The 144,179-nt window shown below is 42.7% G+C and overlaps 1 protein-coding gene and 1 long non-coding RNA gene across 12 annotated transcripts; one reads left to right on the top strand and one right to left on the bottom strand.

The window, feature by feature from the left end:
- Positions 1-71,150: 71,150 nt before the first annotated feature.
- Positions 71,151-133,380, bottom strand: LOC140187676 (general transcription factor II-I repeat domain-containing protein 2-like). 11 transcript variants are annotated; one of them, XM_072243204.1, is made up of 16 exons: positions 133,151-133,380; positions 132,274-132,390; positions 127,599-127,690; positions 125,397-126,287; positions 123,834-123,937; positions 119,835-119,973; positions 119,545-119,596; positions 113,173-113,222; positions 109,752-109,823; positions 100,824-100,889; positions 85,951-86,016; positions 81,209-81,271; positions 77,409-77,507; positions 76,075-76,140; positions 75,009-75,192; positions 71,151-73,246 (listed from the first exon to the last, which is right to left on the bottom strand). In XM_072243204.1, exons 4-16 carry the CDS (start codon positions 125,965-125,967, stop codon positions 71,305-71,307), a joined length of 3,474 nt encoding a protein of 1,157 aa, XP_072099305.1. In that variant the 5' UTR covers positions 125,968-126,287; positions 127,599-127,690; positions 132,274-132,390; positions 133,151-133,380; the 3' UTR covers positions 71,151-71,304. The 11 variants fall into 11 exon arrangements, with proteins under 11 accessions (XP_072099305.1, XP_072099304.1, XP_072099313.1 ...); XM_072243203.1 differs by lacking the exon at positions 132,274-132,390; XM_072243212.1 differs by lacking the exon at positions 132,274-132,390 and having other exon boundaries at positions 125,823-126,287.
- Positions 132,424-143,933, top strand: LOC140187678 (uncharacterized). Its single transcript, XR_011883134.1, has 3 exons — positions 132,424-133,006; positions 140,543-140,669; positions 140,782-143,933. It is a non-coding gene; the product is annotated as an uncharacterized lncRNA (long non-coding RNA).
- Positions 143,934-144,179: the final 246 nt, after the last annotated feature.

Raw genomic sequence — 144,179 nt, 5'->3', positions numbered from 1 at the left:
AGCGCATCTTTCCCTCCCACCCACTCTCTGCTTCTGTCAGGGATCGCTCCCTACGTGATTCCCTTGTCCACTTATGACACTTGGCAAACCTGATGCCACTCCATAAGTCCAGAGGCGCTGTCCTGAAAGAAACAGAGCACCACCCAAAAGACTGAACCTTTAGAACTGTGAAGCAAGTTATGGACTGTTATTTTGAAAGCATACTTATTTGGAATATGGGTTTATGAAAGGGAAATTGAATGTTTTGTACATACATACTTTATGTTGCATTAATCTAAAGGGGGAGGAAGTGTAATGTATGGATCTACAGTATTTCTTTTGGAGCAATAACCCCCCTTCCCCCAGAACTATGTATTGATCTGTTGTCTACACATACGCATTGTTCTCAATCTCTCTCTCTCTCTCTCTCTCTCTCTCTCTCTCTCATTGCAATATGAATACACTAGTTAAAGCCATCTCCTGGTGCGTGCCTTCATTTAATTGATATGTCGTAGTGCTCAGACACAACAACGATAAGCAAGTTTTTCACTGCACTTCAGTGCATGTGAAAATGATAAACCAATTAGCAAAGAGCCAAGCAGCACACATAAAAGTTGCTGGTGAATGCAGCAGGCCAGGCAGCATCTCTAGGAAGAGGCCTATCCCTCCTGTCCCATGATCCTCTCGTATTCCTTTTGCCTATCATCTGTCCAGCTCTTGTCTCTATCCCTCCCCCTCCTGTCTTCTCCTATCATTTTAGATCTCCCCCTCTCCCTCCCACTTTCAAATCTCTTACTCACTCTTCCTTCAGTTAGTCCTGACGAAGGGTCTGGGCCTGAAATGTCGACTGTATCTCTTCCTAGAGATGCTGCCTGGCCTGCTGCGTTCACCAGCAACTTTGATGTGTGTTGCTTGAATTTCCAGCATCTGCAGAATTCCTGTTGTTAGCAAAGAGTCAAGATTCTGTTGAATAGAAACATAGAAACATAGAAAATAGGTGCAGGAGTAGGCCATTCGGCCCTTAGAGCCTGCTCCGCCATTTATTATGATCATGGCTGATCATCCAACTCAGAACACCGCCCCAGCCTTCCCTCCATACCCCCTGACCCCCGTAGCCACAAGGGCCATATCTAACTCCCTCTTAAAAATAGCCAATGAACTGGCCTCAACTGTTTCCTGTGGCAGAGAATTCCACAGATTCACCACTCTCTGTGTGAAGAAGTTTTTCCTAATCTCGGTCCTAAAAGGCTTCCCCTCTATCCTCAAACTGTGACCCCTCGTTCTGGACTTCCCAAACATCGGGAACAATCTTCCTGCATCTAGCCTGTCCAATCCCTTTAGGATCTTATACGTTTCAATCAGATCCCCCCTCAATCTTCTAAATTCCAACGAGTACAAGCCCAGTTCATCCATTCTTTCTTCATTTGAAAGTCCTGCCATCCCAGGAATCAATCTAGTGAACCTTCTCTGTACTCCCTCTATGGCAAGGATGTCTTTCCTCAGATTAGGGGAATGACAGAAGATGTTCAAAGGGCTGAATCTTCTCCTCCTGCTACGTTCTATGTTTTTCCCAAAATGCTGGCTTCAAACTTCTCTGTGATATCTTGAGGCTGCGCAAGGCATGCTAAGATGTTCTTGCTGAGGTTAGCAAACCAGTCTTGCTGGAGACTGTCACAAGATTGTGCAGGAGAACCCCAGACAGAGTGCTCTGTTTGAACAATGGGTCTCTTTGTACTTTGTAGTGCACTGCAGGAGTTCAGAACAATAATGCAAGCAACCAACTGCTTCCTAGAGGTGCTGCCTGGCCTACTGCGTCCACCAGCAACTTTGATGTGTGTTGTTCAATGATGCAAGCCCCAGGACCTCACTCTAGAAGCAGTGCTCAAAGCAGAATTGGCACCTTGCAGCTACTAGCAAGAGCATCTTTTTACTAGTGAGTGAAATGAAAATTGCTATGAACAATGAAATCCTAGCCAGGAAAATGTCTTTTATTAGGTTCCTTTAATGTAAACCCTATGAGGCTGAATATGAAATCCAAAATGAACAGTAGTATTATTAGTGAGATATGGTTAGTATTTTATATAGAGGTTATTTACTAGGCAAGAGCCAGTCATCTACCTCAGAGATGGTACGTGTGTGTATAAGTCAGATGGGTCTGCCTTCTCTTAATGTGCTGGAGCTGTATGACAATTCTCATGGGACCTTAGCTCTCCTGGGAAGCAGTTACAGTTGTAGATGTTAGTGGTTGTGGGAGCAATTGGAACACATCTATAGTGACGTTAATCCTTTTTAAAAATTCTTTATTCTTACTTTCCCTTCCCTCTTTCCTGAATGAAGGTGGGGTACGGCCTCTAGGGCAGCTGCCATGACCCGTTTCTCTGCAGGGGTGGCAGGCTGATCACAAGTGAGCAGCAGCAGGTTGTTTCGCTGGTCTTTATCACATCTCTGGTTTACATCACTCCATCACTGGCGGCTGTGTTATCATTAGTCTACACTCTAAAGGCTTGCAATCCCTGCCTATACCTTCCTCTCTCCCACTCCTTGAACTGATTCAAGTCCACGATGCACATCCAGCAGGAGGCACTGGTTAACCTCCAGGAGTGAACCTATTCACCCAGCATGTAGATGCAATCATAAAGAAAACACTTACTCTGTTAAGGCTGATTTATACTTTGCGTACGGGCTACGCCGTAGGCCTGATTTATACTTCTGCGTAGCCCTACGCCGTAGCGAACATGCATAGTTGTGTCTGCATCGCTCTGCAATTCACCGCCAAAACACTGGTTGGCGGTGGGGTTTCTATGCCACTGTGTTGAGTTTCTTCATGAGAGACGTGGACAAGGAAATGCATTTCAAATATTTTCGGATGTCGGCAGGTAGATTGGACGATTTGGTTCATCGTCTCTAACCATTTATTTCGCATCAGTGTACAGACTAGGTGGAGAAAAGCAACCGGAAATACGTAGGAGGAAATACGATGCTACCAAGCGGACCAATCACAGTTGTTGCAGTCTGTGTCGCTGCGATGCACGAGCTACATTTTTGGGGAGGTGCACGTCACCCTACGGCGCGTGGTATGGCGTACATTTGACGCAGAAGTATAAATCAGCCTTAAGGCTGAACACTCTAACAAATGTCTTCAGATGTACTATTGAAAGTATCCTGACTGGTTGCATCAAGGTCTGGTGAGGAAATTTGAACAGACAGGAATGCAGGAAGCTGTGGAGAGAAGGTGACTCCATCCTATGATTCATGGTCACCTTCCTCCCCACTGCTGGTAGATATCCACAGCAGGCACTGCCTGAAGAAGGCAACATTCGTCAACAAAGATCCCCAGCTTCCAAGCCGTGCCATCTTTTTGCAATTAGCATCAGGTAGGAAGTAGAGAAGGCTGCAGTCCCACGACACCAGATACAAGAGCCGCTGTTTCCGTAAGACCATAAAACATAGGAGCAGAATTAAGATTCCAGACCATTAAGTCTGCTCCCCGTTTTATCATAGCTGATATATTATCCCTCTCAACTTTATTCTCCTGCTTCTCCCCATAACCTTTGACGCCCTTACTAGTCACAAACCTATCAGCCTCCGCTTTAAAAATACTCAATGACACGGCCTCCACAGCAACCTGTGCCAATGAATTCCACAGATTCACCACTCTCTGGCTAAATAAATTCCTCTTCATCTTTGTTCTAAAGGGATGCCCTTCTGTCCCGAGGCTGTGCCCTCTGGTCCTAGACTCACCCACAATAGGAAACAACCTCTCCACGTCCGCATGATTTAGGCCTTTCAATATTCAAGCAGCAGACATAAAATGCTGGTGGAACTCAGAAGGCCAGGCAGCATCTATGGAAAAAAGTACAGTCGACATTTCTGGCAGTTGTGTGGTTAAACCAAACAAATAACCTTATTGGAAATCTATTTCATTGTCAAATGTTGCAAGCCTTCTGCTATGGCTGATATGTCTAAGGCAGAAACTTCAAGCTCCTTCCCAGAGAACTGAGAATTCTGATCTCCACAAGCACTGGTGTGGTGTAATAAGGGAGCGCAGCTCAACTCAAATGGCCAACTTGTGGGTGTAGTGGTAGTTAATAGTGGTATTCCTCTGCCACTCAGTTAGCCACTCCCACATGGGAGGAGTTCCCATACTGTACAGGCAGGGTTGTCAATAAAGTTCAGTCAAGTATCCTGCATGCTGGTGTGCTGGTGTGCTCTGCACCATCCCTCAATAACGAACACAACAGTGGCTAGATAGTAAACCAAGGCATCATCAGCTTTCTCAGGTGAAATTAGAAAGTTTCATTTCAAGCAGGAGAGTCCTGAGAAATATTTAACCATCAAGCAGAAAAGCACAGATCACCCAGACCACATCCCATTCAGGGAGGAGCTAAAGATGGCGCCAGAGGGCGACTTCTTCGAGTTTATCCACGGAACAGCTTAAATTCTTATCTCTAATGTCTCTTCATTCCTTTTCAAGGTGGCTGGAATCCTGTTGGTGTCCGTGAGCTGCAGCTACACTCAAACTGCGGTGGGTTCCTGCTCTCAGAGCTCGCTGAGTGGCCTAGCATTTTCAATATCTTCAGAAGTGGCCTGCGATCTTTTGAGGCCCTGTGGATTACCTGATTCCTTGCCGGTATCGCCGGCTGAAGCATTGCAGGAGATGGGAACATCAAGACAGCAGGTGTGGCTGTCAGAGGCCTTTGTACTCAATCCATCACTCACTCTCTCTTTCTCTCTCTCTCTCTCTCGATGGTGGAGAGAGTTTTCCGTCAATCCTTGAGACAAGGAACTCGAAATAAAGCGACGCTGTAGACTGTAACATCGAAAAAGAGAGCCGTTGCCCTCCCCTCTCGCCGTTGAAGGAGCGATACCTCTCTCTCTCTCATTAGAGAGCCTGTGGGATGTCGAAGTGCAAGGATGAACAGGATGAACAATGGTTTCTGGTGGTCCCTGGGGCTTGCTATTGCTTGGTGGTGGTGGGAGTGGTGATGTTTCTGCTGGAATGTGGGTGGAGGGGGGAGGGGTGATGTTTTGCCACTGCTTGTGCATGGGGGTGGGGGCTTGACGTTCTATCACTTTTCTGTCACTCATTCTTCGGGATTTTCTGTTTAGCGGACGTCTGTGAAGAGCAAGAATTTCAGATTGTGTACAGTATGCACTCCATGATAGTATTGGAACCATTGAACCATTGTTATTACTGTGTTCCTGGTTTTTCTATATGACAACTGTAATTACAATGCATTGGCTGTACACTCTGCAATGGGATGGGAATGGTGTTCCATAAAAAAGAGGCATTCTTTTTTTTTCCAAATCTTACTGGCAGATCATATTCCGGTTTCAGATGGCACTGATGAAACCCAGCGACTAGTTACTGGCAAGAAACAAAACAAAGAACACAACTAACTACTTTTAATAACATTTTTTATGGTAAACAATCACCGTAACCAATGGAGAAGCGAGCAAAGGCAAGGCAGGTTCAAGGGTTGAAGCGTGTGGGAGCAAGGCAAAGTCAAGGCATGTTCGAGGCAAAGTCGGGGTGAGTGGGGTGGATGGGAGGTAGATTTGAGGCCCACTCACTTAAACCAAGAATGAGGTCTGATTGATCTAAGCACCAAGCTGATTTGGAAAGGTCGGGTTCCGGCCAAGATGTGGCGGCGGGTTCCAGGCTCAGGGCATATCGACGAGACAGGGCCTGAGGCCTAGTGCGAGGAATGGCCTGATGTTGGGACAATTTAAAAGCTAAGCCAGATGGATTGAAAAGACAGGGTGTCAGGACAAGAAGCAGGGGTCGGGCCAGTTCTGCTTGCTGCTCTGCAATTCTTACTTGGCTTTTGCTGAACTGAGGCTGAGGCTGCGGCCTGCTCTGAGCTTTGTGTCTGAAGGCTCCACGATGTTTACTCGGGTCTACACTCAACTGAGGCTCAGGCTGTGGCCTGCTCCAGCTGCTCCAGGCTTTGTGTCCTTGGACTTACTTCTGTTCTGAATGCTACTTGCTTACTTTTATTGTTTGCACAATTTGATTTATTTCTCTCTGCACTTTGAGTGTTTGATAGTCTTCCTTTTTTATGGGTTCTTTTGCGTTTCTTTGTTTTGTGGCTACCTACAAAGAAACAAATCTCAAGCTTGTATATTTTATACATACCTTGATAATAAATGTACTTTGAACTTTGAACTGTGAACTATCCTCTACAAGTGATTGAGCCCGGTGGATTTACATTACTAAAAATGTAATGCATGTCAGATATTGAGAACAATGTGGTTCTCTTAGAAATGCAATATCCATTGCCAACACTGAGTCAGCCTGGAGCCAGGGTGGTATGCATGACTGGACTCACAGTTAACACTCCAAGAGACAGCGAACAAAGAGAGTTTGCACTGAAAGCATGGTTTATTGTGCAGATTAATTTCACCAGAAAACAAAACGGGCCAGGTCTGGTATTATTTTAAATGGCTTTTGGATCTGTGCATTAACTTTAAGTCCAACATTGGACTCAGATTATTATTGTCACATGTAAGTGCAAACCTTGTCTTTCCTACTGTTCAGACAAATCAAATCATTACACGGAGCACTGGGGTAGAACAAGGAAAACAAGGTCAAACAATAACTGTGGCATAAAGTGTAACAGCTACAGAGAAAGTGCAGTGCAGGTAAACAATAAGGTGCAAGATAATAATGAGGTAGATTGTGAGGCCAGGAGTCCAGTTTATCCTACAAGGAGATTGTTTCATAGTCTTCAACAACTCTTCCCTGTTCTTCATTGCCCTTCAGAAGATTGTGGTGAAATATCTCCTGGACCAATGGCAGTTCATCAGATGATGCAGTTGCTCCCCCCTCACCATGCTCTTGGGAAGTGAGTTCCAGGATTTAGACCCAGCAGGTGATACACTTTCAAAGATGGCATGGTGTGAGACTGGGGGTGGGGGAGCATTGAGGTGGTGAGATACCAGTGTGCCTGCTCCCTTGTCCTCCCTGTGGCAAAGGTCATGGATCTGGGAGGTACTGTTCGGTCACCGCCATGCCTTTTATGATGGGATAGACTACAGCCACTGAGGAGGGAGTGAATGTCTAGGGCAATGGATGGAGTACAAATCAATTGGCCCAACTTGAACTGGATGTTGTCGAGCTTTTAAGAGTTGTTAGAGCTGGACATTACCAGGCAGATGAAGAATGCTGCCTTGTAGAGGGTGAAAAGCTTTGAGGAGTCAGAGGGTGAGTCACTCCCAGCAGGGTACAACTTGCAAAATATATAATGCAATGAAATTTTATATTACTATTACTGCTATGCATTACAGGATTTACATTACCATTGGAGGGATGAACCGTGCTGGTACGTTGCAGAATGGACGCAGTGGAGGTGCTATTCAGAGAGAAGTTGAGACAGCGGAGTTCCAATGTCCGTGCTACCAGCCCGGGTGTGAAGTTGGATTGCTCTGGGCACCGAGTCGATTTGGAGAAATCAAGAGCGGCTTTGAGCTGGGCAGTGAAATCTGGGCCTGAAGCAAGTCACTGGGCGGCGTGTTCTAGGCCCGGAGCCTTTGTCTACGGCAGTGCCCGGGTCCTAACGCGAGGTACTGTTTGCCGTTTGGACAATTTAAATGATATACTGGAAAGGCAGGGCATCAGGATCGGAGGCGGAAGCCAGTTTCTCCCACTCTCCCATGACGGAGTTTCCTCTCTCCACGGCGCTGAGGCTATGAAGGCTGCCCCCCGGCTGCTGTGCTCCATGCCTGCTAATATGATGAACTGATACTGAGGCTTGGGCCTACTCCAGACTGCTCCGGGGTTCGGATCCAAGGACTCATTTTGGTTCGGTTGCTTGCTTCTACTGTTTTCATGATTTGCGCTTTCTTTTTTCCCTTTCTCTGCGCATCGGGTGTTGGTCTTCAATTTACTTTTTTGTAATTGGGTTCTTCCGGGTTTCGAGCTTTGTGGCTGCCTGGAAGCAAACAAATCTCAAGGTTGTTTCATTCTTTGATAATAAATGTACTTCGAAATTTTTTGAGATAACATAATTTTCCCTTCTTTCACATGCATTCCATAAATGTACTTTATTCATAAAATGTCCAAAATATAAAAAACAGCACATTTGTATGTTGATATCGGAGAACAAAAAGGGTATTTAGAGGGCCGTGAGAATGACAGTGGGTATATTTAACAGGAAACATGGATAATAAAGAAACTGGAGTCTTCAACCTATCCCACACTGGTATCAGGAGTCCCCTGTCTCCTGACTACAAAGAATAGCCAGCAGTTGAGATCACCAGGTTCAGCTGTGTCAACAAAAGCCAGTATCACTGTGGCAGACAGCTGTACTGTACCATGTTTACACAGACAGCAGCTCACCAGATCTGGAGAACACAAAATACTCTGCAGATGCTGGGGTCAAAGCAACATGCATAACACGCTGGAGGAACTCAACAGGTCGGGCAGCATCCGTGGAAACGATCAGTCAACGTTTCACGTCAACGAAGAACCCTTCGTCAGGACAGAAGGGGGAAGGGGCCGAGGCCCTATAAAGAGGGTAGGGGGGGAGGGTGGGGAGGAGAAGGCTGGTAGGTGCTCCCAGTGCGGCCTCCTCTACATCGGTGAGACCCGACGCAGATTGGGGGACCGCTTCGTCGAGCACCTCCACTCCATCCGCCACAATAGACAGGATCTCCCGGTAGCCACCCACTTCAACTCTGCTTCCCATTCCCATTCGGATACGTCCATACATGGCCTCCTCTACCACCATGATGAGGCTAAACTCACATTGGAGGAGTAACACCTCATATACCGTCTAGGTAGTCTCCAGCCCCTTGGTATGAACATAGAATTCTCCAACTTCCGGTAATTCCCTCCCCCTCCCTTCCCCTATCCCTGTTTCACTCTGCCCCCTCCCCCAGATGCCTATCACCTCCCTCATGGTTCCGCCTCCTTCTACTACCCATTGTGTTTTCCCCTATTCTTTCTTCAGCTTTCCTGCCTATCACCTCCCTGCTTCCCCTCCCCCACCCCTTTATCTTTCCCCTTACTGGTTTTTTCACCTGGAACCTACCAGCCTTCTCCTTCCCACCCTCCCCCACTTTCTTTATAGGGCCTCTGCCCCTTTCCTCTTCTGTCCTGACGAAGGGTTCCAGCCCGAAACGTTGACTGATCATTTCCACGGATGCCACCCGACCTGCTGAGTTCCTCCAGCGTGTTGTGCAGATCTGGAGAACTCCCATCCACTGCTGCCAAACTCAAAGTTCCCTTACCCCGCACTGCTCACTTCTACCTCCTACCCAAGATCCACAAACCTGTGTGTCCGGGTAGGCCCATTGTCTCTGCCCCACTAAACTCATGTCCGCATACCTCGCCTCCATTCAATCCCCCTTGGTTCAGTTCCTTCCCACCAATACCTGCAACGTTTCTCATGCTCAGATCTCCTCAGCAACTTTCAATTCCCTGGCCCTGACTGCCTCATTTTCACCATGGATGTTCAGTCCCTGTACACTTCTAACCCCCATCAAGGAGGCCTCAAAGTTCTCCACTTCTTTTTTAGCAAAAGAACCAACCAATTTCCCTCTGCCACCACCCTCCTCTGTCTAGCAGAACTGGTCCTCCCCCTTAACAGATTTTCCTTATGCTCCACCCACTTTTTCCAGAGCTGAGGGGTAGCGCTGGGTACCTTCATGCCTGCCTCTTTGTTGGCTGCGTAGACCAGTTCGTGTTCGAAGCCTTCCCTGGTAATACTCCCCAAATGCATTGGTGCTGCTTCATGCACCCATGCTGAGTTTGTCAATTTCATCAACTTGGCCTCCAACTTCCACCCTGCCCTTAAGTTCACTTGGTCCATTTCTGATACCTACCTCCCCATTCTCGTTCTCTCTGTCTCCATCTCTGAAGACAAACTGTCAACCAATATCTTTTTATAAATCTACCGATTCCCCCGGGTATCTTGACTACACCTCTTCCCACCCTACCTCCGGTAAAAACGCTGTTCCCTTCTCTCAGTTCCTTCACCTCCGATGCATCTGTTCCCAGGATGTGGCTTTCCTTTCCAGGATATCAGAGATGTCCTCTTTCTCCACAGAATGGGGTTTTCCTTCTTCCACTATTGATGCTGCCCTCACCTACAGCTCCTCCATTTCCTGAACATCTGCGCTCATCCCAACTTCCTTCCGCCTTAACAGTGATAGAGTTCTTCTTGTTCATATCTACCACCTCATGAGCCTTCACATCCGACACCTCATTCTCCTCAACGTCTGCCATCTACAAAGAGATCCTACAATTAAACATATCTTTACCTCCTCTGCTTTCTGCAGGGATCATTCCCTCTGTTATTCCCTTGTCAATTCATCCCTTCCCACTAATCTTCCTCTCGGCACTTACCCCTGCGAGTGGCCAAAGTGCTACATCTGCTCATCTGCCCCCTCTCTCACTGCCAGTCATACCGTCCTTCACCTGCGAATCTGCTGGGGTTGTCTATTGCATCTGGTACACCTTTTGTGGCCTCCTCTACACTGGTGAGATCCCTCATAATTTGGGGGGCCGCTTTGTCGAGAGTCTCCTCTACATCCGCCATACGCGGAACTTCCTGCTGGCCAGACATTATAATTCCCAATCTGACGTGTTGGTCCATGGCCTCCTCCTGTGCCATGATGAGGCCACCCTCAGAATGGAGGAGCAACACTCTTTATTCTGTCTGGGTAGTCTCCAAACTGATGGCATTAATATCAATTTCTCCTTCCAGTAAAAACATTTTCCCTTCCCCCTGCCCTCTTCTTCTATTCCCCACTCTGGCCCCTTAATTCTTCTCACCTGCTCATCACCTCTGTCTGGGTCCCCTCCTCCTTCCCTTTCTCCTGTGGTTCACTCTCCTCGCCTATCAATTTCCTCCTTTTCCAACCCTTTACCTTTCCCACCCACCTGGCTTCCAGCTATCATCTTCGACCTAGCTGCATCCCCTACCCTCACCTTTTTATTCTGGCATTTTCCCCCTTCCTTTGCAGACCGGAAGAAGGGTCTCAGCCCAAAACATCGACTGTTTATTAATTTCCACGGATGCCGCCTGACTGCTGAGTTCCTCGAGCATTTTGTGTGTGTAGCTTTGGATTTCCAGTGTCCGCGGACTTTCTCGTGTTTATGATTGTTAATACTTGTTTTGAGAGACTGATGACAGAATTTTCACAGACCCCTGTTAGACACAGTAGGAATACAGCAGAGGAGTATCTGCTCAGAAATAGATGTAATGGTTCCATGAATCATTGTGGAATGCTAACACGATGGGACTTTGACTTGAATGTACAGGGAACAGATCAGGGATGAACTGTACAATTAAAATACACCGGATATAGGTGTGCATTTTAACAGTTTAAAAGAGCCATCAAGATTCAACCCAGGACAATCAATGTCTATTTCTGTGGAAGTTATGTGCCAGATCAGCATTGACAGCGGAGGGGAGTGAATGGTCAAGTGTTAGTGGACAACATGTGAAACAATGATTTCATCTGAGCTAGGATGTTTTAGATTCTACACGGGACATCTCAGGCAGTGCCCTACACACCGGTCCCATCCAGTCCTAATCATCTTAGTTGGGGTGCTGATCAGTTGTCAGTCATTACCAGTGCATCAGACCTGCATAAAATATCCTGTATGCTGATTACTAAATCTGATCACGAGTCTCCAACCTAAAATGTTAACTGCTTCCTTTTCCACAGACACTGACCGACCTGCGGAGAGCTCCAGCACCTTCTGGTTTTATTTCAGATTTCCAGCATCTGCAGTTTGTGATTTTCATTCTCGTGAGATATTCTTTACCATTGTCTCATATTAGTATCAATGAGGGAGGGGAGGGAACGTCAAGGGAATGTTGACTTCAGACCATGAGAGGCCTGAGTCGGGCATTTTCATGCCTTACAAGGCACAGGTTGGAAGTCTGTGTGGGGCGCCACTCCTCGCACAGACACGCTGCCACAGCTGAGGCTCGAACTAGCGACTTTGAGATCACTAGACGAACGTCTTAACCACTTGGCCATGTGCCCAACATGTATCAGTATTAATAATCTATAATAATAGATTATCTATGATAATCTATAACTAGTATCAATAATATGACATTATTGTACAGCTCCAGTCTCTGGGTGGCTTCATTCCCAAACATAAACAGAACACAGCTGGTCTTGTTGAGTTCTTTTGATGGTTACTCCCAGATGTTGATGGAAGGCAGGGTAGTTGGTGATATAAATGCCAATGAGTGTTGAGGGTCTGTTGGTGGCTTCTTACTTGTAGTGTATGTTATTGCCTGGCACAGTTGTTCAAAGTTCGAAATAAATTTATTTTCAAAGTACGTATATGTATATTACCATATCCAACCCTGAGATTCATTTTCTTGTGGGCAATCACAGTAAATACAAGAAACACAATAGAATCAATGAAAGACCGTACTCAACATGATGGACAAACAACCAATGTGCAAAAGACAACTGTGCAAATACAGAAGAAAAATATTAATAATAATAATAAATAAATAAACAATAAATATGGAGAACATGAGATGAAGAGTCCTTGAAAGTAAGTCCATAGGTTGTGGGAACAGTTCAGTGAAGGGACAAGTGAAGTTGAGAGGAGTTATCCCTTCTGGTTCAAGTGCCTGGTAGTTGTGGGGTAGTAACTGTTCTTGAACCTGGTGGTGTGGGTCCTGCGTCTCTTGTACCTTCTTACGGATAGCAGCAGTGAGAAGAGAGCATGGCATGTGTGGTGGGTCTCCTAGATGACGGATGCTGCTTTCCTGCGACAGCGCTCCGCGTAGATGTGCTCAGTGGTGGATAAGGCTTTACCTGTGATGGGTTGGGCCATATCTGTTACATTTTGTAAGATAAAAATTGCTGGTGAACACAGCAGGCCAGGCAGCATCTATAGGAAGAGGTACAGTCGACGTTTCGGGCTGAGACCCTTCGTCAGGACTAACTGCAGGACCAGTTAGTCCTGACGAAGGGTCTCAGCCCGAAACATCGACTGTACCCCTTCCAATAGATGCTGCCTGGCCTGCTGTGTTCACCAGCAATTTTTATGTGTGTTGCTTGAAATTCCAGCATCTGCAGATTTCTTCGTGTTTACATTTTGTAAGATTTTCTTTTCAAGGGTACTGGTGTTCCCATACCAGGCTGTGATACAGCCAGTCAATATACTCTCCACCATACATATATAGAAGTTTGTCGAAGTTTTAGATGTCATGCAAAATCTTTGCAAACTTCTAAGAAAGTATAGTCACTGCCGTGCTTTTTTCGTAATTGTACTTACTTGCTGTGCCCAGCACTGATCCTCCGAAATGGTAATGGGAAGGAATTTAGAGTTGCTGACTCTCTCCACCTCTGATCCCCTGATGAGGACTAGCTCATGAACCTCTTGTCAGTCCACGTTTAATGTTGTCTAGATTTTATTGTGTGTATGCTTACACTGCAATTGCTGATGAGCTGTGAATGGAAGTGAATATTGGTGAACATCCATCTACTGATCTCTTGATGGAAGGAAGACCATTGATGAAGCAACTGAAGAGGACTCTGTCCTGAGGAGCTCCAATGTTTATCTCCAACAGTCACAGTGATTTTCCCCTGCGCCAAACTCCTTCATCATTCAAATGCTTTCCCCTTGGTTCCAATTGGTTTCGGTTATACTAAGGTACCTTGATATCACACTTGGCCAAATGTTGTCCTAAAGTTAGGGCAGCCACTCTTACCTCTATTCTGGGATTCAGCTCTTTGGTCAATGTTTACACTAAGACTGCGATGAGGTCGGAAGAAAAGAAGCTCTGGCGAAACCCAGAATGAGCACTATGTTATTAACGTTTAAGTGCCGTCTGCTTACAATTGCTTATTCCATCCCATCTGCTTTAACTTTGGTCTGCTACCATTCATTCTCTTTCTGCAGGCCCTCTGTGCAAAGCAAACTGGTATAAGAGGATCATGAACTCAGACCCTGGAAATGCAGAGCAGCACACATGAAATGCTACAAAGTTTATTTATTTACTCTTCCAGTCCTTCGATCTCCACTGCCAGCAACCCACCAACTTAACCCTACACTAATCTCAGATGATTTGCCAATTAACCTATGAACCAGTACACCTTTGGACCGTGAGATGAAACTGGAGCACCCGGAGGAAACCCATGTGTTCACGGGGAGGACATATAAACTCCTTAGAGATGATCTTGGTATTAAACTCAGAACTCTGACACCCTGAGCTGTCGTAGCTTTGTGCTGACTGTTACGTTACCATGGTGGTAAGCAGCAGTAGGCAGCAGCTATGGAGGGAAATAACTAGAAAATGATTCAGGCCATGAACTTCCATCAGGTCTGGAAAGGAAGTGGGCAGAAGCTGGACATCCACCCTCCTGCCATCTTCCCGCCACTATAACAGGGATGGAGGTTCTTTTGTTCTTACCTAGCACCCCGCTACCCTCTGCATCCAGCATTATCATTCTCCGTGACTTCAGCCGTCAACAATGGGATCCTACCACTGAGCACCCCTTTCCCTCCCTTCCACTCTTGCTTTCCGTAGTGATAACTCCCAACATGACTCCCATGCCCTCTCAGCCTTATCCATTGGTCTCCCTCCCAGCAAGCAAAACAATCCTCACACCTCCTCCCTCACCACCATACAGAGCTCCACCTAGTCCTTCCAGGTGAGGCGGTGTTTCACTTGCAAGTCTTTTGGGGTCACTTATTGTATCCGGTGCTCCTGGTGCAGCCTCTTCTACATCGGTGAGGCCCAACATAAATCAGGGGAACGTTTTGTCGAACATCTTCCCTCCATGCACTGCAAAAGGAGGAATTTCCTGGTGGCCACCCATTTTAATTCTAATTCCCATTCTCATTCCAACATGTCGGTCCATGGCCTCCTCAATGAGGCCACTCTCAGGTTGGAGGAGCAAGATACCATCTGAGTAATCTCCAACCTGGTGGCATGAACATATAGTTTCCTAATTCTTCTCATTTTCCCTTCTCTTTATTTCCATTATCCATTCTGGTTACCCTCTTACCCCTTTCTTTTCCTCACCTGCCCCATGACCTCCCTCCGGTGCCCCTCCATCCTTCTCCCATTGTCCACTCTTCTCTCATATCGGATTCCTTCTTCTTCTGTCCTTTACCTTTTCCACCTATCACCCTCCCAGCTTCTTACTTCAACCCCTCTCCCTCGTCTGTTTTCACCTATCACTTGCCAGCTTGTACTTCTTCCCTGTTCCTCCAACCTCTTTGTCTGGTTCCTTCCCCCTTCCTTTCCAGTCCTGATGAAAGGTCTCGGCCAAAAATGTTGACTGCTTATTTCCTTCCATAAATGCTGCCTGACCTGCTGGGTTCCACCAGCATTTTATGTGTGTTGCTCTGGTATAAAAAGTGAGTGCTTGACCAGAAACATTGACAGTACCTTTCCCCACAGATGCTGCTCAACCCACTGAGTTCCTCCAGCAGATAGCTTGTTGCATACAAGCGAGTCAAACTCACCGACCCCACTTACCAGGAAGACTTGGTTTGCTTATTATGTGCATTTCTCTGCAACCCTGCTTCCTCCAAGTTGACCACAATCTTGTTGAGGTTTGGAGGCTTGCATGCCTCACTGACCTAGGGAGCAATGCTGGCTGGAGTCAGGGCATTATGCTTTGGCTCTTGGTTGGGTCACCCATTTCAAACAGGTCAAAGGGTAGAGACCATACTAAGAATGGTTCACGGGTCCTCCAGGTTCCGATGGGCTCAGCTCAGGGCTAACAACCTTGAATGGTAAAACAACACAGTTATGGAAACAGCAAGGAAGAATTCTTCTACATCTGAGTGCGATGGTATTCCTGAGTCTCCACCCGGGTCTTGCATGATTGACAGTAAACCAAGGGGAAGCTACTGACACGATGAACGCCACCAGAAATGGAGGACCTTCATTGGTGCCCTAAACATCAGTGGCGTTACAGGCAAAAGAGGGGGGGAGCACCCTGTTTGCAGTAAATCTGCACATACATCGCAGGAGACACTTCAGGAAATTTTGGCTCAAGCATCTGTAAAGCTGATGCCAAGGCAGTGGCCTTCAGAGTAAATGATACAAAAACACAAAGAGTCGGAACTCATTGAGCTGAAGTCAGGAGTGAGTTCTCAGCCTCGCACAGCGTAGTGTGCAGGCCTGCTCTGACGTCGCTCAATACAAGGCAAACTCGAGGGGCGGAGCATTCTATCCTGTCAAAGCTGCCATGGATTTTAAGTTTGACTTTTGGAGAAAATTGAAACACTTAACAGTAACCAAAAACATTTAAATGTGTAACCTTCCTCTTTGCTTTGTCATTCTGTAGGCTGAGAGTCCCCATTTTAATCACCGGTGTGTCCAATCTCACAACAGGCCTCTCCTTGGCAAGTGGACTCTTTCCTCTAATAGTGCTGACAACTGCAGCACAGGGCCAGTAAGTATCTTGGAGCTGGCTTGCGTTAGGCTAGAATTATTCCAATGCCATTGATTCCTTTTGGAAACAGGGCTACAGCCACAAACAATTGCCTTGAAACCATTCATCAGAATAAAACCAATAGGTACACATTCCAGTAGAATCAATGCATCACGGATATCCCTTCCCAATATAATTTTGCACCAATCATGTAGTACAGACTTCACGGGTAATTGCTCTTCATCTTGTCTGCCTTGTGTTTCAATTTTAGTCCTGATTAATAGACTTCATTGATGATTAAAACATGTTAACATGCCACCTCCAACAGGATCCCACCACTAAGCACATCTTTCCCTTCTCCCCCTCTCTGCTTTCCGCAAGGATCGCTCCCTACGCGACTCCCTTGTCCATTCGTCCCCCCCATCCCTCCCCACTGATCTCCCTCCTGGCACTTATCCTTGTGAGCAGAACAAGTGCTACACATGCCCTTACACTTCCTCCCTTACCACCATTCAGGGCCCCGGACAGTCCTTCCAGGTGAGGCGACACTTCACCTGTGAGTCGACTGGGGTGATATACTGCGTCCGGTGCTCCCGATGTGGCCTTCTATATATTGGCGAGACCCGACGCAGACTGGGAGATTGTTTTGCTGAAAACCCAGCTCTGTCCGCCAGAGAAAACAGGATCTCCCAGTGGCCACACATTTTAATTCCACATCCCATTTCCATTCTGACATGTCTATCCACGGCCTCCTCTACTGTCAAGATGAAACCACACTCAGGTTGGAGGAACAACATCTTATATTCCGTCTGGGTAGCCTCCAACCTGATGGCATGAACATTGACTTCTCTAACGTCCACTAATGCCCTGCCTCCCCCCGTACCCCATCCCTTATTTATTTATATACACACATTCTTTCTCTCTCTCTCTCCTTTTCCTTCCTCTGTCCCTCTGACTATACCCCTTGCTCATCCTCAGGGTTTCCCCCCCTCCCCCTTTTCTTTCTCCCTGGGCCTCCTGTCCCATGATCCTCTCATATCTCTTTTGCCAATCACCTGTCCAGCTCTTGGCTCTATCCCTCCCCCTCCTGTCTTCTCCTATCATTTTGGATCTCCCCCTCCCCCTCCCACTTTCAAATCTCTTACTAGCTCTTCCTTCAGTTAGTCCTGACGAAAGGATTCGGCCCAAAACGTCGACTGTACCTCTTCCTAGAGATGCTGCCTGGCCTGCTGCATTCACCTGCAACTTTGATGTGTGTTGCTTGAATTTCCAGCATCTGCAGAATTCCTTGTGTTAACTATTTCTAATACAGTTACTAAGCACAGTGCTTAAGGGGTTTTGTGGTAGTAACTATAATAGAAATATTTAACAAAATTCTGAGCTTGATGACAAAGGAGAAGCTGGAACCCAGCAAAAAGTAAAACACTAGAAGAATTCAGTGGGTAAAACAGCATCCTGACACAGGGTCTCACCTGAAATGAAGACTGATACCTTTTGTCTCCACATGTGACGCTTGACCCCCTGAGTTCTTCTAATGTTCTGTTTTTTTTGTTTGGCTTCAAAATTTGGAGATTGACAGACTGTGTGCAGTTCTGAACCTCCCAACTAGACCAACCGCTCACCCAGCCCCGGACGTAAAGCAAGTAGCGCGACACATCTGAGAAAGTGGAGGTGCAGCAAGAAAGGAAGAGTTACATGTGCCAGTGTCCGCATGGAACAGGGTGCCATGGTTTAGCTGCTCTTGCAGAGAAGCAGTGAGTAGTTGAGTTGTACGAAGGGCCCCCTGCAACACACACAAAATGCTGGAGGAACTCAGCAGGCCAGGCAGCATCTATGGAAATGAGTACAGTCGACGTTTCAGGCCAAGACCCTTCGGCAGGACTGGAGAGAAAAGCTGAGGAGTAGATTTAGAAGGTGGGGAGAAGAGGGAGAGAAAAACAAAGTGATAGGTGAAACTTGGAGGAGGAAGGATGAAGTAAAGAACTGGGAAGTTGATTGGCGAAAGCGACAGAAGGCCATGGAAGAAAGAAAAGGGGGAGGAAGCTTGAGAAATCAATATTCGTGCAATCAGGTTGGAGGCTACCCAAAAGGAATATAAGGTCTTGTTCCGGTAATGCCCCACACCCCCTTTCCTCACCATTTTCCATCCCCTTTTCCCTCTCTCACCTTATCTCCTTGCCTGCCCATCACCTCCCTCTGGTGCTCCTACCCCCTTTTCTTTCTTCCATCATTCCAGGCCTCCAGCATCTGCCATTGTTTTGTCTTTGCTTCTCAGCACCAGATGCAGTTCCTTCATGACCCTTTCACTCACTAGGGAGATCCCTGGTCTCCTTAAATGATTAGTGACCTGATGCACTCTTCCAGAATTTTTGTCTGTTGACTCAGCTTCTGAAATATGCAGCTTTTCTTTGCTTTCTCCTTTTCATCTCGTTACTGAATTTTATGAAGAGTGATAAAAGTTTGCCTTTTCAGGAAATCAGTATTTAATTTCAGACTGATGTTATTGCTGCTTCTTCTTTGTCAACTATACCCCATCGTCCTTTGAACACCCACCAGGGCACAAAGCTATCCTTTCATCCGAAGCAATTTTCCTCACTTTGTGCAGGATAATGGCAGCACTGATAGCAGGAAATGTAATAACCTTACAGAGACAAGTTTTATGTGAGTAAACAAAAGATCAAGTGTGTGCCACAGTCTGATGTCTGAGAACAGTTGAGGAGAGTGCAGTATAATGATCTTCCACACAACATCCTGAAGTAAATAGGGTGATATTTGGGAGAATTCTCTGAGTCTTCTTGTCCAATGTTTATTCTTTACCTGTTGTGAGTGTGTGAAAAAAAAATCACTGGGAGACAGTGATATAGTAGTCTTTATTCAGCACACGAGCAGGCATCATACTGGACGAGGCTCCCTGATCCAATACTGCATGACATTTTTAAATGCTAAAGATCAAAGTTAAGAGCAGGACAAATCTATAGTTACAATGTATCTACAATGCTTCCTTTGAATTACATATAATTTTTAAAAACCTCCATCTTCACACCAACAGTACCAACATCCAAAATTAATGTTAATCCCCACTGACTCTGGGCTGCATTTGTGCATATGTAGGCAACTGAGGTCAAATGGAGTGTTTCTTTGTTTGCAATCAACCCCAGTCTGCAGCTCCAGGAAGACCATTGTACAGAAATGCATTTTAAACTCAACCTACAGTCCATATTCAGATCTGGACTCATTGCTGTTGAAATTAATAGTTGCCATATTACCCTCATCTAGAATACACCCAAACATACTCAAACCATAAAATAATGTAGACTTAATGGTGATTTATTTCACTGCTTTGTGTTTGCTGTGTGGACCAAATTACTGCTTTACAATAGTGATTACATTTAACATTTATATAATCGGTTGTAAACAGCTTCATGATGTTCTGAAAAGCATGTTAATCCAAGTAACTTTACTTGATGCAGACAGGATTACGAAAGCAAAGCAGTTTCACTCTCTCTGCCATTGGCCTTGAGCACCCTCGTAGTCAGGCAGCTGAGTGGGGTTGGCAATCACAGTTGTGATTATGCACAATCCAGCCAACTAGCGTTCCATTGTGGTTGTACTTAACTCCCTTCCTTTCGTTTCAATCTTGTCAAGTCTTCGCCAAAGCAGAGCGATTGCTATGCTCCCGGCTTGCCTTAAACCTGATTTATACTTCTGTGTTAACTGGACGCCGTAACCTACGCAAGTGGCCTACGCGTGTTGTGAGCATTTATATTTGTGCATTGGCGTGTCTGCGTCACTCTGCAAATTTGCGCACGTCACGCATGCGCACACACTTGCCTGTGCAAGGCCTCATGGTCATGGTAGTCTTTCTCGGGGTAAACAAGAAGCGAGCGTCTTTTATCATAAAAGCGAAATGTGTCCTCCATAATTTCGGAGGTCTGTAAAGCTTTATGGAAAGCATTGCAGCCAGAGTTCCTTCCCTGCCCTTCAGTCGCCCATTGGGAAGCTATTGCAGTGTAGGATGAAATGCGATGCTACTAAGTGGACCGATCACAGCTGTTGCAGTCTGCGTTGCCGCGACGCACGGTTACATTTTGGGAGAGGTGCGCGTCGCAGCAACGCAGGCTCTGGTGTAGGGATCCGCGTCAGCTTTGTGTAGGGTTTGCGGCAACACAGTAGTCGCCTTGACGCAGAAGTATAAATCAGGCTTTAGTCCTTATTATGGAAAGAAGACTGCAGCTTAGATTAACACTGTAAAGGAGCGGAATTAACTTAGTGTTAAGTTATTGCTTCCATGCCATAGTGTTGACATTAGCTTTAGATGGAGAGTTTTAGTTAATGGCCCTGTTGGCCTAGAGTTTATTATTTTTCCTATTGTTCTGCACAGTTCTAATTAAAATTCAGTAAACTGTTCAACCTGCTTCTACACCTCTCCCTCTGCACTTGGGCCACCACTGCACATCCTGGTCAGCAAGACTCGACCACCACAATGGACCCAGTGGAAAGAGAACATCAAACCATGAACCTGGCATTCATTGGTCAGGTGGGAGAGAAGTTAAAGTCAGTGGAGGCTACATTGGCTGAGGTGGCTCATGCAGTACGACAGCTACTCACAGAAGGACCAGCCCATCCCAAACCGAAATTTGTGTGGGAGAAGTTAAAGTCAGCAGAGACTGGGTTGGCACATCTAACTCATGTAGAGCAACAACTATGGTTGTTTTGTGGTCCCATATCCCAGAAGTGATGTGTTACCATTGGAGACAGTCCAGAGGAGGTTCACAAGGATGATTCTGGGAACGAAGAGGTTAGCATATGAGCAGCGTTTGGCAGCTTTAGGTCTGTACTCACTGGAATTTAGAAGAAACTCTCATTGAAACCTACTGAATGTTGAAAGGACTAGATAAGGTGGATGTGGAGAGGATGTTTCCTATGGTGGGGGTGTCCAGAACTAGAGGGGACAGCTTCAAAATTGAGGGGCAACCTTTTAGAACAGAGGTTTGTTTTCAGTCGTTCAGTCAAGTCTGACTCTTCGTGACCTTATGGACCATAGAGTTTTCATGGCAAGATACGAAAGTAGATTTTCAGGCCTTTCTTCCGCGCAGATAATGCTGCTGCCCAGGTTGGGACCCAGACGAGTTTGAACTCAGGACCATTTGCCTTGACGCCACTACACCACTAGCCGGCCCAGAGGTAAGGAGGAGTGTAGTGAATCTGTGAAATGCTCTGTCACAGACTGCAGTAGAGGCTGAGTCCGTGGGTATACTTAAGGTGGGAGTTGATCATTTCCTGATAGGCCGGGACGTCAAAGGATATGGATAGAAGGCAGGTGTGTGGAGTTGAGTGGGATCCAGGATTAGTCCTGATGGAATGGTGGAGCAGACTCGATGGGCTGAATGGCCTAATTCTGCTCCTATGTCTTATGGTCTTATGGTCAAACAAATTTCAGAGCAGCAAAGCCAGTCAAACCAGGAAGAACAGGTGTCAACACTGGCAGTGACAGTCCAGTAACTCACCACAGACAACCAGGATCAAGTGGCAGCAACTACCACTCTCGCTCATACAATTCAGCAGCCTTCAGCCATGATAGCCCACTCTTGGCATCGGCCCCTCCCTCACCCTCCTCTATACTGTCTCATCCACCTCAGCTCCTAATGTCCTGACTCCCTAACATTGTCCAGACCAGAACTGACTACTCTTCCACCAGGCAGATACTCCGCTGGCCCTGATGGCTACAGGAGCTTTATTACCCGGTGTGAGCTGTTTTTCCAAACCCAGCCAGGTCAGTCTGGTTAAGGTGCACGTGAACTGTCTGACATGGTGAATCTCTGAGATGGGCCCCCACTCAGCCTGTTCAACGCTCTACAAAAACAAGGTTCCCCTGCAGCCCAGCCTTTCCAGCAACTTGTAGTCGAGTTCAAGAGAGTGTTTGATCATCTAATATGGGGTCGTGAGGCTGCCCACCAATTCCTGGACCAGCGCCAAGGGAAAGGGACAGTGAGGGGCTATGCAGTAAAGTTCTGCACGCTTGCGGTTGAGCCGGGGTGGAATGAGAGATCCCTCATCATTGCTTTCCTGCGTGGGTTGAGCGCAAGGGTCCAACATGAGGTCATAGTGCATAATGAGCAGGATAGCTGCGATGACCTGATAAATCTGGCCATTCAAATCAGCAGCTGGGCAATTGAGTGATGCAGAGAGAGATTGCCCGAGCTTCCCAGATTACGTCTGTCGTCACCGTCTCCCTCATCACCTAGTACACATAGCACACAGGCCCACCGGTGTGTGGACACACCCTGGTGCTTGTTAACGAGATCCCCAGCTATGGGTAAATACCCCACTGCCTTGTGGGCAGCCTCAGGAGAGACAAAAGCTAGGGGGGTAAATATGGAGTGGAGCCCCTCGGGCGGCTGGACGTCATTGAATATCCTTCTGACAGCTCCTATAGCCAAGCTGGTGCCAAATGTATTGCTTCATAAACTTTCCTTTGGACTACACTGGAGAGGTCGAGAGGGAGATCTTGGACGACTGTGTATCTCAGGATCTGCCCAGGCTTGTGATAATGACCATCATCACCCTTCAAGACAGACGGATGCCAACAAATTTATTTATTTTCCCTATATTATCATGTATTGCATTGAACTGCTGCTGCTAAGTTAACAAATTCCATGACACATGCCGGTGATAATAAACCTGATTCTGATTCAGATCCTCAGTAATTAGTTTGAAGTTAAAATGACAGCTTTGCAACCAGTCTTTAAGAAATAAAATGTGCACGCAATTTAATGGAACATTTTGAATTTGTTTCATTGAGCCTACACAGGGAATGAGAATAGATGGATGTTCCGACACATTGTTAAACGTGTATCCCTGCTGCTTAATGCATAGTTCAGGGCAGATCTGCTTTGTCATTTAACCTTCTGGGTAGTTGTATATTCATGAGAACACTTCTCAGCACTGTAACAAAAGGATATATTTTGGGTGTCTGGGTTTTGGAACAGACACCAGTAATGAATAGTCAGTGAGGTTCTGCTGGTTGGGTTGTGCTACCATTGTAAGTATATACATTTATAAATTTAACTGACTATATTAAAATCATTACTGTAGGTGATTATAGCAATTGAAACAGTAGTTAATAGTTTATTATCTTTGTGCTGAAGATCGTTTCAGCAGAGTGAGATTCTCTCGGATGATTCTGAAGAATGACTTGACTTGATTTTTTATTTATTACCTACATCTTTCACAAACGTGAGGAGTAAAAATCTTTACATTATGTCTCTGTCTAAGTGTGCCATGTGCAATTTATAGTAATTTGTAATAAAGAGTATGTAGTCAATTGTCAACAGTCAATTGTATCAGTGTGAATTAATCAGTCCGATGACCTGGTGGAAGAAGCTGTCCCAAAGCCTGTTCGTCCCGGCTTTAGTGCTGCGGTACCGTTTCCTGGATGGTAGTAGCTGGAACAGTTTGTGGCTGGGGTGACTCAGGTCCCCAATGATCCTTCGGGCCCTTTTTATGCACCTGTCTCTGTAAATGTCCTGAATAGTGGGAAGTTCACATCCACAGTTGCGCTGGGCTGTCCACACCACTCTCTGCAGAGTCCTGTGATTGAGGGAAGTACAGTTCCCATACCAGGCAGTGATGCAGCCAGTCAGATGTTCTTAATTGTGCCCCTGTAGAAAGTCCTTAGGATTTTGGGACACAGACCAAACTTCTTCAACCGTTTTCTTCAACACTGTCTTCTGAAGGTTCACTGTGTGAATAAAGATTTTTATATTTCCCAGTTACAGCTTCCGTGCAACTCTGTTTTAGTTCAGTCACAATAGAATGTGTCCTGACTTCTACACTGTCTCCATTTACTGGTATTGGTTTACAGTGGTCACGTGTCCCAAGATAGAATGAAAATCTTACCTTGCACAACTCTTTTACAGATCAAGACATTACGCATGGCATTGCGCTTGAATAAGGTAGGACAGTAACAGTGCAGAGTAAAGTGTAACAGCTACCAAAAAGGCGCAGAGCAGGTAAACGATAAAGTTCAGGATCATAACGAAGTAGATTGTGGGGCAAAGAGACCATCTTATTGTACAGGAGGTCCATTCAGGAGACTGATTACAGTGAGATAGAAGCTGTCCTGGAGCCTGGTGATATGTGCTTGTGCTTTTAGGCTTTAGTATCTACTGTCCGATGGGAGAGGGGAGATGAGAGAATGTCTGGGGTGGGTGGGGTCTTTGATAATGTTGCCTGCTTTACTGAGGCAAGAAGTCTCATCACCAGACAGATCTTTACTTCCCTCCCCACTCTCCACTTTCTGCAGGATCACTCCCTCCATGATTCCCTTGTTCATTCATCCCTTCTGGCGCCTATGCCAACAAATGGCCAAAATGCTACATCCGCCCATTCCTCTCCTCCCTCACCTCTGTTCAGTGCCCCCAAACGGTCCTTCAAGGTGAGGCAACACTTCACCTGTGAATCTGCTGCGGTTGTCCATTGTATCTGGTGCTCTTGATATGAGACCTGTGGCAAATTGGGGAACTGCTCTGTCGAGCACCTCCACTCCATCCACCACGAGCTCAATTTCCCAGTGGCCAAACATTTTAATTCAGATTCACATTCCCATTCCAACAAGTCGGTCCTTGCCCTCCTTTTGTTTTACAATGAGGCCACCTTCAGGGTGGAGAAGCAACGCCTTATATTCCATTTGGATAGCATCCAATCTGTTAGCATGAATATATACTTCTTCCAGTAAAACAATTTTTCCCTTCCTCTCCCCTCTTCCTCTTATTTTTCACTCTAGCCACTTACTGATCCCCATTTCCCCCCGTCCCCTCCTCCTTCTTTTTCTCTTATGGTCGACTCTCCTTTCCAAATAGATACGTTCCTCTCCAACCCTTTACTTTTCCCACCCGCCCGGCTTCAACTATCACCCTGTAGCTAGTCCTCCTTCCCCTTCACCACCTTTTTTTTTGGTGTCTTCCTTCTTCCTTTCCAGTCCTGAGGAAGAGTCTTAGAACATAGAACATAGAATAGTACAGCACATTACAGGCCCTTCGGCCCACAATGTTGTGCCGACCCTCAAACCCTGCCTCCCATATAACCCCCCACCTTAAATTCCTCCATATACCTGTCTAGTAGTCTCTTAAATTTCACTAGTGTATCTGCCTCCACCACTGACTCAGGCAGTGCATTCCACGCACCAACCACTCTCTGAGTAAAAAACCTTCCTCTAATATCCCCCTTGAACTTCCCACCCCTTATCTTAAAGACATCTCCTCTTGTATTGAGCAATGGTACCCTGGGGAAGAGGCGCTGGCTGTCCACTCTATCTATTCCTCTTAATATCTTGTACACCTCTATCATGTCTCTTCATCCTCCTTCTCTCCAAAGAGTAAAGCCCTAGCTCCCTTAATCTCTGATCATAATCCATACTCTCTAAACCAGGCAGCATCCTGGTAAATCTCCTCTGTACCCTTTCCGATGCTTCCACATCCTTCCTATAGTGAGGCAACCAGAACTGAACACAGTACTCCAAGTGAGGCCTAACCAGAGTTTTATAGAGCTGCATCATTTCATGGCGACTCCTAAACTCTATCCCTCAATTTATGAAAGCTAACACCCCATAATCTTTCTTAACTACCCTATCCACCTGTGAGGCAACTTTCAGGGATCTGTGGACATGTACCCCCAGATCCCTCTGCTCCTCCACACTACCAAGTATCCTGCCATTTACTTTGTACTCTACCTTGGAGTTTGTCTTTCCAAAGTGTACCATCTCACACTTCTCCGGGTTGAACTTCATCTGCCACTTCTCAACCTACTTCTGCACCCTATCAATGTCTCTCTGCAATCTTCGACAATCCTCTACACTATCTACAACACCACCAACCTTTGTGTTGTCTGCAAACTTGCCAACCCACCCTTCTACCCCCACATCCAGGTCGTTAATAAAAATCACGAAAAGTAGAGGTCCCAGAACAGATCCTTGTGGGACACCACTAATCACAACCCTCCAATCTGAATGTACTCCCTCCACCACGACCCTCTGCCTTCTGCAGGCAAGCCTATTCTGGATCCACCTGGCCAAACATCCCTGGATCCCCTGCCTTCTGACTTTCTCAATAAGCCTACTGTGTGGAACCTTGTCAAATGCCTTACTAAAATCCATATAGATCACATCCACTGCACTACCCTCATCTACATGTCTGGTCACCTCCTCAAAGAACTCTATTAGGCTTGTTAGACACAATCTGCCCTTCACAAAGCCATGCTGACTGTCCCTGATCCCTGATCAGACCATGATTCTCTAAATGCCCATAGATCCTATCTCTAAGGATCTTTTCCAACAGCTTTCCCACCACAGACATGAGGCTCACTGGTCTATAGTTACCCGGACTATCCCTACTACCTTTTTTGAACAAGGGGACAACATTCACCTCCCTCCAATCCTCCGATACCATTCCTGTGGACAACGAGGACATAAAGATCCTAGCCAGAGGCTCAGCAATGTCTTCCCTTGCCTCATGGAGCAGCCTGGAGAATATTCCGTCAGGCCCCGGGGACTTAGGCGTCCTAATGTATTTTAACAACTCCAACACCTCCTCTCCCTTAATATCAACATGCTCCAGAACATCAACCTCACTCATATTGTCCTCACCGTCATCAAGTTCCCTTTCATTAGTGAATACCAAAGAAAAGTATTCATTGAGGACCTCGCTCACTTCCACAGCCTCCAGGCACATCTTCCCACCTTTTTTTCTAATCGGTCCTATCTTTACCCCTGTCATCTTTTTGTTCTTCACATAATTGAAGAATGTCTTGGGGTTTTCCTTTACCCTACTTGCCACAGCCTTATCATGCACCCTTCTTGCTCTTCTCAGCCCTTTCTTAAGCTCCTTTCTTGCTACCCTATATTCCTCAATAGACCCATCTGATCCTTGCTTCCTAAACCTCATGTATGCTACCTTCTTCCACCTGACTAGATTTTCCACCTCACTTGTCACCCATGGTTCCTTCACCCTACCATTCTTTATCTTCCTCACCAGGACAAATTTATCCCTAACATCCTGCAAGAGATCCCTAAACATTGACCACATATCCATAGTACATTTCCCTGCAAAAACATCATCCCAGTTCACACCCGCAAGTTCTAGCCTTATAGCCTCATAATTTGCCCTTCCCCAATTAAAAATTTTCCTGTCCTCTCTGATTCTATCCTTTTCCATGATAATGCTAAAGGCCAGGGAGTGGTGGCCACTGTCCCCCAGATGCTCAACCACTGAGAGATCTGTGACCCGACCCGGTTCATTACCTAGTACTAGATCTAGTATGGCATTCCCCCTAGTCAGCCTGTCCACATACTGTGACAGGAATCCGTCCTGGACACATTTAACAAACTCTGCCCCATCTAAACCCTTGGAACTAATCAGGTGCCAGTCAATATTAGGGGAGTTAAAGTCACCGATGATAACAACCCTGTTATTTTTGTGCCTTTCCAAAATCTGCCTCCCAATCTGCTCATCGGTATCTCTGCTGCTACCAGGGGCCTATGGAATACTCCCAATAGAGTAACTGCTCCCTTCCTGTTCCTGACTTCCACCCATTCTGACTCAAAAGAGGATCCTACTACATTACCCACCCTTTCTGTAGCTGTAATAGAATCCCTGACCAGTAATGCCACCCCTCCTCCCATTTCCCCCCCTCTCTATCCCTTTTAAAGCACTGAAATCCAGGAATATTGAGAATCCATTCCTGCCCTGGTGCCAGCCAAGTCTCTGTAATGGCCACTACATCATAATTCCATGTATGTATCCAAGCTCTCAGTTCATCACCTTTGTTCCTGATGCTTCTTGCATTGAGGTACACACACTTCAGCCCTTCTACCTCACTGTCTTTACACCATTTATTCTGCTTCTCTTTCCTCAAAGCCTCTCTATATGTTAGATCTGGCCTTACTCCATGCACTTCTTTCACTGCTCTATCGCTCTGGGTCCCATCCCCCTTGCAAATTAGCTTAAACCTTTCCGAACCATGCTAGCAAACCTACCTGCAAGGATATTGCTGCCCCTCGAGTTCAGGTGCAAACCATCCAATCTGTACAGGTTCCACCTTTCCCAGAAGAGATCCCAATGATCCAAAAATCTAAAACCCTGCTCCCTGCACCAACTCCTCAGCCACGCATTCAACTGCCATCTCCTCCAATTCTTACCATCTCTGTCACGTAGCACTGGCAGCAATCCTGAGAACGTCACCCTTGAGGTCCTGTTCTTCAGCCTTCTGCCTAGTTCCCGAAACTCACACTTCAGGACCTCATCCCTCTTCCTGCCTACGTCGTTGGTGCCAACATGTATCACGACTTCTGGTTGCTTTCCCTCTTGTACCAGGATGTCGTGCACCCAGTCAGGGACCCTGGCACCCGTGAGGCAACAAACCATGCGGGTGTCCTTCTCATGTCCACAAAATCTCCTGTCTGCTCCCTTGACTGTAGAGTCTCCAATGACAACAGCTCTCCTCTTCTCTGTCCCACCCTTCTGCACCACAGGGTCAGACTCAGTGCCAGAGGCCCTGCCACCGTGGCTCACTCCTGGTTGGTTGTCCCTGCCAACAGTATCTAGGACGGTAAACTTATTATTCAGGGGAATTGCTACAGGGGTGCTCTGCACTACCTGTCTGCTCACCTTCACTTTCCCCCCCTCTGGCTGTCACCCAATGACCTGCTTCCGGCAGCCTAGGTATGACTACCTCCCTGTAGCTCTCATCTATGACTGCCTCATTCTCCCTTATGAGTCGAAGGTCATTCAGCTGCTGCTCCAGGTTCCTCACATGGTCTTCCAGATCGCCCAGCTGCATGCACTTCTGGTAGATGTGACTCTGCGGGAGAGGGGAGTTCCCCCAAGACTGCCACATCTCACATGAGAGGCATATCACCGTCTCAGGAGGCATTGTAAAGACTAACTGGGAATAAGCTCGTCCTCTGCCTCTTCTCGTCGAAGCCTCTCGAGTCAAAGCCTCAAAGCTCTACTCCTTTACTGGCCCACTCACTCACTCACTGGCATCTCGTCTTGGCCCAATACGTTGCCTGTTCCTTCAGCTCCATGAATGCTGCCTGACCTGATGATTTCCTTCAGCACCTTGTGTGTGTTGATGTCCATAGAGGGGAGTCTGCTTCCTGTGATGTACTGAGCTGTGTCCATAACTCTGCAGTTTCTTCTGATCACATACAGTTGCCATATGAAGTCGTCATGCATCCAGGCAGATTGGTGTATTGATATTATTTGGTGGGAGTCGATGGAGACGTGCAAAATTTCAATTCAATTCAATTCATTTCAAGTTTAATTGTCATTCAGCCAAACATGAATACTCATGAATACAGCCAATCGACACAACATTACTCCTGGGTCAAGGTACGAAACACAATGCCAATAGTCACACACAGCACAAAGCACACATTGTACATACGAGATAGCAAACACATAAAGATATTAGTAAGATACAGCCACACAAAAAGAAGGTAATCCAAACCTTCTGAGAAAGCAGAGGCACTGGTAAGCTTTCTTGGCCATAACATTAACATGCTTGGACCAGGAAAGGCTGATGGTGATGTTCACATCGAGGAACTAGAAGTTCTCAACCTCCTCATCATCAAAAACATGATCAAGGGCTTTAAGTAAATGTGTTGGGAGAAAGTTGAGTTTACAAAGGCCTGTCTAACTGTGAAATCTGAGACATTTCACCTGTAATGACTGACTAAAACTGAGCCACCTGAGGCTGCAATTTGGAAATATAGAAGTGTTTATTCACACATCAAATCTTCAGGAGGGGGAACCCAAGAGAATCTCGTTCTCTTCATATAGTGTTTTAAGTTTCTCCAACAGAAAGGTAACAATAACTGATTAGCTAGTCATAGGCATAGTCATACTTTTTTGATCCCAGGGGAAATTGGTTTTCGTTACAGTTGCAACATAAATAATAAATAGTAATAAAACCATAAATAGTTAAATAGCAATATGTAATATGTAAATTATGCCAGTAAATTATGAAATAAGTCCAGGACCAGCCTATTGGCTCAGGGCGTCTGACCCTCCAAGGGAGGAGTTGTAAAGTTTGATGGCCACAGGCAGGAATGACTTCCTATGACACTCTGTGCTGCATCTCGGTGGAATGAGCCCCTGGCTGAATGTACTCCTGTGCCCACCCAGTACATTATGTAGTGGATGGGAGACATTGTCCAAGATGGCATGCGGCTTAGACAGCATCCACTTTTCAGACACCACCGTGAGAGAGTCCAGTTCCATCCCCACAACATCACTGCCTTTACGAATGAGTTTGTTGATTCTGTTGGTGTCTGCCACCCTCAGCCTGCTGCCCCAGTACACAACAGCAAACATGATAGCACTGGCCACCACAGACTTGTAGAGCATCCTCAGCATTGTCCGGCACATGTTAAAGGACTACAGTTTCAGTATAATCAATAAAAAACTAGATGCAGACAAAGACTGACAAATAGCCAAGGTGCAAAGGAAGACAAGACTATGTAAATACAAACAACATAACAATAAAGAAATAATACTGAGAACAGGAACTGTAGAGTCTTTGAAAATGAGTCGATAGGTTATGGAATCAGTCCCGAGTTGAAGTTATCCACGCTGCTTCAGTAGCCTGATGGTTGACGGGTAATAACTGTTCCTGAACCTGGTGGTGCAGGTTCTAAGGCTCCTGTACCTCCTTCCTGATGTCAGCAGTGAGAAGAGAGCATGGACAAGAAAAAATTTACAGATGCTGGAAATTCAAGTAAAACACGCAAAATGCTGGAGGATCTCTGCAGGCCAGGCAGCATCTAATGAAAAAAGATCAGTCGATGTTTCGGGCTGAGACCCTTCAGCAGGACTGGGGAACAAAATGCTGAGGAGTAGATTTAAGAAGTATGGGGAGGGGAGATAGAAACACAAGGTGATAGGTTGTTGTTGTGTCACCATTCAGTCTCCCTCCTATATACCGATATAGTCAGGCAACTTTATAGAATTACGTATTTATGATAGTAGTGACATCGCCACTAACAAAACCCCTTTACTGGCGCCTGTTCAAAAAGACTGAGTACAAACTCCAGATACCCAGACTATACACCCATTGTTACAATGTTGAAGGATATAAATGTATTATTAACTAAAAGGCTAAGTAACAATGCACATCTGTCGTAAACAGTGCATTAGGTAGAAGGATACTCCTCTAATTAAGTACTAATCACTGAATTAAATTCACTTAATGCCTGCCTTTTTGTTGGCTTTGTGGAACAATCTATGTTCCAAACCTATTCTGGTATCTGTCCCCAACTTTTCCTTTGCTACATCAATGACTGCATTGGCGCTGCTTCCTGCACACATGCTGAGCTCGTTGACTTTATTAACTTTGCCTCCAACTTTCACCCTGCCCTCAAGTTTACCTGGTCCATTTCTGACACCTCCCTCTCCTTTCTAGATCTTTCTGTCTCTGTCTCTGGAGACAGCTTATCTACTGATGTCTACTATAAGCCTACTGACTCTCACAGCTATCTGGACTATTCCTATTCTCACCCTGTCTCTTGCAAAAATGCCATCCCCTTCTCGCAATTCCTCCGTCTCCATCGCATCTGCTCTCAGGATGAGGCTTTTCATTCCAGGACAAGGAAGATGTTCTCCTTTTTTAAAGAAAGGGGCCTTCCTTCCTCCACCATCAACTCTGCTCTCAAACGCATCTCCCCCATTTCACGCACATCTGCTGTCACTCCATCCTCCCGCCACCCCACTAGGAATAGGGTTCCCCTGGTCCTCACCTACCACCCCATCAGCCTCCGGGTCCAACATATTATTCTTTGTAACTTCCACCACCTCCAACGGGATCCCACTACTAAGCACATCTTTCGCTCCCCCCTCTCTCTGCCTTCCGCAGGGATCGCTCCCTATGCGACTCCTTTGTCCATTCGTCGCCCCCCATCCCTCCCCACTGATCTCCCTCCTGGCACTTATCCTTGTAAGTGGAACAAGTGCTACACATGCCCTTACACTTTCTCCCTTACCACCATTCAGGGCCCCAGACAGTCCTTCCAGGTGAGGCGACACTTCACCTGTGAGTCGGCTGGGGTGATATACTGCGTCTGGTGCTCCCAATGTGGCCTTCTTTATATTGGCGAGACCCGACGCAGACTGGGAGATCATTTTGCTGAACACCTACGCTCTGTCCGCCAGAGAAAGCAGGACCTCCCGGTGGCCACACATTTTAATTCCACATCCCATTCCCATTCTGACATGTCTATCCACGGCCTCCTCTACTGTAAAGATGAAGACACACTCAGGTTGGAGGAATAACACCTTATATTCCGTCTGCATAGCCTCCAACCTGATGGCATGAACATTGATTTCTGTAACCTCCACTAATGCCCCACCTCCCCCTCGTACCCCATCCGTTATTTATTTTTATACACACATTCTTTCTCTCTCTCTCTCTCCTTTTTCTCCCTCTGTCCCTCTGACTATACCCCTTGCCCATCCTCTGGGTTCCCCCCCCGCCTTGTCTTTCTCCCTGGGCCTCCTGTCCCATGATCCTCTCATATCCCTTTTGCCAATCACCTGCCCAGCTCTTGGCTCCATCCCTCCCCCTCCTGTCTTCTCCTATCATTTCGGATCTCCCCTCCCCCTCCCACTGTCAAATCTCTTACTAGCTCTTCCTTCAGCTAGTTCTGACGAAGGGTCTCGGCCCGAAAAGTCGACTGTACCTCTTCCTAGAGATGCTGCCTGGCCTGCTGCGTTCACCAGCAACTTTGATGTGTGTTGTTTAAATTCACTTTATTACTTACGTCTTTCATATACATATGGAGTAAAAATCTTTACGTTACATCTCCGTTTAAATGTGCCATGTGCAATTTATAGTAATTTACAATAAATAGTATGTACAACAGGACAGTCAATATATCATAGAAATACAATTGTGTCAGTGTGAATTAATCAGTCTGATGGCCTGGTGGAAGAATCTGTCCCAGAGCCTGTTGGTCTTGGCTTTTATGTTGTGGTATCATTTCCCGGATGGTAGCAGCTGGAATAGTTTGTGTTTGGGGTGACTCGGGTCCCCAGTGATCCTTCTGGCCCTTTTTACACACCTGTCTCTGTAAATATCCCGAATAGTGGGAAGTTCACATCTACAGATGCGCTGGGTTGTCCACACCACTCTCTGCAGAGTCCTACAATTGAGGGAAATACAGTTCCCATACCAGGCAGTGATGCAGCCTGTCAGGATGCTCTCAATTGTGCCCCTGTAGAAAGTTCTTAGGATTTGGAGACCCATACCAAACTTCTTCAACCGTCTGAGGTGAAAGAGGCACTATTGTGCTTTTTTCACTACACAATGAGATCCTTGGTGATGTGGTATGCTGAGGAATTTAAAGCTGTTCACCAGATCCATTGATGTCAATAGGGATTAGCCTATCTCCATTCCTCCTGTAGTCCACAACCAGCTCCTTTGTTTTTGCAACTCTGAGGGAGAGGTTGTTTTCTTGACACCACTGTGTCAGGATGATGACTTCCTCTCTGTTGGCTGCCTCACTATTATTTGAGATTAGGCCAATCAGTGTGGTGTCGTCAGCAAATTTAATCAGCAGATTGGAGCTGTGGGTGGCGACACAATCACGGATATACAGGGAGTAAAAGAAGGGGCTTAGGACACAGCCCTGAGGGACACCTGCGTTGAGGGTCAGGGGGCAGAGGTGAGGGAGCCCACTCTTAGCTGGAATGTTCATCAGAATCAGAATTATGTTCAATATCACTGGCATATGTTGAGAAACTTGGTTGTCTTTGCAGCAGCAGTACAATGTAATATGTAATAATCGAGGAAATAAAACTGAATTACAGTAAGTACAGAGGTCCAGGTTTTGGAGCTTTTTAATCAGAACTGTAGGAATGATGGTGTTAAACGCTGGTTTGTAGTCAATAAACCTTGTCTTCTCCTATGTAGTTTTGGTGGGACTGAATCAAACAGGCCCACACCTAGTCGTTGGTTTAATAGCCACAAAGTATCGGTGGGAAGTTAAGTTGTGTGCAGCTTGTATTTCCAGGAGACTGGTTCTCATTTTAGTTAATTCACGATTATGCTATCCATAATTTCATAACTCCAGAATTGTTGCACGGGGCGACTGAGGAGAACCCAAGGGCAGGACACCAGCACGTCGACTGAGTTGGGGTTGCTGGCGTAGACGTGAACGTAGAACAGCAAACCGGAGGAATCTTGACAAGGAGACGGGATCTACAGGGACTATCTTGAAACTAGAGCAGAACTTGGAACTAAACTTAGAACTAACGGTTCTAAGCGGACGAGAGAATGAAGTATCACACAAGAATAGACCAACAAACTGGCGACCTGTGTAGTGACGCCATCGTACTTATTTCACAGTCTCTGATGCAAATCAGGTGTACCGTAATTAAGTCAACTAGCAGCAATTGGAAATCTAACGGTTGACATTAGGGCATAATCAGGAAGAAAGGAGCGTTAAAGGGAAACAACCAAACGGAACCATGACGAGGATAATCTTTAACACCAGCAAATCAGAACCTGAGCTATTTCGGTTGGCTGTAGAGCTGCTGCCTCACAGGCTCAGTGAAGCAGGTTCAATCCTGAGTGTTGTGTCGATGTGCAGTTTGCATGATCGCAACCTGATGACCTGGACTTCCCCAAGATTCTCCCGCTTCCTCCCACATCTCAGAAATGTGCATGTGGGTTGCTAGACTAACTACTGTGAATTGTCCCTCTTGTGAAAGTAAGTGGTAGAACCTAGTGGGAGGTGATGGGAATGTGGGATGAATAAGTTACAGGAAAAGTTAATGGGGAGCGAGAGTGTTCTGTAGACTGGTATTGACTCAGTGGATGAAATGTTATATTGAAATGTGGAGCAGGATTGTTGAGGGACTCTTGTGCCGAGGTCACTCGATTCACTCCTCCCTCCCACAGCACCAGTTGCATTGAATATCCTGCACAACCATGGCCCTGCTCTGCCATCTCTCCGAATTTGCTGGTCTTTGTACTGCTGGTTACATAAAACATAGAATAGTACAGCACAGTACAGGCCCTTCGGCCCACAATATTGTGCCGACCCTCAAACCCTGCCTCCCATATAACCCCCCACCTTAAGTTCCTCCATATACCTGTCCAGTAATCTCTTAAACTTCACTAGTGTATCTGCCTCCACCACTGACTCAGGCAGTGCATTCCACACACCAACCACTCTACGAATAAAAAACCTTCCTCTAATATCCCCCTTGAACTTCCCACCCCTTACCTTAAAGCCATGTCCTCTTGTATTGAGCAGTGGTGCCCTGGGGAAAAGGCGCTGGCTATCCACTCTATCTATTCCTCTTATTATCTTGTACACCTCTATCATGTCTCCTCTCATCCTCCTTCTCTCCAAAGAGTAAAGCCCTAGCTCCCTTAATCTCTGATCATAATGCATACTCTCTAAACCAGGCAGCATCCTGGTAAATCTCCTCTGTACCCTTTCCAATGCTTCCACATCCTTCCTATAGTGAGGTGACCCGAACTGGACACAGTACTCCAAGTGTGGCCTAACCAGAGTTTTATAGAGCTGCATCATTACATCGTGACTCTTAAACTCTATCCATCGACTTATGAAAGCTAACACCCCATAAGCTTTCTTAACTATCCTATCCACCTGTGAGGCAACTTTCAGGGATGTGTGGACATGTACCCCCAGATCCCTCTGCTCCTCCACACTACCAAGTATCCTGCCATTTACCTTGTACTCTGCCTTGGAGTTTGTCCTTCCAAAGTGTACCACCTCACACTCCTCGGGGTTGAACTCCATCTGCCACTTCTCAGCCCACTTCTGCATCCTATCAATGTCTCTCTGCAATCTTCGACAATCCTCTACACTATCTACAATTCCACCAACCTTTGTGTCGTCTGCAAACTTGCCAACCCACCCTTCTACCCCCACATCCAGGTCGTTAATAAAAATCACGAAGAGTAGAGGTCCCAGAATAGATCCTTGTGGGATACCACTAGTCACAATCCTCCAATCTGAATGTACTCCCTCCACCACGACCCTCTGCCTTCTGCAGGCAAGCCAATTCTGAATCCACCTGGCCAAACTTCCCAGGATCCCATGCCTTCTGACTTTCTGAATAAGCCTACCGCGTGGAAGCTTGTCAAATGCCTTACTAAAATCTATAAAGATCACATCCACTGCACTACCCTCATCTATATGCCTGGTCACCTCCTCAAAGAGCTCTATCAGGCTTGTTAGACACGATCTGCCCTTCACAAAGCCATGCTGACTGTCCCTGATCCCTGATCAGACCATGATTCTCTAAATGCCCATAAATCCTATCTCTAAGAATCTTTTCCAACAGCTTTCCCACCACAGACGTAAGGCTCACTGGTCTATAGTTACCCGGACTATCCTTACTACCTTTTTTGAACAAGGAGACAACATTCACCTCCCTCCAATTCTCTGGTACCATTCCCGTGGACAACGAGGACATAAAGATCCTAGCCAGAGGCTCAGCAATGTCTCCCCTTGCCTCGTGGAGCAGCCTGGAGAATATTCCGTCAGGCTCCAGGGACTTAACCATCCTAATGTATTTTAACAACTCCAACACCTCCTCTCCCTTAATATCAACATGCTCCAGAACATCAACCTCACTTATATTGTCCTCACCATCATCAAGTTCCCTTTCATTGGTGAATACCGAAGAGAAGTATTCATTGAGGACCTCGGTCACTTCCACAGTCTCTAGGCACATCTTCCCACCTTTATCTCTAATCAGTCCTACCTTCACTCCTGTCATCCTTTTTTTCTTCACATAATTGAAGAATGCCTTGGAGTTTTCCTTTACCCTACTCGCCAAGGCCTTCTCATGCCCCCTTCTTGTTCTTCTCAGCCCCTTCTTAAGCTCCCTTCTTGCTTCCCTATATTCCTCAATAGATCCATTTGATCCTTGCTTCCTAAACCTCATGTATGCTGCCTTCTTCCACCTGACTAGATTTTCCACCTCACTTGTCACCCATGGTTCCTTCACCCTACCATTCTTTATCATCCTCACCGGGACAAATTTATCCCTAACATCCTGCAAGAGATCTCTAAACATTGACCACATGTCCATAGTACATTTCCCTGCAAAAACATCATCCCAATTCACACCCGCAAGTTCTAGCCTTATAGCCTCATAATTTGCCCTTCCCCAATTAAAAATTTTCCTGTCCTCTCTGATTCCATCCTTTTCCATGGTAATGGTAAAGGCCAGGGAGCGGTGGTCACTGTCCCCCAGATGCTCACTCATTGAGAGATCTGTGACCTGACCCGGTTCATTACCTAGTACTAGATCTAGTATGGCATTCCCCCTAGTCGGCCTGTCCACATACTGTGACAGGAATCCGTCCTGGACACATTTAACAAACTCTGCTCCATCTAAACCCTTGGAACTAATCAGGTGCCAATCAATATTAGGGAAGTTAAAGTCACCCATGATAACAGCCCTGTTATTTTTGCAGCTTTCCAAAATCTGCCTCCCAATCTGCTCCTCTGTATCTCTGCTGCTACCAGTGGGCCTATAGAATACCCCCAATAGAGTAACTGCTCCCTTCCTGTTCCTGACTTCCACCCATATTGACTCAAAAGAGGATCCTGCTACATTACCCACCCTTTCTGTAGCTGTAATAGTATCCCTGACCAGTAATGCCACCCCTCCTCCCCTTTTTCCGCCCTCTCTATCCCTTTTAAAGCACTGAAATCCAGGAATATTGCGAATCCATTCCTGCCATGGTGCCAGCCAAGTCTCTGTAATGGCCACTACATCATAATTCCATGTATGTATTCAAGCTCTCAGTGCATCACCTTTTTTCCTGATGCTTCTTGCATTGAGGTACACACATTTCAGCCCTTCTACCTTATTGTCTTTACACCATTTATTCTGCTTCTCTTTCCTCAAAGCCTCTCTATATGTTAGATCTGGCTTTACTCCATGCACTTCTTTCACTGCTGTATCGCTCTGGGTCCCATCCCCCTTGCAAATTAGCTTAAACCTTTCCGAACCATGCTAGCAAACCTACCTGCAAGGATATTGCTCCCCCTCGAGTTCAGGTGCAAACCATCCGATCTGTACAGGTTCCACCTTCCCCAGAAGAGATCCCAATGATCCAAAAATTGACCTTGCTACCTTTCAGCAGCACAACCTCCTTGTTAAAGAGGACAGTCAGTAAAAAGTTAAGGATTCCCAATTGTGTGAAAGAATCGCTTATCTGAATTTCACTGTAGCTAGGGTTGCCAAATGTCCTGTATTAGCCAGGACATCCCGTATATTGGGCTAAATTGGTTTGTTCCATATGGGACCGCCCTTGTCCCATATTTCCCCCGCTAAGGTAGAGTGTTCCTACGAAACCTTTCGGGTTGAAGTGGCATAAAGCGAAGAAGCAATTACCATTAATTTATATGGGCAAAATTTTTGAGCGTTCCCAGACCCAAAAAATAACCTACCAAATCATACCAAATAACACATAAAACCTAAAATAACACTAACATATAGTAAAAGCAGGAATGATATGATAAATACACAGCCTATATAAAGTAGAAATAATGTATGTACAGTGCAGTTTTACTTAACAGAATCAGAAGATTAAGCCAAAACCAATTTGTAGAACAAAGAAATCGGCACATACACGCATGTGCACACAGGTGCCCGCACAAGGCTTCGTGGTCATGGTAGTCTTTCTCGGGGTAAACAGAAGTGTCCCATATTTGACTGCTACTTTTGCCCCTTATATGGGAGTGAGAAAGTTGGCAACCCTAACTGTAGCTGTCGTACAGCTAAAACCCTGCAGCAAAAACACCCGGCCCGGTCTCAACCCTTCTTTTGCACTTTATTGTGTACTCTTAATAACTTTTCTGTGGACTACCTCAATGCACTGTGTGAACAGTCTACAAAAGAAGTTCTTCACTGTATCTTGGTACATTTTTTAAAATTTCAAAATATACTTTATTCAAAAATAAAATTATATACAATAAACCATTCAATAACTTTCCATCCTTTACATACGTTTCCATTATGGTCTGTACATCTCCATACTTATGGCCACCCACGTGACACTCCAGTTGTTCCCTCAACATCATTGTTGAGGGGCATACTCCCCGCCACCCGACCCCTCCCACTCCCGCAGGAGAAGAACCCTAAACCGTGGTCCTTCCCCACCGGGCCCTTGCGGTGGCTGCCCCAAGTTTCAGGGCGTCCCTCAGCACGTACTCCTGCAGCCGAGAACGTGCCAGTCGGCAGCATTCTCCCACAGACATCTCCATGTGCTGGTAGATCATCAAGTTTCGGGCTGACCAAAGAGCGTCTTTCACCGAGTTGGCAGCACCGGATGTTGGTCTCCGTGTGCGTCCCCGGGAACAGCCCGTAGATCAGAGAGTCCTCTGTTATGCAGCTGCTGGGGATGAAACGTGACACCAGCCCGTCCATCCTCCGCCACACCTTCTCTGCGAACTGACAGTGTGCAAAGAGGTGGGTCACCGACTCCTCCTCACTGTATCTCGGTACATGTGACAATAATAAAGCAATTCCAATTCCACAGGCACAGGATCCCGGAGAGGTGATAGTGCTTGAGGGACAGCACCTCACCTACCACCTGAAGGTGTTGCAATTTGTAGGACTCAATACAGAATTCTCCAGCCTTAGGTAATTTGCTCTCTCTTTTCTTTTTGCCTAGTTTCATTTTTTGAATATTCTGAATTGTTGGGCACGTCCCCATATACCAGACTATACAACAATAGCAGCACAGTACACAAAGCAGTTTAATCTAATGTAAACTCCTTTTTATTCCAACCTATCAGAGAAAGTCCTTTGATCCACCCACTTTCCCTCCCCCAGTTCTGTACTGTCCTTCTCCAGCCTTGTATCCCTTTTACCAATCAACTTTCCAGCTCTTAACTCCATCCCTCCCCCTCCTGTCTTCTCCTATCATTTTGGATCTCTCCCTCCCCCTCCCACTTTCAAATCTCTGACTATCTCTTCTTTCAATTAGTCCTGACGAAGGGTCTCGGCCTGAAACGTCGACTGCACCTCTTCCGATAGATGCTGCCTGGCCTGCTGCGTTCCGCCAGCATTTTTTGTGTGTGTTGCTTGAATTTCCAGCACCTGCAGATTTCCTCGTGTTTGCGTTGATTTACTTCACTCTCAGTTCTGTTGAAGGATCCCAGAATCGACACATTGTTTTCCTTTCCACAGATGCTATCTGACCTTCAGGGTGTTTCCACCATTTTCTGCCTTTCTTCACAAAAGCCTTGCTTTTAAGGTCACAACAGCATTATTATCTCAGTATAACAGAGTCTCTCCTCGGCAAGGTTTCAGGTCAAAACATAAATAGCTCTATCTATTTGCTTATATAGGAAAGAGTAAACATATGTACTTTACCCATGAGAAAAGAGAATTTTCCAAAGCTATTTTACATTGAGTTAGTGTCATGATGGTTTATTGACAGTATACAGATATTGCTGCTGACTTTGCAGGCATTTTCGCTCCAGGGTTTTAGCTGTACAACAGTTACAGTGAATTTGAGATAAGTGTTTCTTTCACACAAAATGGATTCCTTATCTATTTCCTGATCGTGGTCTCTAACAAGGAGGTGGTGCTACTGAAGGATAGCAAGGTCAATTGTAACCAGCAGTACAAAGATCAGCAAATAAGGGGAGATTACAGAGCGGAGCCACAGTTGTGCAGGATATTCAATCCATTTAGGGCTGTGGGAAGGAGGAGTTTATGTAAGAAAGCAGATACAACAAATGGGAGCAGGAATAGGCCACAGAATCCACTGTCACTTGCCGAGCTGAAATCTAGTTTCCTATCTAAAACCTTCTTCAGTCCCATGTCGATAAACTTATGGCTGATCATTCACAGCACTCCAGCACAGAGAATATCAAAGGCTGAAACCACTATGAGCTAATTAATTTCTCCTGACCCCAGTTCTAGCCTTCGGATCCACAATTATAAAGAGATCCTCCCTGCATCCATAGCCAAGTTATTTCAGAATCTCTGTGTTTTAATGAAAGATAGGTGACATGATTTAGGAAGCATAACAATATTTTAGGGCCTTAGGAAGAAAGAAAGAGATTATAATTGGAACTAAAATCAATAGTTTTAACTCAAATATGCTTTAAAACAGAATTTGCTTCTCTCCTGCTGCATTTGAATAAAAACATCTTTTGTCGAACGTTAGGGCGTATTTTGGAGATACAATATAGCAAATATTAATTTGATAGCAACCATCCTTCAGCTCTCTCTCTCCCTTTCGACCGCAAAGCCTGCCAGCTTGTGTGTGTCCCAAATAAAGACTTTTATGACTTTTATATCTACTAGCTGTGTCCCTCTGGAGACTTTGTTCACAGTTACAACACTGAATAACAATTTAAGCAATCAGATACAGTCCTCACTATGGGGAGAATTACAGGGAAACAGAATGATAGAAGAAACACAGGAAAATCAAGTTAATAGAAATTGAACTGCAGGCATCTTTATTGTTCTTTCCTCTGTTACCCAAGCATCAAATAGCAACTCTCGATCAGGGTTCCCAGTAGTTGAGATTAATAGGAGTTGGTTATACTCATAATCAGGGGAGAAAGAGGATGGGAGAAGGAATAACATGAGGAAGAGGTTGAACTTGGGATGGAGAAACACTCACAACACGCTGGAGGAACTCAGCAGGTCGGGCAGCATATGTGGAAACGATCAGTCAATGTTTCTGGCCCGAAACGTTGACTGATTGTTTCCACAGATGCTGCCCGACCTGCTGAGTTCCTCCAGCGTGTTCTGGGTGTTGCTTTGATCCCAGCATTTGCAGATTATTTTGTGTTTAGAATTTGGGATGGAACAGGCAGACATCTCAGTATCATGATTTGGAAACTGACATTTTGGGTACAAGTACTCTTGTTTTGTTATATATTGAGAGAATGCTGCACCATCAGAAGTCATGATGCAGGGTTTTGAACTAAAAAGTTGATAGTTTCTTTCCTCCCACAGCTGCTGCATGACCCACTGAGTTTCCCCAGAGTATTGTTAGATCCACTGATGTACACTTCCTCAGGACTGACTTTAAACAGGGCACAATCTGCCTTTTCACAGAGCACAAGAACTGGTTGATGCAGAGTTGAGTTCTCGTTATCTTTGACAGTATTCTGCCAAAGGCAGAAGAACTAGTTATCTTATCTATTATTCAAAACTTCAGTCATTCAGTGCAATTCACCGTGAAATTTTCTGAAACTTCATTTCCAGATTTTAAACTCCTGGTTTATCTAAAAATTAGGTGAAAGTTGATTTTGAGTTCAAACAATTTTCAAAAATGTTTAAACTAAAAAAAAGTAAGCAGAGAGCTCAAATCTGATTGATTTTAAATGGAAACGTAAGTTTTGCAAATGTGAACATGTTCTTTACCCTTCACATCCACATACACCCACACATAGACTCCTTCCTTTTAAAAAGGACATCTGTTTAAGGCTCGGGTAAAGCCGAGTAAAGCTGTTCTGCTCTCCTTTAAAAAGAACTAAAATAAACAGATTTTAACTTCTGAGAATGAAGGTAAACACCTGTTCCTTGTAAGGAGGTTGTAGGCATACTCTGGAGGCAATTAAGGGGAATGTGAGGAGATTAAATTGGGAATGGTGCAGGGTGGGGGTAAATGGGTGGTCAGTGGTTGGTGTGGAGTTAGTGGGTGGAAGGGCATTTTTTGTGCTCTGTGCTCTAAACTGACCTTTCTGTTGAATGCATAAAATCGAAGGGTGAAACAGCACTTTGTAAAAGTAAAGACATTCTCAACTCCACCTCTATCTTACAGTGAATATTGATTTTATGTCACTGTGTTAAAGGATTCAACTCTGATATCATACTCTCCTCCCATCCGATAGGCGCTACAGGAGCCTCCACTCCCGCACCAGCAGGCACAGGAAGAGCTTCTTTCCTGAGGCTGTGACACTGCTGAACCTTTCATCACAGCGCTAAGCAGTATTGCATCTGCATTATACTGTCTCAGTACTTTTATATTTGTGTGCTGTAGCATGTTTTTTATTCGCAGTTATTTTGTAAATAACACTATTCTTTGCATTTCTGGTCAGACGCTAAATGCATTTCATTGGCTTTGTATCTGTACTCGGCACAATGACAATAAAATTGAATCTAAGCTAATATCACATCAGTTTTGTGCACATGGCTGACCCAAGAGGTTGTTTTCATTAATGTTGCTGACTTGTGTTTGGCTGCTTTTATAGTCTCATTGGCCTCCTTTACTTCCAGATGAAATTTGGTTAAAGCAAAACCTTTGGAACTGCAATGTAAAGGAACATTTCTACAGCACACACATACTTATTAACAGATAAAGTCAATCCAGACCAAGGGCTCCCAATCTTTTTTTATGCTATGGACCATTACACAAGGGATCCGTGGACCCGAGGTTGGGAAGCCCTAATCTAGACAAAAGTTTTATTACTTTTCAATAATGTTTGATTTTGTTTGCAGGGGAATAATGGAGTATGGTTAAGTTACTAGACAAACATTGAGAATCTGGATCATTAATCCATAGGATATTGACTCCCACCTTGGCAGCTTGTGGAATTAAATCTGGAGTTTAAAAAAAACATATTTTGTCCCAATGGTGATAACCAGGAAACAGCTGGATTGTTGTGAAACCTCTTTCAGTTCACTAATGTCCTTAATGAAGGACATCTGCTACCCTCATATATCAATGTTTTTGATTCATAATTGGTTTGTGATCAGTGGTAAGTTAGGCGAGGCAATAAATAGTGACATTGTGGGAGATAGTTTGTTTATTCTTACCCGGTGCTTGTAGTCTAAAAGCATTGACTTTACCTTTAAACAACTTGCAAGAAGATTCTCCCCAAGCAGAGTGTAGTTTTCATTCTTGATATTACTGCAGTTTTGCACCACCTCATTCTGGTCATAGCTCACATTGGAAGCTCAAAGTCAGCAGCAGTATGGGTGTGAACCTGGGTTATGCTTCTTACAATATTCGAGTCTAATTTGGAGGAGTGTTCCCTATTTCACTCATCTGGCTCTCAATAGAGTGTCTCTGTCGCATGAACAACCTCGCACTCAACATCAAGGAATTGATTATGGACTTCAGGAAGGGGAAGTTCAGGGAACACACGCCAGTCTTCATCAATGGATCAGCAGAGGAAAAGGTGAGCAGTTTCAGGTTCCTGGGTGTCAACATCTCCGAACATCTACTGGGTCCAACGTATAGAGGCAATGACAAACAAGGCATGTCAGTGGCATGGAGTTGGAGGGGACTTGGTAGGTCACCAAAGACTCTCACAAATTTCTACAGGAGGGAATTCTAACTGGTTACATCACTGTCTGGTATGGAGGGGGCCACTGCACAGGATGGTAAAAAGGTGCAGAAAGTTGCAAACTCAGCCAGCCCCATCATGGGCACTAGCCTCGCCAGCAACCAGGACATTTTCAAAAGGCAATGCCTCAAAAAGGCGGCTTCTATCATTAAGGACTCCAATTACCCAGGACATGCCCTCTTCTCATTGTTACCGTCAGCGAGGAGGTATAGGAGACTGAGGGCACACACTCAGCGATTCAGGAACAGCTTCTTCCCCTCTGCTATCCGATTTCTGAATTGAACCTATAAACACTACCTCACTATTTTAATTTTGCCCTGCTTTTGCACTGCTTACTTAATTTATATATATGTATACATACATACACACACACACACACACACACACACGCACACATATATATATATATATATATATACCATTGATATTCTGATTCTGCCAAAAACAAGTGTGCACTTTACTGTCTGGGAGGTGGGCATGTTTAAGCTAGCAAGCTAGCATGAAAATAAATGATAAACTGATTGTTTCTGTCTCAATCTGTTGCTGGTTCAGGTTGTTTGCAAGATTGGCATGCAGGTCAATAAAATAATACTATCACACCCATAACTACAGTTCTCAGATAATTGCAGAAACAAATCTCCATACAGCAGCAACTAATTTTGAATAGAGAGATCAATAGATATTTTATTGATCCCAAAGGAAATTACAGTGTCACAGTAGCATTACAAGTGTGCAGATATACACTTTTATAAATATTAGAAGAGAAGTAAGAAAGAATAAAAAAATAAGCTATCTCAAGCAGTCTTAACAGGAAGGGGTCCTTACTCCTCTAGCTATAGGTTGACACATTATAGGACCTAATGGCCGAGGTTAAGAATGACCTCATATTGCTTTCTTTGAATTGTCCAGTCTATTAATTAAAGTGCTTCTCTGTTCAGCCAAGGTGGCATGTAGAGGGTGAGAAACAGTGTCTAGAATTGCCAGGGGTTTTTGTAGAGTCCTTTATTGTACCACAGCCTCCCATGTGTCCAGTTTGTCTTCTATAACAGAGCCAGCCTTTGTAATCAGCTTATTGAGCCTGTTGGCATCACCTGTGTTGATGCCATTGTCCCAGCACACCTCCGCACAGAAGATTGTCTCTTATTGGATTTTCATTGCATTCTTTCTACTTTTCATGTGAGTTGCATGAGACACAACAGTTGGCAGCATGTCACAGCTCAAGGAACTGAGTATAACCCTGACCCCAACTGCACTCTGTACATTATCTGGGTGATCTGGTCCCTCCCCTCAATCTTCTGGTTTCTTCCCATATCTTAACAATGTACTGTCTGGCTGTTCACATTAACTTTTTGTGTAAGTAGGAACAGAAGAATTAGAGGGGAGTATAGGCTTGTGATAAAGAACGGTATTAGGGATACACAAGAGCAAAATTGGACTGATGGAATTGCTTTGCTGGGAGCTGGCATGGTCCCAATAGGCTGAATGACCTTACGTGCTGTAATAAATGAGAATATCTGCTGTCTTACCACTTGCCTCAAATATCCTGCCATGGTTACCTCCAACACTAACGAGTGGTTGCCTTTCTGTGCTTTGGACAGGGAGCCTATCTTGAAAGCGGGAAGACACAAAAGGCTACAGGCATTGGAATCTGGAATGAAGCCAGAATACTGCAAGAACTTGGCATGTCATCTCCCCTCTCCCATCGGACAGTAGATACTAAAGTCTGAAAGAACATACCACCAGGCTCAAAGATAGCTTCTATCCTATTGTTATCAGATTCTCGAATGGATCTCCTGTACAATAAGACAAACTCTTGGCCTCATAATCTACCTCTTTAAGATTTTGCATTTTATTGTTTACCTGCACTGCACTTTCTCTGCTGCTTTTACACTTTATTGTGCATTGTTATTGTTTTACTTTATTCGAACGCAATGCACTGTGTAATGATTTGATCTGTATAAGCATCGTGCAAGATAGGATTTTCACTGTGTCTTGGGACACATGACCATTGTAAATCAATACCAATAAGTGGAGACAGTGTAGAGATCAGGACACATTCTGTTGACTGAACTAAAACTGAGTCACATAGAAACTGTAACTGGGAAATATAAAAATCTTTATTCACGCAGTGAACCTTCGGGAGTGAGAGTCCAAGGGAATCCAAAAGAATCTCACATCAGAGGAAAGAGGACTGGCTGCAAGGTGATAGGTGAAGCCAGGTGCATGGAAAGGTGAAGGGTTGGAGAAGAAGGAATCTGATAGGAGAGGAGAATGGACCATGGGAGAAAGGGAAGAAGGAGGGGCTCCAGGGAAGGTGATAGGCAGATGAGGAGAAGTAGTAAGGGGCCAGACTGGGGAGTGGAAGAAGAGGGAAGGGGGAGGGAAAAAATTTCCGAGAGGAAATATCACTGTTCATGCCATCAGTTTGGAGGCTACCAAGATGGCCCCTCCACCCTGAGGGTGGCCTCATCGTGGCAAAAGAGGAGGCCATGAACCAACTGGGGATGTGGATAGGGAATAAAATGGTTGGCCACCAGGACAACTCTGTTTTTCAGAATCAGAATCATTTTATTGCCAGTATGTAAAATATACCAGAATTGATTATGGTTCGGTGCTAAGCATAAAACACAGGACAGTTCCATAACAGACAACACAATAGCAACCAGTGATTTACAAGGCAATAGTGCAGGTAGCCATGAGCAATCAACGATTAGCAGAACACTTACATGTGCAAATGTCAATAATCAAACTTAAGTAAATGTGAACATATGAACAGACTCAATCATTATCAACGGACAAGGTGAGCAGGAAGGACCATTTAACGGATGTTGTGCAAGGACCGTTAGGATATTACACCTGAGTGAGTTTTGTTGAGAAGCCAGATAGCTACAGGAAAGAAGGTTTGGAGATGGTGTGTGGTCCTGGTGGTGATGGACTTGTAACATCTCCCTGATGGCAATTTGGTGAATAGGTGACTGCTGGGGTGGGTAGAATCAGCGGAATTTTTCCAGCTCTTTTCTTTGCACTGGCAATGAGCAGGTGTTTTAATGTCAGTCGCTGACAGCCAATGTCTTCGCTCAGTGGACCACTCTTTGCAATCTGGATTTGGAGAGGGAGGAGGCAGTAGGAACTCAAATGGTGACAGAGGTGGTCACGACACTCTCAATGGTGGCTGAGTAAAAATTCATCAGGAAACACCCTGAGATCTTAAGTTTCCTAAGCTGGTGCAGGAGGAACGGTCTCTGCTGGGCTTTCCCAGTGATGAGCGTAATGTTCTTGTCCCACTTCAATGTATTGGTAATGCAGACCTGAGGAATTTGAATGACTCAGCCACATTCACAGCCTGACCATAATTTCCAGGTAGGGGGCTGTTGGTGACAGTCAATCATCATTTCCACTTCATCTTTGATGGATGATGGATGGAACAGACATGCTCGACAAAGTGATACCCCAGCTTATCTAATGTAGAGGAGGCAGCACTGGGGGCACAGGATGCTATAGATGACCCAAACACATTTGCAACTGAATTGTTGCCTCACCTGGAAGGACTATTTGGGACCCTGAATGGAGTTGAGGGAGGAGGTGAATGGGCAGGTACAGCATTTCTGTCACTTGCAGGGATAAGTGCCAGGAGGGAGATTAGTGGGGAGGGATGTATGGACAAAGGAATCTTGAAGGGAGCAGTCCTGCAGAAAGCAGATGTGCTTCATGGTAGGATCCGCTGAAGATGGCGAAGTTTGCGGAGAATGATGTCTTAGACACGAAGGCTCGTGGGGTGGTACGTGAGGAAAAGAGAAACTCCTTTCCTATTGAGGTGGCGTGAGGATGGGGTGAGCGCAGATGTCCAGGAAATGGAGGAGAAATGGGTGAGGGCAGCATCAGTGGTGGAAGAAGGGACACCCCATTTGTTGAAGAAGGAGGATATCTCTGATGTCCTGGAAAGGGAAAGCCACATCTTGGGACAGATGCGGCAGAGATAAAGGAACTGAGAAAAGGGAGTAGCATTTTTATCGGAGACAGGGTGGGAAGAGATGTTAGCTATGGGAACTGGTAGGTTTATAAAAGATGTTGGTAGACAGTTTGTCTCTAGAGATGGAGACAGAGATTGAGAAAGGGGAGAGAAGTGTCAGAAATGGACTGGGTGAATTTAAGGGCAGAAAGGAAGTTAGAGGAAAAGTTGATTAAATTGATGAGGACAGCTTGGGTGCATGAAGCAGCACCAATGTAGTCTTCAACATTTCCCTTAAACTAACACATTATTCTCCAAAACATCTGCCATCTTCAATAGGGTTCCACCACCATACACATCCTTATGGCTCTGCTTTCCACAGGGATCACTCCCTCCGTGAATCCATAATGCATCTATCCCTCCCCACGAACCTCCCATCTGGCACGTATCCCTGCAAGTGGCAGATATGCTACACTTGCCCACTTATCTCCTGCCTCACCTCCAATCAGCGCACCAAACAGTCCTTCCAGGTGAGGCAACAGTTCACTTGCAGATCTACTGGGATTTTCCATTATATTCTGTGCTCCCTATATTGATGTCTTTACAATGGAGAGACACCTCTGCTCCATCTACCAAAAGTGGAATTTCCTGGTGGCCAACCGTTTTAATTCCTATCTCTATTCCTGTTCTGATATGTCGGTCTACAATGAGGTCATTCTCAGTGTGGAGGAGAAACACCTCATATTCCGTCTAGGTAGCCTCCAACCTGATGGCATGAACAATGATTTATCCTTCCTGTAATTTTTTCCTTCCCCCTTCCCTCTTCTTCTGTTCCCCGCTCTTACCTCCAATTTACCTCCATCTTCCCTTTCTCCCATGGTCCACTCACCTCTCCCACCAGATTCCTTCTTCTCCCGCACTTTACCTTTCCCTCCCATCTGGTTTCACCTATCACCTTCCAGCTAGCCCCCCTCCCATCCCCCCACCGTTTTATTCTGGCGCCTTCACCCCTCCTTTCCTGTTTTGAAGAAGGGTCTCAGCCTAAAACGTCAACTGTTTATTCATTTCCACAGATGCTGCCTGACCTGCTGAGTTCCTCCAGCATTTTGTGCCTGTTGCTCTGGATATCTAGCATCTGCAGAATCTCAAACATGAGGAAATCTGCAGATGCTGGAATTTCAAGCAACACACAAAATGCTGGTGGAACGCAGCAGACCAGGCAGCATCTATAGGAAGAAGTTCAGTCGACGTTTCGAGCTGAGACCCTTTGTCAGGACTAACTGAAAGAAGAGATAGTGAGAGATTTGGAAGTGGGAGGGGGAGGGGGAGATCCGAAATGACAGGAGAAGACAGGAGGGGGAGGGATGAAGCTAAGAGTTGGACAATTGATGGGCAAAAGGGATACAGAGCTGGAGAAGGATCATGGGATGGGAGACCTAGGAAGAAAGAAAGGGGGAGGGGAACCTAGAGGAAGATGGATAGCTGGCAAGGAGTGATTGTGAGAGCGACAGAGAGAGAAAAAAGAGAGGAAAAAGAAAAAAAGGGGAGAGAATAATAAATAAATAAGGGATAGAGTAAGAAGGGGAGGAGGGGCATTAACAGAAGTTAGAGAAATCAATGTTCAAGCCATCAGGTTGGAGGCTACCCAGACGAAATATAAGGTGTTGTTCCTCCAACCTGAGTGTGGCTTCATCTTGACAGTAGAGGAGGCCGTGGATAGACATATCAGAATGGGAATGGGACGTGGAATTAAAATGTGTGACCACTGGAAGATCCTGCTTTCTCTGGTGGACAGAGCGTAGGTGTTCAGCGAAACAGTCTCCCAGTCTGTGTCGGGTCCCGCCAATATATAGAAGGCCACACTGGGAGCACCGGATGCAGTATATCACCCCAGTCGACTCACAGGTGAAGTGTCGCCTCACCTGGAAGGACTGTCTGGGGCCCTGAATGGTGGTGAGGGAGGAAGTGTAAGTGCATGTGTAGCACTTGTTCTACTTACAAGAATAAGTGCCAGGAGGGAGATCCGTGGGGAGGGATGGGGGGGACGAATGGGCAAGGGAGTCGCGTAGGGAGCGATCCCTGTGGAAGGCAGAAGTGGGGGAGGGAAAGATGTGCTTGGTGGTGGGATCCTGTTGGAGGTGGTGGAAGTTACGGAGAATTATATGTTGGACCTGGAGGCTGGTGGGGTGGTAGGTGAGGACAAGGGGAACCCTATTCCTAGTGGAGTGGCGGGAGGATGGAGTGAGAGCAGATGTGCGTGAAATGGGAGAGATGTGTTTGAGAGCAGAGTTGATGGTGGAGGGAGGGAAGCCTCTTTCTTTAAAAAAGGAAGACTGTCCTGGAATTAAAAGCCTCATCCCGAGTGCAGATGCGGCGGAGACGGAGGAATTGCGAGAAGGGCATGGTATTTTTGCATAATCTCTGTATATCTGCATAATATCTTGTGTTTATGAGTTTAAGACCTCCTTATGAAGTGTTTAGGGACCGGACATCCGAGGTAAAAATGAGGCGGTCTAGGCTAGGGAATTGGAAGTTGTAGGGGAGATGGAGAGCATGTATAGTGTCGCGGAGGGAGGTGGGAAGGGATTGAACCAAAGGGGATAGAATGGAGTCCAGGTATGAGGGCACAAGTTCAGTGGGACAGGAGCAGGCAGAGACAATGGGCCTCCCTGGACAGTCAGGTTTGCGGATTTTGCATAGGAGGTAGGAATGGACAGTGCTGAGTAAGGGAACCATGAGTTTGGTGGCAGTGGATGGGAGCTCTCCAGAGTTGATGAGGTTAGTGACGGTGTCAGAGCCAATTTTCTGACGGTCTGGGGTCCATTTCAAGGAATACGTAAGAGGAGATGTCTGAGTGTTGCCTCCTGGCCTCAGCAAGGTAGATGTCAGTCCGCCACATTACGACAGCACCCTCTTTGTCAGTGGGTTTGATGGTAAGGTTGGGATTGATGCAAAGAGTGGAGGGCAGTGTGATAAGAGAACTATTGCAACAAGATGGGGTTGGGGAGTGTGAAGAAAGATAAGCAGGAATACAAAGTTCAGGAACACCAATGCTTTATTTAAAATTGTTTTATAGTTACTTTATTTAATGTTGAACCTTAAATAAAAGGTGAATAAAAGGTAAAAGGAACTCAGTATTGAGAGATGCATCATACAGTTCATATCCGAGTTTAAATCTGAACCCCCACCTGTACAACAGAGGTAGTTATACCAAAGGAATAAACTGATTTTTGCAGTAAAAATCCCCCAGCATTTTTGTGGATCTAAACATTTAATCTCCCTGCTTGTATCTAGTTTGAAAAATTTAATTTACTCATTTGTTCAAATCAATAGTAAACAAGCTATCAGTGGCTCATAACAGTTGGAACTAATTAAGTGAGTAAGTGATAATCACTCTGGAAAGGATGTATTAGTAATTATGGAAATTTGGCCCAATGTACAAAGTGCCAGAGGAATTCAGCAAGTCAGGCAGCATCTGACTTATAATAAACACAAGAAAGTCTGCAGGTGCCGGAAATCCAAAGCAAAATACACAAAATACTGGAAAACTCAGCGGGTCAGGCAACATCTATGGGAATCAAAGGTTCATTTATTATCAAAGTGTACAACTCTGAAACTCTCCAGTTCTCCGGGTAGCCATGAAACCAAGAAAGAAAAGAAAGGCAGTACGATCATCAGCCCCCAAATCCCTCCTCCACACAAAAAAAATTAACAAAACAGATTAGGCACATTAACCCCAAATCCCCCTCCCCTGCACACACAAAAATAAACAAAAAGATTAGGTGAAAAAACACAGAATACAAAAACTATAAGCCTGAAAAAAAGGGTCTATAGACCAAAGTCCACATCCCAAGGTGCAGAAAATACCCAGGCAACACTCTCCAGGTGCAGCGGCAGGCTGTCCCCTCTCTGGTGCAGAGTAACCGAGTGAGGACTGCGGAAATTTGGGTGTACCTTTAAAATTTATGTTAATAATAGGCTTTACTTATCAGGTGATAGTTCAAAAAAATTTAAAACTTTGGTCAATGGTTGACTGTAGAGGGGTATGATTATTTTGCCTCTGATATTTGTGGTAGTTCATGCAGTTGGTATTTAAATTCCAGTGATTTAGATTCCAGCATCTGCAGAAACAGTTCTCTTTAATACATAAAATTTCTCTGGTCTTTAATTGCAAACTAGTGTGTTATCATTGAAACTTGTGAAAATAATGTAGGATAGCTTCAAACATGATAACAGGAAACTCAATGCATTGAATATATAAAGCAAGGTTTTATTGGGAGGGACAAAACAGGGGATGGACATTCAGCCAAATGAAATTCATCCCCTTCTTGGCTAGAAGTCCTACTTTAGATTTTTCCTTGCTCTTCACCGAAAGAGGATTTGACAACAAGAAAGAAGCATCAGGCCCTGATGGTGTACCTGGTAGAACACCAAAAATCTGTGCCAAACAGCTGGTGGGAGTGTTCAAGAACATCCTCAATCTCTCAGTGCTGCAGTTGGAGGTTCCCACCTGCTCCAAAAGGATGACAATGATACCAGTGCCCAGGAAGAGCAAGGTGAGCTGCCTCAACAACTCACACCTACTGTGATGAAGTGCTCTGAGAGGTTGGTTAGGGCCAGAATCAAGGACCTGGACCCACTGCAATTTGCCTATCGCCATAATGTGTTCACAGTGGATGCAATCTCACTGGCTCTCCACTCTGCCTTGCATCACCTGGACGATACCTATGTTAGGCTGTTGTCTATTGACTACAGCTCAACATTCAACACAATTGTACCCTCAGTTCTAATCAACAAACTCCAAAACCTGGGCCTCAGTGCCTCCCTATGCAACTGGATCCAGGACTTCCTCACTGGGAGACCACAGACTGTGCAGATCAGAAGTAATGTCTACTCCTTGCTGACGATCAACACTGGCACACCTCAAGGATGTGTGCTTACCCCACTGTTCTACTCCATCTATGCCCACAACTGTGTGGCTAGGGATATCGCGAACAAATCTATGAATTTGTTGATGACACAACTGTTGTTGGCAGATGCTCAGATGGTGACAAGGAGGTGTACAGGAGTGAGATAGATCAGCTGGTTGAGTGGTGTTACAACAACAACCTTGTACTCAGTGTCAATAACACCAAAGAATTGATTGTAGACTGCAGGAACAGGAAGTCAAGGGAAAGAACATCAGTTCTCATCAAGGGATCAGCAGTGCAAATGCTGAGCAGTTTCAACTTCCTGGGTGTCAACATCTCTGAAGATCTATCCTGGGCCTAACATGTTGATGCAATTACAAAGAAGGCACATCAGCGGCTATATTTCATTAGGAGTTTGAGGAGACTTGGTATCAAAAGTCCCTCTAAGATGTGCATGTGTGTGCACACACGTCTTTTGCTACTAGCGCACAAAGGAATTTAAACTGTGCACAAAATGTTGTCTCCCTCTACCTCGTTGGCATGTTATGTATATTTCATGATCGTACACAATCCGGTTGCTGATGCGGACGGTGTTGACAATGATATGTCTGCTGATTTTAGAACTGGCTTATTTGTACTGCCTTTATTGAAGAAATTATTCAGTGCCAACATGTTGGTGTCACTGGGCAAAAAATTGCATTGCACAAGATTTTTACGCACACTGGTCATTATAAGTTAGAGGGAATATTGCTTGGTATGTCACCAAAATTTCTAAAGACATATTATGGAGAGCATTCTAACTGGTTGCATCACCATCTGGTCTGGAAGGGCCATTGCACAGGATTGGAAAAAGCTGTGGAAAATCGTAAACTCTGCCAGGTCCACCGTGGGTGTCAGCCTCTCCAGCATCAAGGATACTATCAAAAGGCGATGACTTAAAAAGGTGGCATCTATTATTAAGGACCCCTATCACCCAAGACATGTTCTCTTCTTATTGTTACCATCAAAGAGGAGGTACAGAAGTCTGAAGACACACACTTAATGTTTCAAAAACAGCTTCTTCCCCTCCACCATCAGATTTCTGAATGGAAAATGAACCCAAGTCACTAACTCAGTATTTTTTGTTTTCTTATTTTGCACTTCTTGTCTAATTTAAATTTTTATATATTTCTTATTCATAGATCTTAAACTGTATTATGTAATGCGCTGTAGTGCTACTGCAAAACAACAGATGTCGGTGATATTAAAGCTGATTCCGATTCTGAGTGTTTACTTGAACTTCAACAGGATGTTGGTGAGACCACATGGGAAACACTGAGTACTTTTGTTTCCTTACCTAAAGGATATTTTTTGCGATAGAGAGCGTGTAGTGAAGATTCATCAAACTAGTTCATGTGATGGCAGATCTGTCAGAACAAGCCGAGAGTAGGCCAAGCCTTATATCTCTCAAAATAAGTACAAGATGTTATCTCTTGCTTTCATGGCCGAGATCAAATCTTCAGATGCACCTCTCTGCATCTGTCCTGGGTCGGTGAGTCACAGGCAAAGTTATCCCCATCATTGAGCACATTTGCGGGGAGAGCTGCCACAAAAAAGCAGCATCCATCATCAAGGACCCCCACCATCTAGGCCATGCTCTCCTCTTGTTGCGGCATTGGGCAGGAAGTACAGAAACCTTAGGTCTCATACCACTAGTTTCAAGAACAGTTGTTACACTACAAGAAGGAATAAGCCAGAAGTCCATGAGCCAGTCCTCATTAGGATACTGGAGACGGAGAGGGTTAGTAACTTTAAATTCCTTGGTGCTGTTATTTCAGAGGATCTGCCCTGGGACCGGCACATAAGTACCGTCACAAAGAAGGTACAATAGCATCTCTAACTTCTTAGGTGTTTGCGTAGGTTTGGCATGTTCCCTAAAACTTTGAAAAACTTCTATGGATGCACAGCGAAGAGTATCCTAACTGGTTGCATCATGGCCTGGTGTGGAAACACCAAAGTCCAGCAGTGAAAAAGTCTGCAGAAAGTGGTGGATGCAGCCCAGTCCATCACAGACAAATCCCTCCTCCTCACTATTGAATACATCTGCAAGGAACGCTGCCACAAGAAAGCAGCATCCATTGTCAAGGACCCCCACCATTCAGGCCATGCTCTTTTCTTACCACTACCATTGGGCAGGGAGTATAAGAATCTTAGGTCCCACACCACCAGGTTCAGGAACAGGTATTACCTTACAACCATCAGGCTCCTGAACTGACATGGATAACTTCACTCACCTCAACTTTCAACTGATTCTACAACCTGCAGACTCATTTTCAAGGACTCTACAAGTTCTCAGTATTATTTTTATTTTTTCAATTTGTCTTTTACGCATTGGTTGTTTGTCAATCTTTGTTTATGTATAGTTTTTCATAAATACTATTGTATTTCTATAAATGCCTGCAAGAAATGAACCTCAAGGTAGCCTGTGGTAACATGTACCAAATTTATTTTGCTTTGACTTCGACTTTGATTCTCTTAGTTCTGGTAAAGGGTTCCAGACTGAAAAACTTCCTCTTTACACAAATGCTGCTTGGCCTGATCTAGATCAGATGGCATGACTATCGAAATCTTTGACAATCTTCTATAGATGTGTATTAGAGAGTATATTGACTGCTTGCATCATGCCCTGATATGGAAACACCAATGTGATTGTTAGGAAAAGCCTCCAAAAGTTAATGGATACAGCCTAGTCCACCATGGGTAAAGCCCTCCCCACCACTGAGCTTAAAGACACAGAGTGCCTTTGCAACCAGGTCCTGCTCACTTCTCGCTGCTGTGATCGGGTAAAAGATACAGGAGCCTCAAGATCTGTACCTCCAGGTTCAGGAACAGTTATTACCCCTCAACCATCAGGGTCTTGAACCAAAGGGGGCAACTTCACCCCATCACTGAACTGTTCCCACAACCTATAGACTCACTTTCAAAGACTCTTCATCTCATGTCTTGATATTTATTTATCTATTTATGTATTTATTTATTTATCAATTTACCTTTTATTTATTTATTTGCTGCCTATTTATTTACTTACTTGTTATTTTCTCTTTCTTTTTGGATTTGCAGTTTGTTGTTTTTGTTTTTGCACATTGGCTGTTCTCCGTCCTGTTAGTGTGATCTATTGTGATTCTTGGATTTACGGTGAATACCTGCTAGAAAATGAATCTCCAAGTAGTATATGGTAACATATATGTACTTTGATAATAAATTTACTTTGATCTTTGAACCTTAAGCTTACCCAGCATTTTGTTTCAAACAAGTCAGGTTGGACCTGTTCAGGGCAATGAAAACAGGATAAGTTAGTAACTTAAAACTAAGCATTTTAAAAACAAAATTCTTGACACTGGAGATCTGAAATAATAAAAGCAGGAAATATTGGAATCTGAACACTCATATGAATTCTGAATTTGAACAAAACGGAAGAGGTGAAAAGTCTGTGAGAGAGGAGACAGGGACTGGATTGTGCCTGTGAAGGCTCACTTACTTCAGCTAATCTGTGTGGGCATGCTGAGCTGAACAAAAATGAGGAGAGGAGTGCTGGAATTGAAACACACAATGCCGCTGGTTGCTGGAAATCAGAAATGTACTGCAGACCAAGACAGCACCTGTGAGGTGAGATACAGGAGATTCTGTAGATACTGTACTGGATATACATTTATTGATTGACTGATTGATACGGCTTGGAACGGTCCCTTCAGTCCCAACGAGCCTCACCGCCCAGCAACCATCTCTTTAACCTTAGTCTAATCACAGGACAATTTACATTCACCAAATAACCTACTAGCTGGAACGTCTTCGGAATGTGGGAGGAAACCGGAACTCCCGCAGGAAACCCACGCGCTCAAGGAAGGAGGTACAAACTTCTTACAAAAGGCGTCAGAATTGAATTCTAACGTCCCATGCTGTAATAGTGTCAGTCTAACCTCTATACTCCCATTCCATCCCACGACTGTCTTCAGCAACACACACAAAATTCCCTCCATAGTTCCTGACTGACCTGCTGAGTTCCTCCAGCAACTTGGGTGTTCCTCATAAAATGTCAACAGTACTATAGGGGATCTTTCATTAGAACTTGCAAGTATAGACACAAACTGGAAATGTCACTGTGTTCAAAGTTCAAAGTAAATCTGTCATCAAAGTATGTATACGTCACCGTATACTACCCTGAGATTCATTTTCTTGCAGGATCTCACGGTAAGTGCAAAGATACACAACAGACTCAGTGTAAAACCACACACAACGGGACGGACAAAAAGCCATTGCGTAAAGGACAACAGACTGTGCAAATATAAAAAGAAAAAAAGCATAATAGTAATAACAACAAATAAATAAATAAATAAGCAACCAATATCAAAAACATGAGAAAGAGTCTGTGAAAGTGAGTTCATAGGTTATAGGAACAATTCAGTGTTGGGGTGAGTGAAGTTATCCCCTCTGGTTCAAGAACCTGATGGTTGAGGGTTATAACTGTTCCTGAACCTGGTGGTGTAGGTCCTGAGGCTCCTGTACCTTCTTCCTGATGGCATCTGGATGCTAGGGGGTCCTTGGTGATGGATGCTCCTTTAACGTAACAGTGCCCCTTGTTGATGTGCTCAATAGTGGGGAGGGTTTTACCTGTGATGGACCAGGCTGTATCCACTACCTTTTGTGGCTCTTCTGTTCAAGAGCATTGGTGTTTCCACACCAGGCCATGATGTAACCAGTCAGAATACCCTCCACTGCGCATCTATAGAAGTTTGTCAAATTTTTAGGTGACATGCCAAATCTTCGCAAACTTCTAAGAAAGTAGAGGCATTTATGTGCTGGACCCAGGGCAGGTCCTCTGAAATCATAATGCTGAGGAATTTTAAGTTACTGACCCTCTTCACCTATGATCCCCTGATGAGGACTGGCTCATGGACCTCTGGTTTCCTTATCCTTCGTCAATAGTCAGTTCTTTGGTTTTGCTGACATTGAATAAGAGGTTTTTGGTGAGGAAATTGAGGGATGAAAATAAAGTTAAGCAGAGGGATTCCAGACAGGACAGATTCACCAGAGACATGCGACACTGGTTATATGTGTGGCAAGTGAAAGAAGCTTAAATGCCTCATTTTTGCTGAGGATTAAATATTATTTTGATGCCTAAATCTTGGAACTTGTGATTAGCTTTAAGGAGATGATTGTATTGAATGCAGAGGTGTAGTTAATGAAGAGCATCTTCACTGTCCAGGTGTTCCAGGGTTGAGTGGAGAGCCAATAAAATGGCATCTGCTGTTGACCTGTTGTGACAGTAGGCAACTTGATGCAGATAAGAGTGGCACATCAGGCAAGATTTGATACATTTCATCACCAACTCTCAAAGGACATGGATGTAAGAGCTACTGGACGATAAACATTGAGGTAGGTTACCACGTTCTTTTTGGGCACTGGTATAGTTGAAACCTGGTTGAAGCAGGTGGGTATCTCAGATGGCCAGAACGAGATGTTAAATTTATGAGTGAACTCTCCAGTCAACACAGATCTTTGGTACTCAGCCACGTATTCTATCTGGGACAGACTGTCAAATAAATCACCAGCATCAGCCTAGCCACCATCAAGAAAATGTGTACAGAAAGGTATTGGGAAAAGGCCAGCAATATCATGAAAGATCCCATCCACTCCGCTGACGGACTGTTTGTCCCACTCCCATCGGAAAAAGATGTTATGCAGCATCCATGACAGGATCACCAGGCTGAAAAAAAGCTATTTCCCCCAAGCCATCAGGTTGATCGACACCGGCACCCATTAATCAGACCCATCAACCACTCCTCCCATCACCACTACCTTATCATTTCCTGTCAGTCACCTTAAGTACAGATACTCCTCTACCTAATCCCACTTTATGTACAATCAGTCTATGTGTATAAACTAATCTTACATATTTATATATTTTTATTGTGTTATTCATGTTTGTTGTGTATTTTAATTTTTTATTTATTCATTTACAGGATGTGGGCGTCGCCAGCTAAGCCAGCATTTATTGCCCATCAACACACATCAAAGTTGCTGGTGAACGCAGCAGGCCAGGCAGCATCTCTAGGAAGAGGTACAGTCGACGTTTCAGGCCGAGACCCTTCGTCAGGACCGTCCTGACGAAGGGTCTCGGCCGGAAATCTTGACAATGATTAAATTCATTGCAGTGTTCTTAGAATCAATGTACTTACTACTTGGGTGAGATACTGCTACTCAAATTAAAGTCAGACTCTGTTGGAACTGGACAAGGACAAGTTGCGTGGAATGGAAAAAGTAGTGACAAGTACTGGGAGGCTCGGCTTGGTCTTGCATATTCATGAGACAGTATTACCTAATTTGCATTTGGTATCCACACACACAACACACAGTTCAACCCATCGTCATGACCTTCAACTTCAGTTGTTTGTATCTTTAATTCTGTTGGGGCTGTGAGAGTTAGTGAGGACAAATGTCAATGGGAGCGCACCAGACCCAATTCTATTATAAGCAATCCAGTTTATTGTACGGAAAACCATATTAATACTGGCAATGATTATCACAAATATAGTAGTGTTAAAGATTGTAATCAAGTAGGCTGGCAATTGTTTAACTACACTGCTGGTAAAGTAGTTTGCACACATAATTGACAAAAGTGCTACCTGAAACAAACTACATAATTACCTCTGGTAGGATATTAGTAGGGAAATGTTGAGCTTCGTATCTGCCTGGGATACTTGGCCAAGTGCAAAGGATACAAGCTGGGAGAGGTCACCAAGATTGTTTAACATAATTTCCTGTTCACAAGTGTAAGGAGAACAAAGTAGTTGTTGCTTCGGATCTGATGCAGCACAGGAAAAAACCTCAAAGGTAAAGAACAGATAATAATAAATTAAAAAACACAATAAATATAAATACGTAAGATCGCTATGTACAGAGATAGATTGTATGTCCACAGAGTGGCGTTAGGCTGTACATAAGGCGACTGACAGGAAGTGATAAAGTAGTGGTGGAGTGAGTGGGTGGAGGTGTTGATCAGTCTTACTACTTGTGGAAATTAACTGTTTTTGAGTCAGGCTGTCCTGGCACAGATGCTCTGTAGCCTTTCCCCTGCTGGAAGTGGAACAAACAGTGAATGAGTAGGGTGTGTGGGATCCTTCATGGTGTTACTGGCCCTTTTCCAGCACCTTTCGGTATCTATGCCCTTGATGGCTGGTAGGCTGGTGCCAGTGGTGTGTCTGGCTGTTTTGACTACCCACTGTAGAGCCTTCCTGTCCGTCACAGTGCAGCTTCCGTGATAATGGTTGTTAAGATGCTCCCCACTGGGCATCTGTAGAGTGACATGAGTATGGATGTGCAAAGTCCAGCCCTCTTCAGCCTCCTCAGAAAGTAGAGACATTGGTGGGCTTTCTTGACTGAGTAGGATGTGTCTTGGGACCATGAGAGTTTGGGTAACAGGAATATACCTTCAAGGACATTAGGATTCACAGCCAGGAACATGGTAAGGGGATGACGGTTATAAGACATGGGAGCAGAATTAGTCCATTCGCTCATTGAGACTGCTCCACCATTCTAGCATTGCTGATTTATTAACCCTCTCAAGCCCATTTTCCTGCCTTCAGCCTGTAATCTTTGGCATCATGACCAATCAAGAATCTATCAACCTCCACTTTAAGTATCCCCAATAACTTGGCCTCCACAGCCGTCTGTGGCAATGAATTCACTACCTTTCAGCTAAAGAAAATTCTCCTCATTTCAATGCATCCCACCAGCCCCGTTCTTCTGCACTCAGTCATTTTATTCCAAATAGGCAACACCCATCGTGTGAAGAAGCAGCCCCAATGTCCCTTTTAAATAACTCGCCTCTGATCTTAAACCTCCACCCTCTTGTTGACTGCACCCCCACCCTGTGGAAAGGAAAACCTACATGGTTTCACTCTGTCTATGCCCCTCATAGAAACATGGAAATCTACAGCACATCACAGGCCCTTCGGCCCCCAATGTTGTGCCGACCATGTAACCCACTCTAAAAACTGCCCAGAATTACCCTATTGCATAGCCCTCTATTTTTCTAAGCTCCATATACCTATCTAAGAGTCTCTTAAAAGACTCTACTGTACCCACCTCTACCACCTTTGCTGTCAGTGCATTCCATGCACCCACCACTCCTGTGTAAAAAACTTACCCTGAAATCCCCTTTGTACCTACTTCCAAGCACCTTAGAACTATGTCCCCTCGTGTTAGCCATTTCAGCCCTGGGAAAAAGCCTCTGGCTATCCACATGATCAATGCCTCTCATCATCTTATACACTTCTATCAGGTCACTTCTCATTCTTTGTCGCTCCAAGCAGAAAAGGCCAAATTCACTCCACCTATTCTCATAAGGGATTCTCTCCAATCCAGGCAACATCCTTGTAAATCTCCTCTGCACTCTCTCTATAGCATCCACATCCTTCCTGTAATGAGGTGATCAGAGCTGAACATAGCATTCCAAGTAGGGTCTGACCAAGGTCTTATATAGTTGTAACATTACCTCACGGCTCTTGAACTCAATCCTACAGTTGATGAAGGACATCACACCAAACGCCTTCTGAACAGCACCATCTACCTGCACAGAAACATTAAGTGTCCTAGGGACGCGGACTCCAAGATCTCGCTGATCCTCCACAATGCCAAGAGCCTTACTATTAATATTATACTCTGTCTACAAATTTGACCTACTGAAATGAACTATTTATCTGGGTTGAACTCCATCTGCCACTTCTCAGCCCAGTTCTGCATCCTATCAATGTCCCACTGTAACCTCTGACAACCCTCCAGATTATCCACACCCCCCCCCAACTTTTGTATCATCAGCAAACTTACTAACCCACCCTTCTACTTCCTCAACCAGGTCATTTATAAAAATCACAAAGAGGAAGGGTCCCAGAACAGATTCCTGTGGAACACCACTGGTCACCATCCTCCATGCAGAATATGAACTATCCACAATCACCCTTTACCTTCTGTGGGCAAACCAGTTCTGGGTCCACAAAGCAAGGTCTCCTTGGTTCCCATGCCTCATTACTTTCTGAATAAACCTCACATGGGGAACCTTATCAAATGCCTTACTGGAGTCTGTATACAATACATCCACTGCTCTACCTTCATGACTGTGTTTTGTTGCACCCTCATGATCAGATATACCTCAATCTCAAAGTTCAAAGTATGCCTATATCAAAGTATGTGCTGTATACTGTATATAACCTTGAGATTCATCTCCTTACAGGCAGCCAGAATGCAAAAAAAAACAGTAGAACCCATTAGAAAAGAACATCAAATACCCAATGTGCAAAGAAAAAGAACAAGTCATACAAACAATAAAAAGTAAGCAAATAACATTCAGAACTAAAGTTCATGAAAGTGAGTTCACAGCCACAAAGCTAGCCATCACTGCAGCTGGTCCAGGAGCATGTTCCTTGCATGTGATAGGTTCAGTTCAACACAGGAATGAATAAACTTCACTGAGCAGCGAGCTGCACATTGCCTCTGGCCCCAATACCCTGACCTTTTCATTCTAGCAGGGCACTTAAATCAGCTTGTTTCTAACTCTCAGTCCCAGGTCCTGCTGCTTTGATATGTTCTTGGGCTTGGGCCCTGCCTTGATCCGGCCCATACCCGACCTTTCCAATCTATTTTGCTACTTAAGTCGGTCAAATATTGACCCTTTCTTCACTCCTGGGCCTGGGCCTTGCCATCTTGACTCTGTCGCTCCTCGCCTCGGATCTGCCGCTTCAAATCGGCTCCAAGTCTGCTCCAAACATTGCTCGTTCCTTGCTCTCGGGCCTAGTTCCCACCGCCTCGACTCGGCCTGTGCACACTGTGCTGCAACTGTCCTGCACCTTTGGGACTTCACTTCACACTGCAATGGCCAGGTTGTACAGGGCAGTTCAAAAGCTCAGTTCAGAAAGGGAAGTTACAGGCTATCGATTGTGGTGACGGTTGTCCAGAAAATCTGTGATTAATACAGTAGTTAGTAGATTCGTTTGCAGCCAGTAAGGTGTCGCTGTGTTTCACCAGCGCCATCTTAAACTGCTAACTTCCTACATTACAGAGAGTAAAGTCCTCGTCTACACAGTTCCCCCTTCTATCTTAGGAAACATCTTGGTAAAGCTTTTCTGCACTCTTTGGCATTTTGTAACATCTTTCCTACAGCAGGGTGATCAAAACTGAACACAATGCGGCGAGTGCAGCCTTGCCAGTGGTTTATAGAACTGCAACACAACTTCCCAACTCCCTTACCCATTGCTCTGACTGAGAAGGCCAAAATGCCAATGCCTTCTTCACCACCCTGCTGACCAGTGTTGCTATTTCCAGTGAACTTGCACCCTTTGGTCTCTCTATTCCATAACACTCACCAGGGCCCTGCCACTCACTGTATAAATCTGACCTTGGTTGGATCCAAGAGGACCACAACCTTGTTGTGTTTAGGAGGCCTGTGTGCCTCAATGACCTGGAGAATTATGTTAGCTGGAGCCAGGGCTTTATGCTTTGTCTCTTGGTAGGGTCACCCATGCCAGACAGGTCAAAGGGCAGTGGCCAGCGGTCCTCCAGGTCTGGGGGTCCAGCTCAGCGTTAACAACATTGGCTTGGTGTTGCACTTTGAGAGGTTAAATGTAAATGATCAGTGAACAGTTAACTAACTGCAGGATGCTCAACAGCACTGACGTACAGAGTGACCTTGTGCTTGTTCAAAAGACAGGGTTGTAAAGAAGGCATACTCGTGTTCGCCTTTGTCAGTCGACAGAGTGGAGTGAGACTCATTTTATGTATGAAATGTGTGAAATGTATGCAGCACACACAAAATGCTGGAGGATCTCAGCAGGTGAGGCAGCATCAATGGAAAAGAGTATAGTTGACATTTCGAGCTGAGACCTTTCATCAAGATTGCATAAAAAAAGATGAGAAGTCAACATTAAGTGGGGGGAAGGAATGAAGAATCACAGGGTGAAACAAGGACGGGGAGGGGGTGAAGTGAAGAGCTGGGAAGTGGATTGGTGAAAGAGATACAAGGCTGGAGAGGGGGGAATCTAATAGGAGAGGACAGAGGACCAAGGAAGAAAGAAAAGGGGTAGGAGCACCAGAGGGAGATAATGGGCTGGTAAGCAGATAAGGTGAGAGAAGGAAAAGGGAATGGGGAGTGGTGAAGGGATGGGGGCACTGCTGGAAGTTTGAGAAATCGAATTTCATGCTGTCGGGTTGGAGGCTTCCCAGACGGAATCTAAGGTGTTGCTCCTCCAACCTGATTGTGGCCTCATCACAACTGTACAGGAGGCCATACTGACATGTTGGAATGGGAATGGGAAATGGAATTAAAATGAGTGGCCATTGGAAGATCTTGCTTTTTCTGGCGGATGAAACATAGGTGCTCGGCGAAGTGGTTTCCCAATCTATGCTGGGTGTCACCGATATACAGGAGGCCACAGCGGAAGCACTAGATACAGTAGATGACCCTAACAGACTCACAGGTGAAGTGTCTGGAAAGACTGTTTGGGGCCCTGAACGGTAGTGAGGGAGAAGGTGTAGGGGCAAGTGTGGCACTTGTTCTGCTTACAAGGGAGATCAATGGGGAGGGTCAAATGGATAATGGAGTATCATAGCGAGTGATCTCTGCGGAAAGCAGAAAGTGGGGAGGGAGGGAAAGATGTGCTTGGTGGTGGGATCTTTTGGAGATGGTGGAAACTACAGAGAATTATGTGCTGGATGCGGAAGCTGGTGGGGTGGTAGCTCAGGACCAGAGGATCCCTATCCCTGGTGGGGTGGCGGGAAGATGGGGTGAGGCAGACATGCGCATAATGGAAGCATTGTGGTTGAGGGTAGCGTTGATGGTGGAGGAAGGTAAGTCCCTTTCTTTGAAGGAGGACATCTCCTTCATTCTGGAATGAAAAGCCTCATCCTGAGAGTAGATGTGGTGGAGACGGAGGAACTGAGAGAAGGGGGTGATGTTTTTACAAGTAACAGGGTGGAAAGAGGTATAAGACCGTAAGATGTAGGAGAAGTCAGCCATTCAGTCCATCAAGTCTGCTCCGCCATTCAATCATGGGCTGATCCAATTCTTCCAGTCATCCCCACTCCCCTGTCTTCACCCCATACCCTTTGATGCCCTGTCTAATCAAGAACCTATCTAGCTCTGCCTTAAATGCACCCTTTCACGGTACCCCTTTCATTCCTGGAATCATTCTCGTGAATCTTCTCTGAACCCTCTCCAATGTCAATATATCCTTTCTAAAATAAGGAGCCCAAAACTGCACACAATTAATAAGGAGCCCAAAACCGCATAGTAGTCCAGGTAGCTGTGAGAGTCAGTGGGTTTATAATAGATATCAGTAGATATGTTGTCTCCAGAGATAGAGATAGACAGATTGAGAGAAGTGAGGGAGGTGCCAGAAATGGACTAGGTAAATTTGAGGGCAGGGTGGAGGATAGCCGAGCTGACTGAGAACAGCCATCAGTAGGAGAGAGATGAGTGTGAATGGACGAATATTTGGGAAATACAGGGCAGCTGGGCTGAGGGGTCCCAAGAGTTTCTATGACTCACAATTCAGTATGGAAGAGTAAGATGGTGCAGGTTGGTGTCTGCCCGTCAAGCTTGTTCCAACTTGGACATGATTCTCAATCATTTGTGAGTGATTACCAGAGTGCCAAAGCAATACTTTACTGTTGGAGTGAGACTCTGATTTGAACTCCCTTGTGTATTGAATAAAGGGTTATGTACTTTGTCCCACTCCCATCTGTTTCACCTTGTGTCTCATACCACTCCATCAAAACCCAACTTACAGATAAGGAACATATTGACTAGACATGTTACAAGCCTCAGATTGCTGCATTCAACAATTGTAAATAACCAGCCTTTCTAATTAGTGACATTTCTGATGGAAGATCATCCAGCTGTGATGTTAACAGTTTTCCAAGAGAGACAGCACATAAATGGGCAATTTTGAGTTTGCACTGAACATCAACAACTCACACAAAATGCTGGAGGAACTCAGCAGGTCAGGCAGTATCAAAGGAAAAGAGTACAGTCGACATTTTGGACCGAGTCCCTTCTTCTTTTCCATAGATTCTGCCTGGCCTGCTGAGTTCCTCCAGCATTTTATGTGTGTTGTTTGGATTTCCAACATCTGAAAGGTTTTCTCTTGTTTGTGACTGAACATCATCAACCCACTTACACTAATCCCACATATTTAACAATTCTCCCCAGATATGACCAGTAACCCACACAATAGCAGCAATTTAAAGTAACCAAAAAACCCATTAACTGATGCATCTTTGGGATGCAGGTGGAAACAGGGAGAATGTGCAACCTTCTGGAGGTCAGAATCAAACCTAGTTCTCAGGTGCTGTAAGTCAGCAACTGTTGTAGCTGTGCTGCTGTAAAGTCTTTGAGATCTTCTTTCCAAAAATAAGAACTTAAGAAAGAAGAGCAGCAGTAGGTCATTTGGCCCTTTGAGTCTGCTTTACCATTCAATAAAATCATGGCTGATCTGACTGTGGACTCAGCTGCACCTACCTGGCCTTTCTCTGTATTCCTTAATTCCTGTCATGCAAAAATCTATCTAATAGTGTCTTAAGTATATTCAAAGAGGAAACCTCTTAGCTTCACTGGGTAGAGAATTCACTTCTCCCTGGGAAAAGTAGTTTCTCCTCATCTCTATCCTAAATCTACTCCCCCAAATCTTGAGGCTGTGTCCCCCAGCTCTCATCTCATCTACAGTGCAAACAACTTTCCTGCTTCTATCTCAACTACACCTTTCATAATTTTATATGTGTCATTCTTTGAGTGTAGTTCCAGATGGTTCAATCTCTCCTCATAGGTTAACCATCTCATCTCTGGAATCAACCCTCCTCTGAATCCAGTAATTCTTTTCTGGAGTAAGGAGACCAGAATTGCACCTAGACTTCCATCTATGGCCTTGCCAGCACCCTGTACTGTTGCAGCACAAGGAAACATTCTTCCCCCAAGCTGCAGCAACAAGTTTCTTCTGGTGGGCAGCATAGAACTGGGGGATGGTCTCAGGGTCAACAGCTAACAAAGAGGATTTTCTCTGAGCAACATGCACAAAGTGCTGGGGGAGCTCAGCCAACATCTACGGAGGGGAATAAATAGTCAATATTTCAGGCTGAGGACCTTTCATCAGGGCTGGAAAGGAAGGGAGCAGAAGCCAGATTAAGAAGATGGGAGAGCACAGGTTGGCAGGTGATCGAGTATCATCAAGGCTGAGATGGGTGGATCTTTGGACTAGTGGGCGAGTTAGGATCATTGGGCATGGGGTAGGAATGTTGAGATTAAGATGGCACCAGATCAGCCATAATCTTGAATGTGAGCACAAGTTTGAGGGGATACATGACCTGCTCCTCCCTTTCCTCTTGGTTCTCGTGCATTTCATGAGCCAGATGATCCAATACCAGTTCTTTTCTGAAAGCCGGTGTAAGAATGCAAAGAAAGCAATATTCTTAAAAGTCTTAATCATAAACTCAGTCATATTAATGAGTTACAAAACTCCAGAACCTCCTTCTAGCATTAATAACTAGATAATCCACCTGGAGCAGGTTTTTCCTGATATTTTAAAGTCTGATACACCAAGCTCTAACTATAAATTGTATGTGGCTTAGAGAATACTTGTATCTCTGAAGCTTATTTCAGTGAGCAGGAAGGCATCAGTCCCCTGCACTTGTTAGCTTTAAACCTTTTGGGAATAAAGCTGTGTGCTTGAATCTCTTGTCCTAGTGATACTCTTGTCTTGTGTTTCTGTGATATCATCCTGGAGGAACATTGTATCATTTCTTAATGCATACATTACTAAATGACAATAAATGTGTCCTCATAATCTAATCTAATCTTGGGCAGGGAGGTTCAGGAATTCAACAACCAACAATACGGAAGCAGTAACATATTTCCAACTCTGGATGGTGTGTGACTTGGATGGGAACTTGCATATGATGTTTCCCCTGGAATGTCACCTTTAATCTCCTTGGTAACTGAGGTCACAGATTTGGGAAGTGCTTTCAGAGTAATCTGAGAGAGCAATAAATTGTGTAGATGATGCCACAGTAACACTGTATACCAATGGAGGAGTGCACAAGTGTTTTGGGTGAATAGAATTACAATCAAACAGGCATCCGTTAGTCGCGTGAGACCATGGATTTGCGTCTTGGAAGGTTCTCAGGGCGCAGGCCTGGGCAAGGTTGTATGGAAGACCGGCAGTTGCCTATGCTGCAAGTCTCCCCTCTCCACGCCACTGATGTTGTCCAAGGGAAGGGCACTAGGGCCGATACAGCTTGGCACCAGTGTTGTCGCAGAGCAATGTGTGCTTTGCTCAAGGACACAACATGCTGCCTCAGCTGAGGCTTGAACTAGCAACCTTCAGATCACTAGACCGACGCCTTAACCACGGCCACACGCCAATCAAATAAGCTGATTCTGGACGGTGTTGAACGTCTGGAGAGTTGTTAGCGCTATAGAATAGTGAAGAACATTCTATTATACTCCTGTTGTGTGCCTTGTAGGTGGTGGAAAGGCTTTAGAATATCAGATGAGTCACTTACCACAGGATAGGCAGTCAGGTGACCTTTGAGGTGGAAATTGTCAGTCTCTGATGCCACAGATGCTCCATTTCATGTAAATGTGGCACCAGGGTCTTGAATGGTTTCGTTTAGCCTTCAGCAGTTTTCAGGGGCAGAGATGGAGGATGGGGTGACTAGTTATGGAGTTTATGGAAGGATCTAAAGCAATAATTTATACTTGCATAATATTCACAATATAACACCAGAAAGCCTCAGTAGGACCCAGTCCAAAGGAATAGGTAGGATCTATGATGAATAGAATGGCATGTTACTAACATACGCAAGTAGGCAAAAAACGCTACTGGAGACGAGATCACAGATGATATAATCTGGAGAATAAAAAATTAGCTGCTGGAAAAACTCAGCAGGTCAGGCAGCATCAGTAAAGGGAAACAGGCAATCAATGTCACTTTCCTCTGCAGGTACTGCCTGACCTACTGGATTCCTCTAGCAGCTTTTTTTTGTATGAAAAGTGACACCGACAAATGCAATCATGACCAGTGAGAGCAGCAGAGGACATTCCAATGAGCTAAATTAAGCTGGTCCAGACAGACAGCGGAGGTCTGCCTGTTGTGCAATGAGACACAGGAAGTTAACTGAGAAATGATTTTGGCACCAGTAGCAAAGTGAATTTTCTTTCAGTTCCTCTCTTTGTGAATTTCATTTGGAAATGTGATAGCCCCATACTGCCTACTGGATGTCCCTCTGAGCAGCCCTCCCTGCCAAATCACCAAATGTTACTGATACATCATCCAGTTTTATCACTTCTCCATGAGATTCATTGCACAGGGACTCCATAGCAGTGTTTATTGCAGGAAGTTCCTGGATATGCCAGTAGTTACAAGAATTCCTCAGAAGTATCTGCTGCAGGGATTCCCTGGAAGTATATCAATCGTCACCAGGAATCAGTGGAAATGTTACTACAGATACAGGAGAAGATTCTTCCGGGGAAATGTTATGTTCCAGGGTTTCTGTGAATGTCACCAGTTGTACATTGTGTAGTTTGAAAATTGTTTAGTTCCATGTAAACGTTATAACAAATTATACAGTATATATCTATAATAGACATCAGATGGTGTCCTTGAAATATTATGATATTTAATAATACCCATTAAACAACCTGATAATTGCTTTTGGCATCAAGGTGGAATTTGCCACAGCAATGGTGGCAGCCGATGAAAGAGTTATCACCATTTAAGTTCACCAAAAGTTAAAGTTAATTCAGAACTTCTCCCAGAATTTCTGCTGGTGAACACATCCCTCTAATATTAATAACATGTGTACAGTATTTGTCTTTGTGCTTCATCTCTGCCTCTGCTGATCTGCACTTAATCAGTTCAGAAATCCAAATGACGTCTGGCTTAACTATGGCAACTTTAAAGCCAAGCTCCATCACATTCCCCTGAACCTCCAACAAGGGGCTCGGGGAAGTTTTGCCCTTTTTCCTATCTGACCAGCACCTTGGCACTCACCAGGAAATTCTGTGGAGGTTGGGTATCCACTTTTGGGACATGGAACTATTACTTTGGTGACAGGTACTGGAACAGTTCCACATTTATCATTTATCCTCCTGCTTTGGGCGGGGGGAAGCGTGGGAACTGTTCCTACATGTGACCAAGCAACACACACAAAATGCTGGAGGAACTCACATGTGACCAAACTGTTTTATGAAGCAAAACTGGCTGCAGAAGAATGCAGCTTGCATTCAGGTTCATCTGAATGACATGCAATGTTTGAGAATATGTAACTGTGGTACAGGAATGGCAGACAATTTTGAAAGTGTGAGCCCAAATTGGTAATAATCTTCGAAAAATTTATCTCATGTGCCATGATACTTTTGAGCAGAGATTATCAGTGGTTAATGAATTAGTAACAATATTATTGACTTTAAGGGAAAAGGGTGAGTTCTGTTGCTTATTTACATATATTGTTTTACTATTAAGAAATAAACAAAGCATTTTAGAAAACCTGTACAAAATATTTTTAATATTTCAAAAAGACAATTGAAAATATTTCTAAATAGTATTGTTATTGTACTTCATAAGAAACGTGAAAATGAAATTATAAGCTTTGCTGCATACTTACAAAAGATCAAGGAAAGAAAAATAAACACACTTTACTCAGTGGCATTTTTGTTGCTGCACTAACGATGACAAATATTTTACATCCGGTTTGTATTTGGTTGTCTTAAGGGCTATGCACGTAGCACTAATTTCATCATTAAGTCGATTCCAATAATTAGATTCCAAGTTCATCATTGAAAATAATGAGTCACATAAATATGTTGATGAAAATACTGTTAATATTGCCATCGCAAGATCTTTCAGACAGTTAAAAGTTTCAGGAATGGAATTCCAGAGCTTCAGAATTTCATTGTCTGGATTTTTAAGCTTTGATCCAGTCACTAACCGATCTCTTTCAATATTTTCTAGTTCAACTCTTAAGTCAACAAATTTTTGCCTCCAAATTGAGCTGCTTTGTAAATCAATCAATTGCATTTCAAAATTACCCAAATCAATCCACTGTAATATTTCTAAATTCAGTTTGTCTATTGTAACACAGTCTGCATACTTAATGAATTTTGCAGTTTCTTCAAACAACCTGAATTTAGTGAATCTGAAAGAAAAGTGTTCAGCAGTTGAATCAATGATGCTCAAAAATTGTACTTGAAGGCTCTGAATGTCCGTCTTTTCTGGAATTTCAACAGCTGTCATATGTTTTTTTAGGTTAGGGAAATATTTAAAAGTGCCGTTTTCCACATCACGTTTAAATACTTCCAGCTTGATTTCAAAGGCCTTTATATTATCAAACATGACATCAAGCGTTTTGCCACATCCCTGTAATTTGGTGCTCAAATCATTTAAATGTGAGGAGAAATCTGCAAAAAACATCAATTTACAAATCCACACAATGTCGTATAATTCTTGACAAGCAAATTTTTCATTTGTCAAAAATAGACGAATTTCATCCAAACACTCAACAAAGCATTTCAGGACAGAACCTCTTCTAAGCCACTGAACACTATTGAATGTAAGTAGCCCTGTGTACACTGACTGAACCTCGCTCAATAAATTCTGAAATTGTCTTTTATTAAAAGGATGCCCAGAAATAAAATTAATTACCTTGGTTACAATTTTCATCACTTCTTCAAGTTCCTTAAGGGCAGCTTTCGCACACAGAGACTCCTCGTGTACTATGCAATGAAAGCCTATCAGTGGATGTCCAACATCATTTTCAAGCAGATCTACAAAACCTGCCTCTTTATCAATCATGCTAGGTGCACCATCAGTTGTCACAGAAACTATTTTGGAAAGGTTAACTTGTCGACCAGACAATGCCTTTACTACTGCCTTACAGATTTCAATCCCTGTGGTGTGTTCAGGTAACAATACCAAGTTAACCAGTTCTTCGCATATTTCATCATCCCTACAAAATCTAGCAATGATGGCTAGCCTAGCTGGCGATATAACATCAATGCTCACATCAAGACAAATGGAAAGAAATTTACATGAACTAATATCTTTTGTTAGTTGTTCTGCTACGTTTGTTCCCATCATTAATATTCTTTCTTCTATCGTGTTACTGCTCACTGGCAAACCCTTAATGCGCTGAATAATTTTTTCTTTTTCTGGAAAACCGTTAAAAAGGAAAGGAGCACACTCTAGCCATGATTCTTTTACATATTCCCCATCACTGAGTGGTTTTCCATGTTTAACAATAACCTTTGAAACCTCAAAACTAGCAGCAACTAAATTGGAACTATCTGAAATGAACGACATCAAAATATTTGACTGCATTTGTTTGTTGCAGATTTCTCGAGAAATGTGTTCTTTTTGTTCTTGCTCACTTTTATTGCAGAGTTGCTTGTGAAGAGTTTCATAATGCCACTTCACACAGGAAGTCCTGCACACCACTGTTTCAGAACAAAAGATGCAGAATGCTTTATCACCCTTTTTAATCATGCCAAATCTTTCACTCCACCATTCTTGAAAATCTTTGCTGCTTCTCTCATCACTTGAATGCTTTTGTTTCCTTACTGGTGTATCTGACATTCCGAGCAAGCTGAAAAGGGTAAACACAATTTAAAAATATTTCACAAATAAACTTAAATAATAGTTTTACCTTTATTGTGGGAAAATATTCATGGAGGCCAATGCTAACTGGCCCAACCATTTACAATCCAAATACTGATGTGTACACCAGGTCTGCGAGGATTTCAAAATGTTATATGTTCTCCCCACCATCTAGCTGGCACCAAGTCAGTAGGAGACGTTTTCTGTGAAAACATTTCACTGCTCTTGGACGGCAAAAAATCATTTACTGTTTCATTTCACAGTAATGATAATCATTATGTACCTTTTTATTATGGGTGGATTTTAAAGGCTTGAAGGGTGGCACTATATGCCCTGTGCCTCTCAAAGTCCAACCTTACATCCCTGTCGTGAGAGGAGGGAAGGGGTAAGGCAGGCCAACAGGGCTCTGGTGTAGCTGTATAGGTCAAGCCCCTGTACAGTGGACACAAAGGATGACAGAAATATTGACGAACTCCAACCATACCATCGACTTTGGATGATGGAGATGGGAGAGCATCAATGGCCCATGCTCCACTGGAAGTTAAAGGCCCAAGAAGAAGACTGCATGTTGTTTACCAACAAAAACTTTCTCGCACACTACTTTGAGCATGCATGCCATAAGCTCATCACCCCTGCCATCTTGTGACCGTATAGATTTCTGTCAGGTTCTTCACTTTCAACATAAGACCATAGACCATAAGACAAAGGAACAGAAGTTGGCCATTCAGCCCATCGAGTCTGTTCTGCCATTTTATCATGAGCTGATCCATTCTCCCATTTAGTCCCACTCCCCCACCTTCTCACCATAACCTTTGATGCCCTGGCTACTTAGATACCTATCAATCTCTGCCTTAAATACACCCAATGACTTGGCCTCCACTGCCACCCGTGGCAACAAATTCCATAGATTCACCACCCTCTGGCTAAAAAAATTTCTTCGCATCTCTGTTCTGTATGGGCGCCCTTCAATCCTTAAGTCATGCCTTCTCGTACTAGACTCCCCCATCATGGAAAACAACCATCCACTCTGTCCATGCCTTTCAACATTCGAAACGTTTCTATGAGGTCTCCCCTCATTCTTCTAAACTCCAAGGAATACAGTCCAAGAGCGGACAAACGTTCCTCCTATGTTAACCCTCTCATTCCCTGAATCATTCTAGTGAATCTTCACTGTACCTTCTCCAATGTCAGCACATCCTTTCTTAAATAAGGATCTAAAACACGCGCTGGTAGGTTAATCAGCTAATGCCAATTTAGCCCCATTGTGGATAAATGGCTAAAAGATTAAAAAGAAGTAGATGACCTTCCAAAAGAACAAGTTGCATGGCCACAGAATACAAGTGATGAATTGGACTGATTGAGTCAGTCTGTTGGGAGTGACCATTGACTTGACATGATATCACAAGTGAAAACATGTGATTACTTCAACACAGAACCCTGGATACTGAAATACAATGAGACTTCAATGATCTTAAGAATATTTCAGTAACACAAAAAAAAACAAAAAAAACTTCATATTTTCACCCAACCCACTTAATAAATTTCAATCATCGCCAAAAGTAGAAGGCTGATTTTGATACATTATGGACTTGTAAAGGACTTAAATTTTTATAACACTGCTCAAAATCCTCAGTTATTCCAAAGCCCTTTGCAGTCAATAAATCTACTTTAAGAAAACTAGGGAGTGATTTACAGTGAGCAATAAGATCCACTTATATTGCCATTAAATCATATCCTTACTAAATCCATACCTTTTTATAACAAATTTTATCTTGTCTTTTGCTAGAAGAATCCTTTCTAATGTTGGAATTCCATAGGTGGACGGCCTCCTAAATGGAATCCCTTCAGGTAAGCCATCAACACAAAGATCTTCAGAATTGGACTGGAAGAGTGGATATGGGATCACAACCGGTCCAGTAGCTAGAGTTGCTTCAGCTAAAAGATTACACAATGTAAAACTTAGATCCCATCACAACAGCTTTTTGAAATACCTGCTCTAAATTCCTTACATTCTACTTTGCGATGAGCATATTTTAACAGTGGTGAATGGGAGGATTACCAAATTGCAGAATGTTATTTTTCGATAGAGAAGTGGGGAGATTATTGACATTGTAATATATCCTCATCAGATCCTCCTAAAATTCTCATAACATGGAGAATAAAGCAAGCCAAACAATCTTGAAAACTTCACTGGACTTGTGTTTTACTAATTCACAAGGTCTAATGCTTGTGGGGTTAAAAACCTGTAGTTAATGAAATTACATATAATAAGTGCCCCCATATTTTCAATGCAAAACTAAATTAAGTTACTGACTAGTGACAATGAGAAAGGCAATGAAACTCTGTCCGTGACTAAAACAAAATTGTAGGCTCTACTCCTTGTGCTATTCATGCACAATACCCTCCCAAGCCCTTCATACAGTAAAATTTCAATAATCCAACATCCAAAAGTCTAGAAAATCTGTTTGTGTTGCATTGCCAATTTCAGAAGGAAATTCCTGGAGTTTAACTGTTTTAAAGACTATGCATGGAAATAAATAATTTAATGTTCAACAAAGAAACAGCAAGCTTTGTCAAAAACAAGACAGGCAATTTGGTACTCTTAGCGCACAAAAAATAGAAAAGCATTTGCTAAAATACGTCTAACTCAAATTTAAGCAAATAATTACATGATACAAGCAGACACACGCAGTGGAGTTAATTAACCATCATTACGGCCAATTCATCCAAACATGAATAGGATTTCAAATCCTTATTTCTAAAAAAAAAATTAACACTTATCTGATTAGTACTTCATAAGAGATTTAAAATAGTTACCATATTTTCTTTCAAAGAGTTCTTCCACTTGTTTTCTTAAATCAGTAATCCTAGCATTGGATTGCTCTGTATTTAAGAAAAGGTCTCTAAATTAATGAGAAAAACTTCAATATTGTATATTCCTGAATGCAAATTGTGGTCACTAACATTCAGGGACAGTCAGTTTTATTGATTATATATAGGAATGATGGCAACAAGCAGAACTAAACACAGGGATTTTTTCAACCTTAGTATGTCAAACGTTGTACACTACACAATACTGCTAAAATATATCCACAGCGAACTTCATGAAACAAAAGAAATCAAATATCTGGCTCCAACACAAATATTTGATAATTAAAATTCAAAATTATGTTGTATTTGTAATAGAGGTGTTAAACCAACGTGGTAATCTCAACCTCATTTCTTTCCTTAAAAGCAGCCTAAATGAATGTTTTAAACAGAAATTGCTGATACATCTCACTGAAATGAATTTTCCTTGGAAAGCTGCTGGATTTAACACTTGTAAAGCAAATGTATATAATGCAAAACATGGGCATCTTGCCAGTGAATTATGCCAATTCACTTTGGAAAAATCTAACTACATTTGCAAAAACTAACATTTCGTTGTGTATACTTTTGGAAATTATGGCCCAAGTAATAGTCTGAATGCTGTTTTGAGGCCTTCACTGCAATAATGGCTAGTCCAGTACCAGCCTTCAGAAATAGACCAAATATGCAACCCTACGGACAAATGCTGCATTTCCTAATATTTGCTTCTGCTCCATGACAAACTATTTCTTTAGTTTCTTCAAATAACTGAAATCTTCCATCCTCTGTGCCTCCTCATTATATCCATTCTTATGATATCAAAATACTGCAATGCTCTATGAAGACTTTATCACAGCATCCTTACTTTATGTCCTTTGCCTTCATTTTAAAAGCAAGAATTATTATTTTTTCATTTAGAGATACAATATGGTAACAGGCCCTACTATTATGTTAATAAGCCTGCAGCACCTAATTACACCTGTATCCAATTAACCTAATAACCCCCACGTCTTCGGAATGTAGAAGGAAACCTATGTGGTCACAGGGAGAACGTACAAACTCCTTACAGACAGTGGTGGGACCATAGCCTGTAACAGCACTACGTTAATCACTACACTACTGGGCCAGCCCTACAGAGAATAAAAATTCACAATATCTACAGTTAAATATTAAAATGTACAATTTATTTAACCTCTGCATAATCATGGGATACATAGTATCCAAAAAGTCACTGACATCTAGTCCCATTTTCAAGCTATTGATCCAAACCTTTTCGGGACACTGAAATGGTACTCTTGACTCACCAAAATTGAATTCTCTATTTTTCCGCTTCACTGTGGCCCCAGCATCTGTTGCCTGTACAGTACTCTTTGGTCGCTTATTTGGTGGGAAATATTCATCATCTGAAAACATAAAATATGGCTTTATAAATTTCCCATGTTATTCATGAAAGTCCAAACCAAAAAATGTGCTCCTCATACTTGTCCAAATAGCTCTGTGCAGAGTGCCTTTCAGCTTCAAGGGTCCAATAAGACTAATTTTACTGAAGCATTCATTATAGAAGTAAAGGCCGTTGACAGGTTACAAACTGGCTCCATTTATACAAGTCAGAAAATACACAAAACCACTTAATATAGTTTTGCAATGGTGCTGATGTGGACCACCTAATGAGCAATTATTAACCAGATACCCCTCACTAGTTATAATGATACAGAATAAGGATGCAAAAGTTAATTGCTCATTCTGATGAATCAGTGGATGTTACATAGAACAGTACAGCACAGTACAGGCCCTTCAGCCCACAATGTTGTGCCGACCCTTAAACCCTGCCTCCCATATAACCCCCCACCTTAAATTCCTCCATATACCTGTTAAATTGTTTAACAGAATATCATTTTACAGGTGTCAATGGAAGTGATTGCTTGTCAATTTTCTAAAGAAAATCTTTCAAGCGGTCTACCTCAGTGAAATTGGCAAAACTCAAAGATCAAAGCTCAAATTAAACTTATTATCAAAGCACATATGTCACCATATACTACCGTGAGATTCATTTTCTTGTGAGCATATACAGTAAATGCAAGAAACACAACAGAATCAAAGAAAGACCCTACCCAACAAGACACACAAACAACCAATGTGCAAAAATAAAACACAAACTGTGCAAATACAGAAAGCTAAAAAACAACTTGCAGAGCAGGAGGCTAAGCGCACAACCTTGTGGTGCATCTTAGCTGATGAAGATTGTGGAGGAGATGTTGTTGCCAATCTGAACTGACTGGGGTCAACAAGCGAGGAAATCCAAGAGGCTAAGGTCTTGAAGATTATTGATTAGTTTTGAGGGAATGATAGCATTGAATGCTGAGCTGTAGCTGTAGAATGTACTGATGTATGCATTTTTGCTGTTCAGGAGGTTCCAGGGTTGAGTGAAGAGTCAATGACACGGCATCTGCTGTTGACCTGTTTTGATGGTTAGCAAATTGGAACAGATCCAAGCTGCTTCTCAGGCAGGAGTTGATATTTCATCACCAACCTCTCAAAGCACTTCATCACAGTGGATGTAAGTGCTACTGGATAGAAGCAGAAACATAGAAACCTTCGGCCCACAATGTTGCGTCGACCATGTAACATCCTCTAGAAACTGCCTGGAATCTCCCTACTGCATAGCACTATATTTTCCTAAGCTCTATGTAGCTATCTAAGAGTCTCTTAAAAGACCCTATTGAATCTGCCTCTACCACTGTCACTGGCAGTGCATTCCACATACCCACCACTCTGTGTGAAAAACTTACCTCTGACATCCCCCTTGTACCTGCTTCCAAGCACCTTAAAACTATGCCCCCTCATGTTAGCCATTTCAGCCCTAGGAAAAAGACTCCGGCTATCCACGCGATGATAGTCTTTGAAGCAGGGTTACCATGTTCTTCTCAGGCACCAGTACAACTGAAGCCTGCTTGAAGCAGCTGGGTACCTCAGACTGCTGTAGCAATAGGTTAAAGGTATTAGAGAACACTCCAATCAGTTGATCAGCACAGGTCTTTTACACTTGGCCAGGTATTCCACCTGGACTGGATCTTTTTCGTAGGTTCACCCTCCTGAAGGCTGCTCGCACATCGGCCTCCGAGACTGAAATCACATCATCATTGAGGGCTGTGAGAGTTTGTGAAAGTTTCTCCATGTTTTGATGGTCAAAGCAAGCATAGAAGGCATTAAGCTCATCTGGGAGCAAAGACTTGTTGTCACCCATGTTGCTTGGTTTCACAATGTAAGAAATAATAGCGTTTAAGCCCTGTCATGGCCTTCGAGCAACCTTCTGTGATTCAAGTTTGGTCTGGAATTGCCACTTTGCATGTCAGATGGCTTTCCGGAGTTCTTACCTGGATCTCTTGTATCTTACTTGGTTGCCAGACCTGAATGCCACTGATCTGGCCCTCAGCAGATAGCAGATCTCATGGTTCATCCAAAACTTCCGATTGGGGAAGACTCTAAATGATTTTGATTTATCTATGATTGCTTTTATAAAGTCCATGACAAGTGTGGTGTATTCATTCAGATTCTTTGATGAGTTCTTGAACATGGCCCAATCCACTGATTTGCAGCACACCCCATAGCTGCATCTCTGCCTGCATCTTGTTGCTGTTCTTATCTCTGGAGCCTTGCTCTTTAGCCTCTGCCTTACGCAGACAGGAGAAGAATCAGATCTCCCGAAATATGGTCCAGGTATGGAATGGTATGCATTCCTTATTGTAGTAAAGAAGTGGTTGAGTGCACTGGTTGAATGATAAATGGGCAGAGCTTTCAAACAAGCCTGATTGAAGTGCCCAACTCTGGATTTGAAATGCATCGGGTTGGGCTGTTTCTTGTTTGGTGATGGCAGCATTCAATATTTTGAGTGCCTTATTGATGCCAACTTTTGGCAGTATGTAAGCTGAGGTCAGGATCACAGAGGAGACCCCTCTTGGTAAGTGGAATGGTTGGTACTTACGGCTAGATGTTTCAGGTTGGGGGAACAAGAATGTGACAAAATTGCCATGTCCCCGTACCACAAAGAGTTTATCATGAAACACAGATTCCTATCTTTTGCCTTTTCCGAAACAGCAGTCCAGTCTATCCTGTATATCAAGTCTTACCAACATATTTAGTGTGTCCGCAGTGAGCCATGCCTCTATGAAACACAGAACACAGCAATTCCTCATTTCACTCCAATACAGTAATCTTGCCCTTAAATCCTCAATCTTGTTCTCCAATGATATACATTTACTAACAAGATGCTGGGTAGGGGAACTTCCACTGCTTGGCATTTCAGTCTGGCTTGGGAGTCCTCCCCTTGTCCTTCTCTTCCAGTCATCCTGACGTACCTTCATCCGCTTAAAAGTGCTGTACCTGCATGCTTGAGAGTTAAGTCAGCCGAATCCTTCAGAAGATCATGAAATCGATGGTTCAAAAGTATGGTGCTTAAAGGGAAATTATAGGCTACGGATAGCAGTAAGAGTTATTCAGAAGAGGTATATTTAGAGGTTTTGTAAGCAGCCCACACGACGTTGCTGTGGTACACTGGCACCTTCTTGAAGCACTTGTTCATCTTGGCAGCCTATGTCTGATTACTGAGATTTTTCTCCGTTATCTCAATTAACATGCAACAAGATTGATTCTAATACAGTTTAAAAGCCTTCACGGTGCTACTTTTACCCACTCCAGTACCTACACCACTCCATAAAGAGCTACCTTACAGATAGCAGGCGAAATCAAAGCTAAGAAACTAGAAAAGTAACCCTCTTCATTTAAAAAGCTTTTGATTAATTATTTTCCAAACTAAGATTCTGCATTATGAAGTACCAATTTTACATTTCAAATGCAATTAGCATAAATCTGAGGGTAAAATATATCAGGTCAGGAATGTAGGGATGAAAAAAAATTAATTAAAAGAATAAGCAGCTCCAAAATGTAAGTTCACCAGCCATCTGTCCATCCCCTCCTATGGAGACACACACAATTGTTTTAGATTGTAATAGGAGAAACTAAAATTGAATACCAACTAAACATCCAAATATGCTAATTATTGTAATTTCTGTGGAGACTACCAAATAAGTTAAAGACCAATGCTTGCCTTCAATAGTAACTTCTACTTCTGGGTAGTCACTAGTTTCAGAAAGCTCTTGCTGCGTTGGATCTAAAGAATACAAAACAAACGTGCATCATTTAAAGAATATAAAGAACATAAAACCAATTTATGTTCAGAGTTATACACTGCACCTCACATAACCATAGGATGTTAGTAAGTATTCCACAATTAAGAAAAGCTTTTTGCTCAGATAAAGGTCACCCTATATGTCCTTACTTATGTGCTCAATAGCTCTATTCAGGTTTAAAAAATAATTGTAAGTTAACCACGAATTTAATGGAAAACACTTTTTTAACTTCTAAAATATCAATGATCAAATCCCTCTGTAATACTGACTTCAGCTCTGGGAAGTTCTGTAATGTTTGGAACAAATTTTTTTTTAAAGCATTGACCCCCCCCCCCCCCAGCACTACATATTGACCTGTTGTCTGCAAGCACATTGTTCTCTCTCTCCCCCCTCTTGCTGCAATGCAAATGCACCAGTTAAATCCATCCCCTCTGTGTGTGCTTTTATTTAATTGCCATGTAGTTGTACATAGACACCGGTTCCAACAGCCACTTTACCCTCAGATGTAATGATGATCACTGCATCAATATGTAACTCATTGAATTTGCTATGTCCTGAAGAAAAGCTACAGTCATTAAGACAGTGAGTTTATCCCACACTATGTGAAACCATTAAAAGATCAATTCAATGCAAATGTCAGTTGATTTGTCACTTTAAAGCTTGCATTACTTTCTCAAAATACTCAATTACAGAGCAGCCTCTTACTCATACACTGTCTTTTAAAATACCGATTGTTTCAGTGAGTGATGCAAATGTTAAATATACATGATTTTGCTTATTGTAGAGTACATAACAATTACTTTAGTAGAGGTCATGGCAGGCTCTGCAACCATTTTATATTTGTAAAGGACTCAAAGCAATAGATGCAAACAAAACTTTTCCAATTAAAGTAATCCTTATACAATATTTTTATGGGATGTTTGGGGTGTCCAGGAAGGGCTAGCACCTCTGGTGAAGGGACTTCTCATGTCCATTCTAGGGTAGCTCACTCATCTTTGGTCCCCACAGGACACTCAGCTTTCACCCGTGACTCCACGTAGCTGTTTGCATGTCACAGTGGCCACACCCGAGTACACCGCTTCAACAGGCGGGATAAACCAGCAGAGGGCAGCTGGCGGCCTCATACCCCACTGAGTTAGGGACATGCCTGTCTCAGCATGAGAAATCAGCTCCAGTGGACTAGGTAGATGAGATCTACAGGGAGATCCAATGGCTAGGGTCTGTAACGCTCTGTAGTGAGCGAAGGACATGACAATGCACAAAGACATCATGGTTATCCACTGCAACCAAGGAAGACCCCAGTTTGTGACAATTGTTCGTACCATTGGAGTCGGACTTCTGAGGTCAAGAGAGTGGAACTATCCAAGTGCAATGGCTTTTCCACATTAAGAACTCTCCCGCTCCTGCTGTCATCGTCGGACACAACAGACAACCACCAATATTTTTATAAATAAACAACGAAAATAAAAACTGCAGATGCTGGAAATCCAGAAAAAATAAATGCTCGAAAAACTTCAGGTCAGGCAGCATTGGTGGAATGCAGAACAGGTAACACTTCATTGGTAGGGTCATGTCCCAGGGGTAGGTAACAGAAGGTATCCAAGAGCTTTTAATTCCCAGATGTGAAAATTGATATGTCATAAAATGCAGGATAATAGTTGTCACCATCAATGACACCAAGCAGTGCTTACTTATCAATAACATAGTCAACACCCCAACATCCGCTCTGGCTTCTGCCAAGACTATCTTGCTCTGAATAGCATCACAGCCTGGTCCAAACATGAATCAAAGAGCTTAATTCTAGAGTGACTACTCTGGACATCACAGCAGTGACAAATGGCAAAGTGACATCAAAGTGTCCTAGTAAAATAAATTAACAGCATCAATGGGAACACCTTCCACAAATGAAGATGGTTTAGTTGTCAGAGGCCAATCATTGCAACCAAGGATCTCACTACTGGAGTTCCTCAAACCAGTGTCAGAGCTCCAACTATCTTCAGGTGTTTCATTAATGACCTTCCACACTGTCAGGTAGATGTCAGTATTGTAGGTGCTCTCGAAACAGCTTCTCAAAGGCCACAAGTTCTGGAGTAGAAGACTTTGGTACTACTGCTGGAATGTTATCAGAGCCCATAGTGATATACTGTGCCTTTAGCAGTTTCTTGATATCACAAGGAGTAAATCAAATTGGCTGAGAACTGGCATCTGTAATGCTGCAGGCTGAGATAGGTCATCCAATCACCATTTCTGGCTGGAGATTTTTGCAAATGCTTCAGTTTCCTCTTTTGCACTAATGTGCTGGGCTCCCCCTTCATTGATAATAGCGATATCTGGAAAGCCTTCTCCTTCAGTGAAATTTTAAGTTGTTCACTAATGGATGCAGCAGTACTGCAGAGGTGGGGTCTGACCACTTACCTCTGGTGCATGCTGTCTTTGTTGTCTCAAATGCAAATAGCTCTATCTTGTAGCTTTACCAAAATGATTCCTCAATCTGAAGTATGTCTGATGCCCTCCCACACTCATCATTGAACGTGGGTTGATCCTCTGGTTTGGTGGTGATTGCAGAGCAGGGCTAGGCCATAAAGGTTTCAGATGTGATTGAGTATAAATCTACTGCTGGCCCTCAATGTCTCATGGATGTCCAGTGATGAACTGCTAGACAGTTGTAGTCTGCCCATTTAGCATGGTTGTATTTCCACACATGACGTAGTTTCACTGTAAAAACTGGATTTCAGCTACACAAGACTGTGCAGTGGTCAATACTGTTGTTGACAAATGCATCTACAACAGGTAGGTTTGGTGAGGATGACATCATGTAGGAGGTTCCTTCTTGTTGGTTCCCTCAAGACCTACCCCAGATCCAATCTAAGAACAATGTATTTTAACATTTGCTAGACTGGTCAGTAGTGGATCTACCAAGCTATCATGGTGACCCATCCACAGTATATTCAACACCTTAAATGGCATTCAACATGGAGTAGTACTGATTCATCAACAGAAGGAGGAAGATACACTATAGTCTGAAGGATTCTTTGACTAGGTTTAACCTAATGCTGTGACATTTCATGGAATCAACTGCCATTATTGAGGAATCCAAGGGCAGCTCCCTCCTGACTGTATCCCACTATACCCACCACCTCTGGTGGATCTCTCTTGGTGGTATAATTATCACAATCACGGATTTGGCAGCGCAGTAGATACGACAATTGCGCTTGTGAATAAGCATGTGTCAGCTAATTATTATTTAATCGTGATAGTATTCAGAACACAGCAACGCTTCGCTGCCTGTCTGCATTCGGCCTTGCCCAGGAAATTGGACTGTCCAGTCAACTGACTCTGAAGACCAGCAGTATTTGTTTTATATTTAGTTGTTCTTTTCAGCTGCAGTGTAGGCTTTGTTTTCCATTTGAGAGCTTTAGTTAATGGCCCTGTTTGGCCTAGCATTTATTGTTTTCTTTTCCCTTTAACACTGGTCGCATTAAAGTCTGTGAACTATTGACCCGCGTCAGTATCTCTCACTCCGCACTAGGACCATATCCGAACCTGCTGACAGTAATAGGACATGCCCAGGGATGGAGATGGAGGCATCTGGATTTTTACATACATAGAAACATAGAAAACCTACAGCATAATACAGGCTCTTCGGTCCACAAAGCTGTGCCGAACATGTCCCTACATTAGAAATTACTAGACTTCCCCATAGCCCTCTATTTTTCTAAGCTCCATGTACCTATCCAAAAGTCTCTTAAAAGATCCTAACCTATCCGCCTCCACCACCGTTGCCGGCAGCCCATTCCCCGCACTCACTACTCTCTGAGTGAAAAAAACTTACCCGATATCACCTCTGAACCTACTCCCCAGCACCTTAAACCTGTGTCCTCTTGTGGCAACCATTTCAGCCCTGGGAAAAAGCCTCTGACTATCCACACGATCAATGCCTCTCATCATCTTATACATCTCCATCAGGTCACCTCTCGTCCTCCGTTGCTTCAAGGAGAAAAGGCCGAGTTCACTCAACCTGTTCTCATAAGACATGCTCCCCAACGCAGGCAACATTCTTGTAAATCATCTCTGCACCCTTTCTATGGCTTCCACATCCTTCTTGTAGTGAGGCGACCAGAACTGAGCACAGTACTCCAATGTGGGGTCTGACCAGGGTCCTTTTGATCGTAAGCTATGATTTAATGAGTACCACAACATCAAGCTTTGCTTGATTAGTCTCGAAAACAGCTTTCCCAATTTTGGCACAAGCTCGAAGATGCTGGTAAGAAGGAATTCATGAATTCAGATCTCAAGACTCAAAACTGGACACTCCAGATGCTTGTACATGAAAGACCAATCTCACCAATACAATTTTACCAAGACACCAGCAGAATTCGTAAGGTTTGCTTGAAATAAATGACAAAGGATCAAACTAAGAGTCCACAAAGTTTGTACTTTTTATGATATCAAATTGCTATTAATTATTAGTCTACCAATTATCGTAGCAATTTACTAGCGCAGAAATTTACATTTTTATTTCTATGCATTAAAAGTTAACCACATTGTCAGTTCAAAAACTTCTGCATTAATGTTCTGTTACTTCTCTGGGACTATGACAGGTTAATTTAAAGTTCTGAGGGGGCTTAAGTCAAAAATGGAAGGCTACTCCACTTCATACCATCTGCCGTAAACTCCTCTTCAGTCTCTTCACTTGATGCATTGGCTTCATTCGGCAACTCTCCTCCTGTCGGCAAATAATACTTTGAATTACTTTTGAATATACTTTTGTACTCCTCAATGTATATAGGCATCCGTTTAGTCTCATGAGACCATGGATTTGTGCCTCTTCCAGGGCGCAGGCCTGGGCAAGGTTGTATAGAAGACTGGCAGTTGCCCATGCTGCAAGTCTCCCCTCTCCATGCCACCAATGTTGTCCAAGGGAAGGGCATTAGGGCCGCTACAGCTTGGCACCAGTGTTGTCACAGAGCAATGTATAGTTAAGTGCCTTGCTCAAGGACACAACACACTGCCTCAGCTGAAGCTCGAACTAGCGACTTTCAGATCACTAGACCAACGCCTTAACCACTTGGCCAAGCGCCAGCTCAATGTACAATACCATTTAAAATTGATGTCAAGTTCTACTGCAAAGTTCTGTATATCATTTTGCAAGTAAACAGGAGTTTTTCCTGAATTATGTATAAGCTTATGTAATACAATTTTCACAATACAAATATCAGTATTAATGATGTAATTAGGTAAATTAAAACTTTTGAACAAATGAAGAGGATAAATTAATTGAAGGAAGTGTTTATGAATTGTTGGTTGGACTAGACAAACTAACAATCAGCAAAATACTGAATATAAACGCAGTTCCTTAATAATCTGTATCCTCAATCCAAACCATTCAATCTGTATATAAATCTGAGTTATTATATCTACTACATCTACTTACTATAATTACTAACCAATTGACAAGGATGTAGTACTTTGTAATGAAATACTACACACAATAATCTGCTTAGGGATAGTCAGAGTGACAACTATTACTACTGCAACACAGACAAAATGCTAGAGGAATTCAGCAGGTCAGGCAGCATCTAGGGAAGTAAATAAACAGTCAACACTTCGGACTGAGACCCTTCTTCAGGACCAGAACGGAAGAGGGAAGATACCAGAATAAAAAGGTGGGGGCAAAGGGGAAAGCACTACTGCTGCTGTGTTGCCTTTCTTCTATTCTCCATTTCTCTTGACCCTTGCAGCTGTAGCAGGAAATGGCCAAGCAGCCCATCACATTGTTCACCAAATGTTAGTCTTCCACCAACTACTCCATACAAATCAAAATGTAAATTATATTGAGATTGCATAAAAGTGGGACTGGAAAATGGGTGAAAGATGAGTGTGTAATACAAAAACAGACAAAACAGAGCAGCACCGAACTTGTTCTTCCAGAAAGCAGCTCTCTAGGGTCAGTAGCTAGCAGCAGGACTATTGCTCATTTAAAAAAAAATCAACTTTAAGAATTTTGGTGATAAAAGGACAAGACTTGAGAGTAAACAGTGAAGCACTATTTTCCCTGAAAATTGGTGCTTCACATCATGAATTATTCATCAGCACAGTCTCAAAATGCTTTGAGCATCTTGCTCTGGATGTTATTTTTTGATTCCTATATCCACCAGTAAATGCTCCCCAGAAACACTCACAACACGCTGGAGGACCCTTTGTCAGGACCCGCCCGAAACGTCGACCGATCTTTTCCACGGATGCTGCCCGACCTGCTGAGTTCCTCCAGCGTGTTGTGAGTGTTGCTTTGACCCCAGCTTCTGCAGATTATTTTGTGTTTATAAAGCTCCCCAGAACATCTGAATCATTAGATCCAAGCTCGTTTGTCACATATTTTCACTCTTTCCTTAATTTCCAATCTAATAATTTCTTTTTTTTTTTGCTTTTAATTTTAGTGGAACATTTTGGCAAAATATTTTATTGGAATAGCTCAATAATTTCACTGCAAGCACCACAGCACCATCTGGTGTGATTAAGTAACAGATAAAGAGAAAAGCTGCACATTTTCAAGATGAATGGCACAATGCAACGAAGTAAAATCAGGCAGGCTCAAAAGGAGCACGAACATTGGAGCATAGAACAATACAGTAGAGTACAGACTCTTCGGTCCATGATGTTGTGCTAACTATTTAACTTACCGCCAGACCAATCTAACGCTTCCCTCACAGATAGCCCTCCATTTCTTTCCTCCATGTGCCCATCTAAGGGCATCTGAAGTCACTCTATTGCATCAGTCTCTACCAGCAGCCCTGCTAACATGTTCCATGCACTTACCACCCTCTGTGTAAAACACCCATCCCTGGCATCACTCCTATAATTTTTTCAAAACATTTAAAAATTATCAACATGGCGTATTTACCATTTCTGTCCTGGGAAAAATATGCTGGCTCTCCACTTTATTTCATGCTTTTTATCATCTTATACATCTCTATCAAGTCACCTCTCATACTCGTTCGCTCCACAGAGAAAAGCTTTAGCTTGTTCAACCTTTCTTCATAAAACATCCTTTCTCTAATGCAGGCAATATCCTTGTAAATCTTCTCTGCACTCTTTCGAAACCCATGAACAGAAAACCCTACAAAAGGTGCTGGACACAGCCCAGTCCATCACAGTCAAAGCCCTCCCTGCCACTAAGCATATCTACAAGGAACGCCACAAGAAAGAAGCATCCATCATCAAGGACCTCTACCATCCAGGCCATGCTCTCTTCTCACTGCCTCCATTAGGAAGGAAGGATAGGAGCCTTAGTTCCCACACCACCAGGTTCAGGAGCAGTTATACCCTTCAACCATCAGGCTCCTAGACCAGCATGAAAGATTCACTCACCTCAACTCTGAATTAATTTCTAAACCTACGGATCATTTTCAATGACTCTATAACTCATGTTCTCTGTATTATATAATTATTTATTTTATATTTGCACAGTTTGTCTTATTTTGCAAAATGGTTGTCAGTGTTTGTGTGTAGTTTTTCACTGATTCTATTATATTCTCTGTTCTATTGTGAATGCCTACAAGAAAATGAAATATATAAATTTTGAAAATAAATTTACTTTGAAAGCTTCCACGTCCTTCCTATAATGAGGTAACTGGAACTGAACAGAATTATCTAAGTTGTAGTTTTACCAGGGGTCTATAGAGCTGCAACATTACCTCGCAGCTTTTGAACTCATTCACCTGACTAATGAAGGCCAATACATAATACATCTTCTTAACCACCCTATCAATTTGTGCAGCAACTCTGAAGGATCTATGGACGTGGACACCAAGATCCCTCTGTTTCTCCACACTGCTAAGAATCCTGCCATTAAATCTGCAATCTGCTTTCAAATTCAAACTTCCAAAGTGTTATCCCATCACACTCCTCCAGATTGAACTCTATCTACCACTTCTCAGCCCAGCTCTGCATCCTATCAATATCTTGTTGTAACCTATAACTTTCTACACTATCCACAATACCATCAAGCTTTGCGCCATCTGCAAACGTACTAACCCACCCTTCTATTTCCTCATTCAAATCATTTATAAAAATCACAAGGTATAGGGACCCAGAACAGATACCTGTCAAACTCTATTGGTCACCAACCTCCAGACAGAATATACTCCATCTACTACCATTTTCTGCCTTATGTTAGCAAGCCAATTCTGAACCCACATAGTCAGGTTTCTTAGATCCCATGCCCCCTGACTTACTAAATGTGTCTACCATGAGGAACCTTATCGAACACCTTGCAAAAATCCATGCACACCACATCCACTGCTCTGTCTTCAGAATCAGATTTATTATCACTGGCACGTGACGTGAAATTTGTTAGCTTAGCAGCAACAGTTCAATACAATACCACAATCTAGCAGAGAGAAAAAAAAAATAACATAAAACATTAATAATAAATAAATCAATTACGTATATTGAACAGATTAAAAAAACGTGCAAAAACAGAAATACTGTATGTTTAAAAAAAAGTGAGGTAGTGTCCAAAGCTTCAATGTCCATTTAGGAATCGGATGGCAGAGGGGAAGAAGCTGTTCATGAATCGCTGTGTGTGCCTTCAGGCTTCTGTACCTCCTACCTGATGGTAACAGTGTTTTATAATGGGGTCATGAGGCACAACCTGCTCCTCACAAAAACATGCTGTCTGTTCCTGATCACACCATGCTTCTCCAAATGTACATAAATCCTATCTCTAAGAGTCCTCTCCAGTAGTTTGCCCACCAATAAAATAAGACTCACTATCTATAATTCCTTGGATTATCCTTGTTGCCTTTCTTGAACAAAGGAATATCATTGGCCACACCTTAACCTTCGAGTACTACTCCTGTGGCCAGGGAGTATGCCAAGATCATTGTCAAAAATTCTGCGTTCTCTTTCCTCGCTTTCTGTAGTAACATTGGGTGTATCTTGTCTGACAACAGGGATTTATATATCCTGATGTTTTTGAAAAGTTCCAGCATATCCTCTTTCTTAACATCGACAGGCCCTGGCATATTAACCTGTTCTACACTGTCCTCACATTTGTCAGCGTTCCTCTCACTGGAATACTGAAGCAAGTATTCAAAGGTATATTTAATGTCAGAGAAATAATATATTCCTGAAATTCTTTTTCTTCACAGCCATCCACGAAAAGAGGAGCAGAGCAGTGCCCTAAAGAATGAATGACAGTTAAATGTTCGAACCCCAAAGCCCACCCCTCCCAGCTCCAAGGATCTCCCTTAACTCCTCCATCTCCAGGCATGTTTCCCCTTTTATCCCTGGTCAGTCTTACTCTCACTCCTACTCTTCTGTTCTTCACATACGTGTATAACGCCATGGGTTTTTTCCTTAATCCTACTTGCCAAGGTCTTTTCACGTCCCTTTTTAGCTCTCCTGAGAACCCTCTTGAGTTCCTTCCTGGCTACCTTAACTTACAGTAGTCCAGTCTGATCTTTACTTCCTGAACCTTAGGGCATCCTTTCTGTTTCAATTGGACAAATCTATCCGGAATCCCATGCAAATTCTCCTTAAGCCTCCATATTTATACTCATAGAAAAGTACAGCACAGAAACAGGCTCTTTGGCTCATCTGGTCCGTGCCAAATCATATAAACTGTCTACTCACATTTCTGCCGGACATTTTTCTGAGTACATCTGTTCCCAATTTATGCTCCCAACATCCTGCCTAATAGCACCATAATTCACCTTCCCTCCAATTAAATACTTTCCCATACAGTCTGCTCCTATCGCTGCCCAAAGCTATGGTAAAGATCAGGGAATTGTGCTCATTGTTTCCAAAAACCTCACCCACTGAGAGATCTGTCACTATAACTAGGTTTATTTCCTAGTATTAGATCCAGTATGACCTCTCCTCCAGTCGGCCTGTCCACAAATTGTGCTGGGAGTCCTTGCTGGAATTCCACCATGGATGGTCCCAAGCTTGGTTATGGAAGGATGACTGGCCACGGGACTAGCAACCTCATCCTGTAAAAACCCAGTGACACAGAAACACTAACAGAAGCTCCAAAGGCCTCACTCCTGGGAGATGAAGGATCTTTGAAGATGGGCTACAATTGGGGACAATTTGAAAGACTGGCTCAGGACAAATTCTGCTAGGATTTTTGTATTTTCCCTGAAAAACTTGTGTCCTTCTTGATCTTTATGTATTGAGACGAGTGACAGAGAATCGAGTCTTCTTACGGCAAGCTGATGTTCATGTAGTCTCATGGATAGTTTTCTCTCCATCTGTCCTACATATTGTTTCGGGCAGTCTCCACATGGCATTTGGTATATTATGTTTGTTCTCTCCACATGGGCTGTTGGATAAGAATTTTATTTCAGGCAACATGGAGACAAATTTGAGAAGCAGAGTGATGAATACAGTACTGAAGGTGTTATATTTGAATGCATATTATAAATGAAATAAGGTAGACAAGCTTATAGTGCAGTTCACAACTGGCAGATATAATGTTGTGAGCATCATAGAGATGGGCTGAAAGAAGATAAAGCATCCGAAACACCCAAGGATACACAACCTATTGAAAAGATAGGTAGCTGGGCAGAGGGGTCATGCAGTATTGTTCTGTTAATAAACTATAAAATAAAATCTTTATCAAGAAGGTGCTGAATTGTTGTGAGTATAGCTAGGAAATTACAATGGTAAAAGGACCTGATGGGAGTTATATAAAGCAGCCAGGGTGTGAAGCACATTATTATAACAGGTGATTAAAAGGCATGTAAGAAAAGCAGTGTTATAGTGTTCATTGGATCTTCAATCTGCAGGCAGACTGGAGAAATTTGTAGAATGCCTATGAGATGTTTGTTTTTGAAGAACAGCTTGTGGTTGAACCCACCAACAATTGTGTATTTAGAGTCGTGCAATGAACTTGATTTCATTTAGGAAGCTTAAGGTAAAGGAACCTTTAGGAGACGATGATCAAAACATGATAGAATTCACCCTGCAGTTTGAAAGGGAGAAACTAAAATCAGATATACTGGTGGTGTACAAGAAACTTAAAAGCATAAGAGTAGAGCTGGCCATAATTGACTGGAAGGGGAGTCTAGCAGGAAATTGAGATATGACGACTGGAGTTTCTGGGAACAATTCAAAAGATGCAGGATCATTTCATCTCAAATTAGCAGCGTTCTAAAGGGAGGATGAGCCAAGCATGGCTGACAAGGTATGTTAAAGACAGCATAAAAGCAAATGAGAGTGCATATAATGTAACAAACATTAGTGAAAAAGCAGAGGATTGGGAAGCTTTAACAAGCTAACAGAAGACAAATAAAAAAGCAATAAGCCATCTGCGGCAATGAATTCCACAAATACACCACTCTCTGACTAAAGGTATTCCTCATCTCTGTTCTAAAGAAACATCCTTGTATCTGAGGCTGTGCCCTCTGGTTCCAGACTCCTGCATTATAGGGAACATCCTCTCTACATCCACCCCATCCAGATCTTTCAATATTTGATTGGTTTCAATGAGATTCCCCCTTCATTGTTCTATACTTCCATGAGTATAGGCCTGTAGCCATCAAAAGCTCCTCAGACATTAATCGTTTCAATCCTGGGAACATTTTCATGAATCTCCTCTGAACCCTCACCAATGTCAGCATATCCTTACTTAGATAAGGGGCCCAAAACTGCTCATTATACTCCAGGTGCAGTCTGACCAATGCCTTAGAAAGCCTCAGCATTACATCCTTTTATATTCTGGTCCTCTTGAAATAAATGCTAACATTGATTTGCCTTCATTACCAATGTCTCAATCTGGAATTTAACCTCTAGGAAATCCCGCACGATGACTCCCAAGTCCCCCTGCACCTCTGATTTTTTAAATTTTCTTCCTATTTACAAAATAGTCAACATAATATTCTATCTGGCACTTCTCTGTCCATTTTCCCAATCTGTCCAAGACCTTCCTCAACACTACCCGTTCTTCCATGTATCTTCGAATTGTCTGCAAACTTAGCCACAAACCTATGAATTCCTTCATCCAATCATTCAAATATAACGGGTAAAGAATTGGTCCCAACACTGAAGCCTGTGGCACATCACTAGTCACCGGCAGCTGACTAGAAAAGGCCCCTTTTAATCTGACACTTTGCATACTGCCAGTCAGCAAATCTTCTATCTATTCTAGTATCTTTCCCATAGTATTTTAGGCTCTTATTTTGTTAAGCAGCCTGATGTGCAGCACCTTGTCAAAGGCCTTCTGAAAATCCAAGTAAACAAAACCCAATGACTGTCTATCCTGCCTATTATTTCCTCAAAGAATTCCGACAGATTGCGGATACAGTAGGGTCTTTTAAGAGACTTCTGGATAGATACATGGAGCTTAGAAAAATAGAGGGCTATGGGTAACCCAAGGTAATTTCTAAGTACATGTTTGATACAGCATTGTGGGCCAAAGGGCCTGTATTGTGTTCTAGGTTTTCTATGTTTCTATGTAGATTTGTCAGGCAAGATTTTTCCTTTAGAAAACCATGCTGACCTTGATGTATTTCATCAGGTGTCTCCAAGTAGCCCAAAATCTCATCCTTAATAATAGACTCCAAATTCTTACCAACCACTGAAGTCAGGCTACCTGGCCTATAATTTTCTGTCTTTTGCCTCTTTCTCTTCCTAGGGAGAGGAGTGACATTTGCAATTTTCCAGTCCTCTGAAATCAATCAAGAATCTAATGTTTCTTGAAAAATCACTACTAATGCCTCCACAATCACTTCAGCTACAGCTTTCAAAACCCTGAGGTGTAGTCCATCTAGAGCAGAAGACTTATCTACCTTTAAACCTTTCAGCTTCCTCAGCACCTTCTCCTTAGTAATAGCAACTACAATCACTTCAGCCTCCTGACACTCTTTGAATTTTTGGCATGGTGCTAGTGTACCTTCCACAGTGAAAACTGATTCAAAATACTTAAGTTCCTCCACCATTTCTTTATCTCCTCTCCAATGTCAATCTCCAGCACTTCAATATCCACTCATCTCTCTTTTACTCCTTATATATCTGCAAAAACTTTTGGTATCCTCTTTTATATTATTGGCTAGCTTATTTTTGTTTGATTGGACTGTATGATTGTTACTTTCCTTGTTTATACTTTTGTTACTTTCTTTGATTTTTCTAATGTAATAACTTATGCATGTGTAATTGCTGTGTGTGGCTGCAGTTTCAATGGTGGATATTGCATTACTTGAACAGGGGCCATCTCACTGCTTAACTGTTATCTATGGAAATTCAATGCAATTAGCAGACCATATTAGATCGGTCTCATTTTGCTTTCTTTGTCTCTTTGTTCTTTTCCTTGACACTAAGGTCTCTTTTGTCTCTGTTCTTTCCCTCCCACCCCCTTGTGCTGTTCTCCCCTTATTTTGTTCCTGTAACACTTTATAAGCAATCAGAAACATTAAGTCTTATGCCTCATTCTTGAATTCCGAAGTACAGTGGATAAAAAAAATCTGGAAGCCACATCTTCAAATTTCATCTTTTCTCTCCTTATTGCTTTTTCTGTGGTCTTCTGTTGGTTTTTAAAAGCTTCAAAATCCTCTAGCTTACAGTAATGTTTACTATATTTTATAACCTCTCTTGATTTTTTGATTCTTTCTTTGATCTCCCTTGTCAACAATGGATGCCTCATTTTTCCTTTAGAATATTTCTTCTTCTTTGGGATGAATTTACCCTGTGCCTTCAGAATTGATCCCAGAAACTCCTACCATTGAAGTTCTGCTGTCATCTCTTCCAATGAACATTGGCCAACTTCTCTCATGCCTCCATAGTTCCCTTTACTAATATCTGAGTTTAGCTTCTCCCTTTCAAACTGCAGGGTGAATTCTATCATATTTTAATCACTGTCACCTAAGTGTTCCCCTACCTTACGCACCCTAATCAAATTTGGATCATTACATCACAACCATTCTTTTCCCTACTGGGCACAACCACAAACTACTCTAAATAGCCATCTCGTAGGCATTCTAAAAATTCCTTTTCTTCAATCCAGCACTAACCTGATTTTCCCAATAGGAGTTCAAAGTAAAGTTATTATTAAAGTACATATATGTCACATATAACCCTCAGATTCACTTTCTTCTGGGCAATTACAGTAAATACAACGAAACAATAGTATCAATGAAAAGACTGCACCCAACAAGACACACAAACACCAGGGTGCAAAAGACAACAAACTGTACAAATACAAGAAGTGAAAAAATAGTAACAAATAAATAAGCAATAAACATTGAGGACATGAGATGAAGAGTTCTCAAAAGTGAGTCCATAGGTTGAGGGAACAGTTCAGTGATGGGGTGAGTAAAGTTATCCCCTCTGGTTCAAGAGTCTGATAGTTGAAGGGTAATAACTGTTCCTGAACTTGGTGGTGTGGGCTTTTATGCTTGAGTACCTCCTTTCTGATGGCAGCAGTGAGAATAGAGCATGGCCTAGATGGTAGGGGTTCTTGCTGCTTTCATGCAACAGTGCTCTATGTAGATGTGCTCAATGTGGGGAGGGCTTTACCCGTGATGGACTGGACCGTATTCTGGTCAAGAGTATTGGTGCTTATATATCAGGCCGTGATGCAACCAGTCAGTACACTCTCCACAGTATATCTAAAGAGGCTTGTCAGAGTTTTAGATGAGATGCCGAATCTTCATAAACTTCTAAGCAGAGGTGCTGCTGTGCTCTCATTGTAATGGCACGTGCATTCTGGACCTAGGACAGACCATCTGAAATAATAACAATTTAAATTTACTGATCCTCTTTACCTCTGATCCCTGATGAGGACTGGTTCTTGGACCCCTGGTTTCCTCTTCCTGTAGTCAATAGTCAGCTCTTTGGTCCTGCTGACATGGTGTGAGAGGTTGTTACTGTGGCACCACTCAGCCAGATTTTTGATCTCCCCTCAATATGATTTGGCCCATGACAGTGGTGTCTTCAGCAAACCTGAGTAAGGCGTTGGAACTGTGCTTAGCCGCACAATCATAAGTATAAAATAAGTAGAGTAGGGAGTTAAGCACATAGCATCATGATATACCTGTGTTGAATCTACCTGCATACTAAAATCCCCCATGCCTATCACAACATTGTCCTTTTTGTATGCCTTACCCATCTCCCATTGTGATTTGTACCCCACATTCTGACTACAATTCGGAGGCCTGAAAGCAACTTCCATCAGTTCTTTTTATCCTTGCAATTTCTTAACGCTACCCACAAAATTTCTACATCTTCTGATCCTATGTCACCTCTTTCTACAGATTTGACCAACCAAGCCACCCCATTGTCTCTGCCTACCTGTCTTTCCTTTTGATGCAGTGTGATCTAGTTTCACCTAGGACTCAGTGATGGTTACACTGCATACCTGCCAGGTTCTAACTGTGTTACAAGATCATCTATCTTGGTCTATATTAGCATTTATTTTGAGAGGACTAGAACATAAAAGCAACAATATAATGCTGAAGCTATACAAGGTGTTACTCAGATTACATTTACAGTACTGTGAGCAATTTTGGACCACAAATCTAAGAGAGGATGTGCTGGCACTGGAATAATCCAGAGGTTTACAAGAATGACAACAGGGATGCAATGGTTAATGTAAGAAAAGTGTTTGATTCCTCTGAAGGACTGGGGGGTGGGAAACTCCTGAATGTACCAAGTATGGAAAAACCCGAATAGAGAGAATGTGGAGAGGATTTTCCCAATATTGGAAGAGTGTAGGACCAAAGGGCACAGCTTCAGAATAAACAGATTCCCCATAGAACAGATGAGGATGAATTTCTTATCCATAAATGTGGTGCAACGTCCAGTTTAAGAAGGTATACCGAATATGTGCAACAGCTTGCTAATAGTTCAAAGGCAAAGGAATTTGATTAAAACCATTATTGACAACACTTTTTTAAAAAAAATTGTGGTAAACTATCACCGCAAACAATGAAATCTCAAGGTTGTATAATTTATATATTCTTTGATAATAAATGCACTTTGAACTTTGAACCTGTGAAATTCATTGCCACAGATGGCTGTGGAGGCCAAGTCATTGACTATATTTAAAGTGGAAGTTGACAGGTTCTTGTTTAGGAAGAGTGTCACAGGGAGAAGGCAGGAGAAGGTAGCTAAGAGATATTTTAAAAAAGGGAAAAATCAGCCACGATTAAATGGGGAAAGATGTTTCGATGGGCTGAATGGCTTGTTTCTACTTCTATGTCTTATGCTTTACTTGATTTGCTCCCATACACCTCAAATCCAGAAATCTCTCTCCATATTTTAAAATATAACAGCTGCTTGAGAAGATTGACCTCAAGATCAAACACAAGACATAGCAAGAGATACAAATTTCAAGCTGACAGCCGTCAATAAGCCATCGCCTTTTAATTAGTTGAGGAAACTAAGAAAACTATCCGGTTGAGCGCTGCATCGATCGGGCCCACAGAAATGTTGCTTACAAAGAACGAGGACACAGGAGACCTCTGAAGAACCATCATACAAGAGAACACTGAAGATAAATAGCTGCGCCAGAGAAATTAGTCCTCCAATAGAAGAAAATTTCAATGTTGTTTCAATGTGCTTCTGTGAACAGTGCATTGATGCCCAGTAGGGCAGTTGATCATGTACCATGCAACTTTTCATGCTTTAGAAAATTAGAAATCAAGTTTTCTCGATTTCCTTATTGGTTGTTGGAATGCATATGCTCCTGAAGACTAGTAATTCAAAAAATTACCAGCATACATGAGGAAAGAAAAATTTAAAAGGTAATTGCTCTCCCACTTTATAAGATCAGCACACTGATGAAGCTAGCCATAATCTCAAAAGTGTAAGAAGAAATTAGTCACCACAGTTCAAACGTATGGGGTGTATGTCACAATGTTCTAGACAATAAAAATGACAGAACATGGCTGGTAAGCTAGTTGCTCTTTAACATTATAACCGCAATAAATGCATCAGGAGGGAGTTGGTTAGTGGATACCAGACTATAATCAGTAGAATGAAGAATGCGATTTAGCAGTGGATGAAGAGATGAAAATGGTATAACCATGAAGTTATTTGAATATCGATCATTTAAGTAAGAGGCATTGGGGAAAAACATACGTCACAGGTGACTCAAGAGGTAGTGAAACCATGTCAAAACAGTTTCAAATGCTTAATTAAATATCAGCCACAATAAAGTATCAGTTGGTGCTTTAAAAGAGAAAGCAATTCATCCCTCATCTTTCGAGGAACAATCCAACTCAGAATCAGATATATATTGTCACTGAATCAGATGATGTGGTGTGCTGTTTGCAGCAGCAGTAGAATGTAAAGATATAAAATCACTATGAATTACAAAAAAAAACTGGTGCAAAACAGGAACAACAAGGTAGTCTTCATGGATGGCATCTTCTTAAGATGGAGAAGGCTGTGCCCGTGATGGAGCTCAACCAGTCAGAATGGTCTCCACTACATATCTCAGAATCATAATCAGGTTTAATATCACTGGTATATGCTGTGAAATTTGTTGTTTTGCGGCAGCAGTACATTGCAATACATAATAATTTAAAAAACTATACATTACAGTAAGAAACATATATAAATAAAATACTGAAAAAGAGCAAAAAAAAAGAAAAAATATATACATTGAGGATGGGTTCATAGGTTCATTGTCCATTCAGAAATCTGCTAGCAGAGTGGAAGAAGGTGTTCCTAAAATGTGACTGTGTGGCTCCAAGCTCCTGTTCCTCCTCCTTGATGGCAGCAATGAGAAATTAGCCTGTCCTGGGTGATGGGGGTCCTTAATAATGGATGCCACCTTTTTGAAACATCACCTTTTGAAGATGCCATCGATGTTGGGGAGGCTAGTGCAATGATGGAGCGAGCTAAGTCTTCAACTTTCTGTGATCCTGTGCAGTGGCACTCTATACCAGAGAGTGCTGCAAACAGTTAGAGTGCTTTCAACGGTACATCTGCAGAAATATGTGAGAGTCTTTGGTGACATACCAATTCTCCTCAAATACAGCCATAGCTGTGCACATAATTGCATCAATATATTGGGCCAGGATAGATCTTCAGAGATGGTGACACCCAGGAGTTTTGTAGAAATCTACAGAAATTTGCAAGACTTGCATGACATTCCAAATTTCAACTTCCTAATGAAGTAGTGCTGCTGGAGTGCCTTCTTCACAATTGCATCAATATGTTGGGCCCAGGATTGATCCTCTGACACGCTGACAACCAGGAACCCGAAGCTGCTCACCCTTTCCACCAGCGACTCCTCAGTTAGTACTTGTGTGTGTTCTCCCAGTTTTCCCTTCCCGAAGTTCACAATCAATTCTTGGTCTTGCTGAGCACAGTTTGGTCTAGTTGAGTGAGAGGTTGTTATGCTGTCATTTAATCAGCCGATGTATCTCACTCTTGCGTGCCTCTTCATCCCATCTAAGATTTTACCAAAAACAGTGGCGTCATCTGTGGCTTTATAGATGGCATTTGAGCTATGCTTACTAGCCACACAGTTACAAATATAGAGAAAGTTGAGCATTAGGCTGAGCATACATCGTTGAAGTGCATTTGTGTTGATTGCCAGTGAGCAGATGTTATCATAAACCTTTACTGACTGTGGTTTCCTGATGAGGAAGCTGAGGATCCAGTTGCAGAGAGAGGTACAGAAGCCTAGGTTTTGAAGCTTGGTGAATAATACTAAGGGGATGATGGTATTGCACACTGAGCTGTAATCAATAAACAGCAGCCTGAGGTACGTTTTGCTACTTTCTGGGTGTTCCAAAGTAGAGTGGAGAGCCAGTGAGATTGTGTCCACTGTAGACCTGTTGCGACAGTAGGTGAATTGCAGCAGTCCATGTCCTCGCTCAGGCAGGAGTTAATAATAGCCATAACCAACCTCACAAAGCAGCTCATAATGGGAGATCTGAGAGCCAACAGGCGATAGCCATTGAGGCAGCTCACTTGCTCTTCCTGGGCACTGGAGCCAGCCCGTCAGCTCACACTCCAGCCAGCTGGTTAGCACAGTTTTTCAGTACACAACCAGGTACACCATTGGGGCCGGACACGTTGCAAGCAATCAACCTCTTGAAGGATGTTCTGACATCAGCTTCCAAGACAGAGACACAAGGTCATGGGATGCTGTGGGGATTCAGACCGGTGCTGTGTTCTCCCTTTCAAAGTGTGCATGAAAGGTGTTGAGCTCATTGGGAAATGAAGCACAACTTTATGCTGTTAAGTGTCCCCTTATAGTCACTCACAGTTGTCATGCCTCTGAATGTGTTTCTAACTTGTACAGAACTGCCTTTTTGCTCTCATGATAGCCTTCTGCAGGTTGTACTTAAGACTTCTCCTGGGATGAAATTTTGCTTAAAGCAGAATATAATCATGCAATACTACTAGTTTAATTTCTTCTCACCAGTTTACCTCCAAAGATCGAAATGAGCAGTACCAGATACTTCATTTTGACAATAAATCATTGCTAAAATCTTCCCATCAAAATAATATGAATTAAATCAGCTATGAAACCTGTACAATCTATGCAAAAATACGTTAAGGAAAAACTAATACCTTTGAAAGACTTTAATTGGGAAGGTCTTGTAGTATCAATGACATCTGAGATTGTCACACCTAGCCCTGCCATGAAAAGCATCTTTTTAGCATCTCCATTGCCAGCTACTACAAACAGTGTTTAAGCAATTTCTTTTAAAGATATAGTGTGCAACCCTAACACACAAACAAAAATAAGCAGGTAACTTTATTAATCCTGTCTAACCTAATCATAGAGATAAGCATCATGGATCTAATGGTCTGAACCATGCAATCTCAGTGAAGATAATCAGATGCACATATGCTTGGCTAATTCAAAGAAAGGGTTGGGGACAATTATGGAGAATTCCTCTGCAGCACCTGACGACCACAAAGTCCAGGAGACCATAGTAACTAATCAATAGTCTAAGTTTTCCACCTAGGTCTCATTCACGCTAATTATAACTGGAAACCCCTCCGACTCCTTTTGACAGCTTGCAACACGTCCTCACCCAAAACACAAACAAGCAGTTTGTTCAAAAGGTCAATGACATTTGATGAAAAAGATGCTTATCAAAATTCAACCCATTTCCTACTTCATAACTTGCACACTTTATGACCATAGTTCTCCCTATCTCATCTCAAGACTGAATAGACTACCCACATAGAAATATAGTGGTTTGTTTTTAATTTCAATGGCAGTCAAGAACTGCCTCAGCACTTACATATTCAAGATTATAAAGATTAAGCTAGAACAGTAACAAGAGCCTTTAAGATAGGTGGAAACTTATCAATGCAGATTTTACAGACCTTTTCACATAATTTCTTTTGAAATCCCATGCCATGCCATATTTCCTAATTACAGGGTCAACGAGCTTTAAATTGCAAATCTACTTATAGGCTTCCAAGGTACAACTAGATTTTATCATTTATCATGCTGTTGTGGGGGAAAGCCAAAAAAACAGAAACCCATTAAGAATCACAAGAATATAAGCAATGTTAACTTGAATGATGTAACAACCATATTTAAGTGCAATTATATAAGGCTTTGAAACTGGGAAAATAATTTTTATTTAAAAACTAAAGTATTACTAAGGACCCTTACCAAAAATGTAAACTATTCTACGTAATAATTCTTTCCATTTTTTTGTTTCTTAACAACTTCCTCAAATGGACACAAAACCTTCCCAGAGGCATTAATCTGGACGATTACTAAAAAAAGAACTGAGAAATTAATGGGACTGGGAGCACATTGAGTATCTTCCAATACTCCATTACTTTCAGATAGGTTCCCACTGAATGTAACATAGTAAATCTAACTCCAGTAAGGAAGGAGAGAGAAAATTTTGAACTCCAGATTAGTGATAGGGAAAATGCTAGAAAAATATTAAGGAACTGTTAATGGGACACCGAGAAGTTTATAGAATTAAGTAGAGTCAACATGAACCAATGAAAAGGAAAATATTTATAACAATTATGTTTAGACATAGATTAATAGATGCGAAGTTTTGTTTTGAAGTTGGTTACCAGAATAAATATAAATGAAAGACTATTAAAACTTTCAAAGGTGTCACACAAAAGATTGTTGAACAAAACTGGGACATACACAGGATAGGGGACAGGTTAAAAGACAGAATATCTAATCAGCTAATCATGTTGTAGCAACTCAATACATAAAAGCATGCAGACATGGTCAAGAGGTTCAGTTGTTCAGATCAAACATCAGAATGGGGAAGAAATATGATCTAAGTGACTTGGACCATTGAATGATTGTTGGTGCTAGATAGAATGATTTGAGTATCTCATAAACTGGTGATCTCCTGGGATTTTCATGCGCAACATTCTTTATTTCCAGAGAATGGTGTGAAAACAAAAAAAAACGCACATTAATTGAGCAGCAGTTCTGAGGGTGAAAACACATTGTTAATGAGAGAGGTAAGAGAATGGCCATCTGCTTCAAGCTGACAGGAAGGTGACAGTAACTGAAGTAACTACACGTTACTGGAGTTTCCGGGGGTAGTTTGGAAGCTGGAAGACAGATACATCGCAAAGATGAATAAGTATTCTCCAAGGGAGGATGAGGCAACTGTGGCTGACAATGGAAATCAAAGACAGCATAAAAGCAAAAGAGAGGACATATAATATAGAAAAAATTAGGGGGAAGTTAATGGCTTGGGAAGCTGTTAAAAACCAACAGAGAACAACTAATAAAGCTATAAGGAGAGAAAAGATGAAAAATTAAAGTAAGTAAGCCAATAATATAAAAGAGAACAAATGTTTTTTTCAGATATATAAGGAGTAAAAAACAGCTGACAGTGGATATTGAACCGCTAGAAAATGACACTGGAGAGGTAGTAATGGGGGACAAAGAAATGGCGGACGTACTTAGTAAATATTTCGCTGTGGAAGACACTAGAGGTATGCCAGAAATTTGAGAGTATTGGGGGTAGAAGTGAGTGTAGTTGCTATTACTAAGGAAAAGAAGCTTGGGAAGTTGGAAGATCAGAAGGTAGACAAGTCACCTGAGCCAGATGGACTGCAGCCCAGGGCTCTGAAAGAGGTAGCTAAAGAGATTGTGGAAGCATTAGTAATAATCTTTCAAGAATCACTAGGGGTCTGGAAAATGGCAAATGTAATTCCACTCTTTAAGAAGGGAGAGAGGCAGAAGAAAGGAAATTATAGGCCAGTTAGTCTGACTTCAGTGATTGGGAAGATATTGGAGTCCATTATTAAGGATGAGTTTATGGGGTACTTGGAGGTGCATCATAAAATAGGCTGGTCAGCATGATTTCCTTAGGGGGAAATTGTGCTTGACAAATCTGTTAGAATTTTTTGAGGAAATAACAAACAGGATAGACAGAGTCGGTGGGTGTTGTAATCATGGATTTTTCAGAGGCCTTTGACAGAATACTGCAAATGAGACTGCTTAAAAAGAGCCCAAGGTATTACAGGAAAGATACTAGCGTGTATAGAAAATTGGCTGACTGGAAAGAGGAAATGAGTCGGAATAAAGAGGACCTATTCTGGTTGGCTTCTGGTGACCAACGATGTTCCGCAGGGGTTGGTGTTGGGACCGCTTCTTTTCACGTAATATCTCAATGATTTGCATGATGGAATTGATGGTTTTCTAGCCAAGTTTGTGGACAATACAAAGATACATGGTGAGGAAGACAGTGTTGAGGAAGCAGAGTCGGCAAAAGGACTTGGGCAAAAAAAGGGCAGGTGGAACATAGCGTAGGGAAGTGTATGGTCATGTATTTTGGTAGAAGAAAGTCATGGATTATTTTATAAACAAGGAGAAAATTCAGAGGTACAAAGGAACTTGGGAGTCCTTGTGCAGGATTTCCTAAAACAGTGGTTCCCAACCTGAGGTTCACGGACCACTCAGTTAATGGATCGGGGTCCATGGCATTAAAAAAACGGTTTGGACTCTTTGTCTAAAGGTTAACCTGCAGGTTGACTCAGTGGTAAAGAAGGTAAATGCAATGTTAGCATTCATTTTGAGAGTACTATAATGCAAGAGCAAGGATGTAATGCTGAAGCTTTATAAGGCATAGGTCATACTGTTCTTGGAGTACTGTGAGTAGTTTTGGGCCCAATATCAAAGAAATGATGCCCTGACATTGAAGAGGGTCCAGAGGAGATTTTTGGGAATGTAAGTGTCATCGTATGAGGAGCGTTTGATGACTCTGTGGCTGTGTCCGTACTCGCTGGACTTTAGAAGAAAGTTTCTAATTGAAACCAATCGAATATTGAAAGGCAAACACTTGGAAATCTGCAGATGCTGGAAATTCAAGCAACACACATAAAAAATGCAGGTGAACGCAGCAGGCCAGGCAGCATCTATAGGAAGAGGTACAGTTGATGTTTCGGGCCGAGACCCTTCGTCAGGACTAACTGAAAGAGAGAGTTGAAAGCGGGAGGGGAAGGGGGAGATCCACAATGATAGGAGAAGACAGGAGGGGGAGGGAATTCCACATCCCTTTCTGATATGTCTATCCACGGCCTCCTCTACTGTCAAGATGAAGCCACACTCAGGTTGGAGGAACAACACCTTATATTCTGGCAACACACACGAAAAAATGCTGGTGGAACGCAGCAGGCCAGGCAGCATCTATAGGAAGAGGTACAGTTGAAGTTTTGGGCCGGGACCCTTCATCAGGACTAACTGAAAGAAGATATAGTAAGAGATTTGAAAGTAGGAGGGGGAGGGGGAGAGGGGAGGGGTGGATCTAAAAGCTGGAAAGTTGATTGACAAAAGGGATACCAGACTGGAGAAGGGAGAGGATCATGGGACGGGAAGCCTGGGGAGCGAGAGAAGGGGGGAGGAGAGACCGGAGGGTGGACAGCAGCAGTGAGAGGGACAGAGGGAGAAAAAAAGAGAGGAAAAAAGGGGGGAAAAATAAAAAAAAAATACATTAAATAAATAAATAAGGAATGGGGTGTGAAGGGGAGGAGGAGCATTAACGGAAGTTAGAGAAGTCAACGTTCATGCCATCAGGTTGGAGGCTTCCCAGATGGAATATAAGGTGTTGTTCCTCCAACCTGAGTGTGGCTTCATCTTGACAGTAGAGGAGGCCGTGGATAGACATATCAGAATGGGAATACGACGTGGAATTAAAATGTGTGGCCACTGGGAAATCTTGCTTTCTCTGGCAGACAGAGCATAGGTGTTCAGCAAAACGGTCTCCCAGCCTGCGTCGGGTCTCGCCAATATATCTAGAAGGCCACACCGGGAGCACCAGACACAGTATATCACCCCAGCCGACTCACAGGTGAAGTGTTGCCTCACCTGGAAGGACTGTCTGGGGTCCTGAATAGTGGTTGGGGGGGGGGGGGAGGGTAAGGGCATGTATAGCACTTGTTCCGCTTACAAGGAAAAGTGCCGGGAGGAGATCGGCGGGAAGGGATGGGGGAGGGTCGAATGGACAAGGGAGTCATGTAGGGAGTGATCCCTGTGGAAAGCAGAAGGTGGGGGGGGGGAGGGAAAGATGTGCTTGGTGGTGGAATCCCATTGGAGGTGGCGGAAGTTATAGAGAATTATATGTTGGACTCGGAAGCTGGTGGGGTGGTAGGTAAGGACAAGGGGAACCCTATTCCTAGTGGGGTGATGGGAGGATGGGGTGAGAGCAGATGTGCGTGAAATGCAGAGACGTGTTTGAGAGCAGAGTTGATGGTGGAAGAAGGGAAGCCTCTTTCTTTAAAAAAAGAAGACATCTCCTTCGTCCTGGAATGAAAAGCCTCATCCTGAGAGCAGATGCGGCGGAGACGGAGGAATTGCGAGAAGGGGATGGCATTTTTGCAAGCGACAAGGTGAGAAGAGGAATAGTCCAGGTAGCTGTGAGAGTCCGTAGGCTTATAGTAGACATCAGTAGATAAGCTGTCTCCAGAGATAGAGACAGAAAGATCTAGAAAGGGGAGGGAGGTGTCGGAAATGGACCAGGTAAACTTGAGGGCAGAGTGAAAGTTGAAGGCAAAGTTAATGAAGTCAACGAACTCAGCATGCATGCAGGAAGCAGTGCCAATGCAGTTGTCGATGTAGCGAAGGAAAAAAGGGGGACCGATACCAGTATAGGCTTGGAACATGGATTGTTCCACAAAGCCAACGAAAAGACAGGCATAGCCTGGACCTGTACAGGCGCACATGGCTACACCCATAGTTTGGAGGAAGTGGGAGGAGCCAAAGGAGAAATTATTAAGAGTAAGGACTAATTCCGCTAGACGGAGGACAGTGGTGGTAGAGGGGAACTGGTTAGGTCTGGAATCCAAAAAGAAGTGGAGAGCTTTGAGACCTTCCTGGTGGGGGATGGAGGTATAAAGAGACTGAACATCCATGGTGAAAACAAAGTAGTGGGGGCCAGGGAACTTAAAATCATTGAAAAGATTTGGAGAATGAGAAGTGTCATGAATATAGGTGCGAAGGGATTGAACGAGGAGGGATAAAACAGTGTCGAGGTATACAGAAATAAATTCGGTGGGGCAGGAGCAAGCTGAGACAATGGGTCTACCTGGGTAGGCAAAATTCCGTCTGGGTAGCCTCCAACCTGACGGCATGAACACTGACTTCTCTAAGTTCCGTTAATGCCCCACCTTCCCTCCATACCCCATCCCTCATTTATTTATTTATTCCCCCCCGCCTCTTTTTCCTCCCTCTGTCCCTCTCACTATAACTCCTTGTCCATCCTCTGGGTTCCCCCCACCCTTTCTCCCTAGGCCTCCCGTCCCATGATCCTTTCCCTTCTCCAGCCTCATATTCCTTTTGTCAATCACCTGTCCAGCTCTTAGCTCCATCCCTCCCCTTCCTGTCTTCTCCTATCATCTCGGATCTCCTCCTCCCCCTCTCAAATCTCTTACTAGCTTTTCTTTCAGTTAGTCCTGACGAAGGGTCTCGGCCCGAAACGTCAACTGTACCTCTTCCTATAGACGCTGCCTGGCCTGCTCTGTTCACCAGCATTTTTTAAGTGTGTTGCTCGAATATTGAAAGGTCTAGATACAGTAGATGTGGAGAGGATGTTTATAGTGAGCAAGTCTAGAGCCAGAAGGTACAGCCTCCGAGTGGAAGAGCATCCTTTTTCGAACAGAGATGAGGAGGAATTTCTTTAGCCAGAGGGTGGTGAATCTGTGGAATTCATTGCCACGGACGGCGGTGGGGGCAGTCATTGAGTATACTTAAACCAGATATTGGTAAATTCTTGATTAGTCAGGGCATCAAAGGTTACCAGGGAGAATGGAGTTAAGAGGGATAATAAATCAGCCATGATGGAATGGCAGAGCAAACTTAAATGGACCGAGTGGCCTAATTCTGCTTGCATGTCTTATAGTTATAACAGTGGTATGCAGAAGATCATCCCTAAATACACAACATGTTGAACCTTGAAGTGAACAGACTACAGCAGCAGAAGACCACAAACATATACTCAATGGCTACTTTATTAGGTTCAGGCGGTATAGACAGGCCAAGTGAATGGGCAAGGAGTCTTCAGATTAAATATCCTGCAAAAAATTTGAAAGCATCTAATTTGATTTAAGTGGAGAAATTCACAAAGGTTAGTGTTCAGAAGGATCAGGGTATCCTCAAACAATCACTTAAAAGTTCACATGTTGATATACAAAGCAATCAGGATAGCAAAAGGCATGGTGGCCTTTATTACGAGAGAATTTTCACGCAGAAATAATGTATTACGAATATTATAGATGCCCTGACAAGACTAAAACTGGAATACAGTAAATACGAGAAAAGTGCAGATGCTGGAAATCCAAAGCAACACAAAGTGCAGGAGAAACTCAGCAGGTCAGACAGCACCTGTGGAAAAGCGAAACAGTTGACATTTTGGGCCGAGAGCCTTCTTCAGGACTGACAGGGAAGGGGGAGATGCCCAAATTAAACGGTGGAGGGAGGGGAAAGAGACTAGATGGAAGGTGATAGGTAATGCTAGGTGGGCAGGAAAGATCAAGGGCTGGAGAAGAAAGAATCTGATAGAACAGGGGAGTGGATCAGAGGAGAAAGGGAAAGAGGAGGGGAACCAGGGGGAAGTAATAGGTAGGTGAGAAGTAGTAAAAGGTCAGAGAGGGGAACAGAGGAAGGAATATTGTGTCTAGGTCTAGTCTTCCTCAGCAGGGAAAGGTATTCAGTAAAACTCCCACTGTATCCAAATGTCCAGAAACCCCATATAATTCTACATCTGGCTCACTCAATAATCTGGGACACAAGGTCGGGGTTAGAATGAAAGCTACTTGAGTGTGAGCTGGGCACGTATCCAGAGCTAACACTAGGAGTCATGAACATGGATTTGCAGCCAGAACACATGTATCTTTCAGCTAGGTCAGCAAGCATTAAAGGAAAAGCACTCAAATGTCTAGAAAAGTTGGTAATACAGCGCTACCCAATTTCTGAGGTGCTACATTAGTAGTTTTGCATTACTTGTAAGAAGGAATGCAATAAAGATTAGAGATTCTTCAGAGGCTAGAGATCCAAAATGCTAGCGCAACTCAGCAAGTCAGGCAGCATCTATGGAAAGGAATAAACACTCAATGTTTTGAGCTGAGACTCTTCATCAGTACTGGAAAGGAAGGGGAATCTGGGGAAAGGAGAAGGAGAAAAAATGGGAGGTGATAGGTGAAGCCAGGTGAGGGGAAAAGTGAATGGGTAGGGAGAGAGTGATGAAGTGAGAAGCCTGGAGGCCATAGGTGGACGAGGTAAAGGGCTAAAGAAGAAGGAATCTGATAGGGGAGAAGAACGAACCATGGGATGAAAGGTTCTTTGACTTTTAGAAGGGTGAGATTGTTCAATGAGAGATTAAGCAGATCAAACCCAAATTCTAGCATTAAGAACAAAAGGTCACCTCAATAAAATTTAAATTTTAAAAAGCATGTAAGGAAAGATGCAGGAATAATGCTTTCCTTGGCCGAGTTGCCCAGAACCAAAGATTAGTTTCCAAATTAGGAGTTAGCCTTTTAGATTAAATACAAGAAATTTCTTGAGCCAGAGGGTAGTGAACCTTTGGAACACTCTACTCACGAGGACTGTGAAGGCTTACTCACCAAATGTATTTTATTTATGTTTTACCTTCCACTCTTTGAATTTGCGTTCACCCAGGCAAACAGTATGCTTGTAACATATATGCATTCTAATCTTATCCTGTACCTAACTTGTATCTCATTCCTATAATTCCTCTAACATTCTGCACCATAGCAATCTATACCTTTCTACTTTTATAAATCCCTTTATCTACATACTTACATACTCTTGAACTTCATGTGAAGTATGTTGTTGAAAATTTGGAGTCACTTGAATTTATGAAACAGACCATGCCTGCCAAGTAGACTGTTCAAGTTTTTGAAATTGCAAGTTTTTAAATCGAAATGACTGATAATTTTCATCATTTTAATGAAATTGATTAAAACTGTGAAGAATCTTTTGAATCACATGCCAAATAACTGATCTTTTATGGAGCAAGATTTGCACATTACCTTGAACACTGTATTGATAATAATCAGGGTCTTCTGTTTCAACTTTGACTGGGACCGGATCAACTGATGTACCTGAAATACATTTAAGAATGAAAATTCTATTGCAAATCGGGAAAACTTCAAAGTAAAAGCAGAGACTGAAGATATTTTCTTACAATTCATTACTCTTAAAAGATCAACAATTAGCAAACTGCTTCAGATATCAGAATCAAAAGGAGGGAAGTGTCCTATTAATTATTCTCATGAGGTTCCTAGGAATGAGTGTAGTAGACATTTATCATAGCTAATCCCAATGGACTCTTTATCAGCAATCAATACATGCACTTATAGATGAAAAGCAATCACAATACAAGCTAAATGGGATCATTTATGGTCATTCTACCAGTTGTTTTGTACCCAGTCTTCAGTTTAAAATATATTTGGCACATAACATTAATCTTGACTAGTAATCCATCACATTTAATAAGTACCATGTTTGATTCAATATTAGTTCTTTTTGCCCCTAAATCAAAGTGATAAATGTACACCAATTACCCAGTGATGCAATCAATAATACAAATGTGTTAACAAGCAGTTATTAACTCTGAGGGTAATTTTTAGAGCTCAAGAGTGCAGTGTTTAAGTTACATGATTTTAATGGAATAGCAATTAAGTCTACTATCTAATGTAATGCATATTTAAATATACTTCATTGCTCTTGGAAGTTGGCCTACCGTAAACAGCTGTAGTTAAAAGGCCATTAACCTATTGCTATGAATACATTTGTTGAGACAGCTGGTAACCAGGTACTCATTATTTTCATTTTTTGCATTCTTTTCCATTTTGCTTTTTAGAAGTTAGGTTGAGAAATGCTCCAATCATTGGTTCTAGAAATGGAATTCATATTCTGATCATACAATATGTAAAAGACCACAAGCTTTTCCTTTATTGTCATAGAAAAGTACAACACAGAAATAGGCCCTTGAAATGCATTGATGATGATCTTTAATTTCTGCTTTAGATCACAAATTCACTCACTGTAACTCATAACTTCGATATTCATCAGATCTCCTAACCTCTACTTCACTTTAAGTCTGATAAAGTGCCAAAACTACACTCCCTCATTGAGGATGTTAAAGCAATGACTGACCATTTTAAGTGCTATGTTGGTATCACATGTTCATGAATTAGCAGCAGCACTCAGATCAGTCAGCCCCCAAACTTTTCTGCCACTCAAAAAGATCACGATTGACCAAACTGTAATCTCATTTCAATGCTCCTGTCTATCCACAGTATTGTTTGACATTTTTGTATCAAGTAGCTATTTGCCTTTGCTTGACCAGTGACATTAATGGAAGATATGAATATCTTTGGGAAGATTTCCAAAGGTGAATTCTCATGTTCTATTGGGAGACGAAAAAAAAATAGGTTCATCCATTTTAAATGGGCAATTCATTTTTAAACACTGACTCCATTCTAGATCTCCTTTGAGCGGAGCTATCTTTTCTACAGTACTACCACTGGTATACAACTTATTAATCTTTTCTCATAAGACAGCCCACCCATTTCAATTATAAATCCAGTAATCTCTGAACCTCTTCCAACACATTAACATCCTGCTTAAATTAGGAGACCATAACTATCCCCGATCAATAAAGTTATTTTTTTAATTACTTTTATTACCTGTATATTAACCTTGTGAATTAAACACAAAAATACCATGTCAAAATGTTATATCTTACAAACATTTAATTTCCAGAGTAACCATACACGCAGCACATTAGCAATAGTATTCTGGAAATCTTAGTATTTTCCGATCATCTATAACACTGGTTGTGTTGGCGCATGGCCAAGTGGTTAAGGCGTCGGTCTAGTGATCTGAAGGTCTCCAGTTCGAGCCTCAGCTGAGGCAGCGTGTTGTGTCCTCGAGCAAGGCACTTAACCCCACATTACTCTGCGACGACACTGATGCCAAGCTGTATCGGCCCTAGTACCCTTCCTTTGGACAACATTGGTGGCGTGGAGAGGGGAGACTTGCAGCATAGGCAACTGCTGGTCTTCCATACAACTTTGCCCAGGCCTGCACCCTGGAAACCTTCCAAGGCGCAAATCCATGGTCTCACGAGACTAATGGATGCCTATTATTAATTATTAATAACACTGGTTACTTAACAGAACTACAAAAAATTGATCAAAAATGATTTGATCAAAAAAGCCTTGTTGACTTTGCCCAATTACTTTGAATCTTTTAAGTGCCCTATAACCTCTTCAATAGTAACTTCTATTAAACTAGATGTCCTGTAGCTTCCTGCTCTGTCTTTCTTTCTCTTTGAATAATTGTTACTTCTCAATGGAACAGAAGTCTACAGGAGTTATAAGTGTTGAATTTACCAACAATTTATCTGAAATTACCAAAAGCTGAAAAAGGAGAGTAACAGAGCAAATTGGAAATCACAGGAATACTATAGGTTTCTATAACGCATTGGAAAACTGCATAGCAAGAACAAGCCCATATCAAGCTGAGAGAATAGAAGTTATGATGGGGAGTAAGGAAATGACATTGACCATTGTATGCCTTCACAGAAGAAAATGAAAATATTGTGGACATATGGGAGAAACAAGTCCCATAAGAATGAAGAACAATTAATATTTGTAAAGAGACAGCAAAGGAAAAATTAAATGGGACTAACTGCTGAAAGAACTTCCCAGATCTGATTGCAATACCTTGAGCTTTAAGAAGAGACTTATAATAAATGCACTGCTTTTTATCTTCCAACAACTCCTTAAATTTTAGACGTGAGCAACAGACCCCAAGTGTTCAAATTAGCAAATGTCCCTCTACCATTTAAGAGAAGGACAGACAATGAAGGTTAATTTTACTGACATAAAACAAAAAAAATGGCCAAAATGCTCGGCAACTTAAACAACTGAATAAAGAAACATTCACAATTCATTTTGGAGACCTTCCTTTCTAAAAGGCAAAATATCTCTCTTCAGAGATATTGTCTCTCTTCAGAGATGGATTGTCTCTCTTCAGAGATGGATTGTCTCTCTTCAGAGATGCAGCCTGAGCCTCTGAGCATTTCCAACATATTTTTTGTTACATTTCAGATATCCAGTGTCGCCAGACTTACAAAATCGATTACAATAATGATGACCCTAGAATTGGATGATGAGAAGATCAACTAAATTATGGTTACTCCTGTGCAGAAATAATTATACAATATGCACAACTGAATCCATACTCAATACCTTTACAATATTTTTGACCCTTTCAATGATAAAACTATTACTACATCATAAGTTTCCTAATTAATCTCATGCAAGTAGAAAACACAGAGCTTTACTAAGAACAACATAGATAAGGACTACAGATAATACATTAACATTCATATTTTTCTTTTAATGAAAAGCATATGTAATTTTAGAAAGTAACACTTACTCGGTTGGTTATCATCACATGGCTCAGTTTTCACCTTAACTGGAACAAAGCTACAAAATAGAACATTCAAATATATTGACTTTTGCCATGGTTTGTTACTGCTTTTCTGTAAGTACAGAAAATGTAAGTTATTTTCCACTTATCTCTCCTTGCATTTACAGGAAGACAACTCAGGTTTAACTTTATACCATGTTACAACTTTAAAAAGGATTGTATTTAGAATAGACTGTACAATATATTATGGTATAAGTGGCCACTTAGCCCAGCCTTAGTTCTTTTAAACAGCTACAGCACTGTGCAAAAGTCTTAGGCACATATTATATATAGTTCGGGTGCCTAAAACCTTTGAACTGTACTGTATTTGTCAACGTGGAGCAGAGAACGAGTTTGTACATCTGGCAGGAAATTTAGAATGGTAAGGGTGGAGCGCTGTGGGAGGTGTCTGGGACAAGTGGCAGAGAAGGAGTACAAGAGGCAGGGTTTGGCATAGGTGCAGATACACCTAGCACTGAGACACCAGGCAAGGTTATTTGATACCAAACAATTGGTTTCTTGATAGTTACAGTATGTCTCTCTGGTGCTTCCAGCTCTTTCTCCTCTCCCTTCCCTATTTCCCAACCATGATTCCCCTCTCCCTGCCCCCTTTCAGTCCACAATTGGGACAAATATCAGAATCAGGTTTATCATCATTCAAGTCATGAAATTTGTTTTGTTTGTGGCAGCAGTACCATGCAATACATAAAACTGTTACAGTACTAAGTACTCTATATATACCCTCCAACTCTAATACTTTTCCAAATAGGTTAACCTTCAAATCTAACTGAACTTGCTTTTACCTAGTGTTGAACTCCAGACTGTAATACTTCTTAGCATTAAAAACAACATAACTTAGGGTAACCTACTTTCCCACTGGCTTCTGACCATATGTTTGAAAGAATTCTAGTCCTTCCATTAGGCATCCGTTAGTCTCGTGAGACCATGGATTTGCGCCTTGGAAGGTTCCCAGGGCGCAGGGCTGGGCAAGGTTGAACGGAAGACCGGCAGTTGCCCATACTGCAGGTCTCCCCTCTCCATGCCACTGATGTTGTCCGGGGAAGGGCACTAGGGCCGATACAGCTTGGCACCAGTGTCGTCGCAGAGCAATGTGTGGTTAAGTGCCTTGTTCAAGGACACAACACGCTGCCTCAGCTGAGGCTCAAACTAGCGACCTTCAGATCACTAGACTGACGCTTTAACCACTTGGCCACACGCCAACACTTTCATTACTCCATTACTCTTATATTATACCTCTCTTTATACTGAAGCATACAAAAATCCCATGTCCTTGCCCCACATGTTGTTGCATAATAATTTGAGGTGTAAACTCAGTTTTTCCATCATCCAGCACCTGTGTCAGCCATAATATACCTCCATTCAAGAGACAAGCTATCTCTGTTGTGCCAGGAAGTGACAATTTTAGATCTATGATAGATGCACCTAAAACTGGTACATAACTAATGCAAGCTAATGCAGAAAGTATATTCATCACAGCAAGTCTGAAAAAGTCACACCACTTGAAGTGGCAGTTTCATGGTAGCCTAGCTGTCAGCGTGACACTATTACAGCTGAGGACGTTGGAGTTCGGAGTTCAATCCTGGCGTCCTCTGTAAGGAGTCTCTGTACATCCTTCCCATGGACTACGTGGGTTTTCCCTCCCACAGTTTAAAAACGTACTGGGTAGGTTAACTGGTCATTGTAAGTTGTCCTGTGATTAGATTAGGGTTAAATCAGAGTTGTCAGGGGTTGCTGGGCAGTGCAGCTCAAATGGCGGGAAGAGCTGTGTATCTCTGAATAAAAAATAAATAAAATTCGCTCAACAGTCATCGACTAGTCCTTCCAGAACTAAGGAGATGTTCTCCTTCAAGAAAGGGACTTCCCTTCCTCCACCATCAATGCTGCCCTCAACAGCATCTCTTCCATTTCACGCACATCTGCTCTCACCCCATTCTTCCACCACCCCCTCCAGCGATAGGGTTCCTCTTGTCCTCGCCTACCATCCCACCAGCCTCCACTTCTAACACATAATTCTCCATAACTTCCGTGACCTCCAGGGGGATCCCACCACCAAGCATATCTTTCCTTCCACCCCCCGCCATCTTGCTTTCCACAGGGATAACTCCCTGTGAGACTTCCTTGTCCATTCGTCCCTCCCCACTGATCTCCCTCCTGCCACTTATCCTTGCAAGCGCAACAAGTGCTACACTTGCCCCTACACCTCTTCCCTCACTACCATTCAGGGCCCTAAACTTCCAGGTAAGACAACACTTCACCTGTGAGCCTGTTGGGGTCATCTGCTGTATCTGGTGCTCCTGGTGTGGCCTCCTGTACATCAGTGAGACTCGATATAGTTAGTGAGACCGTTTCTCTGAGTACCTACGCTCCGCCTGCCAGAAAAAGGAGGATATCCCAGTGGCCACCCATTTTAATTCCACTTCCCATTCCAATATGACAGTCCATGGCCACCTCTACTGTCGTGATGAGGCCACACTCAGGTTGAGGGAGCAACACCTTATATTCCATCTGGGTAGCCTCCAACCTGATGGCATAAACATTGATTTCTTGAAATTCCGGTAATGCCGCCGCCCCCCCCCCCCACACTTTACCATTTCCATTTCCTTCTCTCACCTTATCTCCTCACCTGCCCATCACCTCCCTTTGGTGCTCCTCCCTCTTCCATGGCCTTCTGTCCTCTGCTATCAGATTCTCCCTTCTCCAGCCCTTCTCGTTCACCAATTGGCTTCCTAGCTCTTTACTTCACCCCTCCCCCTCTCCCGGTTTCACCTGTCACCTACCTCGTATTTTGCGTTCCCTTCCCCCACCTTCTTACTCTGGCTCATCTTTTTTCTCCAGCTCTGATGAAGATGTCTCGGCCCAAAACGTCGACTCTACTCTTTTCCATTGATGCTGCCTGGCATGCTGAGTTCCTTCAACATTTTGTGTGTGTTGTTTGGATTTCCAGCATCTACAGGTTTTCTTATTTATGATTGACTAGTCTGAGCTGGTTTTGGAGATTTTCTAATTCAAAACAAAGCATGCAAGCAATTCTCAACAGTGGAGAGCCCGGGCTGTTATGATTCAAACACAGGGAACTCCCGTAGAGATACTTTTCACTGTCATTACTAGTGAATGGCTGCAGAGAAATTAGCTCAGGAATAGAAGATAACATCAACAAATGACAATTGCTTAATCAGTAGTACTAGCATGTTCCTTGTTAATCTTTTTGAGCAAAGGAAGAGGTTCAGGAGATAGAAAGAACTTATTTTATTCTGAATAAATTAGAATCTTGAAGCACAAAGTTGCTGGACATCAGAAAATAGTCATAGAAAGTACAGAACAGATACAGGCCCTTCGGCCCATCTCTTGACGAACCTACTCCCATCGACCTGCACCAGGTCCATCGCCTTCCATACCTCTACAATCCATTTGCCTATCCAAACTTGTCTTAAATGATGAAAACAACAGGAATTCTGCAGATGCTGGAAATTCAAGCAACACACATAAAAGTTGCTGGTGGAATACAGCAGGCCAGGCAGCATCTCTAGGAAGAGGTGCAGTCGACGTTTCAGGCCGAGACCCTTCGTCAGGACTAACTGAAGGAAGAGTCAGTTCAGTTAGTCCTGACGAAGGGCCTCGGCCTGAAAGGTCGACTGCACCTCTTCCTAGACATGCTGCCTGGCCTGCTTAAATGATGAAATTGAGTTCACATGTACCACTAGTGCTGGGAGCACATTCCAAACTCTCATGACCTTCTGAGTGAATAAGTTTCCCCTCATGTTCCCTTTAAACTTTTCACCCTTCACCCTTAACACATGATCTCTGGTTGTAGTCCCACCCAGCCTCAGTGGAAAATGTCTACTTGAATTTACCCTATCCATACCCCTCATAATTTTATATACCTCTTCTCAGTCTTCTACATTCCAAGGAATAAAGTCCTAACCTATTCAATCTTTCGTTATAACACAAGTCCTCCAGACCCGGCAACATCTTCGTGACCTTTTCCTGATTCTTTCAACTTTATTTAAACCTTTCCAGTAGGTAGGTGACCAAAACTGCACACAATACCCCAAATTAGGCCTCACCAATATCTTATACAACTTCAACATAATGTGCTTGCAAACAATGCATCTCTGAAGTGAGCAGGGAATAATTATTTTACACTTTGGTGTTTCAAGGATGAATTAGTAATCTCACAGGATTCTGTACAGAAGTGATCAAGAGTAAACTGGTAAAAAAAATACAAACAGATAATAGCTTCTCAGTAAAAAGAGAGGAACAAAGTTAAGAACATAAGAACTAAGAGCAGGAGTAGGCCATCTGGCCTGTCAAGCCTGCTCCACCATTCAATAAGATCATGGTTGATCTGGCCATGGATTCATCTCCAACTACCTGCCTTTTCCCCATAACCCTTAATTCCCCTATCACAGTCCAACACAGGCAGAGAAAGGACATTACCTGACGCTGTAGGATTTAACTGATGTTCCAGAGAGACTGAGATAAGAGGTTATAAATAAGGACAACAAATATGACCAAAAAGTAATCATCTTCCCGTTTTCATGGCCGAAGCCACAATGTGGCAAAAGCAGTGGAAGGGTAAAGCTCTAAAAACAGTTAATGTAACTAATATCAATAAAGGAGCTACTTTGGAGCAGGAACCTCAAAACAATAAATTTCATGGCATATGTCAGTGATAACAAACTCATTCAGATAAACCTTCTTACTAAGAAAAATATTATGTTTAAAAGCAGACAAATCTCATGAATTTGGACATCCTATAACCAAGGGTTCTAAAAAAAGAGGTTTCTGCAGAAATTGTGATATACTGCTACTAATTTCCTAAAATTAACTAGATTCTGCAATATTCACAAAAGGCCAAAAAATGATTGTTACATAAAGTAAGGGCTCATGAAAAGTTTAAAATATTTTTCATTGATATTAGATTGGTTTAAGGGTAGAAATCAGTACAAGTAAAATTGGCACTTTCACATAGTGGATGTTTCAATGATTTGAAACCTATATTTTTGATGATGTAAATGTATCCGTAACTAGTCAATTTCATGGACTCTGAGGAATGAGATTATGTGAAAAGGGTGCAGATCTGAGGGTAATGTGAAAACGCGAGGCCATTCATTTTGATATGGAATCTGGATATCCTTGAACATGGATGCACTTTAGGTTCAGCAATTCAGGTAGGCAAATACTGCACTGGCCTTTTGGTAATGTGAATTCAAAAGACTGGGAGACAGACTAAAAGTAAAGGAGAATAAAGAATGAAAAGGGTGGCACGATGGCCTTCAGCAATGCAAATTGAATCCTACCCTGCAGTGCAGTCTGTCCGTTTGCACATTCTTCCTACGACAGTGTTCCAGTTTTCTCCTGTATACACACTGCCTACTGTAAATTACTTCTTGTGTAAGTAATTAGCAAAAGAATTGAAGGGAAGTTGCAGAACATCAAGTCAGTATAAAGTGCAGGGTAATGAGAGTGTGGTAGAAGAGAAGAATAGAATGGGATTCTCCCATTGGAAGCCAGCATGACCTGATTCGCTGTATGGCATCCTGTGTTGTAGTAAGTATAATAGCAAGCAAAGTAACCTGAATGGACAGAAAAAAGAAATAGGCGTGAGAATGGGAAATTCCAGCAGATAAATCATAAATGGATCTGGTCAAGATGGTATGGAGCTGCGATGCCTGTCAAGGTTGGGGCTAGGACTCAGTTGCTTTATAGGTTTGTAGGGATGGTTTTGGGGATGTAGAGATGAGGGTGAGTTAGAAGTTAGGGTCAGAAGCAGGTGGTGAGAGTCAAGGTTGGAGTGCTCCACAACTGAAGGCAGGCGATCCTCAAGGGCGAGGTTGTAGGCACTGAGGATGAAGAGAGTGATTCCCGTGGTCAGTGGGCCCCACCAGGAATGACAATCGATGACCTTCCAGGTTGGTGAGACCCAAGGTCGAAGCTTCATATAGGCAGCAGACACAAGAGCGTATGACAACCAGCGGGAAAACCAGATGGACAAGATGGGCAAATACAGTCAGGGAGTTTAGAATAACAGATCAAGATCACATAACAAGAGGGCTCTACTAAAGCAATATAAAGAAAATTCTATTTTTTGTAACTTCCTGGAGAAATGGAAGAGTACCTTCAGAAGGAAATACCCACACATATAAAATAATTCCAAAAGAAATAACAAATCCACCTTCAAGTGAAAATAGAAATACTATCTTTTGCACCTCCAAATGAGGCAATTAAATACAGACTATGGATTTATGCAGATTATACTGAATTTACAGATATATCATCAAAGTTTTAAGTACTGCAAGGACAGAAAAACCAACTTACCCTCCAGGAGGCATCTGTGTGTTCTCCTTCCTAGTTGGCTGTTTTGTTTCCACTATATGGAAAAATAGGAATGTTAATCTTCAAGTGATTGGCTTGCTTAGACAACAATCCCTAGTTCAACATTCATGTGAAAGACATGCACAAAATACGGTACAAACAGGATTATTCAAACTGGAATAATTGCCAGAGAAAACTGCGGCCCCTAACGTTGTTATTAAACAATCTATAAGTCCAAAGAAAGGTTTTCCAGCAACTTAATATCATCACTTGATTTTGTGCTTTCAACTTACAGTATTTCACAAAGTCAGTTTGAAAATCCTTTCGGTTTCCAATGAAAGATCTTCCTCGTTCCGTTCCCACCACAAATATATCTTTCTCATATACAGCAATACATGCCACTTCAGCTTTTGACTTTGCAATTTCCTGGCACTGAAGAGGAAACAAGCTGAACCAACTTTAAACAGAAAATATACAGAAATGCACATTAAAGAAAATGACTTTTGTTAAACATATATTTGGTGCTCAGATATCATATTGAGGAAAAACTTGTAGCTTCATACCTTATGATACTGGGTATCAAGTTTAAATTAATATCACTGAAATTATTAGAGGATGCCATAGGTAGAACAGCAGTAAAGTGCCATATCCAAAAACCCAACCAAATCCAAGGTCTAAACATATGTATAGGTCTCCCCAGTTAACAAAGGGGTTAGGCTCCTGAAGAACCTCTCATTATGCATAAACATTTCCCGCAGGAGCTACAGTACTACAGTAAACTCAACTTTCAAAGGGGTTGGGGTATGTTCAGATACTGTAGCTATCTTCTTACCACATCACTATCTCCTCTGCCTTAAGCCTTATCCTATATATCACTCAATCTCCTGTTTTAAATCCTTTTACCAATCTTCTCCCTTGTTCCTTCTACTTTTTCTTTGCTCTATTAAGCAAACAACCTTACAGTATATCTCTAGGTTAAGAACACAGGGCTTATTGACAACCTTACATACAGATGAGCTTCCATAATATGAAATTCCAGTCCGATGTACGTACAGAACATATATCCCTATATTGTATATATGTACATCATACTTCGGAATTTAATAATATTAGTTTCCACTGTCTCTTCACTTTTATGATCTCTCTTCCTTATCAGTCTTATATGCCTTTGATGCCATTCGTTGCAATAAAGCAGAGGCATGGCTACTAGAGTGCATTTTTTTTAATATACACATTGTCCAACTTATGGAAATCCGTGAAAATGGAACCTGTTCATTGCCTGGGGACAGCTGAATGGGTCCCATTCCAGTTCCAACAAACCATCTAACTATATTTCTCCAGAGATGTTACCCAATATTTTCTCTTTTTAATTTTAATTCAGACCATATTTTGTTTTTACTTCACAAAATTCAGTACGATCTTTGTAACCATTTCCAATAATAAAAAGTACAAGGCACAGTAAACTTGTGCGATGCAAGTTCACCTCCAATTCTTGAACAACTGGGGAAAACAGGATATTGTCCATATTTAATATAAGTCACACAATTCAGAATATTTTCTTTCAAAGGTGAGACAATAGGTAGTAGAGGGAAGTTGTTTCGGATGTGCACAGATAACCAAAAACTGATGCACAGGTGGTAGTTTCACAAAGTATCTGGAATACAAATTAAATTTGAGAAGTTCAAAACTAGGGTCAGAATCCATTCACAGCAATGTTTAGATCTGGGCAATAAATAAGAAAATATATAATGGCCTTGAAAGACAGCATAAGCACTTTAAGCCACCTGGTGACTCTGAGATTAAATTAATCTATTAACCAATTTTGAAATTTACCAAATACAGAGAAACTATTTTCTCAGACAGGGAAATCTAGAAGGAAACATCATTGTTTTAAAATTAAAGCAAGGTCACTACAAACCGCATTGTACAAATAGGCCACTGCTGCTGTTCATCCTTCTTTCTAGAAATTGGCTTTCTTAAGGAGTGTTATTGAAACACAGAATGTGCAAACAAACAATTTAAACTAGCTGTCTACTTTACCCAGATCTTCAAACTGCCTAGTCTTTCATGCGAGAATCTTCAGACAGTAGAATGTTTCCACCTGTTCAATTTAGTTTTCATAATTGCAAGCATCTCAAAGCACACTGTAATCTAACCGGAAACATGTCAATGTTTAATTAATCTCTATAGATGCCTAATTAGCAATTTCTATTACTAATTTTACTACAAATTCTACAAATACGTATGAAATAAAAATATAATAAATGGTGATCTAAACAGGAATCTGTACCTCAACAGTCCTTCAGTTTTGTGAACCCCAAAACAGTACTTAATATTCCATCTGTAATCTTAGTTTTAAACAAGTCAAAATGTGATACTTAATCTAGCAACACACGTAAAAATTGCTGGTGAACGCAGCAAGCCAGGCAGCATCTATAGCAGCAATTACCTTCATATTAGCAAGATGTTTCAAATACAAAATATTCAGTTAACCCTCAACTTAATAAGATCCCACTACAGCACAACCTAATAAACTTCCACTATGGCACGTGGCAGCATTTCCCAGTATATTATCTCCAGCGTAGGATGTAGACAAAAGGCAGGTAATAATAGGCCAGTTAGCTTAATGTCTGCAGTGAGAAAAATGCTTGAAGTGATCATTAAGGAAGAAGTAGTGAGACATCTGGATAGACGTGGCTCCATCAGGCAGACACAGTAGGGATTCACAAAGGGCAAGTTCTATCTGGAATTCTTTGACAATATAATGAGCACAGTGGATAAAGGGGAAGCAGGTTGATGCTGTATACTTGGATTTTAAGAAAGCATTTGATAAGGTGCTGCATAACAGACTGGATAAGTATGCACTGTGTTGGGGGTAACATATTAGCATGAAGAGCGGGTTAGCTAACTAATAGAAGGCAGAGAGTTGTGATAAATGGGTATTTTTCTGGTTAATAGTCAGTGGTGAGCAGAGTGCTCAGTGCTAGGTTTGCAACTGTTCACTATATACACTAATGATTTGGAAGAGGGGACCAAGTGTAGTGCAGCCAAGTTTGTTGATAAGACTAAACTGAGTGTAAAAGTAAACTGTGCAGAGGATCTGCAGAGAGATATAGATAGGTTAAGTGAGTGGGCAAGTGTCTGGTAGATGGAAAACACATTGGTATATGTGAGGTCATCCACTTTGAAAAGAAAAGTGCAAAATCAGATTATTAGTTAAATAGTGAGACTGCAGCATGTTGTGCACAAGGGCTCAGAAGTGCTTGTGTGTGAATTGCAGAAAGCTGGTTTGCAGGTGCAACAAGTTACCAAGAATGCTAATGGAAGGTTGGCCTTCATTACTTGAGGGATATAACAGTAGGAAGGTTATGCTGCCATTGTACAGGATACTGATGAGGTTGCACCAGGAGTACTGCATGCAGTTCTAGTCTCCTGACTTGAGGAAGAATGTACTGGCTTTGGAGGTGGTGCAGAGGAGGTTCATCAGGTTGACTTTTGAGGGAATTAGCTTGTTGGATACAATAGGGTCTTTTAAAAGACTCTTGGATAGGTACATGGAGCTTAGAAAAATAGAGGGCTATGGGTAATCCTAGGTAATTTCTAAAGTAAGTACATCTTCGGCACAGCATTGTGGACCAAAGGGCCTGTACTCTGCTGTAGGTTTTCTATGTTTCTATTAGAAGAGAATGAGTTGCCTGGAACTATACTTGCTGGAATTTGGAAGAATGAGAGGGAATTTTATAGAAACATAAAATTGTGAAAAGGATAGATAGAGCTAGCAAAGCTGTTCCCACTGGTAGGTGAGACTAAAACTAGGGGACATAGCCTCAAAATTTGGGGAACAGATTTAGGATGGAGATGAGGAGAATCTGCTTTTCCCAGAGAGGACTGAATCTGTGGAATTCTCTGTGCAGGGAAGCAGCAGAGGCTACATCATCAAATATATTTAAGACACACATTGATTTTTGTACAGCAGGGGAATTAAGGGTATGGAGAAAAGACAGGTAGGTGGGGCCAAGTCCATGGCCAGATCAGCCATGATCTTATTAAAAGACAGAGTAGACCTGATAGGCCAGATGGCCTTCTCCTGTTCCTATTTCTTGTGTTCTTATTCCAGGAGCCCTAGGAACCTCCATTTTGTCCAGTCTCCAAATATGCTTGTTTTTTTAAAAAGCAACAACGATGCAAGTGAGTTTTATTACCTATCCCCAAGACTCCCAACTCCACGGAGCCACCAGCTTCCATACACTTAAAATTAGCTCAAGTGGTAACTTAGTAAATTAACTATTTACCATTGACTCCAGTGCTGATATAAGGAACCTTACTGCCAGAAGATTTTTGGCACCAGAGGGTTCTTCATTTATAACTGGTGTAGTTGCAACTTGTGCCATATTTCCTGAAGGCAAGAGAGAGCCGAGAGCAAAGAGAAAGGTTATAAGAAGACATAGAAAGTCTCTGCACCAAATGTGAAAACCACAAAAAATTGCAAAGTAATTCCAATTTTTCAATTATCAATTACTTAATCTCTTTGGTTGCTTTCTTTACTAATTTTCAAAATCTGTTCCTAACCAGTTAATTATATTAAACCATGAAAAATGTCAATATTGTATTAACTTCAACATAAAATTTAAAATGAAATACAATGGATTCCAGTTAATTGGGGTATCAGTTAATTGGGGCAGCCAATTATTTGGGGCAATTGTTAAAGAACAAATTCTAATTGAAAAAAAATAGCCAGGATTGCCTTCAGTTAGCCTTCATTTATTTGGGAAACTATGCCACTTAATTGGGGCAGGATACTGAAGCACCTTCAATTACTCCAAAAGACTGAGGTTTGGTAAAATACTGAAAGGCTTTTATTCGCTGTACAATACGACCTCCACAGTGAGTGTCTGCCCCCGGACTGAGGGGGAGGGGCAAGGCGAACACCTTTATACAGGACTCTGTGGGAGGAGCCACAGGGGCAGTTAGCGGAGGGGTGTGTCCAGACAGGTAACCGAGTTACAACATATATACATGGTTTACCACAGATACCATTGCCAAACATTTTCCAACTAGTGTCAGTCGCATGTACTGCATGGTCATTGGACAATGCACCATGCTTAAGAGCAAACAATGTTTAAACAGTGTTACTTTTGTGTGTTTGGGTTCATAAAGCTGTGATTTTTGTCACTGATAGGTGGTGAGAAATAAGCAGTAAGACAATTCTGAACCATACTGCTCACTGCTGTTTCATGCATTCAGTTTTGGAGATGACAGTAATGGCCGGGAACGAAAATGAAACATTTCACTTCTTCAACAAGTTAGGAACTATGAAGAATTTGAAGATATCGCCAATCATCTGGAATATTACAATGAAAATAACGATTTGGAGGATGCAATCATCAACAGCATTGCATAAAGGCAGTCCATTACCTACACAAAGTTTTACCTACACTGACTTTGTTAATTTACACTCAAAAGAAAATGGCACAGATTAATTCCTCCAGTGATAAGTATTAGGAACTAATACAGCTTTATGGTACTGTTGTAGTATTAGTAGTGTTCTAATTTGTTCTGTATTTCATTTAAATACATAATTTGTTACTCAGTTTATCTTTTCAATACCTTTTTAACTATTTCAATGTAACCTCATCTAATTGGGTAGCTGCTTAACTGGGCCAAAACGTACTGGTCCCAATGTGTCCCAATTAACCAGAATCCACTGTACAGTCATCCCTCGGTAACCGCGGGGGATTGGTTCCAGGACCCCCCGCAGATGCTCAAGTCCCTTATATAAAATGGCGTAATATTTGCATATAACCTACGCACATCCTCCCGTATATTTTAAATCATCTCTAGATTACTTATAATACCTAATACTTGCTCTGGAACGTAGCCTTTCTTTTTGAGTTTCTTGAGATCTTCTGGGAACGCTGATGCTGCCTCGGCATCAGCTGATACCGATTTTCCTGTGACCTTTAAGTTCTTGAGGCTGTAGCGCCTTACATAGCTAGCCAGCCATCCCTTACTAGCCTTAAACTCCTTCCTCTCGCTCTCCTCAACCCCCTCACAGTAGTGCTCATACAGGCTAAGTGCTTTTTCACGAATAGTTTTGCCATCAACAGGGATATGCTTCTGTGACATGTCCTCTAGCCACACACTTAATGCTTTCTCAGTCTTTGCAAGCACTTTATCACGAACCAGAGAGACCATTTTTGCCGTTGTAGGGGTAACACTAACACTTCCACGAATTTCAGCTTCTTTCTGCTTTATTGTGCGAATGCTTGATTCGTTCTTACCAACCTTACGGCCCACTTCAGAGAGCGACATGCCACTTTTCAAAAGATCTAAGATTTTTATTTTCTCGGCAAGAGATAGCACTTTACGCTCCCTCTTAGCCTTTGAGGAATTGCTTTGACCACTTAATTGCTTTTTAGGAGCCATTTTTTTCACAGAAACAAAGGGTGCACACAACACAAGTAGCGAACGAACGAGACGCGAGGCGAACAATGCTCAAACAACAAGTGCTGGAGAGAGACTGAGAATCTGTGAAATGGCCGGAGGCTACAGCACGGTATGCCTACACATCACTTCATTCGCGTTGGTTCAATGTAGTGCTCGGCAAGTTCAAGTTTTACTGTTTGGAACTTCCTGGAATTTTTTCCCGAATATTTTTGATCCGTGGTTGGCTGAATCCGCGGATGCAGAACCCGTGAACAGGGAAGGCCAACTGTACTGAAAGTGCTCAGCAAGACAAACTGCATCTGTGGAGAGAGAAAGAGAGTTACTGCATCACAATGACCTTTAAGTATTTTGCTTGCTTTTGCCAACCTGCAGCCTACTGATAAATCTATACAGAAGAAAGGACATGCAACTGGGTAATCTATCGTCAATGTTGTTAACATTTGTGCTAGGTCTATATTTGTACAATCAATTAGTTATGCATTCTTAATGTCATCTTTTATTTTTGCAAAGGCAATTTATTCAGGAAGGTTGCTCTCAAAATGTATTTCTTTCCAGATTCCAGGCTAGTGAGGCATATTTGCTTTGCACATAAATAATACAAATAAATTAATACCTCAGAGATGATTTTCCACTACCCAGAGATTATTAAACAAATATTTCTTGCAGCATGGTTGTGTGTGCAACTAGCCATGAAGTCACTGGCTTCCAGTTCACTGATATATTCAAATATAGGATCGCTCATGTAACTTGTTAACCACACTCAGTAGCTTTCAAGTGAACTACAGCTCCCAGAAACCTGTCCGTGACACTCAATGTTGATTTCTCTCATTCACAAATATTCAAAAGCACCCAGGAGTTATTGAAAAAAATAATTAAAATATCATGCTAAAATCAAACACCGAAGAAGGTAGTTAAATAAATTTTAACTACTTGAAAACCTGGAGCAGTATGGTAGCATAATGGTTACCACAACGCTTTACAGTTTCAGTGACCCAGTTTCAATTCTCACAGCTGCAGATTCAGCTGGTGGATTTCTCTGTCTAAGGTCTGTGAAATTTGTCCCATTAGACTGCACAGAAAATCTGCAGCTACAGTATGAGGAAGCTAGTAGCAACTGTCACAGACTATGATTTCTGGAGAAAGAAGATCCACACTAAGCAGAATCACCAAGATGTACCAAAGTACTAGGTTGAAAGATCCACTCTCTGTACACGTAGACCCAGTCAGCCAGACACCCAGCAATTCCAATGAAAAGCATTGCAGAGAGGAGCCTTTAATGTAAACCACTGCCAGGTGAGAATATCAAATTTGAATACTAATCATAGCTCATTTAGCCTGGCAATAGGAACACTAATTATTGAAAATATTGGAAAAATTAAATTATGCTCCATTCAATCCTATTGGCATATTTAAGTTTCACAGCTATAATAAAGATAGCAAAAGCTTTGGAACTAGAGAAACCAAGAAAAAAGGAAAATTAAAGGAGAGATACATTGATTAAAATAGTCACTTCATCAAGGCCCCACTAGAGGCCCAACCTGTGGCTCTGACATCAATTGCTATGAAGTGCTTTGAGAGATTGGTTATGGCACACATCAACGAAAGCCTACCGGTCAACCTCGACGCTTTGCAATTCGCCTACCGGAGCAACAGGTCAACGGCAGATGCCATCTTTCTGGCCCTACATTCCTCCTTAGAACACCTGGAGAATAAAGACACACATGTAAGGCTCCTTTTCATTGACTACAGCTCTGCCTTTAATACCATCATTCCAAATAAACTGATTCCTAAGCTCTGGAACCTGAGCCTTAGCACTCAGATCTGCAGCTGGATCTTCAACTTCCTCACAGATCCTGTAAAAGTAGGAGACAAGCTCTCCTCTACAATCATTCTGAGCACCGGTGCCCCACAAGGCTGTGTACTCAGCCACCTACTGTACTCACTGTACACCCATGATTGTGTAGCCAAGTTTCCATCAAACTCAATATATAAGTTTGCTGATGACACAATTATCGGCTGTATCTTGGGAAATGATGAGTTTGAGTACAGAGAGGAAATTAAGAACCTGGTGGCATGGTGCAAAAACAATAACCTATCCCTCAACGTCAGCAAGACGAAGGAATTGGTTGTTGACTTCAGAAGGAGTAGCGGACCACATGGCCCCATTTACATCAGTGGTGCGCAAGTGGAACAGGTCAAAAGCTTCAAGTTCCTCAGGGTCAATATCACAAATGACCTGACTTGGTCCAACCAAGCACAGTGCACTGCCAAGAAGGCCCACCAGCACCTTTACTTCCTGAGAAGGCTAAAGAAATTTGGCCTGTCTCCTAAAACCCTCTCTAATTTTTATAGATGCACCGTAGAAAGCATTCTTGTAGGGTGCATCACAACCTGGTACAGAAGTTGTCTTGTCCAAGACCGGAAGAAGCTGCAGAGATCGTGAACACAGCCCAACAAATCACACAAACCAATCTTCCGTCCTTGGACTCACTTTACACCACACGCTGTCGAAGCAGTGCTGCCAGGATAATCAAGGACATGACCCACCCAGCCTATATACTTTTTGTCCCTCTTCCCTCCGGGAGAAGGCTCAGGAGCTTGAAGACTCGTATGGCCAGATTTGGGAACAGCTTCTTTCCAACTGTGATAAGACGGCTGAACGGATCTTGATCCGGATCTGGGCCCTACCCTCCAAATAGCCGGACCTGCCTTTTGGTTTTTTTTTGCACTACCCTACTTTCCCTTTTCTATTTTGTATTTATGATTTATAATTTAAAATTTTAATATTTACTATCGATTTATACTCCAGGGAGCATAAAGCGCAGAATCAAAAATCACTGTGATGATTGTACGCTCTAGTTTCAATTGTTTGGCAACAATAAAGTAAAGGATACATCAATAGCAGTCAGGACAGATTACAGTTCTGAAATCATCAAACTCATTATACAACGAGTCCATAGAAGAACATGACTAACAATACGAACAAGCCCAATGTTCTCTGAACTCACTCCATCATTTCACATAATAATGTCTGAACCTGTGCCTCAAGTCCAGCTTTCCACCCAGTCCCTGTATTTTATGATGTCTTTGACATCTAGTATTCCATCTCAGCTTTGAACTTACCCAACTAGCGAATAAGCAAAGTCCTTGTAGTAGAGTTCTGAAGATTTCAGGTCTCTGCACAAGGTAATTTCTATTCTCAATCCTATATAACGCATTCTTAAACTAAGTCCTCAGCTCTAGGATTAGCAGCTTGAGAATGTACCAAAGCAGTATCATAGCCTTGTATATCTTAAGACTGTCTTATTTGTCCAAACTACACCAAGTGCAAGCTAATCTTATTTAACTTCCCTCTCACTGGACACACTTTCTTACAATTAGTCAATCAAGTAATTTAAAGTTTCTTTTATTCAAAACTACATAAGCTACACCAAAGCTGTTTCACTACTGCTAACTTCTGTATTCCAAACCCTTTGTGATAAAGGTCAACTTATCAGTTACTTTAATTGCTTCCTCTACCTTCAATATTTTACCTTCCCTTAACAAACAATAGGATTTCTTCTACATTAACATTCAGCACATTCTTGTGATTTGAAGATCTTTCCTGCCAAAGTTCATTACTTCATATTTCCTAAGTAAATTTCATTTGCTACCTCATGCGCCCTTCCAATTGCTTAAATCTATCTATACTACTGGGCCAATTTTACAACCCCTCCCCCTCTCATTTTCAACATAACTTGCTCTTCTGTGCAGATTTACCAGTCAAACTTTGATGAAAAGGCAGAATGTATTGTATCAAAGTTATTAATCTAAATTAATATGGACTCAATACTGATCACTGTTACCCTGTTAATAATCTGTCTACCTGAAAAATGACACATTTATTCTTATTCTGTCGTAGTCTTCTATAAATGTAATATATTATTTTATATGAGGTTTTAGTTTTTGCAAGAAATGTTTGCATTGTACTCCATCAAAATGCATTTTGAAAAAAATTGAGTAATATTCCATTTATTAGTTTCCCATTATCCAACCTTTAAACTGGGGGTTCCCAACCATTTTTATGCTATGGCTCCCTACCATTAACCAAGGGTTCCGTCGACCCCAGGCTGGGAAACTGCGCTTTAAACTTGTACTTGGAAGTACACAAAGTTTGTCAATTATGACCTCCCTTTAAAAAAAAAGCTAATTTCATATAATATGAAGGACCCTGATGCCACCCTTAATGCTGGACCAGAGTATTTTGCTGTCAAGGTATTAGGTCAACTGATCTACATTTCCTAATCCCCCCACTACCACCCAATTTCTCCTCTAAGAGTGTGACATTTTCCACTTTTTAAATCAATCACAACTGCTCTACAGAACTTAGATTTTTACTATTTCTGCCTATAATTCTGGCTTCAGAGATGGCAGTTATCGAGTCCAAGGGATACGTACTATTTCAATCGTTCAGTTTCGCCAGAACATTAATTACTGAGTCCCTCCGTCATTAGCTCCTCAATTTGTTTCCTTGTCTATCACATTTGGGTATTCTGTAGTGAAAATACAGTACATACAAATTACTTAACAATTTCCCTCCAATCCCACCCACCCATTATAACTTTTCCCATTGTCTCTATGGTGATCATATTTAATTGTGCTGCTCTTTAAGTATCTCTGGGTGATTTATTCCATCTTCTCCCTATGGTAATACTCAGCAATGCATAACAACTCTAAGACCTTTTCAATCCTTAGATTTATTACTTTTGTCAACATTGTAAGACTATCCCCCTGCTGAACTTTTTGAATTGAATTACCATCAGATTACTTGTGTTATGGATTTTTTAATAGAATGCACTTACATCGCTGCCAGAAATGCAGGCTGGTATGCCTTCACACTGTATGCATACTTGCGTGGGTACGAGTCAGCCAGACTGCACCTATTGCACCTATGTCTGTGCTCATTTATGTGTGAGCATTCAGGATTCTTCTCCTTACAAAATTCCTGGAGTAGTCTTGTCACAGCAAATGCTGGTTTTCCAGAGGGACAAGCAGTCAACAACATTAGCCCAAACCCAGGCACCCATCCGGTTATATCACCAGCCAAGTGAGGGACCACTATCTGCAACAACTCTGCAGTGATAGATAATGACCGCTGAACTGAATTGTATATTTGTTCCATCAATGATGGCTAAACCTCAGTAGTATGCCATATTCATAAACGATCACCCTACTGGCCTTCATCCAAAATATGCAATGAAGCAATGCACTCGACATTTGCTAAACAAATGCTTCTCTACCACCCCGCCTCCACAGTACAACATTACCACCTAACAATAAAAGGTTTACAGACTGCAGTCTACATTACGGTAATCAATAAGAACAAAGTAGCATATATCTATTACCTTGTGGCAGAAGACTTTAATCAGGCTAGTTTGAAGAAACTACCTAACTTCCAACACATCACCTGCAATACAGGAGGATGCAATGCATTCGACCAATTCTATACCACCATCATGAATACCTACTACTGCATCCCTCACCTGCCTTTGATTAATCTGACCACCTGGTTGTGTTTCTTCTGATTGTGTATACACAAGACTGGAGAGCATGATACTGGTGAAGACAACAAGTAGAATAGCACATTGGTAGTACTTTTTGACAGTGATTACAAATTCATATTCTAGTCATAGTCTTAATAAAGTATGACTATGACTAGAATATGAATTTGTAATCACTGTCGAAAAGTACTACCAATGTGCTGTCCTGCCCATGCAAGGATCTCGAGTACAGAAGTATCAAACATTAGAAAGTGGTGATGCCAAGGAACATTGTTATGTCTGCAGATTGCAGTACAATTAAAGTATTTTACACTTTCCAAAACAATATCTAAAGATCTAACATGTTTCATAGTCTAAATAGTATCACTTTTATTAAAGAGGTAAGAAAATTCTACCCTAAACGTCAGCTATCCCTTTGCTTCCACAGATGAAGGTTCAATCAGCTGAGTTTGTCCAGCAATTTGTTTTCAGCTCCATATGACATCTACAGTCTCGTGTCATTTTTTGCAAATATATTACTTAACAACCGTCTTCATAACCAATTAATGCACATTTATATATTGTCACCATTGATTCTTAAAAATATTAATCTACAATGTATGGGCTCAATATTACCAATAGACTAATTACTGTTAAATTTGGATATAGTGCACTAATTGTCCAGTACTTGCAGAACAATTAACAAAATTATAAACAACCAAATGCAAAAAAATTTAATATGCATGTAAAATTTTGATCACATTACCGCGAATCGTTTGTTCCATTTTTTGTCAACCAGTTTTTTGCCTTCCAGCCTAATTGACGTCCTGCCCCCTACATACTGATTGGTTACATCGGAATTCCGAGCTAGCCACCGCATTATCTATTGGACAAACCAGCTGTCGGTCAATCACGGAAACACGCATAATACTGGAGGAACACAGCAGGTCAGGCAACAACTACGGAAATGAATAAATAATCGATATTTCGGGCCTTCAGGATATTGGTTTAAAGCCTCACAACTTACTACCACATAATGCAAACGCTGGACTTGCTGAGTTCCTCCAGCATTTTTCTATGCGCAAAATTGCTTGCGTTTATGACCTATTGATTCTCGTATCCTGCCGCCAAACGATCGGAAGTATTTCGGTATAAAACCAATACTGGAAGGAAGTAATTCAAACGCATCATATCCACCTCTAAAAAAATTTGCCCGAGCCTCATTTGCGCCGGGGAAGCCCGTCGAGCCAAGTTATATTCGGTGGCAGGGATGTAATGACGGGACGGAGAGGGAGGGGAGCCGTGTATCCCTCCGCCTGCTGCAGTACAGCCGCGAGTCGCACAGCCACACGGTGCGGAGACGCGCGTCCGTCCATCTGCTCCATGCAAACAGGCGCCCGCTCAAACCTTCCGTGTGACCTACTACATTCTGTACCGTACGCACATGCAACGGAGCGAGCGGGGATGGTTTGATTCCCCCGCCATCACCAGGCCGACAGGTTGGTGAAGAAAGCTCACAACCGATCACAAGAACGCGCGCGCGCGCACTCCTACAATTTCCCCTCAGCCGCCAGTGGAAAAGGCTAAGAGAGAAAAAATAAATAATAGACTGGGTGGTATTGTCAGTCACGGTGTCATATTACCTCAACTCTGGATAAAATTCGTGTTTTAAAACAAACACAAAAAAACCAGAAGTCGACCTAGAGCTCAGCTGACGGCACCTAGTCCTGATGAAGGGTCTCGCACTGGAACGTCAGCTGTTTATTCCCCTCCATAGATGCTGCCTGACTTGCTGAATTTCGCCAGCATTTTGTGTCTGCACTTGGATCCCTGTCTCCATTACCTCCGACCTATGCGAAGCTGGAACGGACGCCAGCGGCTGCCGGTGCATGCCGGGATATGTAGTCCAATTTTGGCTCAGTCTGTGCTTTCAACCACATTGCCCTCATACCACAATGCCTTGAATGCCATGTGGTAAACAACTTGGCAGTTAGTATTTGATTGAAAAAAATAAGAAAGTTTCGGCAACATCAGAATCGGGTTTATTATCACTGGCATGTGACGTAAAATTTGTTAACTTAGCAGCAGCAGTTCGATGCGATACATAATCTAGCAGAGAGAGTAATAATAAATCAAATAAAACATAATAAATAAACAAGTAAATCAATTATGTATATTGAATAGATTTTTTGAAATGTGCAAAACAGAAATACTGTATATTAAAAAAAAAAGCGAGGTAGTGTCCAAAGCTTCAATGTCCATTTAGGAATCGGATAACAGAGGGGAAGAAGCTGTTCCTGAATCACTGAGTGTGTGCCTTCAGGCTTCTGTATCTCCTACCTGATGGTAACAGTGAGACAAGGGCATGCCCTGGGTGCTGGAGGTCCTTAGTAATGGATGCTGCCTTTCTGAAACACTGCTCCCTAAAGATGTCCTGGGTACTTGGTCAGACATCCCACCCTGCAAAAACTCATTTCAGGGAGGTAGCACCCCCACCCCCCTCCCACCCGCCCGTCGACCCCAAGGGTGTCTGTAATACTTTGTTTAGTGATTTTGTCTAATCTGTAAACCAAGTTGGGTATATGCAGCAAATGTTACATTAAAATATGTACTTATATTCATAGTCATAGTCATACTTTATTGATCCCAGGGGAAACTGGTTTTCGTTACAGTTGCTCCATAAATAATAAATAGTAATAAAGCCATAAATAGTTAAATAGTAATATGTAAAATTATGCCAGGAACTAAGTCCAGGACCAGCCTATTGGCTCAGGGTGTCTGACCTATGTTTATTCGATTACAACTTTAAGCAAGTTTACAGAGAGTTTGGCCTCATCACGTAGGACATCAATAGAGTAGCTCCTTAGCAGCTAGCCAGCTAGTTTAAATAACATTAGCTATGCTGTAATGACACCTGTTAAACTCACCTCAACATGTCTTTTACATTTTAACCCACCATGGGCAATAGAAAAGTCACTGTTGCAAACAGTGCAGCGAGCAACAGTCATTATTTTTGAGGTTGACTGTAAAGCCCGCCCACAGAGAAAACTGATAGGTCTACTTAGCAGGGGTCCCCAACATTTTTTGCACCGCAGACCGGTTTAATATTGACAATATTCTTGCAGACAGTCCGAACCGGGCGGGGGGTGGGGTGTTAATCACGACCGGAATATAGGTGATAAGTCAATAGCATCATAACATTTTAAGTAATGTTTGGATATTAAACACACCGCATATTTTCCCCATATGAACATATAAAATCATTGCAACACACCAATATCGCTGAATCAGTGCAACAAGACGCTCCCATCGAGGGGTGATTGGAGACAACGATACTCGAAGGGGGGTTCCAGTCTATTCCGCAATTTAGTTTTCGTTGCATTCATTGCAGAAAACTCCACTTTGCAGCGATATGATGTTGGAAATGGAAGCAACGTTTTCAGTGCTTTTGTAGCTATCTCAGGATATTTAGCCTTGACTTTGATCCAGAATGCCGGCAGAGATGTTATGTCAAACATACTTTTCAGCCTGTCGTCATTTACAAGATCGAGTTGATCTTTTTCCCGCGCTGACGTGGATGACGCGTGGGTAATGACCTCACGTGTGTTCAAGTTCAACAGTGCGTGACAGGGAAAGAGGAAAGGTGCAGCTGACTCATATCGTTTCATATCGCCAAATCATATTGGTTCCTCGCGGCCCGGTGGTTGGGGACCACTCTTAGCACGAAGAAAGACCAATCAGGATGTTCGCTCTCCCTCTCCCTGTCCCTCCCCCTCTCAAAAAAATCTATTTCTGGGATATTGTATATAATTACCGGGCATCAGGGAGCCACTATCGATATGCGGGAGACTCCCGGATCTTCCGGGAGAGGTGGGATGTCTGCTTTATAGGCTAGTACCCAAGATGGAACTGACTAGATTTACAACCCTCTGCAGCTTCTTTCGGTCCTGTGCAGTAGCCCTGCCATACCAGACAGTGATGCAGCCTGTCAGAATGCTCTCATGGCGCTTAGGGTTAAAAGTGGCAGCTCTTGTTACAAATTGTAGAGTGATTGTATTATTACTAGAGTTATAGTGTTATTTAAGTATATTAGTATAAAGAATGTTGGAGGAGCTCAGCAAGTCAGGCAGCATCTATGAGTAACCTGTGAGTCTCTCTGGCCCCAAACAATCTTTTCAGGTGAGGTGATACTTACCCTGAGAGTCTGTCGGGCAGAAAGATTTTTGAAAGTCTTGCGCTGCTCAGGAATACCAGAGCCTTATTACAGGACAGGGGTTTGGATGTCTGCTTGGTCATCTTGGATCAGGAGAAAGCCTTCGATAGGATATCACTCACATAATCTACTGGATGTGCACTCCAAAATGGGATTTGACAAGGGAATCGGGAATTTGATCCAATTGTAGTGCAATCCAAATAAATGGGTAAGAAACAGCTTCCCTTTCAAGTCTGGAGCAAGACAGGGTTGCACAATCTCCCAATTTTAGTTCATGTGCTGTATATAGAAGCCTTTGACAAATCCATCTGGAAGGACAAGAGTATAAGAGGGGTAAAATGGCCAGGCAGTGGAGGGACCCAGGTGAAATCTCTCTATACATGTGCGGCATCACTGTCTTCTGCTTGGATCTGAGGATGGTTTGCTGATTGATCCGCATTGAAGAGCAAGGCCATGCTCTTCGGCAACTGGTCTGACCAATCCGGTGTCCCCTTCATCTTTGGGCGTGACCCTACCTGAAGGTGCTGGGGTTCTGGTACAGAGGGGCCATAGCATGCAAAAAGAATAGAGATTGGGCAGGTAAAATAGAAATTGGGACTGCTCTACTTCATGGAGGTGTGACCCACCTCACCTCACTTCTCTAGCTGGAAAATCACCTGGGCCATGTTCTAGTTCATCTGTGGATCCAAGAAAGACCAAGTCAGATGGGTCACGATGCACAAATTCCTGGACAGTAATAGAACAGTACTTGATGCATTGTCTGTAAATGTAAGAATGAAAAGGCATTGCATGGTTTATTCTTGTAAGTAATTTTTATAATGAACAAGTTTATTTTGATTTTTCTTAAGTTCTATTTTTTCTGGTGTAGCCTCCAGTACACATCAGTGAGACCCGACTCAGAGAAGTTGGATCTCCTGGTGGCTACCCATTTCAATTCAACTTCTCATTCCCGTTCTGACTTGTCTGTCCATGGTCTCCTCTACCGTGATGAGGCCAAAGTCAGGTTTTAAGTTTTGTTTGTAGAGTATCTCTATGACACTCACATTGAGTCTCATTTATCTAAAATGTCTAAATGGACTACCGGATACAATCAAATTTAGCTGTGCCACTGTTGAATAGGATTGGAACAATGAAAATCTCAATACTAATCAAGATTAGACCAGAAGCAAGACTCACTGACCAAGACAAAAGTGATCTCATTTAAAGATATTGTTAAGAAAATGTAAGATTATTTTAATCCAAAGCTGTTAAAGATACATGAAAGCTATACATTTGGGAGAAAGAACCGGAAGCAGGGGGAAGCAATTAGTGAGAATATTACTTTATTAAATAACTTTATAGCTGTAATTTCAAATCCGACCTTCTGGGATAGATTTTGACTCATAGGTTAATAAAATTCAGTCAAAGTTGTTCAATACACAAAACTTCGCATTCAATTTGTATGTAAGATTGCCATATGGATCAAATTGTATCGAAGAACACTGAAGACTTTTACCCATCACAGGCTATTAGGTTAGGCTTGGTTCAGTCAGAGAGCTGCAGAAAAGTCCAAAGCTAGATCCAGGTTTGAAGCTAACATGTGAGATTGTTCATGAGCTATCACTACAATGCTTAAGTTTCACTATAGACTTGTTTGTTTTGAGCAGCCAAGTGTTTTAATTTCCAAAAGAAAGGCAATGTTTCTGCAGTCTACAAATCCAAAGTTAAGAGAAACAACAAAAGCAATTTCAGTGGCAATTAGAAATAACAACAGAACAAAAAACCTCATAGTTTGGAAATTCATTTAGACAACGAGGAGCTAGGATTGTGCAGTACCCACCCTACATGAGTAACTGGAGCTATTAGATAGACATTCAAAAATGATAGGGATACAAGAGACTACAAGTGGTGGAATGTGGAGCAACAAGATGTTGGCGGATTCGGCAAGTCAGACAGCATCTGTGGAAGGAAGTGGACAGTTTGGGTCAAGACCCTTCATCGGGACTGAAACGTAGAGGAAAGTGGAAGAGGTAAAGCAAGAGCTAGCAATTGGATCCAGTTGAAAAGGGAGATAGGCAGATGGAGGAGGGAAGTGTAGTAGGTGGGAGCTGATAGATGGAGGCAACCAAGCTAAGCTAAGCAAGATGGCGCCAGTGAAATGTGGTGATGTTTTACAGGGTGCATATAATACTTCGAAATATACCTCTTTTGAATTATTCTCACAGCAATCTGCATGTGATTTCCCTTTAAGCAATGTACTTTTAATTGACTTAATGACTTACAGATTACACGATCTTATGAAGGGTTTAGCGAACTTAATTTTCAAGTAAGCAGTTATGGCACCTTTAAGCAGACAAAGGTTCATCGCCATAGCCAGAAGCAAGGCAGAAACACAGAAAGATGAGGCCCTATCTATCCAGCATCATGTTAGCAAGTGTACAGTCACTGGAGAACAGAATTAAGGACCTGAGGGCAAGATTGTTGTATTGGAGGGAAATGTAAGAGTGTTGTTTTCTATGAGAACATAAGAAATGGGAGCAGGAGCAGGCCATCTGGCCCATTGAGCCTGCTGTGCCATTCAATAAGATCATAGCTGATCTGGCCATGGACTCATCTCCACCTACCTGCCTTTTCCCCATAACCCTTAATTCCCTTACTATGCAAAAATCTATCCAACCTTGTCTTAAATATATTTACTGAGGTAGCCGCCACTGCCTCATTGGACAGAGAATTCCACAGATTCACCACTCTCTGGGAAAAGCAATTCCTCCTCATCTCCATCCTAAATCTACTCCCCCGAATTTTAAGGTTATGTCCCCTAGTTCTAGTCTCACCTACCAGTGGAAACAACTTTCCTGCCTCTATCTTATCTATCCCTTTCATAATTTTATATGTTTCTGTAAGATCTCCTCTCATTCTTCTGAATTCCAGCGAGTACAGTCCCAGGCGACTCAATCTCTCCTCATAGTCTAAACCCCCTCATCTCTGGAATCAACCTGGTGAATTTCCTCTGCACTGCCTCCAAAGTCAGTATATCCTTTTTCAAGTAAGGAGACCAGAACTGCAGGCAGTACTCTAGGTGTGGCCTCACCAATACCTGTACAGTTACAGCATAACCTCCCTGCTCTTAAATTCAATCCCTCTAGCAATGACGGCCAACATTCCATTTGCCTTCTTGATAGCCTGCTGCACCTGCAAACCAACCTTTTGTGATTCATGCACATACACCGCCTGTCCTTACATATTACCTGATATCCTTGGATGTTTAGTTCCCAGTCCTCTCCACCCTGCAACCACGTCTCTGTAATGGCCACTAAATCATGCCTCTTTGTACTGATTTGAGCCACAAGTTCACTGACCTTACTCAAATACTACGGGCGTTCAAATAAAGTGCCCTTACACTCATTGTGCTTTTAAAATCTTGTAACTTTTTACTCTTTTGTACTTGACTTTTCTTCACTCCACTCTTACTTTTCTCTTTTTTCATCTTATGTTTTTCCTTTATTTTTATCCACACTTTTCTTTTTTATTTTATTCATACTTCTCCAATCTGTTGAACCCACCCCCTACTATTTAGTTTAAAGCCCTATCCACAGCCCTAGTTATGCGATTCGCTAGGATCCAGGTCCCATCACGGTTCAGGTGGTGCCCGTACCATTGGTACAGCTCCCTCTTCCCCAATACTGATGCCAATTTCCCATGAACTCAAACCCACTTCTCCCACAGCAATCCTTGAGCCACACATTTAACTCTCTAATCTTCTTAGCCCCATGCCAATTTGCAGATGGCTCAGGTAGTAATCCAGAAACAGGTAGTAATCCAAAGATGACTACCTTTTTGTTTCTGCTTTTTAGGTTAGTCCTTAGCTGCTCAAATTCCCTCTGCAGAACCTCTTTCCTCATTCTACCTATGTCATTGGTACCCAAATGGACCACGGCAACTGGATCTTTCCCCTCCTACTGCAAATTCCTCTGCAGGTCAGATATCTGGAACCTGGGCACCAAGCAGGCAACACAGTCTTTGGAACGCTGTATCCTCGCGACAGAGAACTCTGTCTACTCCCCTTACATACTATCCCCAATTACCACTACATTTCTCTTCCTTCCCCCCTCTTGAATGGCTCCCTGAACTACGGTGCCACAGTTAGGTTGCTCATCTTTCCTACAGCCCCCACTGTCATCCACACAGGGAGCAAAAATCTCAGACTTGTTGGAGCAGACCTGTTGGGCAAGCTCAAGGGCTGTGGCTCCTCTGGCACTGTCTCTTGGATCCCACTTCCCGCCTCACTCGCAGTCACACCCTCTTGTTCTTGACCACAGACTGTACTTAAGGCAGCTAATCTAATGGGTGTGACTTCTTCCTGAAACAGAGAATCCAGTTAACTCTCCCCCTCCCTCCCTGATGTGCTGCAGTGTTTGAAGCTCAGATTCCAGGTCGTCAACTTTGAACCCAAGTTCCTCGAGCAGCCAACACTTGCTGCAGATGTGGTCACCAGGTACCACAATGGGGTCCACCAGCTCCTACATCAAGCAGCTACAGCACATCACCTGATCCTGCATCATTTCTTTAATTAGCTGTAATTTAGTGACTTCTTATTCAACCACTCCAAAGCCTTACTTGCTACTTAACTGTGCCTCTTCACCAAAGCCTCAAGTTCCCACTCCTAAACTGGTCCCCTCACACAATGGCTGCTCTGCTTTGATCCTGCTTTACTTTTATTTGCTCCTTCTAATGTATTGCGAATTGATTGATCCGTCGCTAATGCATTTATCCCCATGAAATGCCCTTTTTAAAACTCTTCTCCATGACATGTGCGAAGCTCTCTTTCTCTTCAAATCGATAGGTCTGATGCTAATGCCTTCTACGTTTCACCAAGACATGGCGTGCTCCCAGCATGCCAGCTGCGGTGATCAGACCCGAAGGCTTCTCGATTCACAGGATAGACTGAACTGATTCAGAAAAGGCAAAAGGTGAGGTGTGTGTTTCATGATAGATCCTCAGTGGTGCTCTGATATGGCGGTTATATTGAACGTGTTTTCTCCTACACCTAATTTTCAAATGCCATCCATTCTGTTTACCTAGGAAGTTCTCCATAATCCTGACCACGGTTTACCTATCAGCAGCAACTGACTAAAATAAGGCGCTTGAGGTACTGCATGATGTTGTCTCAAACCAAGAAACAGTCTATCCCAACTCATTTCAAGTCATAGTTGGGGACTTTAACCAGGCTTGTTTGAAGAAAACCATGCCTAATTACCAACAACGCTTATAACCATTAGCACCGGAGGTCCCAGCACACTAGATCATGGGTAAGGAATGTTTACTGTTTCATACCCAGACTGTATTTCAATAAATCTGTTCACTTGGCTGTCCTCCTACCTGCAAAGGTTAAAGAGCAAAACTCCAGAGATTAGGATAACCAAGAGAGGTCACCTGAGGCAAAGGAGCGGCTGTGGGATTACTTCAATTTGGTGGACTGGGCCATGTTATAGGACTCAGCTGTGGATCTGAATGAATACACCGTGGTTGTCATAGACTTTATTAAAACAGTCATAGATGAGTGTGTCCCCACAAAATCAATCAGAATTTTCTCCAACTAGTATCTCTGGATGAACCAAGAGATCCACAATCTGCTGAAGGCCAGTTCAGAGGCATTCAAGTCTGGTGACCAACAAAGTTACAAAAGGTCCTGGTACGTTCTCCGGAAAGCCATCTCACTGGCAAAGTGGCAATTCCAGACTAAACCTGAAACATCGAATAAGGATGCGTGACAGTTGTGGCTGAGTTTAAGTGCTATCAACTCTTACAAAGTAAAGTCAAGCAACAAAGGAGACAACAGGGCTTTGCTTCCAGATGAGCTCAATGCCTTCTCTGCTGGCTTTGACTGTTAAAACAACACACATCAAAGTTGCTGGTGAACGCAGCAGGCCAGGCAGCATCTCTAGGAAGAGGTACAGTCGACGTTTCAGGCCGAGACCCTTCGTCAGGACTACCTGGCCAAGTACTAAAGACCTGTGCTGATCAACTGCCTGGGGTGTTCAGTGAGATCTTTAAACACTTGCTTCAGCAGTTTGAAGTACCCACCTGCTTCACGCAGACTTCACTTATACTGGTGCCTAAGAAGAACGTGCTAACCTGCCTCAATGACTATCGTCAAGAAGCACTTACATCCACTGTGACAAAGTGTTTTGATAGGCTGGTGATGAAACATTAACTCCTGCCAAAGAAGCGAATTGGATCCGCTCCAATTTGCTTACCGGAGCAACAGGTCCACAGTAGACACCATCTCATCGGCTCTTCACTCAACCCGGGAACATCTGGACAGCAAAGATGCATACATTAGGATGCTCTTTATCGACTACAGCTCAGCATTTAATACCATCATCCCCTCAAAACTAATCACTAAGCTTCAAGACCTTGGCCTCCCCATGAAGTTGGATCCTCGATTTCCTTACTTGTAGACCCCAATCAGTTCGGATTGGCAACAACATCTCCTCTACAATCTCCATCAGCACGGGTGCACCACAAGGCTTTGTGCTTAGACCCTGCTCTACCCACTTTACACTCATGACAGTATGGCTAAGCACAGCTCCAATGCCAGACTCAAGTTTGCTGATGACACCAACTGTCGTAGGCCAAATCAAAGGTGGTGATGAATCAACCTATGGGAGGGAGATTGAAAATCTGTCTGAGTGGTGTCACAATACCAACTTCTTACTCAATGTCAACATGACGAAGAAGCTGATATTGACTTCAGGAGGAGGAAACCAGAGGTTCATGAGCCAATCCTCATCAGAGAATCGAAGGTGGAGAGAGTCAGCAGCTTAAATTCCTCTGTGTTATTATTTCAGAGGAGCTGTCCTGGGCCCAGCACACAACTGTAATTATGAAGAAAGCACGGCAGCACCTCTACTTCCTTCAGCATGGCATCTAAAACTTTGACAAACATCTATAGATGTGTTGTGGAGAGCACATTGACTGACTGCATCATAGCCTGAAATGGAAACACCAATGCCCTTGAATGGAAAATCCTTCAAAACATGGTGGATATGGCCCAGTCCATCATGGGTAAAACCCTCCCCACTATTGAGCACATCTACACACAGCATTGTCGCAGGAAAGCAGCATCCCTCACTCCCAGAACTCAGGTCATGCTCTCTTCTTGTTGGTGCCATCAGGAAGAAGGTACAGGAGCTTCAGGACTCACACCACCAGGTTCAGGAGCAGTTATTACTTTTCAACCATCAGGCAATTGAACCAAAGGGACTAACTTCACTCAATTTCACTTCTACCATTATTGAAATGTTCCCACAACCTATGGACTCAATTTCAAGGACTCTTCATCTTATGTTCTCGATATTTATTACTTATTTCTTAATTATTTATTTTCTTTTGTTTTTGCACAGATTGTTATCTTTAGTACACTGGTTGAACATCCACGTCGGTGCGGTCCTACATTGATTCTATTATAGTCATTATTCTGTTATGGATTTATTGAGTATACCCAGAAGAAAATGAATCTCATTATTGTATATGGTGACATATATGTACTTTATTAATACATTTACTTTGAACTTTGAACAAAGGACTGCAGATGATGGAATCTGACAGGAGGTGAAGATGGAGCATGGAATCAAATAAGGGAGGTAAGAGGTATGAAAAGAATAGGAGAGGGAACCCAGTGGGAGGAGTGTGTAGGTGATGGACAGATGGAGTGCGTGAAGGAAGGGAAAGAAATTGGATGATGGGTTCTGGTTGGGTGTAGGAGAAATGGCGTAGATCAGAAGGAGAGAGAAAAGGGATGGGGAGCAGTTTACCTGAAATTAGAGGACTCTGTTTTTCAAAAAAAGGTTAACAATTAACCCTTTGATGTGCAAATGAATGTTGTTGTCATCTTTTTGATACTGATCTCCATTAAAACTGAAATTAATGGGAATCAAATAGAAAACATTATTGGAAGCATACTTCAAACAAAGGACGATGATAATGGTTGTTTCTTAGATCAAGCCCCAAGCATCACTGTAGGAATTCCTTATGGAAGTATTCTAGGCTGAGCAGTCTTCAGCTGCTTCATCATTGATCTTTCTTCCATTCTAAGGCCAGAACTCGGAATCTCTATAAAATATTCAATTCCATTCTCAACTTCTCGGCAAAAGAAGCTGTTGAAGTCCTGCAGCAAGCCTGGACTTTATTCAGACACAGGCTAAGTCGTATGTAACATTTGTGCCACAATGTGATTGTTTTCAATAAAAATTGAAATTTCATGAAATGACAGCCATTTTTATGCACCATTTCTGCAAAAATATTTTTAACCAGAGTATTTTGTATTAGCAATAATTTCCATGTGATTTGTGGCATTCCTAAATTAGATTAGGCGCAGACATGTATGATCCACCCTGATGTTTTTCTGGCATCAGACACATATCTAACGGTGTCACCATTTGTTGATCAGTAGTTTCCAGTCCTCCGGATATAAATTG

The sequence above is a fragment of the Mobula birostris genome, chromosome 25, assembly GCF_030028105.1.
Source record: "Mobula birostris isolate sMobBir1 chromosome 25, sMobBir1.hap1, whole genome shotgun sequence".
Classification (NCBI taxonomy): Eukaryota; Metazoa; Chordata; class Chondrichthyes; order Myliobatiformes; family Myliobatidae; genus Mobula; species Mobula birostris.
This window is presented reverse-complemented; position numbering and strand designations above follow the sequence as displayed.

Bases quoted from the DNA above. Each gene is read 5' to 3' on its own strand.
- LOC140187676 (XM_072243204.1), bottom strand. From the start codon at position 125,967: ATGGCTCCTAAAAAGCAATTAAGTGGTCAAAGCAATTCCTCAAAGGCT. The intron at 119,597-119,834 runs GTAAGTTGAAAG...TTTTCCATATAG, and splicing joins AACTGACTTTGTGAAATACT to TGGAAACAAAACAGCCAACT. The intron at 76,141-77,408 runs GTGAGTCAAGAG...TCTTAAATACAG, and splicing joins AAATAGAGAATTCAATTTTG to AGCAATCCAATGCTAGGATT.